Source organism: Cygnus atratus, chromosome 8, assembly GCF_013377495.2.
Source record: "Cygnus atratus isolate AKBS03 ecotype Queensland, Australia chromosome 8, CAtr_DNAZoo_HiC_assembly, whole genome shotgun sequence".
Classification (NCBI taxonomy): Eukaryota; Metazoa; Chordata; class Aves; order Anseriformes; family Anatidae; genus Cygnus; species Cygnus atratus.
In genome coordinates, this window is record NC_066369.1 from 32,849,332 (window position 1) to 32,993,510 (window position 144,179).

A 144,179-nucleotide genomic window follows, 5' to 3' on the forward strand; every position below is an offset into this window, starting at 1 on the left:
GCAGTAGTATCCTCTGGTGTGAGCCTAATACATTGATCATTTAGCCTTAAATGACGTGCTGCAACTCTGAAATAAAAGCTTCTTGTGTACCCCATGAGTCTGCTGAACATATCTATTTGCCATTCAGTCACTGAATCCCAAACAGATAGCCATGCTTTCTCCACTGAGGCATCTCTAGCTGTCTCCTACCACAGCAGTTGCCACTCTGCATGAGATGACAGCCATGCCCAGTTGTCCGTAACTGTAAGCATCGTATCTTTTTTTGTGCTAATTCAAAAACTTTATCTTGCAATTTCATTGCACTGATAGCTCAAGGCCAGAAGTGTCCTCAGAAAAGACTCCACACATATGGAATGACTTACCATCCATACCTTAATTATTAACCTTGAGCTCAAGTTCTGCTTTCGTCCTAGCTCCAAATAACTGCTCCAGTGCTGCTGTGCTGCCTCTGCTGAAATCCATCCTCATCTCTGAAATGCTATTACATTTTATTTTGTTTTATTTTATTTTTATTTTATTTAATTTTAATTTAATTTAATTTTATTTTATTTTAATTTAATTTCATTTCATTTATTTCATTTTTTCCCCGTCAGACAGAAAAATGTACTGCAGGCAGAGACACTGCCCCTTTTCCCCTATTTGTGGCACCAGGCCACTGGTGAGACTAGCACTTCTGGCTTGCTACAGTTACAGCTGTGATTTCAACACCTACTGCAGTATTTCCTGTGAAAGCTAAGGGGCTCAGTCAACCTGCTGCACATGATAAAAGTTTTGTGGACTTCACACAAGGACAGAAGAAAAACATGGCTTTTGGTGAGTCTGCTAAACCCTCCCCAAAAAGAGTTCTATCAAATTACAAGGTATGAATTTGGCTGATTTAAACTATGCCTTGTCTGGTAAAACAAGATTTCAAAACAAGTACAGCTAAAAAGTCATGTATTATTCTTCTGCGGTTCAAAAAAATGTAAATCATAAACAGAACAAACGATCCCCAAGCCTTTACAAACAGCATTAAGAATTTCCGCGCGTCAAGGCGCGGCGGAGTGTGGCCTCCCCACGTCCCAGGACGCGACTCCCACCCTCAGCGGCAGCCACCGCAGCGCCGAGCCTGCCCAGCGTCCCGAGGCCGCTCCCCGCGGTGCCTCCACTTCGGCGGTCGCTTGTGGCCGCCCCCCGCCGGCTGCACGCGGCGCGCTCGCAGCGCAGCCCGGGGCGTCCCCTCCGCTCCGCTCCGGGCCGGGCCGGGCCAGGCTCTCCCGCCGCTGCTCTGCGGGCTGGAGATACCCTGCTGGCGGCTGAAGCGGGACCAGTGCCCTGCCTTGCACAGCGCTTCTCATAAAACAGGCGTACTCTGCTTTGTATCTAAATCTTTATTAGAACAATCCCCAAGAGCTGTAAAACAGTGAGTAACAACAAAATTAAATATTAAACGCTTTAGTTACCAAAGGTATTTAAACAATACGTTCCTATTTCTGCATAGCAGAAGCAAATAGGTTTTAGAGCTCAAACTGTCATGTGCTCATGTTAATTTGGTTTTGGCAAGATAATAATATAACCTTAACAATCACATTAATTAGTGAAACAGACAGTAACCTCCCTTCCGTTTCTTAAACCTTAGACTTTTTGTGATTTTTTACAACTCCTTATGTGGGACAAATGTTTGTGGACTTTCTGTAACAAACAATTTTAATAGTAGTAGTAGTAGTAATCATACACATGAAGAAACATTTATATTTCTTATTTGATTACACCGCAGTACAAATTACTTATTACCTCAAAAATTGCCTGTATAAAAAGTTAAAAAAAATTAGAATAATTTATAAAACATTTCCAGAACAACAAATTATCATCCTTAAAATGGAGAATGAATTTTATGCTTGGGAACACACAAATAGTATTACAGTAGGCTAGTATTTGCTAGCTTTTTTTATTCTTCTAAGTAGCAATAGCCCAGTTCTCCCCACAGTTACACAGGTACAATGAGTAAGATCATTGTAACTGAAAGCAGAATAGGCCATACCCAGAAGTTCATTATACCATAAATTAAAGGTATAAAAAACCTACTACTAAAACTGGAACAGTCTTACATTGTTTCTATTTAATTATTTGCAACACCACAATTGTCATATACTTTCTCCTGGACCACACAGTATACTTCCATGATCTGATGACAACAGGAAAATTGTGTATGCTGCATTATGCAGGTTAAATATGCCTCACATTTTTTTTCTGCAATTAAATTTTTTATCAGTTAAATTCAAATAAAGGGAGCATCATGTTTTCTAGCTAGCCTTTTCTGTTGTGTAGTTTATGTGATGTGAATAGACTTAAAAATATAAGCCAGATAAAATAATAGCCAGTTAAGGCACTTTGTCAAAGAGGACACAGTTGTCCAGGCTGAGAGACCTGCAATTGGTCAAAGGGAGACATTCTACATTACAGAAGACAGTCTGTTCCTTGTAGTCACTTCTGTGATAACTGATCTTTAGACTACTTATTGACTGTCCCAAAATAAGTTTGATATTGTGTCTGCCAAATCAGTTTACTGCTCTACTACAGAACATGCAATAACAAAATAGTTCATACTTTTAAATAGCAATGTTTGAAAGAGTGTTCAGCATCCTTATAACACCCAATTCGCAATAATCAACTGCTGAATAATACTTGGAAAAAAACCTCAGTATGAAAAATAATTCCATTTTATTTTTTTCTTTGCTTTGTTTTTTTTTTTTTTGAGTTTCATTTTTGTTTTTGTTTTTGTTTTTTACAAAATTTGAAGGCTTGACATTAAAACTTTGGTATAATACATGCAAATAAAAGCCATCCTTTAATGTGTCACAAGGAGACACAGTGAATCAAACCATAACTAAAGCAAACATGATTGCATGGATATGACAGTGGGTATTTTCTCCTGTCTCTTGGTTTCTACATTCTGCTTGTTCAAGATCCTCAAAAAGGTTTTATTCATGTAAAATGGTCTTTCTGCAGAGCCATCCCGTCTTTGTAACTCTTTCCCTAGGAGGAGAATCACCCAGTCAGTAGCTGGGCAGGACCTTAGAAGCCCCACCACCACCTGCTGAGGCCCTTGCAAACCACAGGACCATGAGATCCAGGCTGTCAGTTCCTTAAATTTTGCCACTTACTGGACTGTACACACAGAATAATAACCAGCCTCACTATAAAGGGCTGGCCCGTGCCTTGGAGAAATTTTATCACTGACTTCCATGGGCCGAGGATCAAAGAATATATAACATACTTTACTGTGTTGAATGTAGCCACATGTTCCACTTTAAAGTGAAGAATGGAATTCTAAATTTTATACTAAAAAGGTAAATGTCCAAATCCAAAAACATGGCTACTAGTCTACTAGTACCCATGGTGGAAGTCTTCAGACACTGTCCCACAGGATTCGTTAGGAACCATTACTACAACCTAATCTTAAAACTTATTTTTTTCCAAGTAAATACTTGCATTATTTTCTACTTAATTCATTAATAGCATTTTATTTTAAAAAGCCAATTTTACTATTGAATCATTATGATTTATTTACTCAGTTTATTGATTACAAAATTTGCATGGTATTGCTTTGTATTTTCACAGTTCTCTTAACTATATCATTAAGAAAATGGCTTTTAAATTTTCTTCTCATAAATGATGATCATTTACATTCTAAATAATTAATTTTCACAAAATAGTGAGTGGAGCAGTTTATACACACACATATATTTACTGTATATAAATAATAATGCAATTTAAAACTTTCACTTTTAGAAATTCCTTTAGTAAATGCATAGGTTTGTTACAAAAGTCTTCTAATTAAATAACTGTACACTATTTCTGTTATGGTTTATTCCTAATAAACTCTATGGTTACATTCATATGATAAAAAAAGCATACTGTATTCAGAAATACACTTTTTCAGCTGAGATCCCAGTAAGACATTGGAGTCCAGTAGAGAAATATAGATTACTTAATGCAGCTGCTTCAGCTGCAAACTAATTACATGGTAGTTCAAAAATGATAATAGTTAGTGCATGGACCATAATCACAGACCAGCAGGTTATCTAATCATGGACTGGTGACACATGCCTCATAAAGTTATTGACTTAATTCTCAGACAAGATTAGAACGATGGGGGGTTGTATACTCATTGCCACACGTGATGAGAAAGGAACGATAACGTCAGTGAAAACCACCAGTCAATTTTCAGAAGCTATGTTTCTCAGCCCTTTCTGTAAGTTTATGGTATCTCAAGTGGGGTTCTCAAAAACTGAAGGTTCCCACAGTCATTAGCTATGTTTGAAACTGTAAGTCTTTAGTTTACATTATTTAAGTCCAAAAATGAAACACTCATTTCTGCTTCAGGGGAAAGCGCTACAGTGGCAGCTGGATAAGGGAATGCATAAAAGCATCCTGTCACTTTTGCCTCCATTCACAGGATTTCAAGATCCTATCATGCCCATGACTTCAAGAAGATGGGTGGTAATCATTTGTGCATTAACTTAACCCCAAATCTGTTGCATGAAGGACAGTCGGAGCCGTAAGTCAGGGAGCAAAATCATTTTGGAATGTGTATTGTTGATAAATTTCCCCAGAAATTTGAATTCAAATCATCTGGAAAAGAATTTGCCTTTCTCTTTATGACACCAAAGGACTCCTTGGGCTAGAAAACTATTTCCAGCAGCTGAATTCCTGTCATAAATTTAGGAGAAGTATGCCACATGACAGTCCTGGAAAGTGGATTGTTATGGAATACCTTATTCAGTACTGGGGAATCCATGAAAACTAGGAGCACACCTGAATATAGTTGTTTCCTTGGGTAGTTACGAGATTAAGTTAAAACGTTTCCAGCTCAGCTCATGGCAGTAACAAAGTTGAAAAGTACTCAGAGAGAGTGTAAGACTTTTTCTATGAACAAAGATGTTACTAACCTCTGATAGTTCTACTAAAGGGAGGTTCATAGACCTGAATAGAATGTTAATGTGATTTTTTTTGAAAAGATTTTGTTCTAATAACCAATAATCTTTTGGAGCACTTAATCTTTTGGAGCATCTTTTGGTAGCTAATTAATCCTGAATCATGTAAGACTCAAGTTCAATGTCTTATCTTCACGTCTTACCAAGTGAGCCACCAAAAGCTTAGAGAAAAGTGTGCAGAAAGAGCACACTTGCCTCTTAGAATCCACGTGGTCATTGCAATGTCTGCTAAGAAGCCTTTGCCAGCTAGGCAAATGCAATGAAGTTCCTTGTGTACATATAGAACTAAGACTTTCCTTCAAGGAAAAAAAAAGTCTGAATTTGGTTTTCCTTTCAGTGCAGCTCAGTGTCTACATAATGTAGAACATAATCAGAGTTTGATTAAAGATAGGGGATAGTACAAGCACCTCCCTCTTACACATCAGCTAGAAGTGATACATTCAGCATCTGGGACCAGATGAAACCCCTTTTCTGTGAACCACAATTCACTTTTTTTTAAGCGCTAAAGGACCATTTCTCAATTAGATCATCTTTTAAGCACTACTCATAGAAAACTTCACTTAAACCAGTACCAACTGTAGTCTTCTCCAATTTCCTTCTGTGGGACTACATGATACTATCATTTCTTAAAATAGTCATGGATATGATTAAAATATTACTACATATTTCAGTGTAGGGAATCATTAATGCATGTATAATCACAGTTTAAATAGCTGAAAACCAGCATGTACAAAAAAAATACAATCATAGCACCATATTTACAAATTTAGTAGCATCTCCTGGTTAACCAGAGAATCTCAAACTATCTTTTTATGGCTAATTAGGTTACATTGTAGTGCTTTCAAAAAATTGCCTGAATATCTTTTACAAATATACACTTATAAAAAGAAATCTTATCAAAACTGCTGTCATCTAAGGCAGCAACTTGTGTTACAAAAGTTATTAAAACATTATTATAGACTTAGAAAAGCTTCAAATTTACATTTTCCTTTTCATAGGCACTCTATAAACTAAAACGTGGCCTTGTTTCACAAGCTTAAGTGTTTAAATTAGTTAAACATTACCAATGTTGCTGATTTTTTTTAGATGTAAGCAAAAGGAAAAAAGAATCACCCATTAACCAGAAGCATCATGTACTGTTTTTACTTGTGCCTTTTATACACATTTTGATTAAAATTGATACTGTTTTGATGTTGAGGTTTACTGTATGTTATCCTACTGCCTTCTTAGGGCTCAGTTCCTTCTTCCCTAGAATTCGGTGAAGGCTAGCTGACATGAAGTAGGGTTTTGCTGTAGATCCATCATTTCTCTCCAGGTCTTCACCTGAATTTACACAGCAAAAGCAGCCAAAGCAGCAAACAGCAGTGCAACCAAATACAAACACACAAACAAGAGAGAGAGAGAGTTGAAGGGAGACAGCAAAAGAACCAACGTTTTAAAAAAATCTCAAGGCAATTTAGTTGTATTGTTAAATTGCTGAAGGACACCAAAAAATTCTGTTTTCTCAAGCCAGAATTTATTTTACACAAAGCAAAGACACGCACATCTAACCATTTTAAAATGACGGCAATATATCCTTTTTATTCTCCATTTCTTTGTTTTGGCATTATAAGTGGAAATATTCAGGAATACTCATGTTTACACACTGGTGGCCAGTTTTCCTAAAGCAGCCTAGCATTTTGTCCTAAAGGGAGACTTGGATTTAAGCACTTTTTAAAATTGGACCCTTCTTCGTTAAGATGAAATTCTTTTGAAAACCTGATGCTGTGAGTACACAATATCATATAGGATTTCCTACTGTCCAGTACAAAATGGAAGCATGGGAAGTAAAACAGAATATCAATTTAAAATAATGAGATGGGCACATAACTTTATTTTTTAAGAGACCTTTTTCTTTTTTAAAGGACCTTAAAGATCATCTAGTTTCAACCCCTCCCTGCCATGGGCAGGGATGCCACCCACTGGATCAGGCTGCCCAGAGACCCATTCAACCTGACCTTGAACAACTTCAGGGGCTAGGCATCCACGGCTTCTGTGGGCAACCCGTTTCAGTGCGTGGCGGAGCAGATCTCCACACTGCAGCTCATGAAGGAGCTCACGGTGGAGCAGATGGATCTGGTCTGAAGGAGGCTGTGGCCCAGTGAGAGCCAACATAGGAGCAGGTGATCTCATGGGAGCTGCCACCTGTGGGGGACCTGTGTTGGAGCAGTTTGCTCCTGAATGATGGACCCTGTAGTATGGATCCATATTGGAGCAGTTCTTGAAGAGCTGCTGTCTGTGGGAAGCCCATGCAGGATCAGTTTGGGAAGGATGGCATCCCATGGGAGGGACCCCACATTGGAGCCTGGGAAGAGAGGCACCTTGACGGTTCAGCATCTGACAAAGTATTCTTTCAGCCTGACTACAATCCCCATTCCCCATTCTCCTGCACCACCTGGGAGGAAGAGGTAGAAGAATGAATAGTGAAGTTGAGCCAGGGAAGAAGGAGGGGGGTGGAGGAAAGTGCTTTTATTTCACTTTTAGTTCTTACTGCTCTACTCTGTTATTAAGTGATTATATACTCAATCTTTCACAAGTCAAGTCTGTTTTTGCCTGTGATGGTACTTGCTGAGTGATCTCCCTGTCCTTATCTCAACCCATTAGCTTTTTTCATCATATTTTATTAGTCTCTTTTCATCGTACTTTTTCATCATATTTTCAACCCCTGTCTCTGTCCTCCATTGGAGGACAGAGAGCTGCATGGTAGTGCTTAGTTACCTACTGATGTGAAATCAACAACGTGACTGAATTATTTGGGTCTGATTCCTTCAGAAAATGCAGCCATTACTACAACTCTACAGAAGTCAAGTAAGACTGAGACTCAGGTGTCATTGTAGCACCCAAACATAATCATTTGTATCTTCATTCTTAACATCCAAGTATAATTATCAATATCCTGCACAGATGGCAATACATGAACACACGTGTCCAGATTTCTCACTTGCCTTGCAATTGATATAACCACCTCATTGACTAGAAAAAATCATCATGATTCCTTGCTTTCTTTGGTGGTAACACTTCTAAACTTTCACAGAGGTAAGAAGTGAAATACAGCTACTCTACAGAAGGCTATTCTTTCTACTTATAGCAGTAAAGCTTCATATGAGGATGCCAAAAAATGTTTCTGACCGATTTCGTTCCTGTGATTGTTTGACACCCCAGTATCTCCAGAATTGATCCTAACTTCAGTTCCTAGAGAAGCAGAGTTAGGAAGGTGTGTTTAAATATGGTTATGATTCAGAGGAAGCAAAGCATTTATGCTACTGTAAGAGTAGAATCAGTACTATCATGTTTATCTTACCTCAGTGATCGCTGTGGATATGATAGATCAAGACTGTTACTATTCCAGTATTCCCTTAGTATGTAATAATTTGTCAGTTGTGAGAACAATCACTATCACGTAACTTTCACTTGGACCTACCAGAATGACTTTCATCATAGAAATTAGTATGTTTATTTCTTTAACCCTCTAAGTCTAGAAAAGGGAATGTGTTCTGTAAGAAGTACATTCTTTTCTTATAATTATGTCCTAATTTGAGATCAACTGATTTCTTTTAAGATGATTCTGTGATTCTATGATTTTAGTATTCTCTGGCTGGAAAAATTGAACAGTAGTCCCTTTGAGAGTGCCACAGAATGCTTTCAGATATTAGTGAAACAAAACTCAGTACTTACAAAAGCAGAGGAAAAGCGTATCGACACACATTGCATAGACGCTGAAGAACCCATGTGCAACTAGGTAGGAGCCAATAATGACAGTCTACAAAAAAAAACAAAGCACAATAAAACCCCAAATGTTAGTTTGTCATCAATATGGCAGTATTAACACAAATAAGAGGCCTAGTCTGCTAAGCAAATTTTGGTAGAATTAATTGCAGCTCCATAATTCTATCAGATGTTACTACTGATGTGAAAAGGTATTACAGGTTCAAGACGCTGTATCCTAACATGCAGTAGACACCAGTTTTTCAGCTGCCAAATTGGAGCCATTTCAACCCCCACAGAGATTATATGCCAAGAACATTCTGAACTCCTTCAAGATATTATTCTAAAGAATGACTCATCCTGGAGCTGTTCCAGAGTCTATGAGGGCTACAAGGAGAAAGAGATGCATCACAGACCTTTTTCATTATAATCCCCACTGTCATTGGTGCCTCACCACCAGCCTTTGCTATCTGGAAAGTCTGAGCAAAGCAGATGTGAAAACTAATTTCTCTGAATGTGCAGAGTCATTGCAGTGACACTTCTGCCTGAAGGACCCGGAGGAGTAGAGTATAGCAGTTCACTCCTCACTTCAGTGGGTAGTATGTCACTGAGAGCGTGACAGGAGCTGTTACCATAACATGCCCTGTCTCGTCTGAACACCTCAAGTTGCCTGCAGTGTTCAGAGGATTAGACAGTTGCCTTACCAACAATGGTACCCAGTAGTAATTTAATGCTGGTGCTTCCTGTGCAAAGATTGGTATTCTCTGTGTGAAGAAAAAGAACGCAAGAACACCTGCAAGAAGCACAAAAGGTTAGTGATTCCTAGGGCTACTCTGATCTTCTAACAGCTAAAGAATGGATGAGACAAAACCAACAGACAGTAGATCCAAGGCTGGTTTTTACAAGAGCTTGTAAACAATTAATTCCTCCATACTAATTATTTCCTGGATCTGTATTCTGAACAGGAGAGAGATGTAAATGAATCAATTACTGTAAAGATATCCATGGGCCCAAAATGACTTTAATCAATTGGTTTATTTCATCGTTCTACTGGATTTAATAAATAATGATGAAAAAGACAATAGAATGGAATAATAACTAAGACCACCAGGTGGATTTTTCTAAAATAAGGAAGAAAGTGAGCAAACTCCTGCTGCTTTAGATTTTATTGCTTGAAGAAATACTTAACTATTTCAGATTAAAAAGAGAAATGACAGTGCTAGTGATAAACAGAATAATAAATTTAGAACAGAACAATGCATTTAAAACAGAAACAGACAAAAAGATTTATTCTTAAAGAGAAAGAAGACATGAATGAATTTCAGTATTTCATGGCTAGCATTTCAGAAAATGTGTTTCGAATCAAATTTGCTGCCCCATCTTGAACGTCACACCACAGTAATGACCAAAAAAAAATAGATGTGGTCCTGGTATTAATTTTCCGTTTCTAGTAAAAATATCATTCATTAGTAATCTTTTAAAGTATACAGAATACAAAATACGTATATTAGTATAGCAATATTTTGAAACTGCTGTCACAATTTAGAAAAGCTGTAATGAAATACTGCCAACTTGAATTTCTGAAAGTGCTTAAATTTTAAAAAATCTATTTTTTATCATAGCAAACCATGAATTATATGAATTTTCAAAAAATGATTTTTGATATTTTGTGGTAACAAAGAAAACTCTATGAAGATGTTAGAAATATTCTATTTTGTTCCTATAGCTTGGAAATTCTTTTGAATGGGCTTTAATACAGCAGAGCTTCAGGCCCATCTCCTGCAGATCTGTACCATCTCCTCTTGTATGTGTGCTGTCTGCTACCAGCTGAATGTCATGTGCAAGTTTGCTCAGTTCTCATGGAGGGAGAACAGATTATGACTGACTTATTGGTTGTGAATTTGATTTGATCCAGCTATGACGCTTTGTCTGCAGAAGCCCTTGTGCTAGTAACACATGCAAACACAGTAAAAGCAATTACAGAAATCACAGAATCATAGAATGGTTTGGGTTGGAAGGGACCTTAAAGATCATCTAGTTCCAACCTCCCTGCCATGGGCAGGGACACCTCCCACTAAACTAGATTGCTCAAAGCTCCATCCAACCTGGCCTTGAACACTTCTAGGGATGGGGCATCCACAACTTCTCTGGGCTACCTGTTCCAGTGCCTCACCACTCTCATAGTAAAGAATTTCCTCCTTATACCTAATCTAATCCTACCCTCTGCATCTAAGTGATATTATTATGACCATACAAAGAAAAAAAATGGGAAAAATATATATTTGTTTTGGTTCAATCTTGCAAATCTTTGGATATGGGAACAGCTTTCCAAATAGTCAGAACAAGGAGAACCTCCAACTGTTAACCAAGCATATATGAATATGGGAGGCATACTTGTAGGTATCAGAAAATAAGAACATACAATTTGGAAAAAAATCGATTAGCTTACCTACACCACCAGCAACGAGAATTTTCCCCAGGAATAAAAGAAAGTCTGTAACTTTGTCCAGAACTGCGACTCTGTTCAGCAAAAGACAAATGATATATAACTATCACAAACCAGACATTTGTATTCTTTTTCCTTACATCTATGGGTAATTGACAAAATGTGGCCAAGAAGCTGTTTACTGCTGGTTTCACAGACTGACAGTATAACAATGCAGAAAAGCAACACTGAGATGGACTTTGTTATAACCTAATCCTGTGAGGCAAAAAAAACACTGAGCCTTTTGTTGAATTAGGCCTTAATGCAGCAACACTGCTGCAGCACTTGGAAACTGTTCATTGCTCTTGATGATAAAAAAATAAAAATAAAAATGTATCTTTATCTCAATCTTTCTTTTGGGTCACAGACAAACCAGCCCAGAAGAGGCAAAGTACACACCATAACAAAAAGCAATGTTTGTGTAGATTGCTGGTACGTCCTCCTTTCACTTGGTCCCATCTGGCCACATTTCATCACTCCAGATCATGCCAAATCTACAGAACTATCTTAAGATATCATGGTACAACACTGAAGGTAGGAGGCTGCAAAGCAGAGGGACAGTCACAGATGAATGAATGGAGGTAGACAAAAAAATTGACAGTAAATCTGCAGCCTTCACTGAAAGCAACAGCAGGGAGTTTCTGCTCGAAAGCCTGCCCGCCTGTCTTACCAGAAACTTCAGGTAAATAATGGCATGGAAAATGAGCTTTGCATATTCAGTCTCATGACAACACTGAATGCTATGCAGATTGCAGTATACAGTACTGACTACCATGAAAAATAAACATTATAACTATTAAAAAGAACAAATCATAATTAGCCTGTCAGAGTTCAGCAATAGAAGCAAAATACACAAGATAAAAAAATTTCTGTTCAAAACCATAAAATTATATACCTATATTTTAGTTGTTGCTTTTACTGATTAGAGCAGAAGCACAAAGGACGGTGAAGCAGTGGTTCTGAGAGGAAACAAATGCAGCTTCTCTTTCCTATTGCACAAGCACTACACAATGTGGACACCACTGTTCTGATATGTACTCAATTTTCCCGTCTCCAATCCTTTCCTCCTCTTTCTTAAGCATTGTTTCCATTTTGCTGCCTTTCAGCATCCCCTTCCATTACCTTCCTGCTCCCAGTTCTTCACTAAATAAACTACCTAACCAGTTTTACTGTGCCTCTTGCTTAGATTGTCTGCTATGGCATCAACATGGCCTGCTCCCACGTTCTTCTCCCATTCTTTTTTGATCCCACAGTATTACAGGAACAGCCAAGAACAATGAAGTACTGGTGAGAACAGGGAGTTTGGCAGCAGTCTTGGTAGTGGGGAAACAGACCTGGGGAGTTCCCAGCACCAGGGAAGATCTGGTTATGTTAAACACACTGTTTTTGAGAGTACTCCCTCTTCTTTCTTGCCACATTTCAACACCCCATAGGCTTTCTGGAGCAATCTATAGACTTAGGTCTTTCGGTTTTCCTTTTTGAGAGAAAGCAAGTGGACAAACGCTCAAGAAACACACAAACAATAGATTATGAGTATTGCATTGCTGTATACCCATAGATCTCCTCTCAGTGACTCCATTAGTTCCTTGGAGGCACTATTATAATCTATTGGGTGCTTAGGATTTTAAACAAGCAATCAAAACAAAACTGCTATATTAGATCAACTTTGCACAGGTTACTGTGCCAGAGAGCTTGCTCTTACACACTGGCTTTTAGAAGTGATGGTCATGTCATGGGACAGAACCAGCTTACATTAATAGTTGGAGTAGAGGTAGGAGAGGAAGGAAGTGTGTCTTCAGCGTGCAATAGCAGGGAAACCTGACATTTCCAAGGACTGGGAGATGGCCCCTTACCTCACCACATTTCGCATGAGCAGAAAGAATGCCTCCTTTGCTGAGGTGCAGAAGTTTTTACCATATATAGCAATCTGCAAAACAATAGTAGTTGTTAAGTGTTTTAAATAATCAGAATACCTCTTTGTATTTAAGAATCATACTACATGTAATGCATAGTTCTTTTTAATCTGTGGCCATGGAACACTCAGATGAACATAAAGGAACAATCCCCCAATCACCTGTTATCTATCGATGCTTCCCATCGAGCTGCAACAGAATACCATCCATCTTTCCCCTCCAAATCACCTGTTTGTGAGTGTGCTACCCCTTGTGATCTTGCAGGCAGCAGATTCAGTACTTAGTTTTCCAAGCACAGCAAAAATGCTACTTGCTGAGGGATTCTTCTTACTTAGCTAGTTACCCATGTAAGATTTATAGCCAGCGGAAAGGAACAGGTGCTTGTAGAGCAAAAGTGAGTCGACCCATTTAGATATTGACTTAAACCTGACTCTGTTCTTGAGAATAAATCAGCAACACCAGTATCAAAGTCAGTAGATTTACATCAGCATAAGGCATGGCAGCTAAAGCCATACAGGAACAAAAACATTTTTTCTTTCTGGAATAGTGTCCACAAGGGTAAGATATTCTAGAAAACCTCTTCTGGTTCTAGTACAGTCAGTTTGCCAACTGTAAAAAAGATATTCAAAAAGAATACTTCTTCTTCAAGACAGCATTAATTTGAAATATCTTTTGTTAGAACAGTGGGCTATAATAGATTCATTACAGCCACCTCCTTTGAGATAACATCTGTGACTGTCATTTTCAATCACTGAAATTGTTTCAAGTCAGAACATCCTAGGGTGAAATCTGTGTATGTCTATTTAGGTGAAAATCTGGAATTTCTCTTCAGGAAGCTAAAATAACAAGGGTTATTTCAGAGTAACATCACTGCTGCTGCTAGTAGAATTTGTGCTTTTGACTTCCAGGATCAAATACAGACACCACATGCCTTCTGACTTCCTTATTCAAATCCTGCCACCACAAAGAAGTGTCCAACATGCAATACAAAACAAGATAACATTCCTGTTGAAATCAGGATTTCAGCCACTGATTCAGAGAGGAAGTTAACCAGTTATGCCATCCTTTTCCACTTACTTTGTGGGGTATGGAGTACGGAAAAAGACAGTCAAGAAAAGGCTGAGCTTAGAAGAAGGAAAAAAAAATCTTACTTTTTCATGGTAGTACCACATGCATTTCCTGAAAACTCCTATAAATGCCATTATTTATTCAGCATATTCTAGTACTGCTGGCTGTTGACCAACTAGAAGTAGCTAGGTTATTTTACCATCCCAGACAGGGGAGACCACATGCAAAGACAACACATACCATGATGTAGGCATTTCTGTTTATAAATTTTAAGAATTTTTCCAAACACCAGAAACAGCATTTGAGGCAGCAGAGTAGAAATCTAGTGAAGGAGTTCTGTGTACCTGAAAAAAGGAGAGAGTACATCATAGCATTCATGAACAGTCTTCAGAACAAAGAAATCTATTCAGAATAAATTCTTACATTGTGGCAAAACCAGAAATATTTCTTTTCTTCTATGTACGAACTCTCTTTCCTAACCAAATTTAGCTCACTAGTTTTAAGTCAGATCATATTCATGTCCTGAATGAATTCTGCATTAAACTCCCAATTTACTCAATTTGAGTAAATCAGCACAAATTCATTGATTTTGAATTAAACTAAAATGGCTAGTGCTAATGTGGAATTCACCTCTTTTAATTGCTCAAAAAACATCTTGGGAAAGTCAGGAAATCATTTACAAAAGGAGTTCTTAATAAGCTAGAGCAGATTCATAAATCTCACCTTTCAGTTTGTGATCCAAGTACTCCAGTATTACTCTAATAAGCTGGACAATTGCAAGAATTAAAGCTCCAAATGCCAGTGAACCTGTATGGTACCTGAAAGAAATTAAATGCTATTTAATGGCTTGTATTCACAGCAGTTGGCTCTAATTATACTTTATGTCTTAATCACAATGGCATAGCTAAACATTCCCTACCAGCATAAGCTATCAGCTAAAAAGATAAGTACAAAGCCTGTGCCAAGCTGTAATCACAGAATCACAGAATTGTAGGGGTTGGAAGGGACCTCCAGAGATCATCGCGTCCAACCCCCCTGCCAAAGTAGTAATGACTCTCTTACCTCAGGTTGCTTAGAGCATGTGGCACAACTTAGATCACTACAATTCATTCACTTTTACTGAATCCCTTTGAGCAGTTTTGGAAAATAAATTATTCTAGAATAAAGTCAATCCTAATCTGGACAGAGTGTCCATGGGAGATAACTATAGGAGCCTAATTATAAGGTAGATTGTGAATCAATTGTCTCATAAAGTCAAGAGAGGCTTTATGTATCAAAAGATTATTATGACTACGTCAATCTTATACCTATGTTTTAAAAGTGTTTATTCCTTAATTGCTATTAGTAAACTAGGCACTTCATGAATCAGGGCATCCTTCTTTAAGTTGACAGGAAGCACCAAAGTTTTAATAATCATAGAATCATAGAATCATTAAGGTTGAAAAAGACCTTCAAGATCATCTGGTCCAACCATCACCCTACTACCAATGTCACCCACTAAACCATGTCCCTAAGCACCACGTCCAACCTTTCCTTGAACATCCCCCCCCCAGGGACAGTGACTCCACCACCTCCCTGGGCAACACGTTCCAACTACTCTTGCTTGACTGATCTTTCTGAGAAGAAATGTCTCCTAATTTCCAACCTAAACCTCCCCTGGCACAACTCGAGGCCATTCCCTCTAGTCCTATCACTAGTTACCTGCGAGAAGAGGCTGATCCCCAGCTCCCCACAACTTCTTTTCAGGGAATTGTAGAGAGCAACAATGTCAGCCCTGAGCCTCCTCTTCAAACTAAACAACTCCAGTTCCCTCAGCCACTCCTCACAGGACTTGTGTCCCAGGCCCTTTACCAGCTTCATAGCCCTTCTCTGGACACATTCCAGGGCCTCAATGTCCTTCTTGTAGTGAGGGGCCCAAAACTGAACACAGTACTTCAGATGCGGCCTCACCAGAGCAGAGTACAGGGGGATGATCCTCCCTGGTCCTGCTGTCCTCTAATGACCAATAGGTTAGGGCATGGAGAGGGGGGAAGCACAGCAAAAATGGTGGAGTGTGCATCCTGAATAATGCACTGCCTTGCTCCTCCCATGCCCATCACAGGAGATGGACTGTCCCATGAAAGGCTCATCTCCACAAGCACAGGGGCACAATGTCAGGTGGGGGAACCCAAACAGTGCACTCAGAGGAAAGGACACCTGTCCCAGAAGAGCCATCGGCCTCATGGCCCAGGTGTGAAACCCATCAAGATGAATCAATGGAATTGAATTCCTTGAGCACTTTTCGGACTGGGCAGTGTTAATGACTAGGGGTATTGGACACATTAGGGGATACAGGGGAAGAGAGAGCATTTTGGGATAGCACAAGACTTACTATGGGATATTTAGGGGAGGAGGAATCAAAGGCAGGTTAAGAGGGGAATCAATGTAGTTTAGGGAGGAATAAATGCAGGAAAAATTGAGGAATAAGGGGATAAAAAGTTGCATGTAAACAGCTACACGTTAGTACACCTTCTGTGGCCATGCACTGCACCTGATCAGCACAGTCTGACCTACCTTATTAAATTGCATTTCTGTTTTCCTGGGTGAGGGACTCTTTTCTGTGTGGATATGTGTGGGGATGGATTTTTAAGTGCAAGCAGCTTGACACAGACCACACATCAGAGGGCCAGTGGAGCTGTGATGCCAGCAACTGAAGCAACTAATAGTATGTGAGTGTGATTGCTAGTGGATGTTAAGGTTGATTAGCTAGTGAGTAGCTTAAGTAGCTTGGGAGCCAAGTATGTTTATGTCTCTCTGAAGGTGAGACGACAAGAAGAGTTGGCTGCCAGAGGTACCTGAGGGTCCTGGTCAACTGCTGGAGAGACCATCGGGTCTGCATGTTAACTGAGACCTGTTTGTGTGTCTGTCTCTAAGAGAAAGTCACCTGGAGAGGCTAACTACAGGAGGAACCAGGAGTCCCAGACAACTTCCAGAGAGACCATAATGTCTGGGGGTTATTGAGAGGGGTGTGTGTGTGTCTGTGTCTGTGTATCTGTGTGTCTGTCCGTGAGGGATGGAGTCTGTAACAGCAACTGGAGTGGGGCTGTGGGCCTCAGGGTCACATAGATCCAGCTGCCAGCAACTGGGGAATTAGGAGATCCAGGGGCCAGCTACTGGATAGATCAAGTGTCTGAGCCAGGCTACTGGTGGTATATGCACCTTATATTATATATATACAATTGGATAAAAGTCCATTAGTGGGAATTACATACACTAACAGACCATCATCCTCAACAGTCAGGAGTCCTGATCAGAAGGGAACAGGATGAAGCTACTGGGGCTAGTGCTGTTTGTGCAAGTGCTCTGTGTGTGTGTCTGTTGATCTGCATGGTCAGCTGTGTATATATTTGTTGTATACATGTATTTGGGTGTGTGCACCTACTGGGAATAACTGCTCTGCCTTGTAACTAGTTGAACTGGGGGACATCAAGCTGCAGCTGCCTTGCCTCTACTGGGCTACTGGATTTGGCGTTCCCCTAAAAACTACATTTTCCTGACTAAGCACTTTCATTTGATATTCTCCATTTGGCTTCCCAAATTGTAAAAACAGCACTTGTTGAACACATAACAGGGATTACATCCAGCTTCACGGTCTTACCGTATTGCCCGTCCAAAGGAAGCGAAGAGTGGCCACAGTGGAATATCAGCTGGTTTTCGAGAGGCCCAGTAATAAGAGGCAAAGGCACCAGCAAGGGTACACTGACCCAGTGCAATTGCAAAGTTTACCAGCCAGAGAAAAACAAAGGCATTGGCTAACTGAAAGATGAAGATGTACTTATGGTACAGACTTTCTCCTCCATAAAATGCAAAAGTACACTGAGCACCTGGGCATAATTTGGTAACATTGGTTGTGTTAAAAGTCTGTATGGAAAGAAAAATAAAAACCAGAATGATAAGCAATGAATTCCATGTAGAAAGTCTCTGAAAGTGACTTAATAAAAATCACACAATTCTGTTTGATGTTTCATTAGCTTATTCAACACTGCACTCCAACAGTATGCAACCTGTTTACATATTTAGGGGGTTATATTAATGTCTTATTCAGGTGCTTAACTTTAAACTACGGAGTTAGCAAACAGACCTGTTCACCACACATCTGAAACCAACAAAAATGGAATACGAATTTCAGAAATCTACTTTTAAGACAAATATAGAATCATAGAATTATAGCAGCATAGAATCATAGAATGGCTTGGATTGGAAAGGATCTTAAAGATCATCTAACTCCAACCTCCCCTGCCACAGGCAGGGATGCCACCCACTAGATCAGGTTGGCCGAGGCCTCATCCAACCTGGCCTTGAACACCTCCAAGGATGGGGCATCCACAACTTCTCTTGGCAACCTGTGCCAGTGCCTCACTACCCTTACAGTGAAGAATTTCCTCCAAATGTCTAATCTATATCTATCCTCTTTTAGTTTAAGACCATTCCCCCTTGTCCTATCATTATCTACCCAAGTAAAGAGTCCTTCTCCACCCTCTTCATAAGACCCCTTTAAGTACTGAAAGGTCACAATGAGGTGTACCTGGACCCTTCACTTCTCCATGCTGAACATACCCAGCTCTCTCAGTCTTTCTACATAGGAGAGGTGCTCCAGCCCTCTGATCATCTTTGTGGTCCTAATATGCTTCAGTTTCATTAAGGAAAACCTGCTCAGCTTAAAAAAAATATATATATACTATTCATTTGAAAACTAGAGGCCAAATCTGCATCTTGGTAAGTTACCACATTTGAATTAAAATGAACCAAGGACAATGAAATAGAAGCCTCGCAAATTTGAGAACACCTATAAAAAAAAATCTGTATTTCTGTGTCTCCCTCCCTCACCCTGTAAACTGTTAATACCTACCCGTCTCACAGGACAGTTTAGAAGAAAAAACAGTTTATATCTGTAAATTGCTTTGAACAAAGAAGTGTTACCTGAAGAACTATTTTCAGATTTAACATGAGGAAACATTATTTAAAATAAGCATGTTTTCTACTAGCATTGCATCTAATAGCAATTAAGAAATGCAATTAGTACAACATTTATTATAAATAAATAAACAAATAAATAAATAATAAATAAATGAATAAATAAATGAATAAATAAAAGTAAATATTAGTTACACTTACCTCTGGGTCACAAGTCAGGTTTGCATACTTGCACAGTGTTTGATTAGCCATTACTTTATACACAGGTTCTCCTGATGTAGCTAAAAAACTTAATTAAATGTTTTAAGGAGGAATCACACAACTGTAGGCTTTGAGCAACTTAAGACTCTGAAGTGGGGAACCACTAGCTCTAAAGAATATGTGCAGATAACAGAAAAATTGCTTTTGCTATGCAGATATGTACATGAAGGGCTGACAGGTATGATGTAATATTCTCATTACTCAGAGAACTAAGGCAAACTCCATCCCTGAACTATGATAATTCCTGACCAGAATGGGCAAGGGGAATAACCTTGAAGGTTGTGTCAGTCTCTCTTGCACACCTACTTATGGTACGGCAGATTATGCAGTGGTTCTTTGATGGTTCATACTTTGGTGGAAGGAGACACAGAGCAAAAGAATAAATTAACATTGTCCTGAACAGCAAAATCTGGCATTCTTAGCACGTGAAAGTAGAAAAAAATGTTTTAAAAAAACAATTTTTCCCCTCTCTAATATCTTGCCGAACCCTTGCTGTTCCAGGAACAAACAGTTATTTCTGTTCTGCAGTTTAGAGAGGACTAAGTGCACGATATATTCTCATTCCTTTCCTATACTTTTCTGAACAAAAAACACCAGCAGCCTCCCCAGCTAAGAGACCATTAACATTGGGCCTATAGAGCACGCAGCACATTAATGGCCATATTCCCTCTTTGCTGAGGGCTTTTTTTCACCTGTTAAAGTCCACCTTATGTAGTATACTAAGGCCTTGCATGATCCTCTATGCCTTGGCAAGAATTTTAGTCCAGTTCTTTTTAATGAAATTAAGTCTACTGTCTGATTTGTACATCAATCCCAACTGTGCAGTGAGGAACAATCCTGCATCAGTGGAGCAAGTGCTAAGTGACCAAATAGCCCTATTGACATGGGTTTGGTTAAGGTGATATCACAGAGCATGATTTTTTCTTGCAGAGCAGAAGACTGTTCTCCAGAGATGTACACAGACAGAAGGATACACAGCTGTCACAGCCCAGTAGGAAATGCAAATTGCAATGAGTATGAAGGTGACAATTGGGTAGAACAATGTAGACATTATATAGCCAATAGCCCTACGAAAGAAAGAAAACATGTCACGTAAGCTATAACAAGATAAGAAAAAAAAAGCTTTTTATCAACTTCTAACATCATCTTTTTTACTTTGAGCTATTTGTTGATAATGGTAGCATAATCTAGTGCTGGGATCTCAAAACACTGCAGGTACTGCCTTCATATATCTTCACTTCAATATTTCTACCACTCTACTTTATTGGCAGCAGTACAGATGACTTCACTAATTTGCCATGTTCGAGCCTGTCTTCTACTTTCTCCTCCTCCACTACTGCTTCACAGATCCTGCTCTTTCCAGGTCATAAACCCATTTCAATCATATCTCCTTGCTGACTGCTACAGACGTTATCCTTTATTTCCATGTCCTACTCTGATCAGATTCTATGCTCTCCCTTCAGCCCCTACATAGCCTGAAATTATCCCTTACTGCTTTGTATTTTGGGACATCGTTCCCATTGTTCCTTTCCTGTCTTAAGTACTAGCTAGTCTGGGTAGAGGCACTGCACTTCTCTTCAGAATTCCAGGACATTCCGACACCTTCCCATGACTGTGACTTTCCTCATACCGAGTTTACGTGGTAAGGGCTTGGTAGCAGGAGGGCTGCAGGCATGGCCTCTGTGAGAAGAGTCCAGAAGCTGCCCCATGTCATGCTCCAAAAGGGACCTGCTGCTGGCCAGAGTTGAGCCAATAAGTAATGTTGACTGCACCTCTGTGAGAGGATATTTAAGAAAGGAAAAAAACTGCTGAGCAACAGCAGCTGGGAAAGCAAGGAGTGAGCAACAGCCCTGCAGACACCAAGGTCAGTGAAGAAGGAGAGGAAGGAAGTACTCCAGGCACCTGAGCAGAAGTTCCCCTGTGGCCTGTGGAGAGGCCCTTGGTGGAGCAGACTGTCCCCCTGCAACCCATGGGTCCCATGGTGGAGCAGATCTCCACACAGCAGTCCGTGGAGGAGCCCATGGTGGAGCAGGTGGATGTGGCCTCAAGAAGGCTGCGGCCCATGGAGAGCCCCTGCAGGAGCAGGCTCTGGTCTAGAGCTGCAGCCTGTGCAGAGGAGCCCATGCATGAGCCATGATCTGGCAGGAGCTGCCACCCATGTTGAAACAGTTTGGTCCTGATGGATGAACCCTGTGGTACAGACCCATATTGGAGCAGTTCTTGAAGAGCTGCTGTCTGTGAAAAACCCATGCAGGATCAGTTTGGGAAGGATGGCATCCCATGGGAGGGAACCTATGCTGGAACTGGGGCAGAGATTAACTGTGAAGGAGCGGCAGAGACGAAGCATTAGGGATTGACTGCAGCCCCTGTCCCCCTGTGTTGCTCAGGGGGAAGAGGTAGAAGAGGGTGGATGGAGAGGAAGGTGTTTTTAGTTTGCTTTTAGTTTCTTACTGTTCTAGTCCAGTAGTGATAGGCAAAAAATTATATTAATCTCCCTATGCTAAGTCTGTTTTTCCTGTGACAATAACTGGTGAGTGATCTCCCTGTCCTTATCTCAACCCTTGAGCCCTTCCCGTCACATTTTCTCCCCTTTTTTCTTTGAGGAGGGGGAGTGAGGAAGTGGATGTGGTGGAGTTCAGTTGCTCAGCAGGGTAAAAACACCATTCTTGTATGTGCCATAAACGAGTGGTGCTGGTGTTTGGCTGTTGGAAAGCAGAAAGAATAATAAGCCTTGCACTGTTGACAGCTTAGAGAACCCCTTTGTACATCAAGTCTGATGTTTTAGAGGGCAGCAGTCTACTAGTACTTTTTGTGGCTAGAATGTAACTAGTGAGCAGGAATTTAAGCATACTAATTGCTACTCCACCAGGGACTGTTCCTCTTGGTAGCATGGTGTCTCACAGGCTAATACCTTTAGCTTGGTGTCTCACTGGATGTGATGGTGGAGAGCATGTTTTTTGTTCACTGAAGCTTACAGGTTGGTTCCCTTTACACTCATGTACCTCTTCCCACTTGTCTAAGTTTTCTTTCCAGTGACACCATAAGCTTATCAGAAGCTTTTTCATCTCTTACTATTGCTCACGGTTTTTCTCTTATAACTTGTGGTACTTTTGATGCCATTTGTTTTATAAGAGGCAGTTTCCAAAATATAAAAGGAGACAAACTTATTCAGCTTCTGCTGCTAAACTAGTAAGTAAATGCAGGGGGTGAGTGAGTGTGGGGAATACAAGGGAACTGTCACATGCAATCAAGATGTTAAGATCCTGAACACGTCAAATTCCATCCTAGTCTATGGATGTAAAAGTACATTAAGAGTCACAAAGGAGGTCATAGCTTTTATGCTTTCTGAGAAATAATCACAACATATTAGCAGTGTTCAGCATTTAATAGGCCTATTTGTTACTACTAAAACCACAGACTGTTACTCCAGCAAACTGACTGTTAATTGTCTCTAACTTTGGATTTTTGTATTATAATTGCAATATTTTTAAAAGAATAGTTAAAGGGTATTGAGAAACATAATTTGATTTCCAGTCATTAGCAACTTATTTTTCATCTTCCTGAATACAGAGCATGTTCTCTTAGGCTTACAGTAATTAAATAGTGTTTCTTAGAATCACAGAATATCCTGAGTTGAAGGGACCCACAAGTATCACTGAGTCCAACTCCTGGCTCCATACAGGAACACCCAAAAATCAGACCCTGTGTCTGAGAGCAGTGTCCAAACACTTCTTGGACTCCACCAGGCTCGGTGCCATGACCAAGGGGCCCCTGGGGAGCCTGTTCCAGTGCCCAACCGCCCTCTTAGTGAGGAACCTTTTCCTAACACCTAGCCTGATCCTCCCCTGTCCCAGCTCCATGCCGACCCCTCGGGTCCTGTTGCTGTCCCCAGAGAGCAGAGCTCAGTGCCTGCCCCTCCGCTCCCCTCGTGAGGGAGCTGCAGGCCGCCATGAGGCCTCCCCTCAGCCTGCTCTGCTCTGGGCTGAACAAACCAGGGGCCTCAGCTGCTCCTCACATCTTGCCCTCTAGACCTTTCACCATCGTTGTAGCCCTCCTTTGGATGTTCTCTCATAATGTCTTATGTCCTTCTTAAATTGTGGTGCACAAAACTATACACAGTATTCAAGGTGAGGGCTGCACCACTGCTGAGTAGAGCAGGACAAGCACTCCCCTTAACCAGCTAGCTCAACTGTGCATAATGCAGCCCAGGATACACTTGACTCTTTTGGCTGCCAGTGTGCACTGCTGACTCATATTCAACTTGACATCAACCAGAACCCCCACATCCCTTTCCATGGGGCTGTTATCCAACCTCTTGTCCTCCAGTCTGTACACACAGCCAGGGTTGCCCCATCTCAGGTGCAGAATCCAGCACTTGCTCTTGCTAAACTTCGTACTGATGGTGATTGTCCAGCCCTCTAATTAGTCAAGATCTCTCTGTAAGGCCTGTTTCACCTCATCTGTATTCATGAGTATAAAAATATCACCTTCAAGTGACCTCTCCATGCTGCTGAAAAACTATAGAATGTTACTACTTCTCAGCAGGAAGTTTATAAAATTTCTGAAATCCTCCTATCTGTCAAGACTACAAACAAAAAATGTTACAGGGTATTGAAAGTGTTCCCTGGTTTTAATGAACAGGAATTAAAGTATATAGTCTAGTACTGTCCAGTTTAACTGCTATGCCCTAATTGCATAGTAGCATAAGAAATCGATATCTGACTGCATACAGAAATTCAGTATTTGTTAATCCTGTCACAAAAATCCCAGATCCTGATTCCTGAAGACCACAGTGCCAATGGAGATGGCAGAAAACTGTAAGCAAGTGCACACAGATAAACTCAGAGTTAAGTCAATGTGCTCTAACGACAGAGCTCTACTGCCAAGGAAGATGCTTTCAGTAGTTGCCAATCAGACCTTTGCCTATTTGAAATGAAATCCAAGGGCCTGATCTTTCAAGTCCTTTTTCCCTTTGTTACAAACCCAGTTTTAAAAATAACTAATCATATCCCCAGGGAAGTGGTCACGGTGCCAAGCCTGATGGAGTTCAAGAAGAGTTTGGACAATGCTCTCAGACACATGATCTGATCTGATCTGATTTATTTATGTATGTATTTATTTATTTATTTAGGGAGGTCCTTTGGGGACCCAGGAGTTGGACTTGATGATCCTTGAGGGTCCCTCCCAACTCAATTCTATGATTGGCACTGCAAAACATAGGAACTACTGCAAAGTCTATACAGATTTCAGGAAAAACAAAATGAAGAGGTCTCCTAGGCCTTCAGATAAAAAATACATGCTCTGATTTCCTATTTGCTCAGAGCTGAAAAGAAGTATCTTGGACTGAGCCATTTTGCAATGTCTGGTAATGGAAGTCTCCTTTTCTCTCTGCAGATTTATGCATGTCCACACTGTGAAGCCAGGAGTTGGACTCAATGATCCTTGTGGGTCCCTTCTAACTCAGGATATTCTGTGGTTCTGTGGTTCTATGGTTCTGTGAATTGGAGACAGAAGAAGGCAGTCTTTTCTAAATAAAAGTCACTGTAAAAAAAAAAAACACACCAAAACTCCACCACCTGTATGTCATTTTGGAGACAGTCCAGTTACAGAGCAAAGTTCGCAGCAATAGGTCCCCAGGCCCCTCCTATTATAATGGACTGCATTTAACATTTCAGCTGTTATACCTGTTTGCACTCAGGATACATGGAACCACTAGCTGTATATGTACTTTTAAGGCAGGAAACTGAGAGCTAAGAAATGTCTTATTGCAAAACAGAAAGCTCTTATAAGCACAACCTCTTTAAGAGAGAACCAGCATTCCATATACTACCTAATGTTCTCAACATACCTAGTGTTGTGCTTTTACTCTCAACTTTCTGCTCTTTGTAGTGCAAGATGAAACTCAAGAAGAATATACCCTAGAGATCATTTAATAAAGTTAAAAGTATTTTAAGATCAGACAAACATACCTACTACCTTCCTTCAACAGTGCAATAGCAATCCGAATCCTATTCCTTAGGAAGATCAGCATCAGTATTATTATGACCTCAACAACACAAAGTATTATCACTGTAAATAAAAAAAAAAAAAAAAATTTATCAAGAATCAAACCAATACACTGCCCCTGTAAATTGCTTTTTTTCCTGCCTTGCATTTTACACTATTGCTCATGAACTCCACTAGATGCTCTGCTAGAGCACTTCTCCCTTTCATTCACTGCAGCTGCAAATCTTCAGTTCTATTTCACAGTTCTGTAAGTGCCAGTGTAGGACAATTCTACACGCAGGGAATTAGAATGTATAAGACCCTGACATCAGCATTTGTAATTTTAGATGAAAAATGGAAGATAGCATTCTCAGGCAAAGATAATCGTCCACTGAAATATGACCGTACCATTTGCCCTTAAATACAGTTTACCCATAACAAACCATATTTTTCAAAAACAAGCATTTTCCATGTTAATACTTAACTGCTGCTAATTTGTAGTATCTAAATACAGTAAATAAAATAAAAAGGAGACAATGAGTTAACTCTTTCATGAAGAGTGTGTTTCTCTCATGCATATTGTTCTAACATTTAAATGTACATAAATCAATAGTTTTGTTTGAGTATTAACCTGGCATGAGCTCATTTCACTTCACATGGAAAAAAGAAGGAAGGAGAAGGAGAAGGATAGGACAGTTCTGGACAAATTATTTGCACCTTCCTGTTGTGCTGCTGGAATCAAACTTCTGAGGTCAGAGAGCTGAGAGTGGTATACCACACAACATTTCTTAGCCGTGTTTGAATCATAACCCAGATTTGGTTCAAAGAGTCTGATCAGTCTGATTTCTATTTGTGTCAGTTCAAAACCTACTTCTGCACTAGAAAGTAAAATAAATAAATAAATAAATAAATAAATAATCTCTGCACTTCATCTGGATAAGACAGGGTCCTGAAGCACATCTCTTCAAACTCTGAGACATATCCATTAACTCTGGGTGCTTCAGATAGTTAGACAACATCTAAATGAGCCCAGAAGTTGGACTCGATGATCCTTGTGGGTCCCTTCCAACTCGGATATTCTATGATCCTATGATAAACCTGTCCAGCAGTTGTGGATGGTTGCACACAGTGGGACTTGACTCCTTCAGATGAAACCAGGAATTTCTGTAGAGGGAGAGGAAAACAGAAGGGATAACTATTCCTAGGACTTGGCTTGCCTGGAAGTTTGCAAAAGGATATGGAGATTGGCTTTAGCTGTCACAGCTAAGACATAGACTCAGAATCCAGACAGAGATATACACAGATACTCTTAAAACATGATTACAAATATTATCAGCACCCCTGGCCATCATAACTGCAGGTGGCAAGTAACCACTGTGATGCTCAGAGCCACAGATTTTGTTCTGAATAAAGTTTTTGTTACATGCACTTTAGCACCTATTTTGATGGAGTTCCTCATGAAGGAAAACATAATCAGTTTTATTTAAAGTTGGTCTCATTTCAGTTCAGTTAAGTTAGTGTGACTTTTCCCCTTGTGAAAAAACGAAAGCATTGTTAGTACATGATGAGTTCTAGACTAGGACTGAGAGGACCTATATTTTCATCAAGGATATTTAACTGGTTTGCTGGGTGATTTTGGACAAATCATTTGGACAGTTCCTGAGTACCTTAGTTTACTTGTCTGAAAGTGACACTGACCTCTAGATAAACTACACATTGGCTGCTAAGAATCAGGCAGCAGAAGGGACTGGAGAGTTACAAGGAAAAACATAATACAGTCAAAAGGCCCTCTAGAGATAGAATACTAAAAAGATTTGCCTCAACAGTACATAGGAAGATGCCTCACAAGCTCAATGATCCAACGAAAACACAAAGCAAAGAAAGCAGATTTAAGCAATATACCGTTCTATTAATTCAGCTAACAGTTTTTATCTAGGCTATGTCCCATTCACCATCCCAGTTACAGTGTCCATGTGCCTTCTAATAGAGTAGTAACTGCAATGCAGTTAATATTTGCCGCATATTTGTTCTCTCTTCTGCCCCTCCTTTCCTGAGGAGGAATGTGCATGTTTTCTTCTTCCAGTAGAATTTTATTTTAAAATCAGACGCACATGACCCTGTAAGAGAAGGCAATGAAGCACTCTTGAAAATAAAGATGATGAAATTTGTGAAGGGTTGTTCCACAGTCTTAGTGCAGCCTCCAAAAAAAAAGCAGTGATCTGATCATAAAGAGTTCCACAAAGATGTGCATAGTTATTAATCTAATTTCTGTGTCTCTCCCAGAATCATTATTCACTGCCATCAACAGTGTGATTGCATTATTTCCTTTTCCAAATACACTACTATCCTTTCTAAAACCAGAGATTTTGCACAATACAAAGAAAAAGAATTCTTACCTGTCTGAATGACATGTTTGAAGGAGTTTTAACAAGGCAAACGCTGCAAAAAGACAGTGATTGATTCTCCTGAATATCCATTAATTGATACAGGTTTTAAAGGGCACTTACTAAATGCTAGCCATGTTTGCCTCAATTGTAGGTACACTCTGAAGTCTGTCTGGAATCCGATATCATAAACGGTGAGGTCAGATCCAGGTATGCCTTTGAGATGATCATACTCCCAGTAACAATGCCAGATGCCTTTTAAGAAGCAATTAGTATAAAAAGTGTGTTTCTGAAGAGTGCAAAGACAAGTTTTTAAAAATATATATATATTTAATATTTAAAATTAATTTTAAAAATAATTTTTACAAGCCAAGTGTTATGTCCTCAACATGTCAGTAAACAAAAATAAAAAATGCATTACCGAGAAATTAGTGAATTATAAAATCACATGTACAAAAAGAAATATCAGTGCAAATGAATATACATTAAGCATACCATAGGTAAATAATTCAGGTTACTATATCTGGTGCTGTGTCAGCACAGCTGAATTCTTACTAAGTTTCACTGTCATTTAAGCATTTGTCACTAAACTGCGTCCAAAACTGAGCATTACTTATCCCAGTTGTACCATTTAATTGATATAATTACTGATTTTCCTTGCTCAGATTTAAGCAATAAGGAAAAATAGCCTCAGAAGCTAGAAGATTACACCTACCATAACCTATAATTCCAATCACGCCAAAGATGAAAATCCAGAAGAGAACCCCAGCTGTGAACCTCAACAGCACAAGGAAGAGCAGACTCACAATCATTGCAATGAACAACCCACTGGAGAGATAAGAGACAGAAACATGGGGGGGGAAAAGTGTGAGAATCTTCCCTTTCTTGCATGACTGTTACTCCAAGTGGAGGTCACTTTGTGTCATATGAGAATGATTTTTAAAACTGTATTTCAAAATCTTCGTTATGAAATACATCCTCTTGGATATCATCTGCTATTAGAAACCAGTAGCTTAGATATGATGATCTCACAGGGCACAGCCAGAAATGTTTGTATCCACTAGGTTCTCAGCTCAGCTGAATGGGACTAGCACCAAAAATGACTTTATAGTCATTTACACCAGCTGAACAACTCACTGCCTTTTTCAGGACATGGTGTAGTCTACAGTATAGAAAGTTGAAGTAGAGGACTACCTGTGTAGGAGGAGGTTGCTTATGTCTTCCATTAAAGATCCCTACTTGGAAAGGAACACTTTTAATAAAGTGACATTCTAGGAGCTTTTCTAAACAAAGATAAATAAATTTAGGAAGAAAAACAGTGACTATTTACCCGTCAGAACAGGGAATGATCAGGATATTGTGATGCATAAAGAGAAACTTGTAAGAGCTGACTTCTAATGACCCATCAATGGAACCCCTATGAAACATATCTACACACTATTTTCTTTTTCTCAGGTCTGCAGCAGGGAAATATTTATTCTCATTACACTCCCAGAAGGCAAGTCAGAAAGGAAAAAACAACTGCAAAAAGCCTTTTTACTTTTAGGTCAGGCATTCTAAAGCAATGTGAATAATAATTCCCCTTCAACAAAAATCCACCTTAGATGATTTAGAGAACATTAATTTCTCAGAATTTTTGTAGGTGTTATATCAGAATTTTGTATTGAGTACATACTCATAAAAATTTAAAACATCTTGCCTGTGTGTGATAACTTCTCTTCTGAATGTTCCCAGTATTATTAGCCAGTTACCAAAGACAGGATGTGGGACAGCCTGATCATAAAGAGTCAAAAACGCTGAGATGTTTTGGGCCAACTAAGCCAGATGGGCAGAGGGACAAGAAATCACCTTATATTTTAAGTCTTTGTAAGCTAGTCTTACATCCTTGCCCCTAAAGTCTTCCTAGAGTGAAATATTTTCACTTTCTGAATGGCTTGTTTGAAACTCAGAGCATGTTCCTCAAAACAAGTTGTAGTTTCGGAGCTTATGGTTCTGTTCTTGAAAGCAGTAGGCTACCTGTGCAAGTATAGACAGTAGCCTGATTAAATCTCTTTAGATATACATGAGTCCTAGTAACATCAAAACTGAGAGCATGGTAACAACTGTCCTCAACAGACAGTTTGCCTTAAACTGAAGCTTGAAGTAGAAGTAGAAGTAGCTCACCACTACTTCTGTTTCAGTGCTGCATTTTTACTGATTGGTGATTAGTGAATATTAATTGCAAGACAAAGTTAATGTTATTCCATGCTTTTTGTTCTTGACATTGCTTTGCCCACTTAATCGGCACTAGCAGATTTATAATAGATTTAGCTATACATTGAATTGGCAGTATGAATTTAGAAATTGTGTTTTATATAAATACCAATGACACTTGACACTTCAAATTGGTTTGAAAGTCTGTAAGAGTTTCAGTTTTGGAGTTACCACACAGATGGGTCCTGCAACAGAAGATATCACCTCCTATTTTTCCTCATAGGATATTAAAACCTACTCCACATCAATTGACATTCTATGTATATATGCTGTGTTATTCTTACCTCATGTATGAAATCATAACATTATCATCATGTGATGACAGGAAGTTACAGTCGCTCCTTGAGTTTAAAAGTAGGATTGGTAACAAACACATACATGATCCATATTTTTTCATTTCTTGTACACTCCAAAGGGTGTTTGGAAGAATTACAAATTCCCATTAAAAACTTACATTAGTATCCAATACCAAGAAATGGCGTAGTCTTCAAAAATTTTCATTCCAACTGAGCGTGCATCCAAGACATTATTGATGCCGCTGAGAAAAGACAAACCAAAGAAAAGATTGCTTTGGGTAAAAAAGCAGAATTTATTTAAACAACAAATAGGCCCAGTGAAAGAATTTGAAATATCATTGATAGTAAGAAGATCATATTACTATTCTCCTGCTTCATTTCTCTAACTACACCAACATCAATCGAAATCATGCCAAAGAAAATTCTTCTGAAGTTAAGAATCCTCAAAAAAAACCTGCATTAAAAAGTCTATACTGTTCCTGATAGAGCTTTACTAGAAAAGCTCTATGAGTGCTGATTATCACCAGCTTTATCACCACAATTGCTTATTATGTCACAAGAAAATCATGTATTATTAAGATCTGCAGTGTACTAAAAGCCACGCAGTTGTGACTCCAGGACTGCTAATAGTACAGAAGCAGAAAAGAGTACAGTGAAGATAAAGGTTGAATTTATGGAATTTTTTCCTATCTCACAAAGTGCTTAGCCACATTCATGTTTTCCTAAAAGGAAATTAAAGATTTGGTAAGACTAGACAATGTGGTTGTACAAGCCAGAAGAAGGGAACTTTACAGGTGTGGGTGTTATCAGGGTTGGTAAGGTGCTAGAGTGTGGCAGTTTTGGATTGAGAGGCATGAAGAGGTACCCCTGTTCTTCAGACAGGATGAGGACTGACAGAAGCTGGAAAAGTTCAGCTATTCAGTATTTTCTTCTCATCCTGGTTAATACCAAGGACTGGAGGTGCTAGCTTTCCATCTGCAAGGGAGGCGTTCTCATGCATCAGAGCCCAGTACAACACTTTTTGACCATTAGACATATTCTTAAAAACAGGAGCACCCTTAAGAGGTGAAATGCCCATAGTAAAGACCATCATTAGAAGGAATAGCCAAGACCAAGAGGGTTTAACTTTACGCCTTCTTTAGCTTTCTTTAATACTGATTTTTGCTAGGAAAAACAAGAAGAATGATTTAAAAACTGAAAACCAATCACTTTGAGACAATCAAACTAAAACTTTTAGCTCCCTGCTTATTTTTTTTATAACACAATGATGGTTTCCCTTACTAGAACTATGCAGGTGCCCAGGCATAGAGACCATTTACTAGTAAATCTTGCCTGGTTACCTTCGGCCATTTGCTACAACAGATTCCAATTATTTATTATTTCCAATTCCTAAATTATTTTACAATTTTATAATGCAGCAAATGAGAGGTAAAGAACAGTAAAACCTACTTTGCAGCTTCCCTGAGATCAGTTACATTTCTTGTTTTCCCTCTTCCATCTCTGAACGTAGTCTGATTTGCCACAGTTAGCACACCATTCTTTGTTGAGAAGTCTGGGAAGCATCTCTTAAGAACTATTCAAAATATCAAAGCAAAGGATGCACATTACATTTCATGATGAGCTCCACTTTCATCACCTGTTTTTTGCAACAAATTCTAACATATTTAAATCATTTCAGATTCATAGTCAATTGTTTTACACTTGATGATCTATTGATACATTGCATTTGACAAATATTGGAAGAAACATTATATTCAAGATAATGTTTTTATGCTCTGGGGCTTTTTGTCCTATGTTTGTGTAAGCTCAGGCATGATGGGAGCATAGGTTTCAACTGGACATTCTAGGTGCTACTAAATAACAGTAACAGTATCTGTAGCAGTTTAAGAATTTGTAATAAATACAGAACTTACTCTCTGCCAGTATCTAGGCAGCTTACAAATACTGCTGCTTCTCAAATACGTCATTTACACAGCAATAATCAAACCAGCCCCTGGGGACAGACTCAGCATGACTAGTCACAAATGGTACTAGCACCCAAACCAAGACATAGCAGCAAGCGTCAGTGCCTCATATGCCAGATGACCTGCAGTACCAAATATTATCACTAGATATCCTTGGAGAGGAGAAAATGGAAAAGACAAACTAGGTGGTGATTGTAAAAGAGAGAAAAGGAGAGATGGTTACATACTTTTTTATCTTGCCTTGGTCTTTGCTGCAAAAAGTCCTGGTTTTCATTTTGAAAGGAAGAGTGGGTCACTCCTCCTACACAGCTGAACTTGAACTTTATATAAGAATTCTGTGCTTTCTTTATTTAGTTCTAATATATACTGATGCCAGAGTTCAATATTCAGTCTAGACTATCTATTATACCAATTATTGTGAGGATATAATTAAGTAACGTCTCTCTTCCTCCTGTAATCTTTGCCCCCTATTGTCATCTAAAAGAAGATAATAGCTTTGCAAATTAATTTTCTGCCTTTTGGGTGAGCACATCACTTTTAATAAAAATTCTTTTCTTTATTAAAGAGAATCCATATTTTCTCTTTTTGATAACCTGCCCCCGATTTACATGATGCCTACTTTAAAGCATAGAAAAATAAACAGCAATTTCTTATTTGCATGAGTTTCTGGGTCAGTGGCAGATACTCTTGATGTTACACTTCTGTAGCTGAGATCAACTCTGAGATCTGTGGTTATCTACTCAGAAATACCTGCTGACCAGAGTGACAAAAACATCTTTTGGCTCCTCCATTACTGATCTGTATGCCATGCAGAGCCAGCATCGTAACTAATAATTGAGCTGCATTGCAATTGGGCTCAAGTATCATTTGAACTTTAACAGCTGGCCTTATGATCCTTCTTACATTCATGGTATTTTCTTGATGCCAGTGGGGTTGCTTGCTCACGTATTTTAAAAGACACAATTTGAACTGTAGATCTTTTTCTATTAGTGACGATTCATGAACAAAAAAGTGCTCATCTTGACCTGATCACATGCTGAATGTTCACAGACAGCAGTTAGAAAAAAAATAAAAATCTTTACACTTTCAAACTGTTTAAAATTGAATAATAGTCACTATCAGATAACAGACAGCTCTTAGGGAGCTTGCCACAAACTACTTTTCAGATCAGAGTTGTGCTTTAATGTGAACGCTAATAATCTGCTAAGATGTGTGTAAGAAGTACAACCACTCACAAGGCCTGCTTGGAATGATCATCGAAGGACAATCTTCATCACGTAGAACTTGAGCAACAGACTAAAAGGGGAAAAATAGGAATGCTGAATACATAGCAGAATAACTACATGCTTTTCATTTCTCACCCAGTCTGAGAAAATGTCCCAAACTGGGCTTTGTAGCCTCCTCCCCGAACTTGACTGGTGGAGCTGCAATATACATTCATGACATGCGAATCTAAACTGTCAGTGTGATTTGGGAAAAGACTATTTTCCTTGCCTTTTTTGGTGACAAAAAAAAGAAAAGACCTGCTCATTTTGTATCTTTATCTAGGTCCAAGGTGACTGGGCAGTTGTTCCTTGCCTCCTCTTCACTTTTTCTCTTAAAGAAGAGTAAAAATTTAACACGATTTAGTTGATTCACAACATTTTTTAAAGATGGGAGAAATATTGCAGTACGCTTCAGTGCAAAATCAGTTATATCAAGGATAGATTAAATTTTCCTAGCTAAAAAATATTGACTATGCAGCTGTAGATGATGCAGCAGCCTTAAGAACTTGGTTGAGACATATTCTCTACTGCTGTGGAGTACCTAACTACTGGAGACTTCCTTGCCACAGTACTGCACCTACATGGGTAGCTGCAAATATTCTTGCAAGCAAACTGTATCCACTAAAAGAGTGGGGAATTTGGTATGCATACAAGACCTAAACCTTGATTAAATCAGTATCAAACCATATATACAGGACAATTCCTTATATTGTGAAACAGGAATAATTCAAAGCTCTGATGTAGCCCAGTAAAATCATGCATATTACATATTGCTTGAAGAAAAAAATGTATTCCATCACCTTTTTATACATACACACCTTGCGAGGATTGTTAAAACCAGGCTTGCAGAACTGCTTGAAGTAATTCCACTGATCTGGTTTATATCTGTAGGAAGCCTGAACATCAATATAGGTTGCAAACCTGTCTGGGCACTTTGAGACACAAAGCTGCAAGAAAAGAAAAAAAAGAAAGAGTAAAGATGCACTGGGAGCAGAGAAAGGTAATAAAAGTCAATGTAATTAAAAAGAAAGAAAAAAGCCACCTATAAAAGTGCACAGTTCTATGCAACTGTCTGCAGCAATACTGTAGTATATAGGAAGGGACACAAGTTTTGCTTTTGAATCCCCAGATGAATAATTCTAAAACTGTTTGATAGAATACATTTCAAAGTCTCTCCTCATATCTGGCATATCAAGCCACTCTCCATATCTTCTTAGGTTCTACACATTCTGGTACACATGCAGAGCTTTAAGTCTAATCAAAACAAAATTTCTTTTTGAGCACCAGGAAAAAACTGGGGGCCTTCCTCTGCTGCCATCAGCAGTAGTGTATATAGAATCATAGAATCATAGAATATTCTGAGTTGGAAGGGACCCACAAGGATCATTGAGTCCAACTCCTGGCTCCATACAGGAACACCCCAAAATCAGACCCTGTGTCTGAGAGCATTGTCCAAACGCTTCTTGAACTTCACCAGGCTCAGTGTTGTGACCACTGCCCTGGGGAGCCTGTTCCAGCACCCAATCACCTCCTCGGTAAAGAACCTTTTCCTAACACCTAGCCTGACCCTCCCCTGTCACAGTTCCATGCTGTTCCCTTGGCTCCTGTCACTGTCACCAGAGAACAGAGATCAGTGCCTGCCCCTCCACTGCCCCTCTGCATGAGGCCTCCCCTCAGCCTCCTCCTCTCTAGGCTGAACCAACCAAGGGACCACAGCTGCTCCTCATATGTCTTGTTCTCTAGGCCCCTCACCATCTTCATAACCTTTTTTTTTGGACCTTCTCTAATAATTAGTTATATGAGACAGGTGGTGCAGTAGCTATTTTCACAGGATATATGGCATTTCTTTCCATTACATTTATAAGGAGAACTTCACTTAAAAAAAAAAAAAAAGACTCATGCAGCTGAAACTAAACTACCCTTCTACACAATTTCTTCAGTCTAATACATCTCCACAGATAACATTCAAGTTAGGTGTGTATCACTCAAATAAAGGTAACATTTTATGACTGACTAATGACAAATCTCCTCCAATTACAAAGCAAGTGAGGTTAACATTCCAGGAATGAAATTCACACTGCAGCAGGTGCAGCCAGTATAAATGGGATTTATATGAGAAACTTAAGGAAGGCTGGGGTTTGATGAATGTATCCATTCAAGAGGTTCTGATTAGGTAATGGAGAAGCAGCTGCCCTAGAACACAGGCTCTAAAGGCTTTCCTGGTCACTAAAATCATGCAAGTGTACAGCTATGGTGACCTCTTCAGTGTCACTAATTGCTGTGAGCCAGTTTGACATCCATCTTCTTAGGAAATTTCAGCCTTTTCCAGAAGGCTGTTCTCTGTTTCCAAAGCTGTGCTATCCAAACACCCTTTGAAAAGCTCTGCTACCCAAGTACCAGAGAGATGCCATGTGCAGTTATATTTCACCTCAAGGGCATTCTGCCACATACAGTTCATCTAAAGGAATTTTGGGAAAAGATCTTGGGTTAATCCTTAGATTAACAGGCTAATCCTGGAACAGGCTAGAGGTTAGATGATGTAAGAGGATCTTTCTTGATGAGTACTATGGTCCTGTGGACTACCCAGAAGGCAAGGAATGAAGAAAGAAGAGCTTTTTCCTTGTTGGGCCAACAGGCGACTATGAGTATACACTTTACCATAACCTCAGTTTCCCACCTACGAAACAGGCAATGAAATGTGTTGTCTGTGGGTCCAGTGAACTGTAATAACAGTTTGTAAATCCAGTCTTACTCTAGAACTGAAGCTCTTCCCATGCTAGTTCTTGCTTGTTTTGTTTGTTTGTTTCTTTGTTTTTGTTTGTTTGTTTGTTTTTCTCCTGAACTATCTGATGTGAAAGGGACAGGAATGAAAGATCTTCTCTGCAGTTCAAAAGAGGTATTATCAAAGAAAAGTTTCTTCAGCATTTTCACAAAAGACCAGGGTATTAAACCTCTGCAGCACCAAACAGCATTCAAGAACATTCTCAGCTTTGGAGATGTGTCTGAAAATAAACAAAGTAACTACCCTCCCTCCCCCAAACTCTGTTTCAAGACATATTCCACCTTTCTTGACTCACAACCACCGCCAACTTGACCACAGTACTAGCCAATTCCCACACAATGACTCAGTATTTCTGGACAGGCTGAATTGTTCCAGTAATAGAAGAGTACAAAGGCTGCAGGGTAATAGTGCTGGTGTCTGATTGTGGGTAGGTGGGGAATCCTGAAACAAATCTGATGATGATAAAATTTCCATTCTGTCAGCACCTGATTAGTGTTAAGAGGGTTCTTGCACTTCCTTCCTGGAGATATCCATCTCTTCAGCTGTATCAAATAGTCCATGCAGTCACACTAACTGATGGGCCAGAAAGATCTAGCAAGTACTAGAATCAGGAGTAAGGACAAGCTGAAATGTAACCACTTCAAAATGACAGTGAAATAAAAAGATAATTAACATATGTAAACTGGTTACTATCTAACAGCCCTCATCCAAAGTAGCACTGGATTTCACTGAATGTTGTCAAGCTGACTGAGACCAAATTCTATCACCTAGTTCATTTACACACTACAATTACTTTGGCAGCAAGGGTGGATCAGAGCAGTCCTGCTCCTAACTCCCAACTTAATCCTATGACATAATTTGTTGCTTTCCAAAATGAACCAATGTAACTGTTTGTACAATTGAATTATTGAAACTTAGAATCACAGAATATCCCAAGTTGGCAGACACCCACAAGGATCACCCAGGCCAACTCCTGAGTCCCCAAAGAACCACCCAAAAAACCAGAGCATGTTTCTGAGAGCACTGACCAAACGCTTCTTGAACTCTGGCAGGCTCAACGCCATGACCACTTCCCCGGCAAGCCTGTTCCAGTACCTGACCACCCTCTCAGTGAAGAACCTTTTCCTAACACCTGGCCTGACTCTCCCATGTCCCAGCTCCATGCCGTCCCCTCGGGTCCTATCGCTGGTCACCAGAGAGCAGAGATCAATGCCCATCCCTCTGCTCGCCTCGTGAGGGAGCTGTAGACCATGATGAGGTCTCCCCTAAGTCTTTTCTTCTCCAGGCTGAACAATCCAAGTGATTTCCGCTGCTCCTCATACATCTTGCCCTCCGGACCCTTCAATTGCTCAGCAAAACAGGTCAATAAAGTGGTCTAATTTTAAGAAGATCGGAAGGACAATTTTAACCCACATGAGTTCAGTGACAGGGATTATTTCATAGCTTCACAGTAAGTTGCAGCACAGTTAAGGGAGTACAAACTGTGGCATTAGCCAAAAACAATCTTTTTTCAATTTTGAAAGCACCATAAGATATAACTATACCCAGAAACTGCTCTCACTGGGGATATGTACATTTTCTTGTACACATCCAGTTTGGAAAATCCTCGATGTTAACCAAAATTATTTTTTGCATACATTTACTACTACTGGACAGCTGCCTGTGATAAATTCATGAAAAACAAATTACTTTATCCAGCTAGACAGACTTTCATTCAATCCTGATCCAAAATAGACTATCTTGTACATTCCTATTTATTTTCTTCTGACCATCACAGGTGACAGATACTGTATGCTATACATGTCATCTATAAAACAATCATATAATGTTTCACAGGACATGAAGAGCAATTTTAAAATCCATACAAATGTATGTCTAGTTCCTAAGCACCATGACTAAGAGGCAGGGAAAATATCTTAGCTCTGTATTTCACTCACCTGTGTTGTAGGGCACTGTAGGTTTATTAACACTACTGGGCTGGCACATTTCAGAATGTTAAAGTAAAACAGAATGGTCTTGTTCCTATGGAAGAGGATATAAGATAATTAATTTTATAAATATGGGTGCTTTTACACATCCTACCACACCAAAATTTATAGCATAAATTGGTGTTTTAATTCCTTTATTCGGAATGGACATATTGCAAACACAAGACAAAAAACAAATCCCAAACAGATACTGAATGTTCTATACCATGACATCTTTTAAACCAGAATCTTTTTTTTTCTAAAGAACATTAATTTTGAACAGTTTTTCCACAGCAGGAGTTTAAGCTGAAACAACCCTAGGTACTATAAGAATTAGAAGGTGTCTGCAGTTCTGCCTCTAAAAAGTGAAAAACTGGTAAAATACCTCTGCAAAACTCTGTGGTTCCTTTGCTTGTGCTGAATATATTGTGTATGTACTGGGTATAAGAAATGTTACATTGTAAAAGCTGATTAGATTGCTGAGCAGAAGGTGGCACCAAAATCAATGACACTGCATATTAAAAATATTACATCGTGAAAGTTGATTACTTCACTGAGCAGAAGGTGGCACCAAAATCAATCAAAAGCTTTTATGGTTGGATACTGAAAGCAGCTAGCCAGGAAATGGAATGATTGTAGAATCTCAAAACAATGCTCATAAACCTTATTTGATATAAATAAAGGACAGCCTGAGGGTTTTGCACCCCACAGTCCCCACACTTGACAATTTCTGGAAATTGGGACCTTGAGGTAGCTGTCACCTCAGTTTGGATTTATTGAAAACTGATGACTCCAGGGCCTCGATGTCTTTCTTGTAGTGAGAGGCACAAAACTGAACACAGTACTCAAAGGACTTGCCTTTCATGAACCCTTGCTGACTGGGCCTGATCCCCTGGTGTTCCCACATACATTGCATGATTGCATTCAAGATGACCTGTTCTGTCACCTTTTCCAGCTCCGAGGTCAGGCTGACAGGCCTGAAGGTCCTCCTTACGACCCTTCTTACAGATGGGCGTCACATTAGCAAGTCTCCAGTCATCTGTGACCTCTCCAGATGACCAAAATCACTGATAGATGATGTAAAGCAGCCCTGCAATCACATCCACCAACTCCCTCAGCACCCTTGGATGGATCCCATCTGGCCCCATGGACTTGTGACAGTCCAGGTCTCTGTTTCCACCTGAACTGTGCAGGTGGCTTCTTCTGCTTCTTATGCTCCCAGACTTCCAGGTCAGGAGGATGAGTACCCTGAGGATAAGTGGTCTGGCTAGTAATGCATATATCCCCCTGTAGCCTGTGATGTGCAAGAAAACACAATACAACGTTGTCTGAGCCACCACTGATGCCAACCGAGACAATGCAACACAGAAGGAGCTCTGCCTTGGGAACAGGATGGATATATTAATAATGAAGTGCTTTTGGGGTAACCCCCATTGTAGGACATATACAGTGAACTGCTGAATATGGTTATGTCTACAAAGCTATTATATAGCAAGCTCCCTTGTATATATAGCAATCATACATTCAAGCTCCTTTTAAAACTGGGATTAGCTCAACTGCCTGACATTTTAGATGCTTAATTTGTTTTCAGTGCAGTATATTCTATTATGTGCTGTTTAACAAAACACGCATATTAGCAAATACAATTCACTAGTTGTTATTTCTTCAATCAAAAGAATAAAATTTTGGACTGAAACGTCATCTTTCTCCAATAGTTTCTTGTGAGTATTTACAGTCTGTAAGCTTCTCTAAGCCATTAATGAAACCTTTTTTTTTCAGATGTGTTAGCCCACTTGCTGATATTACCAGCAGAAAAGAAAGATTAAGCATATAGGTAACATAAGGAAACAGCCACTGAAAACTAGGTCTGTGTCCACTACAGTGAAATACTATTGTATTCCATGATTACACTGTGCTCTGTAGAAGGCAAAACAAGCTTACAGATTACATGAAGATTAATGGATGGTTTACAGTGGAGTATGAAGAGGCCTAAAAGATACTCTCATGATAAAGTTCCACACAAAGATTCTACACAAAGTAGAATTAATTTGAATGCACGGAATTCATTAGAGTTCAACTCTTTCTTTTTTCTTTTTTTGTTTTTTTTTTTCACAAACTGTGAATGTTGGCTTACCAGCTCCTCTTTTCTACTCCTCAGTGAGATTGCTGGGGATGCTTGTTCCAAGCAAAAGATTCAAATCACCGAGACTGTCATCACTTGCCAATTCAGAGGTCTCATATTAAGCCTTCAGGGACTTTGGAAAACCATAGTTATAGGTTAGCCTTTCTTATGGTATCCATAAAGGACTGACAAGCACATCCCACACCTCCACTTTTGGGAACCAGAGGGACTTGTTCAGAGGAGCCTCCTGGCAGGCCCGAATGCTAATATTGTCATAACACTCCTCCTTTTCTAGTAAATTATATTGTGTATCTTTTGGCTTAATTTTTTTATAAAGAACTCCCCCATGTGGCAAATAAAGTACGGACTGGAAATCATGGTGTAAGAAATAACTGAAGACTTGAGTAACAAAGATAAAGAGGCAATGAGAATGGGTAATCAGAATTAAATCTGGCTACATGCCACACACTTGGTGCATGGATGCTGTATGCCCCAGACCACCAAACCTATTTGGCTGCTGCTTCCCATGGACCAGAGAGGGGGCAAAGACAGAGCAAAGAGCAGAGGAAGCAGAACACTTTTGTTCCTAGTTCTTTCTCTTCATAGAGGAAGAGGACTCTTCTGGCCACTCGCCAACAACTGTTAGGAAGAATCTTAGTCAGAGAGTGTAACAGGTCTTGTCCTCTTACAGTCCCTAGCATTTCTGTTTCCTCTGTAAAAAGAGCTTGAGAGGATACAAAGTATTAGCTCTTCCTCTCTCTCCTGCATCCACTTCCTCTCTACTGCTCCCCTCCTTTTGAATTTGCCTTTGGGCAGTACCTTCATCAGCCTCTTAAAAAAACTCTTAAATTTTGTTTCATAAAAAAGTTTTAGATTTTCAGAGAAAATAATAATGTGACATCTTTCTCTCCTGAGCAACTATTTTCATGCTGAAAGACTCTGTTGATATTAACTAATAAATTTAATTCTTGTAAATTCAAATCTAAGAGATTAGGAAATTGAGACAATTAAACAGAGCTGTTTGGCTGGTATCTCCAAGAAAGGTATGGCTACAGCTGCCTGACCATACATTCTGCTCTCCACTATCCCCAGATAAGCAGTAGCAGAAAACAAGACCTTTACCATATGCTCTTTTATGGTATTTGGAGCTTATTGAGAGAAACTGAGAACCTGGCTACAATGCTTTATGGACTTCTCTTATGCCAAGGTGGACAGAAGAATTTCTCAAATGGTTATTAAATATCCTAAACTTTGCAGCCAGAAGCTGAGCCAGCTAGTCACTTTCAATGCTATTAGTGATGCAATCAGCTATATTTATACTTTACCAAAAATATTCTTTGAATGAGAACAACTGCACTGCAGTAATAATTTGTGTCTAGATTTGCACTGAGCGATTAATCTATTTATGAACTTTATTTGGAATAAATACAATAAGAGGAAATCAAGTGTTGCTGTCTCTTCAGCTTTGCACAAGAACCACTTGCATAGAGAGGATTTGAAACCTCACTTTTTGTTCGTAGTGCATAAGTCATAAAGATAGGTGTTTGGATTTAGTACTCACTCATTGAAGGTGTCTTTCTGACCACAGAACTGCCCATAGCTGTCAGTTGGATAAATCACTTTCCTAGGATCCCCGTGCACCCAAGCTGCAAATACACATATATCTTTTAACATTACAGTCAAGTGTACAGCAATAACGTGATAGTAGTTGAAATTTACTAGCATGAAAATGTGTCACCTCTCATGTATCATTTTAATTTTTGTTGATTGCCTCTGAAGAGTATTGATTTGTAGATTTCCTAGCGAAAAACTAAAATAAAAACAGAACAGAACAAAAAAAGCTTCCTTCATGACTAGCCCATGACTAGTCTTTGAACTACTGACTACCAATTGCTGATCTGCCTTTAAGTCATAGAAATTTCATTTTTCTAAAGCATCATTTGAAAGTAAACTATAGTTCCAGAATATAATTCCTTATCAGTACCCTGAGCTAACACACTAAAATCAGGTTGCTATAGAACACTAAAAAAATCCTCTAACAACCATTTCCTTGTATCTGTATTATGTGTAAAAGATTGCAGGTGTTACGAAGTTTTCAGTCCCAGCCTTCCCTTTCTTGTGCAATACACTACTGAATGCCAGAAGCCAAACTTTAGGTTTTGACCTATGCATACTACCTTGAATTTGCTTCTCTGTAATTAAACCATTTTCTCTCCACTTTGTGGCATTAAATTTAGCCAACTGTGAAACTGTCATTTTCCTCAAGGTCACTTTGGTGAGAATAATAGTGTTTATGATAACAATTATTATATGTGCAGTACAGACAGAACCTATACAAGATCTCAGAGAAGCAAATTACAAATCTAATGGAATGTTTGGGACAGATATGCAACATACTTTTGTTGACTTTTGCAAATAGTTATAATAACGTCCATCAAAAGAGAATCTGTAATGCTACTTTTCATCTTGAATGGTTTTAAGTTACCAAAATAAATACCCTAGTTTATTTTAACATATCTCATTTTGCTTGTGTTTTGGAGTTTGTAAACTTGCTGCCTAGTATCAACCAACTTCTGAACTTCCAGACTGATTGCATTTCAGATTAACTGTGGTATTCTGATGCTCACAGAAAGCTGAAGTGCTTCACTGGTGTTAAACCCCATTTATTTTTTTCTTTGTTAAGCCCCACTTACTTATTTCATTAACACTAGCTAATGGGAACATTTAGGCGACATCAACTATCAACTCTCTTATGAACTCCTGTAGGCAACTGAAAATTCAATTACACATATGTATGCATGACATCACACAGCTCTCTGGTGATTGCACTGAGTCTGTTGGTTATGCCATGTATACTTTTTTCCATTGTGACTCAGACAACAAGTAGTTTTTCCTTATACTTTAATAAGACCTTACTTTTCATAAACTTAAAAGTCTGGGCCCAAATGAATCAAGCTCCTATACTGATCTGAAAAGCCTTTCAGGCCTTATTTGTATGATGTTAAATGACTCTTCTACATCAGTGTTTTCCTAGGCTAAAAATTAGTGTTTTAAATTATTATTTTATTTGGCACTTTATGAAACAGGAACCAGTGGAGATAAACCCCACCATGTCAGTTCCAAAGTACTGACGAGAATTTAGTAGCAAGACTTAAAGATCCTTTGTACATATAATTTGGAAGTAGCTGCTACAGCCAATAATACCCCTTACCAAGGTAGCATATTAAACCTGGAATTATTTTTCATTCCTCAGACAAACTTGGGAAAAAGGAGATAAGCACTGCAAAATAATTGTTTGCTGTCTCAGTCTATTGCTTATGTATACAGCAATCTTTTCTTAAGGATCTTTCCATTAGAAGGGTCAATGTGATGCAGGCTTACTTCCTTCAGTCTGTTTCAATGGACTAATATAGCCATCAGGAATAAAACTCTGCTCATTAAATTAGCAGAGCAGTGTATCATCCTCACACTCTTCAGTTGTAACAGAAGCTCTGCTGAAATCTTTCAAAAGTCTCTCTTTCACAGAGTTTGTGTCAATCCTTGGTCTCAGGTTTCATCACTCATCTTTTTCCGTGTATTTCTCGATTACTAATAGAAAATAGAATATAAATGATGGAGCATTCTACTCACTTCTCAACAGAATTTCTGTACAGACTGCTCCTGCTTTGCCATTACCAAATTTTCTAAAACTTCTCTTGCTTGGCAGTAGCTGTCCTGCATGCCTGAAGATTCAGTCATGTTTTTAATAAAACAATATCTAAAAAAATTTGATTTTAAAAATAGATTTAGCGCACTTTTCTTTGTGAAATTCCACCACTGGAATCAGCTGCTGGGTCAACAGAGGAAGACGCCTTTCAGCTAAATTCCAAAGTGAAACAAAAAAGAATTAGTCTGCTTTACAACAGAAACATTTAGCATTTGATTAACTCAGCAGCAGAAGGAGAAGGGAAATGAGCAGAAGAGAAAATATGTGCTTCTTTCACTGGCTGTGCCAGGCCTTAAACATCAAGATTAATAAACTTATTTCTCTGTCACTGCTTTTGCAAACTGAGAACAACGACAGTGAAAGAATCCATGTCATAAATACACCCTTTTTTTTTCTGGCCTATGCAGTGCAGAATAAGTATCTAATTCAACAGTTCTGACTGAGGGAAGAAGGCTATTATAAGAATGAGTTTGACAGAGCAGCATGTTTTGTGTGTTTTGCTGTACTATTGGTGATCCACTATCAAGCACTACATGAAACAGAATCCAGTCATTTAGATTTTTTTCTGAGCACATTCTGATAATCATAAGGCTGTGGTCTGAGTGCTGGCACAAACAAAAATAAGATGAAAAAAGAAAATTAAAGAACAGCTGAACCATATTATACAGTTGAGCCAACCCTCAGGGCAGCAATGTGACATCCTATGACAGCACTATTTCATTGTCAGGAGGCCTGCAGTTATGTCAGCCCTTTTACTGATGTGGAGCCAACACACATGGACAGTATCAAAAATACCTATTGCCTGTCAATCTGAATGTCTATCAGGTATACTCCTCTTTTTCTGTGCTCTAGGGCTATGTTGTTGGTTGTAAAGGCTGGAAAGCTCCCTGTCAAGGAAAAAATGGGATTAGAACAGTGGCATCTTTTGATACTTAAAAAATAACCGCAAATCTGTTTATACTATCTGCCTCATTCCCTCTACTATGTACCTTCAAAAGGGCAGTCTTTCACATTGTTAATTTGCTTCCCTTAAATGTATTTTTTAATGTTTTAACGTGTGCAGAACCTAACCTGAAAACTGAGAAATTGTTCTTACAGATTTTTAATACAAGCAATTTAGAAATGCTTTGAAGCAGGTAATGGCACACATGATGCAGAATTTGTAAATCCATGCTGATGACACCAAAGTTGTATAAACATCCTTTTGAGCAATACTAATCTGTCCTTTGGAACACGAGGCTCGTTTCCAAGAGAACTTATTTGCTGCCTTTTATGTGTATTTTTCTGAATTAAAATCATCATCAATTAAGAGGCTAACTTCTGTAAAATATCACCCAGATAAGCCCAAGGTCTCAGAAATATATATGAAGTGTTAAGCCAGTTCCATAGGAAATAAAATTACATTGTTAAATTGGCACTATTAGTTCATCTGTGAAGTTAACAGAATGATACAAAGAGTAAATCATGGAATAAATATTTCTATTCAGTAAAGTCATTCAACAGCAGCCATCACTGAAGCAGGACCAAGAAAGCCCAGTATCAAAAATTATCATGTTTCATCTTTCAAGGAGATTTAACTACCTTTTACTTAGACTACATTTCACTCTTCTTGAAACATATACCTAACCAAATTCTACTCCATTGTTACACAGATGTGCATACAGCTAAAACCTATGTGATCTATACATACAATGTTGAGAGCAAAATTTGACTCAGATTTTCAGTCACAGCAGCTGTGTGATAAAGCTACATTTATTGCTTAGTCCTCAAGGTAAATTTAACAGGGATCCAGAAGGGTATTCACACAAGAAAATACAGAAATGTACTTTTTATTGTTTCTAAAATAAGACATAAGGCACAATTCATGACTAATGAGTTGTACTGAAGATGACCTCTCATTCTGAAATAAATTAGAGTTCAGCGAAACATGCAGATACACAGCAAGTACACTTTCACAATATTGTTTGTGCTTTCACATACATGCATTTATACAATTCTCTCACACAAAATAAAATGGGTATTACTAATGAATATCCTAATATACAAACAACTCTGGATCTCACAATAAATGAAGTTACCCCTTTTACTTCCCCATTCACTGCTCATATAGGTTCTTTTGGTAATCTACAGAACAAAAAGCCTCTGAAAACTAAAGTGTTTATCTCTATCTTTTGCTTTCAGCTTAATGACAAATGAAAGGCTTTTTCCACCACAGTTAACTTCATGTTACCAAAATTATCAAACAATGTCATTTTTCTTAAGTATACTTCATTTTGAATTTTTTATCATAAATACGTGGATTTGAGTGTCTCCCTAATTACAACAGACACTGAATGTTAATTCACGATTTGCTTCTAAGCAAGGTATTGCTTATAGACCTGAATGCTTTATGTAGACATAAGCAAAAGGGACATGTCAGTTAAAAGTACTGATGTTCACAAAGCTGCTTCTCCTGGGTATGAGAAAGCACTACTACATACTATACCTGTGTTTACTTACCCACAATTCCTAATGCAATGTAACCCAGAATGACGACTATGAAGATTACACAGCAAATAATGTCTGTACAATGCCTAGGGACAGAAAGGAACATTTTTTAAAAATAAGGTGTCTAATATGACCCTTTGAAAACAATGAGTGCCATAGGGTATTCTCACTTCTGAATATACTACATAAGCATGTTTGCATCTGCACTTACTATTTCCTGAAGTCTTACTCACAAAATCACGTGAGGTGTAAGGTCCTGCTTTCACTGCAAGACCACCAAATAAATGTATATGCCTTTTGAATTGCAGACAGAAATAAAAACATATGGAAGAACAGGCTTAAACATTCTTAAAACAAATAATATGTTAAAACATTGAAAACATGAGATCACTTCTGATATCAGGTATTATAAACAATATGTTGAGATGATGATCCAGCACAGCTTACCTGTATTATAAATAGGTTATGACTGGGAAAACAACATGGAAAAAAAAAAAGCCGTTATCTAACTACTCTGATCTCTGCACAAAGTTCTGACTTTTCTGACTTGGTTGTTTGACCTCATTTAGTGCAACCAAAACATACTCTACATAGAGGGAAAAAAAAAAAACATCTTGTGGAGAGCCATACCTCTATTTACTGACAAGCAAAAAAACACATTCTCCAGTCTGAAAACTGAGAAGTCAGTATTCAATTCAATTGCTGTTTTTAATTTTTTGGTCTACATATCAAGCTCATTCAGGCAGAGGAGTGGAGATGTGGATCACTACAATCATTTTTTTCCAGCATCTGACCCTGATCAGAGTCATTCTAGAGATGTAATTTATATGAAATATGAACGCCTAAGCAGGTAGGAGAAGGGCAAGTATGCATTTACAGAGACAACAAATTCTGAGGTCTCCAGTTATGATGAGCAATTTTCTCCTTCACAAGCTAACTTCACAAGTATTTGCTTCTAAAGATGTGTGGCAGCACATGCTTCATAGGTCTTTGCAGGCCTCACTAGCTAAGAAATATTTGCAACTAATGGTCTCACCAGTCAGCACAATTTCATTAACAAAGGAGTAAATTATTTGTAGAAGGATGTACTGTCCTGAACTTCCTCATCCGAAGTATTTCAATCACTGTTACTTACAATATTCTGCTTATCTGACACAGTTTTGGTCAAGAGCAGGTTGTATAACCTAAAGGTACGTAAACTCTGTAGCTGCCTCACCTAGTCAGAGTTCGCATAGGCAGAAGACCTCAGTGCTGCTCTCTACTCTCTCCTACAGCTGTAGCAATAAGCTGCTTCTGTTCTAACCTGATCAAAGCTGTATCCTGTTTTTTTCTTGACATAAGACTGAGCAATAATCACTCCAGGAAGTCTAAAGCTTTCTTCATGTTAAAGTGGAAGACTGTCTTCATAAACTAAGTGATATTCAGCTCTGCTTGAGAGTCTACATAAGGAGCCAAGTGGATGAGAGCTGAAGCCTGCAAGTAAAAGAAATCTCAGAATGCACACTCCAATGACAAACAGTAATTTTTAGTGTCTATGGTTCTTTCCGTTTTCCAGTCTGTGTTTCCTCTTATGAACAACCGTTATTCTTTAGCATAAAGAAGATGAACTTTTAAACAACTGGAGATCTTTAAAAGTGTTTTCAGGTGTGGAAAAGGAATGAAAAATCCTGTTCATTTCTTTAGAGAGATACAGTTTTAACAGATCACTGAAATAAATTTGTAGTGAGGCAAAGCTGGTACAGATTCAAGGTCAGTATGACAGTAATCTACTGAAGGACAATTGCTTAAAGACGGAAATGCTGTTCATTCTCCAAGTCTGTTCAGACACTCTGTGTTGAAGCTTGGCATCGGAGCAGTTTATAAGAGATACAAGATTCAATAAAAGACGTCTAAGGAGAAATATGCCACCATAAATACTTTAATTACAACTCCTGTAGTCACAGAAACCTCTTATAGTGTAATTCTCACAGGTCTCATTTTATGATAACTAAATACCATTAAAGATTACATCTACTTGTGCTAATCTTACTTTAAAGTTTTGTAGACCCCACAATGAGCAAGTACCCATAAACACTTTACCAAAAGGCAGGATTTTCTGTTCTTTGTAGGACACAAACTCCTGTATAGGTCCTAGTAAAACTCCCTGTGGCCAAGTATCGCTGTTAAATAAATACTGAAAAAAAATATATAAAAACTAAATAAATACTTTATTGGGTAGCTTCAGAGAATTTTGAAACAATTCATACAGACTAATTGTTGCTCATAAAAAATAACTACTTATTTTACTAGATACGATATGTAAATCTTTAGTCCCTTTCAACATCATTGTTCACTCAAGCAGCTCACTTCCAGTGAGTGAAATGGTGGGATGGAAGGGAAGGGGAGAGAGAGAGACTGTTTTAGGGCTGTGAAATGAGGCAAGTATTCATACATTCAGAAACCGAGAGGTGCCAAACACACTCAGTTCCTACCAGCGAACCTCTGGGGCAGGGCAAGTTGGTTTTGAGTAAATTTCTGCCTTTGAGGAATTAAAGACAGGTTAGACTTCAAACACGTTGTGCTAGATATTTTTGTGGTGCCAGCTGCTGCTTTCACAAATCTTTTCTGTCTCATATTATTTCAGTTAAACTGATCATAGATCTGGTGTGAGGAAGGAACACATCTCCAGATGGGGGTCAGCCTCTTCTCACAAGTAACTCATGATAAGACTAGAAGGAATGGCCTCAAGTTGTGCCAGGGAAGGTTTAGGTTAGAAAATAGGAGACATTTCTTCTCAGAAAGAGTAGTCAGGTATTGGAACGGGTTGCCCAGGGAAGTGGTGGCATAACGATCCCTGGAGGTGTTCAAGGAAAGGTTGGACATGGCGCTTTGGTTTAGTGGGTGACATTGGTAGTAAGGTCATGGTTGAACCAGATGATCTTGAAGGTCTTTTCCAACCTTAATGATTCTATGATTCTGTGATTGGCAATCCCAAGTGACCAGAGGGATATCCCATACTATATGACATTGTGCTCAGCAATAGAAGCTGGGGGGGGAAGAAAGAGAAGGAGGGGACGTTCATAGTGGTGGCATTTGTCTTTCCAAGAAACCGCTACAGATGATGAGCCCTGCTTTCCTGGAACTGGCTGAACACTTGTCTGCTGATGAGAAGTAGTGATTGAATTCCTTGTTTTGCTTTGCTTGTGTGCACTGCTTTTGCATTACTTAGTAAACTGTCTTTATCTCAAACTATGAGTTCTTGCACTCATACCTTTCCACTGCTCTTCCCCATTCCACTGGAGGAGTGAGTGAGCAGCTGTGTGGTGTTTGTCTGCCTGCCAGGGTTAAATGACATTAGTTTCTCTCCTCCTACAGAAAAGTGGGAAGTCCCAAAGTCAGGAGCAAATTCAGGGCAAAATCCCACTTTCCTCCTGCTGAACTCTTACAAATATATTCTGAGAAGGCATTTTGTTCACAGGAATTAGCTAATCCTTATTTGCTCAAAAGATTGTCATTTGTTAATCACTTCATCTCAGTAACTGGAAAAAAATATTAAAAAAAAACACATTCATTGTCTTAAAAAGACAAACTACTTTAAGGGTATGTCTACAATGCTACATGTCTACTGCACAGTTTTGCACTGATGACCCTACACAGTCAGGCAAGTCATCTGGGTGTCTTGCAAAAACAATATGTTGAATCTAAACCCAGATGCACCTCATTGCAAAGTAAGCTCAGTATGTACCAATTTAGGAATCACTGCCTTATGGTCTACTGTACAATGAGGTCATACCCTCACTGTATAGGGAACTGACCTATTTTGTATTGTTTCCAGTAATATCATCTCACCAGGGAATTATGAAAGGCACTGAACATATGTGGCATATTAGTTATGGGATGGTTTTATGTGGTTTTGTTTTTAAAAAAGCTGCTTTGGAATGGTAGAAAGTGAAATTAGAATAGCACATATATATTCTCTGAAATTGCAGAAAATGTCATGGCAACTGCACATTCATAATAGCAAGAAAAAAAAAAGTAAAAATAATTTTTACTAGCTGTATCATGCTATAGAGAATCATTGAATGGTTTGGGACCTCTAAAAATCATCTAGTTCCAACCCCTGCAACATTGGCAGGGACACCTTTCACTAGATCAGGATACAATAACAGTAAAAATATGTTAAGCTGTCCTGGCATATGATCACAGAGTTTCATCCCTCTGTGCAGGAAAACCAGCTGCAAACTGAAGAATAGAGTATGTCTGGGTTCCAGTCCCATACTATACGGAAACAAGACAGACTGCATTATCCAGCCAAGGGACCGCAGAATATAACAACACTGCAAACTGCACAGATACAGCTCGTGCAACCAGTTCCTGCAGGCTTAGTAGTATTTGATAACTAACAGTTCTGCTTACATCAGCTCAAGTTAAGACAGCAGGTACTAGACAACACAAAGCATACAGAATTGGCATTTAGGTTGAAAGAACTAAAAGCACACACATAATATTCCTTAAGCATGGTAAGGATAGTCTTCTGGATTAAAAAGAACTGCAGAATCAAATTCACAAGTTTTGTCAATTAAATGTTTACTCTCTGTTTACCGCAAACCCAACTGAATGAAAAAAGAATGACTTCAGATATTTACCTGTTATGAATAGGTCCTCTGAACTTTGGGTCAAATTTCCTTGGTTCACCTGCATTTAAAATAAAACAACACAAAAGCATGTCCTTATTAAAAATAAAACTTACATAGAGGGGGGTGTTAATAGCAGTCTTTGAAGAACATCTTCTACATATTCCTATTTACTCAATTCTGTTAGAATAATTTCATGTCAGCATTATCAGTAATTCACCAGTACAATTACCTAATTTTGGTAGACAAGATCAAAGCTTATTTTCTTCTAGCATAAAAAAATTGAGGGCCTCTCATTTACCATATGATAAATTATTTTCAATGTACATCCTATCACTACACCTATGCATAGAGTTCACAATATAAAGTTGCTGATATTTGAGAGACAACAGTTGTATCTCACAGCTGCACACAAAGTGTGTTTGGCAGCAAGTAAGTGAACCTACCTCTCTGGAGCTGCAGGCTAAGCCCTTCTGATTTTTCTCTAAAAATCTAATGACAGTCTGGAGTCACTTCTGTATTTAAGAACTAAATGATCTTAAATGTCCCTTCCATGATTCTGCGTTATATTTCCACTTTTGCAGAGTTATTCTTACTTCCTACTTCTTTGGTTACAGGACCTTATTTTAGACACCAGCATCGCAGGTTTGCCCTTGTTGCATTGGGCTTACCAGATGACAAGAATCAGGCTGGAGATTGCAGAAATTCAGTGCTGACTCTGCTCCGAGCAGGATGTCAGACTAGGGACCTCCCAATGACCTCAATGATTCTGTGGTTATAAGTAATACAGGAAGATGAATCAGATTTTTTGTTGTCCAGCATCTTGCTGTTGTGGTTTAACCCGGCCGGCAACTAAGCACTACACAGCCGTTTGCTCACCCTCCCTCCTCCCTCTCTGGGACAGGGGAGAGAAACAGGAAAATGAAGCCTGTGGGTTGAGATAGGGACAGTTTATTAAGACAGAAAAATAATAAAAATAATAATAATGATGATAATAGTGCTACTACTAATAATGTGTACGAAACAAGTGATGCACAATGTAATTGCTCACCACCCCCTGACCGATGCCCAGCCTATTGCCGAGCAGCCAGCCTCCCCACCCTGGCTAGCCACCCCTATATATTGTTTAGCATGATGTCAGATGGTATGGAATACCCCTTTGGCCAGTTTGGGTCAGCTGTCCTGGGTCTGTCCCCTCCCAGCTCCTGCTGCACCCCTAGGCTGCCCGCTGGCAGGACAGAGCGAGAAGCTGAAAAGTCCTTGGCTTAGTGTAAGCACTGCTCTGCAACAATTAAAACATCAGCGTGTTATCAACACTCTTCTCATCCTAATCCAAAACATAGCACCCTACCAGCTACTAGGAGGAAAATTAACTCTATCCTAGCTGAAACCAGGACACTTGCCAACATTACTATAACGTATTGTATTCTCTACTGCTATTTTGATCAAGAAATATTACATTCAGTAGCTTCAACATATAAAATTTGTTTGCTACAAGCTCTTGGTTTTGAACATCGTGGGGAAGAAATGCATACATTCCTGAATATGGTTGTTGCTTTGTATGAATCTCAGAAGGTCATATTTGACAAGAAGGTCAAGTCAGGACCTTCCTAGAAACAGGTGGTAACATCTAGCCTGAGTTTACAGATGAAAGGAATCAACTGTGATAAATTTGTATGGATGGCTATCCCGGTTAGCATAGTTCCAATTGATCCTCTCTACAAATAAGCAAACTATACTAAGAAACTACCAAATACTAACTCCAATCTGTGTTTCAAATGCGGACTTGAATACAAAGGCTTACAGTGTGATTTCACTTTGGAAATAGTAACAAAAATTTATGGCAGAGTTTAAGTTTTCCTTTTCAAGTTCCTTCTTTTGTTGTGGGTTGGAGTTTAAGCAGATTACTTGGTTGCCTTTACTCACAGATCCTGAGAGATGAAAAAATTGCCCTGCATGGAGTAACACCATCTGCTGTTTTAGTTTTTAATTACTAGCAAAGTTCTAGTTTCAAAAATATTTGCTGTACATTGGCTACTGAAAGGAAGTTGTGGGGACCTGGGGGTCGGCCTCTTCTCGCAGATAACTAGCGATAGGATAAGAGGGAATGGCCTCAAGTTACTCCAGGGGAGGTTCAGGTTGGAAATTAAGAGAAATTTCTTCTCAGAAAGAGTAGTTAGGCGTTGGAACAGGTTGCCCAGGGAGGTGGTGGAGTTGCCGTCCCTGGGGGTGTTCAAGGAAAGGTTGGATGTGGTGCTTAGGGACATGGTTTAGTGAGTAATATTGGTGGTAGGGGGACAGCTGGACTAGATAACCTTTGACGTCTTTTCCAACCTTAATGATTCTATGATTCTACTTCATTTAACAGACCATGATTTCAAAGCTATTCAGACTTTCAGGGTATTTTGAAGTTTAATAATTATAGGGATTTACCAAACCAAATTCTGTGCAGTGAAAAATTACTTCTTCATTAGAATGTCATTGCTACAATACAGATGGCTGAGTCCTGTCTCGCTGCCTACTTAAGGATCTCTTCTTCAGAATACAATTAGTGTTAAAGGGTGTTGTTACCAGCCTAAGCTTTTCTTAGTCCACCAACAAAACACCTGGTTTTATTCAATTAGAGAAGAATTCAGAAACTTCTTAAAAGCAAAATTTACTTACTAACTCTAGACTTTGTTCTTGGTTTATATCAGAAAACCTTATCAAAATACTGGCAGACCAGCACAATAAACACAGCAGATCCTTCAATTCTATTTGCTCTTTATCTGAGCTGTTCAGCTCCACCTTACTAAGCTTCTAAAACAAATACATTTTAACAAAGAGATTGGGAAAGCTAAAACTTTGGAGGAGCCAAGTATGACAGAAATGCTGGAGAGTGGATGATTTAAGTTATTCTGTTACTCAGGGACAATGGAAATCCACCACGATCCAGAAAGCAAATGTTCCACACAATAGCTTATGCTGGGCCAAAGCCTGTATTTTCAAGAATCTATTCATAGACCAATTTCTACAAATTAAGCATGTAAAAAATAACTTCTCTACAGAACAATTCAGAATCTGTTATAATACTTCCTACTGACAAATTCTAGCCACAGGGCATATTGAAGTGAGCCTTTGTTCATAGCTCATATAGGACCCAAGTTTAACATGTAAGAACACCCACACCAGACCACAAGATCCATTGAACCTATGCCCTGTATCTAACAAGGGTCCGTACTGCACACCTGAGGAGAAATGCAAAACCAATACAAACAATGGTATTTCCCTAAAATTCTCTCTAAGATTATAGAGATTTGCAACTCAGCACTTTTCTGAACCAAAGACTCAGAATAGACTTTGTATTTAGTAGTTGTTGGTGAATTTCTTTCTAATTTATCTCAGAAATCTGTTTAACTCACACACACTTTCAGAATCTGCAATGCCCTACTACAGATCAATGAAACATTGAAGTACTATCTCCTTTTGTTTGTTTCAAGCTTGCCATCAGTCAGCTCATACCTGTAGCATAGTATGCTACTGATAATTTTACAGGTTCTTACTATATTCCTCTTTATTAATCAGTCCTCCAGAGTCAAGAGTCCTAGTCTGTTTAGTTGTTTCTCATACATAAGTTGTTCCACACCTTTGGTTATGCTGATATTCCTTTTCTGGACCTTTTTCAGTGCTACTATATATCACTGGAAAAGGAAGGACCAGAACTGCACAGGATATTCACAGTACATATTGGCTGTTATTTATAAAATATATAATTACTTTTCCCATTTGATCTCAGTTCATTCCCAATAATTCTTTCTTACAATCTGTTTGCTTTTGAGGGCAAACACTTACCAAACCATCCATTAAGACCCCAAAATCTCACTCTTGAGTGTCAGTAGCTAGCACAATCTCACTACTGGAGCAACCTGTTTTCCAGGGCTATTATATTTTCCTTAACAATTTGAACAACAACAACAAAAAAGAATGAACACTTAGAAATCGTGCAGATGACAAGTGTTAAAATGCTTCTGGAGACAGAATCAAAATTATTTTGATAAACATTTTAACAATTCAGTGTGATTTTCATAAACTGAAGGAAGTTATAAAGACAAACTCAGGTTACAAATCCATATAGAATAATTGCCTTTAACAACACCAATAAGAACAACCCTAAACAATTATGGCAGACTACAAGGAGAGAATGAGTCAGTAAAGCAATGCCTTTGTAAAAAAAACGCACAACTGATTCAAGAAGGGTGAGCATGACTGGTGAAGTCATTGTTCCTTCTGCTTGGGACATATAAGACCTCAGCTGAAAACCTGTTTCTAGAACACAGCACTAGAATTTCAGAAGATACGGACAAACTGGAGAGAGTAGAAGGACTGATTGAAAAGCAAGATACTAAGAAGTTTACAAAAAGAAGTAAATGAATGTAAACTTCAATGACTGTGATTAAGGGAGGAAGGACAAAACAACAGGCCTCAAATACTGTATAAAAATTACAGTGATCAATTGTTTTCAGCTTCCTCTGTCAGAGAGAGAGGAGTCAACAACTTCATTTATAGCAAAGATGGTTTAGATTAGGCATTAAGAAACCTTTCAGAGCACACAGGCAGTTAAACACTGGAATAGGTTTTCAAGCATACTTCTGATTTTTCCTCACCATAAGCTTTAAGAATAGATTAGACAAACACCCATTGGGAACAGAATAGGAAAATGTACCATGTGTCAGCACGGAGATGGCCAAATGGATCTCTTGAGATCCATCCAGCCCCACATTGCTGTAATTATGATTACAGCCAGCCAAGACCTAGCACATCCCAAATCTATTTTAACGTACTTTTTCATCTTTATCTTTTCTCACGTGTTACATATTATTTACCTTTCAGATAGATACCTGATCCTCTTGGCATTGGAACAAGCTAGATTTTTAAAAATATGATAGGCTTTCAGCAGGGAAACCCATACTTTTATTTTGCTTATAGGTGTTTCTCCAGTCAGTTGGTGTTGTTGAAATCCTGTTGACAAATCAATCTCCTGAGCTTCCAGAATGTCTCCATTAAACAGAATGGTTTTATAACATAACAAGTTGGGCAAGATACATGTTCATTGCAGTGTCCTTCTCACTGTAATAAAATCATTACTAACAGAGTGTCTAACATTGTAACTAGTTCAAGCTTTGTTATTTATATCATACCTAATTCTGAAATGGAAACAAGAAAATCCATGTCAAAAGATGTATATGTTTGTGGAACATATTCAAGTGTAGGTGAACTTCATAATACTGCTACAATAAAAACTAGTATCTCTAATTCATAGGCAAGAAAATAAAAACAGACAAAGCATTCCTGATAATGAGCTGTGATTCAAATGGAAACTTTCTTGTCCATCAAGAAAGCAGAGGGATGCTGTAACATAGTATTATTCACTAACAGCAGTATAATTATTGCAGCATGGCAAACTTCTTCCAAGAACTGTTCCTCATTGTCTGAAGTCAGTATGTTTATCATGGCACATTGCCGTGCAATGATACTTAAACTGTGCCCCTCTGTAACACAACTCTTGATATAAATCCATTACAGAATGTGGCAGTTTACACAGGAAAGAGTAACTATACGCAAATTCTAAAGCACACTAAAATTCACTGACAAAAATAGTCTGTAACATCACTGGAATATTCCTTACCAAAACATAAGCAGAATCGCAGAACCACAGAATCACAGAATCATCTAGGTTGGAAGAGACCTCCAAGATCACCTAGTCCAACCTCTGACCTAACACTAACAAGTCCTCCACTAAACCATACTACTAAGCTCTACATCTAAACATCTTTTAAAGACCTCCAGGGATGGTGGCTCAACCACCTCCCTGGGCAGCCCATTCCAATGCCTAACAACCCTTTCAGTAAAGAAGTTCTTCCTAATATCCAACCTAAACCTCCCCTGGCGCAACTTTAGCCCATTCCCCCTTGTCCTGTCACCAGGCACGTGGGAGAATAGACCAACCCCACCTCACTACAGCCTCCTTTAAGGTACCTGTAGAGTGCAATAAGGTTGCCCCTGAGCCTCCTCTTCTCCAGGCTGAACAACCCCAGGCTCCCTCAGCCACTCCTCGTAAGACCTGTTCTCCAGACCCCTCACCAGCTTCGTTGCCCTTCTCTGGACTCGCTCGAGCACCTCCATGTCCTTCTTGTAGCGAGGGGCCCAAAACTGAACACAGTACTCGAGGTGTGGCCTCACCAGAGCCGAGTAAAGGGGGACAACCACTTCCCTCGACCTGCTGGCCACACTGCTTCTTATGCAAGCCAGGATGCTGTTGGCCTTCTTGGCCACCTGAGCACACTGCTGGCTCATACTCAGCCGACTATCAACCAATACTCCCAGGTCCTTCTCTGCCAGGCAGCTTTCTAACCACTCATCTCCCATCCTGTAGCACTGCTTGGGGTTGTTGTGCCCCAGGTGCAGGAACTGGGATTTAAACGGAGAAACTTTAAATCTGGGATTTAAATGCAGAAACTGGGAATACACTTTCATGCAAAATAATAATAATAAATAGATAAATATGCTGTTTGCTTCATTCTCATTTTTTCCAAATTAGGTATCAAATCCCTTACTTTTTTTAAATTACTATTGTTCTTTTAAAAATGGAGAAGATTCTTCAGGGGGTGGGATAAATTATTTTATGTTATTAATAGTTAGGTATCTCCTGGTAAAAGTAAATCACTTCCTTAACTATAAAAGCCCAAAGATCACACCTAGAAAGCAAATTCCAAGCTTCAGGAGTTTGGAAGGTGAAAGGAAAGAAAGCGGTGATGTGGCATAGCTACTGTAATTTTTTTGCTAGTATTAAAGACTGAGATGATAGTCTTTGCAGACGAGGCAGATCTATTTCACAGGCTGCTTAATAGGATACTTTTGTATTTTGAATTATAATGCCATTAAAATAAATATTTCACAGGCTATTTGATCTACCAATTCTGACTCCAAACAGCAAATTAAACATTGCACTTTATCACTGCATTAATTTAATAATTAAAAAAAATAATAATTACCTGTCTAAAATAAAAATTGGCAAATACATTCTGTCTACCTTTGATCTGCAATTTAAATAAACTTTCAAATGTTATGCTGGAAAAAATAAGGATGTTGCTAATAATTGAGGAAGTTATAAAAACAAACATTTGGGGCTGTATCGCAGTCTATTAAAGTTTATAGAAATAACCCAGTTGAATTAAATGAGATTTAGATCAGGCCCTTATGAACTGTTTTTTAAGAAAGCAGGTAAATTACCATGTTTTCCATAGTAGTTTTCTTCATCCCCATTCATGATCACTTCAGCAGGTTGTCTGCGTGAGATATTAACTGTGTTCTCCTGTGTTGGTGGCACGTTCTCCCCAGCAAGCACAAATACACAAAAATACTATTTAAATACAATTTAAAGTAAAGCTGAGCGTCACAGAGTTCTCTGATCACAATGGAAATTCACAAAGGAGGCAGGCCTTTCCTTTAGTAGAAAGATATGACTCAGTGCCTTGCCCACCTGCTTTAAGCCAGTCTGATAGTGCGATTAAAGAGGAATGACTCTTACCAGCTTTTATTAACCTACACTACGTACATAGAAAGGGAAGTGTCTGCACTTGAACACCATTTATAAAATGTCACATAAATAAATTTTCAGATTTTGACTTTTTGTAACAGCTAAAATCTCACGATTTATTTCATTTTTTTTTTGCTGCTAGAACATTTTTTGTCTGTCAGATAACCATAGCCCATTATTTGACTGCAAGCATTTCTAGAGTGAATGCCAATTTCAGCTGTCAATGCACAAGGTTTCTATTTCTATCAGTTTGAGAAGTATACTAGCTATGGTAATTAATACCACAGCAAGTGCAAATGAGAAACAGAGAGAGTGATTAGGTGTCTCTGCTGTATTTTTGCCTTTGTGGGTAGACATTAGGCATTTGTGTATAGATTGCAGCCCTATGCATCTCATAACAAAGATAATTCATATTAATACATTTCTTTTTCACTGATGAAAATTCAGAAAGTTCACAGAAACTAATTCTACCTTAGTCTACATCTATTAGCATTAGGGCATTTTGCAGCTACCTCTTCTACCAACATTTTGGTTGTGAACCAATACTGGTTCAACAACATGAGCCAGCAGCGTGCACTGGCAGCCAGGAGTGCAAACTGCATTTTGTGGTGCATTAAACACAGCATTGCCAGATGGTCAAGAAGTGATTCTCCTGCTACATTTAGCATTGGTGTGGCCTCACCTTGAATACTGCGTGCAGTTCTGGGCTCAGCACCATAAAAAGGACGCCGAGGTCCTTGAAAGCATCCAGCGGAGGGCAACAGAGCTGGTCACAGGGCAGAAAAGCATGTCCTATGATGACAGACTTGCCTTGAGGACACTTGCCTTGTCTAGTCTGGAGAAAAGAAGGCCAAGAGGCGGCCTCATTGCTCTCTGCAACTCCCTGAGGAGGGGAGTGGAGAGGAAGGTGCTGAACTCTGCTCCCTGGAAACTGATGGCAGGATGCATAGGAACAGCACAAACTGCAACGGGGAGGTTCAGACTGGGCATTAGGAAAATTTCTTTACCGTGAGGGTGGTCAGACACCGGAACAGGCTTCCTAGAGATGTGGTTGATATTCCATGCCTATCAGTGTTCAAGAGGCATTTGGATAATGCTCTTAACAGTACACTTTAACTTTTGGCTAGACAGCTATAATTACACTGCATGTTTTAATTCAGTGTTTTCAAACTGTTACATTGGTAGATCTCAGAGAGAATTGAAACTTGGCATGGAATAAAATGTCTGAATGTTACTTGTGCAAGCACCATATTCAGCTTTCTGTGCAATATGCTGATGATTTGCTAACTGAGGATAAGCTATCACACTGTCATCAATTATTGTGCTCTTGTAGCCTGTGCTGTTGTAACAGAAAATAGTCTTTACATTTCACAGCTGACCCAATCTTTCCTCCTCTATACATGTGACTAGCTCCCCCAAAGTACAAGTTAAAAAAAAAAAACATTAAAAAAAAATATTTACTCTGCCACATCTTAGCCTAAAATATAAACTGTTTGTTGCATATTCATTCTTGTCAACCGTATCTGTAGAAGGTGTCATCATTCACTGAATTATTTTCTTAATGGAATATACATTTCATATTTCTGCATAGCACAGGAGTGTAGAACAGATGAGTTAGAGCTAGAAAGTCTTAGCATTGTTGTTTTAGATACTGTAATGCCTATGTACTAAAATGAAATACAAGGCATTGTATTCACTATGTGAAACCAAAAACATTTTTTCTTAATGAGCTAGCCACCTCTTCTTTTAGCTACAAGCAAGCAGAATCCCCATGTGGTGATCCTGACCAGTGTGAAATTTCCACTTTCTGTGGAATATGATTAAAACACCAATTGTAAATTCTATAAAGTGAAATGCGTACTCTTATATACTCATTCCTATATTAATTTTACAAATCAGGAATGGACTACATGCTGAAATAGCAAACATAAAGTTTTTCAGTCAACCATACACTACACAGTGACAAAATGTAATGATCTTACATTATAGTTCACAAAGTATGCATGTGATATGCAGACAGCCAATTTTGCTATTATAAAACATCACAGCAATGTTCTAATGTTTACTGAATGAGATATGTAGCATAACCAGTATCAGTAATAGAGTATGGTAAGGACGTAATTGATCTTTTCTAAAATATTAACCATTGATTGTATTCTCACACTGAACTACCTCCCAAGGCTAGACTTCCTGCTACTTTGCTGTTAGGGAAATCCAAAAAAAAAAAAAAAAGAAAAAAGAAAAATGGGGGGGGAAGCAAAAAAAAGCAAATGACTACAGCTCTGTGGTTCTACTATTCTCCTACTCGTTTGCACCTCTGTCAAAGGCTACTTCAGTTAATCTCATTATAATACAGTAACAGAAGGCCCTGAACAGACAACAGACACTGCTAAATACTAACGTCAGTTTGCCAGTAATACATTACTCAACTCTGATAAAATGCTACTTCTGTTTAAATAACTATTAGTATCTTCGGGTTTCTTCCTTGGCGTTGGTCAACAACTACATGTGCATGTGGCTAGAATAAGCACGGCTTTTTAAGAGAATATTTTTTTAGAAAGCTGTTGGGCTCTACACGTGTGTGCTGCTTCCCCCTAGTGGAGTAAATAGATATGTTCAAGTAATTAAAAATCGCGTAAAAGTCTTGGTGAAAGGATGCCACACAATGAAATGAGTTAGCAATATCACTGCATTAAATAATTGTACTAGAGTTTTAATGTCTTGATTCTATCTTAAATGGTACGGTAGATTATGCATCTGTCTTGTTTGTTGGAGACCCTGAACAGCAGTAGAGACCCCCTTGCTTGTTTCTTCACATAGCCACGGATGCATATGAACGCTAGTAGCTTGTGTATTATAAATTAATGTAGTAGGAATCTGAAAATAAGTAAAAAAATTGCCTTCACATATGAAACATTTATTTAGGTTGAACAAAATAGTATAAGGAGAAGCTGAGGGGGTGGGGGAGGGTGTAAAATAATAAGAAATGCCAATATTAGGTCATCAAATTCAGGGCTAAAAAGGGACTCTGGGCTTTAGCAGTGGAATCCACAGCTCTGTGTCACTTACGCCATCTAATTGGGAAACAGAGGTCTGAAAACAAGGCAGCGGTATCCAGCATACTGAAGCAGGCAATGACTAACTAGCTAACAGAAAAACACTGAATAAATAAGCACATTTTCAGCTCAATCCTCCATAGGGGTATTGGGTACCCAATTCTGGGCAAAATCCACAGCGACTCTTTTGCTGGAGTTTCTATCATAGACAAACACGGCATTCTTTCCCTAAGTACGCAGATGCCAAAAGAGATGATGGTGTCTGTCTCCTACCGTACAAACGCACTCCTCCCACTCAGAATGCAAGAGTTCTAACTCGAGACCCACACTGCAGAACAGTGGAAGACATAATGGAAGACATAATGGAAGACATTCCCTTAAGTGGGAAAAGCACTCTACACAGCTGCAAGAGTTACTGTGTCAGAAAATGCAATTATGTATACATTCAGGTAGCTCACAGTGCTAGGAGAACCCAAGAATCCTTCCCCTACTCCAATACTTGATACCTAACACACAGTCAAAACAGTAAGTTATCTCTTTCAAAGAGAAAAAAATATTTTCCCTTCCTTTTAATGTTTTAGCAACAACAACAAAAAATCTTATTAAGCCATTACACAGCAGTAAAGTTTTTCTGGTAGATGCCAAAAGTACTCATCATTCTTCTTACTAGAAATTCTCAAAATACAATGCTTCAAAAAGATCTAACTGGTGGCTTGGCTTGCACTGGTAGTAATAATGTAAGGGGAAAACCATTAACAGTAATGAAAAAACATTTCCTCTACCATAGGACAACAGTAACTCATCCAGATTTCTAAGCAAAATATTTTTAACATTTTTTTTTCAACGTACAAAATCGGAACTGCAGAAATGAGCAATAACAGCCAGAACAGGCAAATTTTTATTAAGGTACAGCCAAGGGAATGACTCTTCACGGTGCTATATATTTGCTATTGCATTAGACTAGCATAAATTCATTCCCTCTCCGGAATTTTCAGAAAGATTAACACATAAGGAAAAAAAAAAAAAGTTGTGGTTCAACAGCAGAACAAATGACATTAGTTGAAATGTTGTCTCCTACATTTTCTAACCACTCCCACACAGTTCTTACACTTCATTTCCATATTCCCATGCTCCTTTCCTCCTATAGCTGTCCATCAGCTTTCCACTATATCCTTTTTTTTTTCTTTTTTTTTTTTTAATTTTGAATTTTGGAATTTCATTTTTATCACTGCCTGACCACTACACCCCAGCTATTTGTCCATGGACAGCCACCACTCAGTGTTTTAGGGACTGCTTAGGGAGGCAAGAGTCATGCAGGGCGTATTCATTAACTAGGCAGTGTTGAAAGCCAAATGATACTTGAATCCAGTACTGCTTTTAAGATCTTGCAGATACCGGTTCATGACTTATGAAAAATTGAGGGGTGCAGAGGGAAGAGGAGGTGGCAGATGGGGAGACAAACAGGCCACCTCATCACCTAAGTGTCCTTTTCTTTATACAGTTGCAAGGATGCAAGTCTTCACATGCAAACACCAGAAGTCACAGTTCTCCATCCAGATTCAGTCTAAGTTTCAAAAGTGACTGCCACTGACTACAGCAGAGCTGAGGGCATTCAGCACCGCTCTCAAAACAAGTATCACCTACTGAAGGCCATGATAAAAGAGAAGAAAAGAGGGAAGTTGGAGGGGAGGTGAGGGAATGAAAGACAATTGTTTAAGGGCCAAACTACTGTGCCAGTTTTACCCATCATACAGTCTCCTTTGCTTCCCAAGCAGTCCAGGCCCTAAGCACTATATGCATACATATCATGGACAAAATCACCTGGGACTCCTGAGGTCAGTGACAGCCCAATGGGGAATGCAGACACCTTTTCCAGTGTAGTAACAAAATCAAGAAATATGTTAGGCATTAAAAATCCAAAACTTCAAACAATGTTATAGCATTGTCCTAATTAGTCAAATATCTAAAGAAGTATGATGTTCTCCAGGTCATAGCCACAAGAAACACTGAATGACAACACATCATATACCTAGTACATCAGTTCATCCAAGAATACGGCAACATTTTCCCTGAGGTAGCACTTGTACAATTAACATGTTGCCCATTTGACTAGCCTGATGTGATCACATTTCAAAGGTCCATATCTCACACTCTTCTGATATAAATGACACCATGGGATACTGGGCAGGTTTTGAAATGTGCCAGTTGTCATGTTACTACCCACAGAAAGTAGGCTTGAAAATTTAGGCATTTAATATACTATCACTTAATCGATCACTCAACTGCAATACTGCCAGGCCATCGAGAACAGTGATAGCTGGTGGGGGGTTTACAATATATCTCTAAACATAAGAAGTGTTTGCAGGCAGTTTGGATCACCTCCAGGACTTAATTAACACTTGTATTTCAATGTGCTTTTTAGCTGTTCCCCCAAATTCTTCTGTAGAGATGAAACCTTGTTCTTTTGCCTCCTAACTTCCATTCTTCATTCTTGCCCTGAAACTATTGCAACTACAAGTTCCGTGGAATTTCCAAGCAAAGACACAGCTATCATTATGCTCCCAAAATGGAGTCAGGTGTGTGTGAAGAGTACTTCAGCACATTCCATGCTCACCTCAGACCTAACTTCACAATCTGTACTTGAACAAAGTTCTCACTGAAGTCAAAATTTAACTACATCACAAAACAGGATAGAGCAGTTGCAAGGGCTGAGAGAACTCACACTGTTTAGCTTTGAAAAGGAAAGGCTCAGAGGGTATCTTATCGCTTGATGGGAAGGAGTAAAGAAAACAGAGACAAACTCTTCTCAGTGGTTCCAGTAAAAGGACAAGAGACAATGAACACAAACATAGACACAAGATACATAAGAAAAACCTTTTTATTGTTACAGTGACTGAACACTGGAACAGGTTGCTCAGAGAAGTTAAGTTTGTGGATGCTCAAAAGCTGACTGTGGACAGCCCTGAGTAACCTGTTCAAGTTGACACTGCTTTAAGCAGCAGAGTTGAGCTAGACAATCTCCAGAGGTCCCTTCCAACCTCAATTATTCTGCAACTCTATAAGACATTTTGTCCAAGTGAGATTGGGCACAGAAGACTGGTCTGACTGTAGAAAAATGCAAGCTGGTATCATACCATTATGTTTTATGTTACTGTTTTGGTAAATATCTCCTTTTACCAACATGTTTATTTATTAAGCAAGCTAGGAAGGGTATTTGGTCTTGAAACGCTCTCTCATGCTTTAGTAAAACTGCATCTAAAACATAAAACCTTTGATGATGCTTTAACTGGAAAAAAATATGTTTAGGAATAAGAATCAAATGCTTTCTACGAAGGATCAGAAAACACCAGAGGTTTCAGCTTCCAGGCTACTTCATTCCACTTGATCTGGGTGGACAGACACTAGACTGATTTTTTCTCATAGCTGATTCTCTAGCCCTAAATGCACTATACCATTACATATCATTAAAACCTTTCTAGTTTACCTTATGATGTAAAATGCTATACCAGCTGAGGCTTTTTCTATTCATCTTTAAAATAACACTTTAATTACACGAAAATAGCTTTCATTACCTCAGAAGGAGGATATTACAACAGTCTTTACTTAATAATAATTACATTACATTAATATCTACATTATATATCTTACATTAATAATTACACCACTGTACTGTTTCTACTGGGAAAGGAAATACAATTATACACATTTTTCTGACAGAAAAATGTCAGATGAAGGAAACAAAAGCTAGATTATTCTGAACCTTGTGTACATCATCTATCTGCCACTATTTCATTTGTATAAAATACATTCACTAAATTTGCAAGAGCACAGTCAGACCTACAACCTTCTGAATAAACCAGTGTCTAATTCACAAGAGCCATTTTGAAAGTGCACTAATCAGAGCCTAAACAGCAATGCATAGTTTTGAAGATCTGTCCTCCTCTGTATAACCAGCCATTTCTAATAGTAGTGATATAAACTAATAGCCAACACTTGCCTGTTTTTGGCTAGCTGTATTTGTCCAGTGAACTAACATTTTGTGAAAATTAGACATCATGAATGTTGTTAAAATGCCCAACACAACATTAAAAAAAAAATCATTCATGTCTCATTTTGTTCCATAATTCAGAAATGTACCTACTGTTTGATTTTTCAGTCATAATTACGTATCCAGCTCTCAGAAGACAAAAGCAGTAAGACAAGGTTCTAACCTTTTAAATTTTAAGTGTCTTGAAAGAAAGTTTTCAGAAGTCCCAATTTTCAAGCCAGCTAACCTCTCTTTTTTTTTTTTTTCCCTTTTCTTGCTCCCTATGTCTTTGTGCCTCTGTTCCTGGCCTTACACAAACATGTGTACTGCTCTTTCATTTCAGCAGTCCTCCGGGAATGTGTCTGTTGAGCATGTTTAGTTACTGGTGAGTTCACAATTACAACCAGGACCCCAAAACAACCTTCAGTTCTAGAGCAAGTTGTAATTTATTGCTAAGGGGAGATTAGACTTGTAATACTCCTCCACAATACACTTTTAGGACTAACAAAATCTAATCCACTTAATAATTAGCACTTTAGTGCATTTCGACCTTTGATAATGACTATAATTTCCTGTTCACAAAAATAACTGGTTATGCTTTAGACCAATTACCATGTTAGGCAAAAATAGATTTGTCCAGAAAATGAATGACTCGCTGATAAGATTAAAAAGTCTTATCATTAGACATGTGCTAATTCCCTTGCTGTTCTCTATACAGATATACACAACTTGTAGCAGTACTCTTTTCTAAAAAAAATAATAAATAATTATATAAAGAAAAATATCCAAATAGAGATTTGGTGTCTCGTGGCTATTGTTGCTTTTATAGAGGTTGAAATTTGTCTGTGTAACGCTGTACATAAGATGATCGTGAATGTCTGCCTTTCTGAACATAATCTACAGACAGCACAATGTCTGGCATAATGAACAGAACACCAGCTCTCCATAGTTGTTTTTAAACCATTAGATATGTAGTTACAAGTGGAGTTTGTAAGATTATGTTAATTAGATCCAGTATTTTAATGGACAGCCACATTTTCATTGTTTTTGCCTTCATCTCTGACACTGCTGCCATTTACTGTAGGATGTAGGATGCAGTCTTAACAGTGCTAACAATGGCTCTATGTATCTGGAACAGTGAAGGCATTCACAAAATGATAACACATGGAGATTCAATTTAAGAATTTATTTGAGCAAATAATCACTTGCAGTTGCTCAGAAATGGTCAGAAGTGACCCTTTGTTCCAAGTTTTTTCTGCTTATTAATAAAGAACAGACTTCCACTATTTTCTCTATTTTGTCTTTATAAAAACTCCCCTCGAATCAAAAGCTTTTGTTTAAACAAAGCCAAATGTGTTCTTAGACAAAAGGCAGCAATTGTAACTACTGATTTTTCTGTCCCTGTAGACCCCTAAATGCATGAGTTATACCAAGTTGGTCCGCATCCATTGAGCCAGGTTCTATTCCTAGGTAATAAGACTAAAAATTATTAAAGTAAAACAACATTAGTTAAAGGTTTTCTTTCCTAAACGTAATTTCTCAGTACTTCCAACATACATACACAATTAATGAGATAGTTACAATGATGCAGAAAATAATGTCTCCGTACAGCTAATTATTAGGTGCTACAATAAATAATAATTATGATTTGAACAATGAGCGGAAAAGTATTTGAATGATTTTGAATGTAAGAGGATAAAGTCGGAAAAACTGCATGTTAGCTAGTCTACTGAAGTACCAATTTGTGGTGAGTCTTTAACCTGTACATAGGCTGACTTGTAATCACATGCTGCAGAGATGTACCCCCAACCCTCTACACAGAGTGCTGTGCATTTTGATAGAAGTCCTTCTACAAATAATCTCCCTCTCCAGATGCGGGTGTCAAGTTACTTTATAAAGCACCTAGAGCTGGCTCCCATTCCACCTTCAGTTTCAACAGCAAAATATACAAAACTCAATTTATTATAACTGGTTTGCAGATTTAATCAGGCAATTAAGTACATGTAGGTATTAGGTATATTAGGTGCAATGAAGCTAATGAATGGACTAGAAAACAAGACATATGAGGATCAGCTGAGGCAACTAGGGTTGTTTAGTCTTGAGAAAAGGAGGCTGAGGGGGGACCGCATCGCTATCTACAACTACCTGGAAGGAGGTTGTAGTGAGGTGGGTGTCAGAGTCTTTTCTCAGGTGACAAAGGATAGGACACGAGAAAATGGCCTCAACTTGCCCCAGGGGAGGTTTAGATTGGATGTCAGGAAGAATTTCTTCACAGAAAGGGTGGTTGGGCATTGGAATGGGCCGCCCAGGGCAGTGGTAGAGTTGCCATCCCTAGAGGTATTTAAAAGACATGTGGATGTAGCACTTAGGGATAGAGTTTAGTGGCGGATTTGGTAATGATAGGTGATGTCTGGACTTTATGATTTTATGGGTCTTTTCCAGCCTAAATGATTCTATGATTCTGTTTTCTGCTACTATTGGCATACCAGTTTAGAATCAAAACATCTGAATGTAAATTCATGGACACAGTGGCATAAATAAATCAGTCCTGAATGCTCAGTCTAGACTGGAATGATTATAGAAGTAAAACCCACTATTAAGAATTATTTATTACACGTGGATCAGCCATAAGGTATGTAGAATTAGTGAAAATGTGATTAGACAAGATAAATCATGTAGTACCATTTCTACAATACTTTGTACCATCTAAACAACGTGCTGTTCAAAAGAAAGGTTCCTCAATGCTAACCCAGCCCAAGGTCTGTTTCTGTTACAGGAATGGTAGCAAGGGCTTTAGTAACATCTTAAGAAGAGAAGGATCCAGAAGCCGGTCAGTATGTCAAATATAAATGCTGGTTCAGATCATCACACAGCTAATATTCAGCAGTGAATATGCTTCTAACACGCTTTGCTACATTAAAGTTTATAGAAGTAAGGCAGGCTTCTGTGGCCAGTAACTCTATTACTGGTGCAATGAAGAATTATACTTTGTCTTTCCCACTGGTACACTTACAAAGTGCTGTGAGGACATATTTACTTGCAGAAAGGGCAGGTCCTAGCACTCTTTCCATGGCCTCTAAGTACCATGCTTAAATTAGAATTGAGCTTACAGAATAGCTTTGTACATGAACCTAACCTCTTGAGATCTTGAGGGAACTGCACACCAACATAAATTTCATAGCCTGCAATCTGAATTTCCCTTCTATGCTGACCACCACACTGTAGTATTAATTTTGATAATCCTCTGGTTGAGAGTAACAAAAGGTATTGCAACACTAAACTATCAGTGTGTGAAGGGAAGATTTCACAGTATGTAATTATAGCAAACTTTTTTCATTAGCATTCTATTTATCCACTAATCTCTTTAAAAAAAGCAATCAAAGAGAAGGATACTACTATATCTATACTATATATGTGAAATACATGATTTAAAATTTATTCTTAGCTCTCACTAAATATTCCAAATCTGCAAATAAAAACAAACAAAAACAACAACAAAAACTACTACTAGCAATTTTACAATGATTGTATTTTACCTATTTAATTTGTTTCCATGTGTCTGTGTGCATACACATATGTATAGTTAAGTAATTTTTGTTAATTATTAAAAATTAAATAATGTAATTGGAGAGATTTTCTTCACTGTGATTCTGATATGCAAGCTTTTAACACTCCACGGAGACATGTATCCATGTATCATTGCATGGTAACACTTGCATCACCTACACTTAGCTAGCAGACAAAACACTTCCTTTCTGTATCACCAGAAAGGACTGTTCTGTTAAGACAGCAATCATATACATATGTTTGCTGGGAGAGGCTCAGTTTCTGATCTGAGAGATAATTGACTTAAGAACAAGTTGAGAGATAATTGACTTAAGAAGCAGGACTCAAGAGGTTGGTCTTGCACCCTAGCCACCCACTCCAGCTCTCTTCCCTTGTGCTAATAGTAGTGTTCTTGCAGGTCCATGGGAAGTAACAGCCAGGTTTGATCAGAGTGAGAAGTACCTCAAAACAAACATGTTTGGTTAGCAGCTGGCTCAACTTTCACTGCAAGGCCTCACAGAGCTGTGCCAGGACATGAGGAAACAGGTGCATGCAAGCATGAATAATAGCACCTCAGGTGATGTATGGCAGCCATGTAAGCAAGTCTGGAGATTAATGGATAAATTTTATAGGCTGATGATGACAGAAATACAGAGACACACTCCTACATCCTTTGTGTTTCACTGAACAGATTTGCTTCAGAAATCATTATGATGCAAACTTCTCATTGCCATTGTGTTAAGGGAAATATACATATAGTATCTGGGGCCTGATTCTGGAACCACTTGATCAGGAAAGTAACTCTGAAGATAACTGGAAGAAGTTCATACTTCTATCCAGTTCCCAGGTAAATTACTGCCCCCAAAATATATTCTACGAGTTTGGCTTGTTTTTAAAGAAAATGAATACATACTCCCCAAAATTCTCTTTTTTTTTTCCACTGGGACTATGATATTCCAGAATTTGATTTCTATTTCCAAAACCCACATGTAGTCAAACACTATTTCAGTTAGAACTACAACAAATAAAGAGAAACAAATAAAAAATCTGTTGTAATATTGTAAAGTAGCTCAAGATAGAACATATTCTATGGCAACTATAATCCATTGCTATTGTATTTGTACCTAATTTCTTTTTCTCTTTTTTTTTTCTCTCTATCATTTATGTTCATTCACATCCAACTAATAAAGACACATAAAATAATGCTGAGATTGTATATTTGTTGTAATATAGCTTAGTTTTTTCTTACAGGTATTAAACTTAGACTTTAGCAAATCCCCTGTATGTGAACTTAAAATGCCAGTGATCTCTAGTCTAGATCTGAAGTCCCTGGGCACATTCCTGATAGAAACTTTATTGTAAAACACAACTCTCCTTTAAGAAGGTCAGTCATTTATCAAAGTAAAAGACATGTTAAATAATAGTCACTTCACTTGTCACTTGTTGCCTCAGTCAGATGCCTCAGGTTCTAAGAAATGACTGACTCCAATATGTCCATCTGGTTGTATCTGGAGTGACAGATAAAATAAGAATTACTACTAACAAAAAAAATAATCTTTTTTTTTGGTTAATATTTATACATTACATGGGTAGACATGCATCAATAGCACAAACCATGTAAGCAAAAGGCTACAGCAGCCCCTGAAAATATACACAGTTAATGCTAAAAGACAAGATCTAAACGGTTAATAAATGTTAGAATTAATGTTACCCACTCAAACTTGATCAGGCCTCTCTGTGTAAATGAAAGTGCATCTCATAATAGTTATACCGTGATATTCATATTCCATCTGAGGAAATATTTCTTCTATCCTTTTAATTATAGCCCAACTCAGAAAAGCATTTAGGAATGGGTTTAATTTTACGTATACACTTTCCTTTTAGCATACAATTATCTGTTATTCCAAATTCAGGGCTTTTGTCAGAGTCTCAAACCTGATTTACCACGATATCTTAAACCCACACTGACTTTCTAATTTTCATATGAAATTTCTATAACTTTTATTTGACTCTTTGAGTGCTTGACAAATGATTCTGAATTTATCAACTACCTACAACAGTACAGTGGTCCTGTCACTATTTTATTGATAAGAAGCAGATACTTACAGATTTCTGGTTGATCTACCTTTTTTTGAACATCATAGTGGCAAACTGGCCTACTTGAGATATTCAGGTATTTATTATTTATTTATTGCTCCAATTTTAATTTGCATTACAGAGGAGAAAATGCGAAGAAAAGAAGGCTGAAATTTACTGATATAAATGATAGCTTTTTTTCTTAGCATAAGTGAAACTCTACTCAAAAGTTAATCTGGGTCTAAACAGTTGTGTTCCATATTTTAGAGTCCACTGAGTAAAAATGGTTCATGATGTCATCGATCTTGGGGAAAAAGACTTCAAGGAGAAAAACAGTGGCCTAAAAACTCGTTTGGAGAACCCACCACTGAGCATCAACTGATGCAGTCAGAAAGACAGATTTAGAACCAAGAAAAGCCTTCATGGGAACACAAGTTAGAATAAACTAAATGATGGTTATTCATATATCTATGCATATTTCAACATGTGAAAACTAATAAAGATTTTTAATAGCTAAAAAGATCATTTCAAAAGCAGTATTTGACATTTGATAGAGATCACACTGGAGGTGCCTGAGGCAATGGGACAGGTTGCCCAGAAAACCTGTGGATGCCCCATCCCTGGAAGTGTTCAAGGCCAGGTTGGATGGGGCTTTGAGCAATCTGGTCTAGTGGAAAGTGTCCCTGCCCATGGCAGGTGAGTTGCAACTAGATGATCTTTTAGGTCCTTTCCAACCCAAACCATTCTATGATTGCAAAAATAGATTTTTGCGAGCAGAATCCATGCCCTGAAGAGCTTAAAAGAAAAAATGATTCTACATGCCATCATTTTGTTCCTCCATGAAGCTGTGTTAAGAACCATAACCATGGTAGAACAGAAACTCAGCAAAATTATTTATAATATTCTCTGTAATCTAATAAACTGATAAGAAAAATACAATAATACAGACTTTTTTAAAAGTGATATGAAAAAGTAAAGAATGTACTACAGATGAGGTACCATAATATTAAAAGGGACAATTCTAACCTTGTATCATATTGAATTCAGTAAGAACTGTGTGAGAATGCACGTGTCAAATTTAGGAAGAAAACTAAGGATGAAACTGATAGTTCATGTATAAAAAAAAATGTGGCTGGAGTAGCTAATCTTGGAAAATTTTTCCAGACACATGAAGAACAAGAAAATCACCAGGGAGCAGTCAGCATGGATTCACCAAGGGAAAGTCATGCTCAACCAGTTTCCTAACCTTTTATGATTAAATGACTGGCCTGATAGATGAGGGGAGAGCACTGTCTCCCATAAGATCCTCATAGACAAACTGTTAAGTATGGGATGGATAAGCAGACAGTGAGGTGGACTGAAAACAGGCTGAACAGCCAGGCCTTGGAAATAACCAAAAGCCATCTTGTCCAGGGCAGCCTGCTCTGTCTGGGTGGCCCTGCCTGAGCAGGGGGATCAGACCAGATGATCCTCAGAGGTCCCCGCTAACATCAACCAGTCTGGGATTCTGTGACTTTTTAACTGATCTTTTCTGCATTTCCTTCCCTTTGCTCTTTCCCTCAGTTTTTCGTGCTTCCTCTTCCTTTTTTTCCTCCTTACCTGAAGACCCTTAAGCTCTTCCATACATTTGGTTATTTCTTACACTGTATTATTACTTTATTTTCATTGTTTGGTTCATCATTGTACCTTTAATATCATGACTACTGCCATTGTCTTTGGCAATAATACATTATCTTTGAACAATTACCTCTTGCCTTTTAATGCTCTTTGTTCAATCTCATGCGAAATTGCTTTTTCCTTTCCACACAGTCCTTATCTGTTCACAATATTTTGAGTTGAAGATTGCTGGTAAAAATGTCCCTGTTACTAAGGTTGGTCACTTCATTCACATAAATAGGACAGACAGTCCCAAAGGAGGGTGAGGAGCAAGACAGGTTTTGCTTACTTAAGCTTAATCCTTCTCTGTGTTACCAATTTTTGAGGATAAATTTGCTGATTAATGTAAAAGTTGTTTGTTTTTAAATACTTCCTTTCTTTCATCTGCCTTTTCACATTACAGCACCTTAATAAAGCACTTGGCTTACTAAGTCATAAACCCTAAATATTTTGTTAGACACCTCTTCCCCACACCTCTAGGGACCAGATGAGTTGGGCATTTCTTCAGAGGTAGCAAAACTTCTCAGAAATATCCTGTTGCTGAGGCACAATTTAGAAAAAAATGCAAAGAATGGGATAAAAACAGCTTGTCCAGAGGACTTCTGCTCTTTCTAAGAAAGAGGATGACATACTCACACACCTTTTGGAAGTAGTCCTGAAGACACAGGAAATTGGGTATTAACCAATTCCTTTGAACCTCCAGCCAACAGTATATTTTTCTGTCTGACCTCTAAGATTTACTCAGAAGGCGGTGAGGCACTGGAACTGGTAGCCCAGAGAGATTATGGATGCCCCATCCCTGGAGGTGTTCAAGATCACGTTGGATGAGGCAATGGGCAGCCTGATCTAGTGGGTAGCATCCCTGCCCATGGCAGGGTGTCGGAACCAGGTGACTGTTAAGGTCCATTCCAACTCAAGCCCTTCTATGGTTCTATGATTTACATATCACTCTGACCTTTTATTCATAGCAAAAGGGAAAACTTTGATGTATAAGCAATTTGCAGTGTCTGTCTAGAAACGGAACCTGCCTGAATCATTTTGAGGAAGGAAGAAAGTTTATACAAATCTCAGACTTCTATTTTTAATCTCATACAATGATTACTCTTACACTGAATGAATATTAAATTGCAGCTATTATCAAAAAGCTAATAAAATTCTGCTGAATTAACATCAAAGCCAAAATAAGTCTAACACAGAAAGGCACAGTATAGTGCCATAGAGCAGGTAAAGCTACTGACAATAGGATGCAATTTAATCAGGTAAAAATACAAGCATTTTAATTGCAGAAAGGTGACAGTACTTGAGCAAGATTCTTGCAAAGTCATTATGATGTGAAAACTACCTCAGAGAAGGAAGTTATCAGGGTATTAATGGATTGCATCATCATACTTCCTATCTGCAACTTCCTTTATTTCCTCTGAAAATCAACATTTATCTTTTTTGACTTTGCAGGACAACTAGTAATATATACAGTACATTACCAGCTACTGCAATAAAGGTGTCTTTATCATTTAAGAATTCAGTCACGATGTTGAGTACAAAGATAATTTATTTTGAAGAAATTTGGTGGGCATGGACCACAGGGAGATGAGGTAGAGAAATTAGAAAGGTTTAAAACAATGATTTCTTGTATAGCCTCAGAGACAGTTAAGTACTCTTTTGAAAATGAATTAGGCCTGATAACATCCTTAGATAAAATTATCTAATAATTCCTAGATTTACTTAAGATTGACTTCAACAGAATTGTTTTCACTGAAATACTAAGTTAAACCAAAAAGACAGTGATGCCATTAAAACTGGATCTCTCACACTAACAAATGCTTTCTTAATCAAGTGAAGAGCTAAAAGAAGCAATTAACTGAATATATAGCTCTCAATATTTTGAGAATTAACTAAGGGAACTTTTTCTGAGTAACTTATGCACTAACTGGTTAGGAAAGAAAAATTAAAGAATGCTTGATGTCTTAGTGTCATATTAAAAAAAAAACGATTTAAGAAACAAAAAAATTCTTCAGTCACCAGTCCTAAAGTACTCAATGAAGTAAAATTTCTACATACTGGCTGAGGCATACAAGGACATTAAAAAAAAAAACACAACACTTTAAAAGATAATAACATCATACTTCAAAGACACTGTGTTACCTGCTGCTAGTCTAATGTGAACAAGAACTCTAATGAAAAAAGAAGCAGAAGATTAATACCTAGCTCACATAGACTGCTTTCATCTGCAAAATGTTGTCATTTTTCTGTGCTTTAATTTGTGAAACTGATTGACTGAAAGACAGAGTACCTTGCCCAGGATCACCCAGAAAACCACTGGCAGCAGCAAGATTAGAATAAGGATTCCTCAAGTGACAGTCAAGCTCTGTATCAGGATACATAGCTGAGGAGAAACAAGAGTGTGTCCAGACTGGTTCAATATACGTTACTTCGCAATATTACTTTACCTTGTACATGATGACTGAAGTTGTCACAAGGCTGTTACACAGTCATTACTAGAAAATGACTAAATGTCACATGAAACACATGATAGTTCATTAGGTAATGAGACAGTTGTTGAGATAAGTCCACCAGTATTCCAATATTTCCTCGTTTGCACACTGTCGTTTAGAAAATTAAATTAAGCCTACTAGCAGCCGACACAAGTTTAACAGGCCTGACAGTCTGCAACATGGGGTCAAATATACATCTTTTCTTCTATGCCGTGTGCTAGCACAGATGTATTTATGTCTACACAGCAACGTCCACCATTCAAATGCTCTCAAACTTTCATAGTAGAGACAAGATCTACAGCTTTTCATTAAAAATAAATAAATATATATATATATACTGTTGTAAACACTTGTAAAGAAGAAATATGAAACTAGTTCTACAGCAGTCCAATGTAACTGATGCCAGGGTTTCCAGAGGTCTTCCATACTTGTAGCTATGTGATTTTTCTCATGTGCTAGACAGCAAGTCAGCCCAAGGAAGAAAACTGTCAGAAACTATTTTTTTTTTGTAAGAGTTAGTTTTCAGCATTCTAAGCATAAGTTTCCATAGAAAAGGGAGGAAAGGAGTACACACAATGGGTCTGAATGGGACTGCAGAAGGCATGGCTTTGTCTTAGGATACCGTAACACTACATCCAAAGGCGAGGGCTACTCTATCAGACATTTTTCAGCGTACTAGTTGCTTCATCAGACTTACCGCCAAATCATTGGGTGAAGGTATAATCAAGAAAAACACAACTCCCCACTGCTGTTTCAAAAGAAAGTTATGCTACATAAACAAACAGTACATCTGGATCTATAAGTGGATTTATTTTATATCATATCACAAGTATTTCAGAGAAAAGATGATTGTTTTAATATCTAGCTCAGGGATATGCTGAGTAGTATATACACTGCTTTGCCAAATTAGAAAACAAAACTGAAAAGCAACTTTAAAAAGCCATAAAATTACAGATGCAAGAAAATTATTGTTATTTTTGAATAAGGCTGTGAAGGTTAACTAGGTTTTAAAGCTTTGGGATTTTATTTTTTTTAATAGCAGTCAAACTGGGGAAGATGCTTATCATTTACAGTCACCATAGACTTACTTCATGATAGTGGCAGCCTTTAAAAACGTGAATTTGGAATTGACTAGCTAGAAAACCTGATATCTAGGCAAGAGCACAAAATTGAACAAACATATTCAACTCACAGTAAATAAGCATGGCTTAAATTCAGCCATGGAAAATGGGATTTTTTCCCCTTGTGGGGTGTATGGTGGTTTTACTCAGGTGGGCAACCGAGTTCCACCATGGCCGCTCTCTCACTCCCCTTCCTCAAAGAGGAAGGGGGAGAAAATACGACACAAAGAGCTCAAGGTTTGAGATAAGGACAATTTAATTAAAGGGAAAAAGGAGAGGGAAAAAAGAAAGGAAAGGAAAAAAAAGCAAAGGCCGGGTGGAAGCACAGAGAGACAAAAGCCGTTGCTCTCTACTTCCCATCAATGAGCAATGTTAGGCCACATCCTGGGAAGCAGGGCCTCAATACGTGTAGTGGTTGTTCAGGAGGACAGACGCTTCCACACCAAGAGCCGCCCCCCTTTCCCACCATTTATTGCTGAATGTGACATCATATGGCATGGAATATCCCTTTGGTCAGTTTAGGTCAGCTGCCCTGGTGATGTCTCCTCCCCATCACTTGCCCACCCCGAGCCTGCTGGCTCTTGGGGGCTTGGAGGGAGTCCTGATGCAGTGCCAGTACTATGCAGCAATAGACACAACACTGGTGTGATACCAGTGCTGTTCTAGCTACAAGTGCAGACCACAGCACTGTATGGGCTGCTGCAGGGAAAGTTAACTCCATCCCAGACAGACCCAGCACAGGGTGTCAGAGTCCATTAGTGTCAGAGTTTAATACTCTCTGATCAAAATATTCTAGATATTCCCCAGTAGTAGGACTTAAGGATCACCTCTTTGTCTTGAATGTGCCTCAACATTGCTTCCAGGAGGATCTTTTCCATAATCTTGCCAGGTACAGAGGTAAGGCTCACTGGTCTGTAGTTCCCTGGGTCCTCCTTTCCACCCTTTTTAAAGAAGGGTAGAATTTCATATATTTATTGTATATTTCAACATACAGTTGGGATCATGATACAAACATGATTCCTATTACCAGCGTCCATACATTCCACCAACAGGATGCCAAGCATCCCCAGTCACCAGGAAAGAATACGTGGGTCAAAGCCAGCTCAAGCCTGTTGGTTTCTTCAAAGCTCTTTTTGTTGGGTGGTCAGTTTTTATACTTGATAATGGGCTGAGCCACATATACATTTTCCCACCTTGCATCCTGGTCTGGCTAGCTCAGAAAGATATTACTGAAAATGCCACTTAAACAACTCAGAAAAGGCCACTTAAACAACTCTGTGACCCACTGTATATCAAAAACAAAGGTTACCCCAGAGTCCCCTTTGTTGAGGCAAGATCAGCTTTTCTAATGACAACTTATGCTCATTCTTTTTGTTCTTCCCTGAGCTCACTCTTGCCCATCTTCTCTGAAATGTCTTCCACTGTTGGGGTCTGTTGATTGGTCACATGGGACTCTACAAGTCTGAATTAGAAGAGCATTATCCACACAGAAGATTACTCGAGTAATAAACATTCATCTGTTGTGAGACAATGGAAAGTTGGTAGATTCATCAGCCACTTCACGATCTGTAGTGTTTTCCATTAACATATGACAAAACTCACAATCTCTGACCTCCAGTGTAAGTGTTCACACTATAGCTAATTAGCATCAGAACACTATCACCATTATAAATTCCCTAATTTCAAACCACTGTGTTTGACAACTTAGAGGTCATTTATGTGCCATGATACATTGCCAAAAGACAAAAATATGGTTAATATAGTTCTCGCTATAGGCTCTGGCTTCCAGTTACTTACCATTTTAAACATTTTCAGCTTGACCAGTTAGAATTTGGTATGCCAGTTTGGTTCCTCCCACCAAGACTTTCAGGAAAATCTCTAGCTAAACTATCCAAATATTTCCAAGAAAGATACGAAAAAAAAATATCATTTTAATCACATTGAAATGTATTTTCTTTGTAAATCTGTAGCACTCATCATCACTGAAGTTTAAAATTTCCAGGAAATATGTATTATGTCAAGAATACATCTGTTTGTATCCCAGAACATCCCCGAGCCTTTAGAAGGAAAATACTGTATTTCACATGTTCAACAGACAGCATGCCATCATGTAATGAAAGACTATATAACTGTGCATATGCATTAGGGTGCTACTTTTGGAATACCTTAACTCTGGTACTTTCTATTTTTTGAATATTTGATTTCACTGGTGTTAATGTAGTAGTAATGTGGTAGTCTTTCACTTCAGTTTTTGTGTAAATGTGTTTCTCTTCAACAATGAACATTTCAGGACCCATTTACAGATGACCAGACTCAATAATCAGTTGCTATATAATCTGTATCTTAATACTGAGAACATAACACTCCCACCCTGCTTCCTGGGAACCAATCCCTGGATCACATATACTGGATCATTTGACTCAAACCCACCACAACTCCTTTCCAAGTTAGACAAACAGGCTTTTCCATGGTATATGGGGAACTGAAGGAATGTAGATATGATATCCTGTACTACAAGAAGTAAATCCTCCAGGTTCTGTAACAACAGCTAAGTTAATAAACAGTAGATCTGACTTTTCCTGGAAACACAGATTTATGACACCCACACCAAAGAGGATGCATAGAACGTGCAGAGTAAGCCTGTACCTCCAAGAGCATCAGCCCTCTTAGACCTGCATATACACAGCATAGCACATATGCGATGGTTCTAACAGCTGCCAATGCAGGGCTTATGTTCACTATTTCTGAAGTGGACCAGACAGGATAAAAGCACCCAACTTGCTGGAACAATAAAGGGATCCAGGAATTCTGGACAATACCTGTAGCCTTCAAAATCTACCTGAACAGAACTTCTAATAGCAAAAAGAGGTTAAGAAAAGTCCAGTTTTAGGTCACAACACTTGAGAAAACTAGATCTGCAGCAGTTTTCAGGAAAGGTACGGTTCATACTACTGGTTGTAAAACAATTGCAAGTGTTCATCCATTCAGGTTCCTCTAAACAAGCTTAATGCTATTGCTAAAAATGTTTGATCTGTGCACTAGCAATGCTACTTTTTTTGTGAATCATAGAATCATAGAGTATCCCGAGTTGGAAGGGACTCATAAGGATCATCGAGTCCAACTCCTGGCACCACACAGGTCTACCCAAAAATCACTATTGCAAGGATGGCAGGGCTTAATGCACTTAGGATTCTATCGGTACAATTTTAATGCATATTTTCTATGCTTTAGTTATTTCCTGACAGCCTGTATCTTGTCTTACAGTGTAGTGTTCCAGCACAGCCTTCTAGACTTTCTCCTCTGCCAACACAGCAACAGTATTATTTGCACTCTAGCTTAAAAGATACAATGCTAGATCTCCATCTAAATCACAATTAATGGAGCTTGATTAATTGGAACAAAAGTGATTCTGTAGAAAGAAAAAAAAAACAAAAAGATGGGTGAACTTCAAAGCAAGTGGGAATGGAAATGCCTTAATCAGGTTGACAAGGGAGATGGGAATGAGATGATGCAGTAGGACACATGGAAGGACAAACTTTAACGTAAGTGTATGAAGGTTTACAATACCAATCAGGTGTTCAAGAATGGCAGCAGAGCTATCCATGTGTTCTCCACTAAAGAAAACTCTGTCACAAATTATACTCAGTAGGCAACTGAAGGGCATTAAGTTGAAATTGGACTGTCTTCATTTCGACAGCTGAGAAAAGGAACAAGCTATTCCAAAATCCATCTATGGACTAAAATACTGAATCTAAAGCATAGCAATTCTGTAAATTCTTGACAAGCTATAACATGACTTGATCTTAACCATTAATTCCTGCTAAAGAAAATAGACGCACTCAAGTATTCTCTAACTGAAGCGTACATTCCCATCAACTGAACCCAAATGGACAAAACTATAACCCTAGAAAATAGTACAGATGAGCACTTGGTAGTTATAATGCATTATTACTTGGCTTTGATTTTCAGAGAAAACACTAAATAATTCCTGAATGCCTACAAAGAAACAGAATAAGCCCCACTTGATTTCTCGACAGAACCATGTAGATAATGAGCATGTATCGGCAAAATGAAGTTTAAGATGATAATACATATACCATGAATGCTTTAAGAAATGCAATAATGAACTTGTATGGAGAAAAAAAAAAAATGTTACCTAAACCACAATAATTTCTTATTACTAACAGACAAAATGAATTGTCTGATATTGTTTGATAACAATGGTTATCAAGTATGGAAGTCAATATTTATCAGTCCTGTTTGTCAATTATTTTACATCAAGATATAGTCTCTGTCTCTCTCACTATGATTTTGTTCACTACCCTGCTAAGCCCTACTTTAGTCATTATCCAGTTTCTGTTGGAACAGCAAAACAATTCTGTGTTTTCACATTAAGAATAAAAGCCAGTATTCAGATTCAAGAGGGAGAAAAAAAAAGACACTTTCTTCACCTCTTTGTCTGGATTTTTTTTCCCTTTGAAAACTTCCTACTCGCTACAGAATTCAAGCAAAACCCATAGCTCACATTCCACCCTACTCATATTTCCAGTGTTTGAACTAGTGCAATTGTTTTTCACAGTTCATCATCAGAAATAAACACATTGAACCAAAAAGAGTTCTGAACGTTAGGTATTGAGATATTTTGGGATACCTCTGATACTTTGTCAGTAGATAATGGCTGTATCCATACAGTTGCATTTACAATTATTATGAGTGCATTAGTTGATTAAGAAAGTGAATGGAAAAATGGTCATTATATTTCCTGAAGTATGAGCTTCTCCTTATACAGTCTACAAGTTTTATGTCTTGAGCAACATACAACTTATTAAAAGCAAACTGAATGAAAACAAGAGGCTTCCCTTATCTATTAAATGGTTCCTGATGTTTTCTATAACTGTATTGGGTTTATGTGGCAAAGTTTTGGTAGCAAGGGGGGGCTGCAGGGGTGGCCTCTGTGAGAAGTCCAGAAGTTGCCCCATGTTAGAGAAGTCCCAGAGGGACCCACTGCTGACCAAAGCCAAGCAAATGAGCGATGCTGGTTGTGCTTCTGGGACAGAAGATTTAAGAATGGGGAAAAACTGCTGCATAACAGGAGCTGGGAGAGAGGACTGAGAAACAGCCTTGTGTCTGCAGGATCAGTGACACCAAGGTCACTGCAGAAGGAGGGCAGGAGGTGCTCCAGGTGCCCAAGCTGAAGTTTCCCTGCAGCCTATGGAGAGGCCCATGGTGGAGCAGGCTGTCCCCCTGCAGCCCATGCGTACCGCAGTGGAGCAGATCTCCACGCAGCAGCCCACAGAGAGGAACCCACACAGAAGCAAGGGATTTGGGGGGAGCTGCCACCCATGGGGGACCTGTGTTGGAGCAGTTTGCTCCTGATGAATGGACCCCATGGTACATATCCATATTGGAGCAATTCTTGAAGAATTGCTGTCCGTTGGAAGCCTGCGCAAGATCAGTTTGTGGAGGATGGCATCTCATGGGAGGGACCCCATGTGAAGCAGGGGCAGAGAATGACCGTGAAGGTGCAGCAGATGACAAAGTGTTATGAACTGACTGCAGCTCCCATTCCCCTGCACAGCTCAGGGAGAGGAAACAGGAGGAGGAGGATAAAGGGAAAGGAGGTTTTAGTTTGCTTTCAGTTCTCACTGCTTAACTGTTATTTATTGTCAATAAACTAATCTTTTCCACGCTGAGTCTGTTTTGTCTGTGTTGGTATTTGGTGAGTGATCTCCCTGTCCTTATCTCAACCCACAAGATGTTTCATGGTATCTTCTCCCCATCCTGTGGATGAGGGGGAGTGAGAGATCTGTGTGGTGGGCACCTGATGGCTAGCCAAGGTCAACCTAACACTCTAACCAATGTGATAGTCCATGGCAACGTTAGTCATACTCAATGCTTTTACAGGAAGATTTTCTCCCAGCCAAAGTGCTTATAGATTTAGAATTCAACAGAAGATTTGGAAAAGATGTGCAAATAACTTTCAGCTCTACAGAAAATCTGCTGTAATGTGCTTTCTACCTACAAATGAATAACATCACCTCCAACAACTTGCTGATGATGTTTATCACTAGCGAAGTTCTGCCAAAAGTAAATGGCAGTTTTCCCTGCAGGGAAAATTTGTACATTACAGAGAATTCACAGCTGGATGTCAGTACAAATTCATACTGGTAGAAATCTTGTATTCTAAATATGATTATAGTGAGGTCACCAACAGTTACCTTTTAAAAAATTAGAGTTCTGATGGTGATATACAATGCAAATGTAACACAAAAGGAAACATCAAATTCCTAGTCTTTCACTCATGTTTATTTTGCTCTAGGTCAGATGTGTACTGTTGAAACTGCACTGTACTGTTGTTTTTATAAATGATTTGGATGTAGGACTAGAAGGTGTTTTGAGCAAATTTGCTGATGATACTAAACTGGGAGGAGCTGTTGACTCCATTGAGGGTGGAAAGGCATTGCAGAGAGATCTGGACAGATTGGAGAGCTGGGCTATCACCAACCTCATGAAGTTTAGCAAGAGCAAGTGCTGGGTCCTGCACCTGGGAAGCGGCAACAACAAAACCAAGAAACAGTTCCTTCTCTGAAAGAAGTTATGCAAAGTAATGATAATTTGGTGGTATTTAATTATTATCTGTGATAAAATATATTTAATCCTTATTAATCATTATTTGCAAAAGAAAATGTCATATTACTGTGTAGTGCAAAACAACAATACCATGAGCTCTATTTGTTAAACCTATAATGAGAAGCACAGAGAAATAATTTATCTACAGCATGTTGTACATTAACGCAAGTCTGCATTCTTAATTTCGCCTGAAATAATATTCTTTTCATAAGTGCCAAATTTTAAAAGTGCTACTTTTAATTGTGCAAACTTTTAAGCAGCGCATACAGTTTGAAGCATTGACCAAAGATAAATCTAAATTCACTGGAATCCTGTTCTAGTGTAAAGAAAATCTGATGTAGTGCTAGATGTTATTACAATAACCTAACATTATAATATGCATAATATTAGTACAGTAACAGCAATGGTCTCAGTTCTGCCACACAAACATATATAAACCACTATATTCACACATGAAAACGTTTTGATGGTTTGGGTCTACAGCTTTAATTTCATTCCTATTTGCAACACAGTTGTATAATGAGTATATAATATTTAAAGAGATAGCATCTCATATAAACAAAGCACAATTATGATCAGGTTAGAGATCATTACTAACAGCTCACTCATAAATAGGTAAAAAAAAATATTTGTCTTTAGTCAAACTCTTTCTTCACAGATGCGTCACCTACACAAGAAACATTTGATGCACTGACATATATATGTGTTGCTATCTCTAATTCTGCAGCAGAATCTTATTTTATCAGATTTTATTATTATATCTTATTTTATTAAAATATCTTATTTTATCAGATTTTAAATCTTTTTAAAGAAAAATAAAAGTTTCTGTTGAAGAAATAGGATTTTTTTTGTGGGAAAATATTCTTATTTTTTGGAAGAATACACTGTTTTCACAATTCATAATACCAGGCTTTGTGGAGTAACCTTTGTGGAGTAACCTTCCCGAGTTCTTCATTTTCAGGAACAGAAGGGTACCCTCTCCTTTTTACAACAATATTGTATTATTGAGTTACTGTATGATCTTTACTTTTTTGTTCTACTATTATCTTCAACTCAAATTCTTCTCTTTTCAATTTCTCAATTTCCTAGAAGCTAGCAACAACCGGTTGATTCAGTTTTAAGTTCTGTTTTTTCTAAAACATGTGAGAAGTATCTGAAAGTGTAACATATCTAGTTGGGAAAGATAATCTGATTGTTAAATAAATATATACTATCATCTTAATATTATTTATTGTTAATATTTATTAGCATTTATGTATTAATATTTATTATCAATGAGTTGTTTATTATCAAGTATTAATCATTAGTAATCGAATAATCTATTATTAAATAGTATTAAATTATTAATATTTATTAGAATAAATATATATTATTATTTTCCTAAACCACAGGAAAATAGCCAAAGTCAAGAAGGTAATGTACAGATTAGAAAAAGCTTGACAATTGTTTTTGGAGACAAAAATAGCTATGAGAATAAAGTAAGCATTAGCTTACATTTTCCTAGTCTCTTTATCAGAATCAGAAGATGAAGCATCTATTTTCTAAACCATTTCTCTTTTTCAATCTATATGGGAACAGAGTTTTTACAGTGTTGGCAAATCTGTGTTGAGCCCTAAAGCCCTAAAAGCTGTAGTGAATTGGAAGTTTGGGCCTCTTGGCAGCTGCATGGTTTATTTCCTTCCACTTGTAAAGCCACGTTTCCAGGTATACTACACAGCTTCAGTAATAACTCCTGGCCCAGAATTCTACAGGTTTTAGTTGTTTGTTTGCTATCCCCAGTTAGAGATTCACTTGTTGCAGAATTCTGTTTGTTCTTAAGTAACTTTCATTGATTTATCTTTCTGTTTTGTTTTTCAGTATCCCAAAGCACCACTTCACTACCTACATATTTTTTGATTCCGTTTGTTGAAAAGAAAACCTTTCATTGCAAGGGGATAAGAAGAAAAAGCCAACAGTTTTCAGTAGCTTTTTTTTTTTTTTTCTCTACAAAATAAGCTTCAGGACAGCTGCTGAGATGGACGTTCTCCCTCAGTTTGGCGTTCTAATATGATGGCTAGCCTCAAACTTGTGGCAAGATGTTAGACTAGTCTTACATTCCTGTTGTCATTTGTGAAGAGCCTATCAGAATAAATTAGCAAGTGTCTACTTGGCATGAACTACATAAACAGAAATGCAATGTATGCGCATATTACGTTACTTGTTTTCCGAATCAAACTGTATTTGTGGCTTTATTAATTCTGTATCGATGTTTTGTCTCAGTTTAGTTCTCAATTCCCATGAACCTGGATAGATGCCAGAAAAACGTTAGCAAGGAAATATACATATGTATATATTACCTACATATTTTCCTGAATACATATATATAAATGTATATGTCTAAACATTTTATTAACTCACAAATTCCCACCAACCCTTCAAATTGCTAATGGGGATAAATATTACTACAGTTCAAGAGTATTGGTCACAGGGAGATAGCACTTTTATCATTTTACTGTTTATAGCAGTTGTCTAGATGCTAGCACAGATATTGCATTGTACTGAAACCAACAAAGAGGGGTATTCACAGACACAGCTCATTGCCTTTTGTATGCTACAGCAAAGCAATGGCAATGAAGCTATTTATCATTCTGCTGGGGAAAAAAGTCTAAAAATAAACAGTGTATTTTTCTACACTGTTAGTCAGCTGCTTTTTAACATTCAGATCACATCCAAGAAATTCTCTCATAGAAAAATACAAGTGATAAAAAAAATAATAATTTTACTGTAACACCCAGTACAAATAATATTAAATAATAAGTACCAGAGCTATTATTTAGCATATTCACTTATGTCAAAGTATAATGATCATGAAGAACACTAATTCAGCTACCAGATTTCATGGCACATCAGTTTGTACAAGTCTAAATGCACTGTGTGCAAGTGGCCCAGAAGGAAGCTGTTAACCTGAAAAAGATACTTGCTTTCTTCTATATATTACATGCTATGCAGAAGAGACAAGGAGAATTTTGGCCAGCTCATCTGTTAGAGCTCCTCTTTCTGGAGACACATGCTCCTAAGGCATAAACACATTTCCACCTTTACTATGTCAGAGCCACATACCAAACGATATACTTTAACACTATTATCTAGCTCCTGGTTTAAGAAATAGGTACAAGTATGGTACCTCCTGCTAGAGAAGTAACCCACTGAACATCTTTTGAGAGCTTTAGTCATCGGTCGTTTTCAGGGAGATGACTTCTTCAGGCCAAACTTCCATGTCTTGGCAACTGCCTGAGGTTTTCAAAGGCACGGTTTCAAGTTTTAGTACATTAAAAGAGCTCTGACTTTACAGTAACTGCTCAGAGTATACTCAAAGAGTGCAGTTACTTGTTGCAGCTTTCTTTGGCACAATCTAGGACAGAAAGGATGACTTCACTTATGTGGATCAAGGTTGGAGATGACCAAATATTGCAGTGTGGCCTTCCCTGAGTTGCTAATAACAGTCAGTAGCATCCTATCCTTGCCCACAAGAACTCCTTAGAATTTGTATGGGAACAGAAGTGAATTTCTACATCAGCAGTAGGCTGTATTGGAGTATCCAGAGAGATTTTCTCCTGGCTGCCTTTATTTGTGGATGCTTGTAGCAGTCCAGCTGCTGTACAGTGCCATAGCAGCTTAATGTGGTATGAAAAAAACATATCTGATGTTTCATAAGGATTGCAGTTCTACTATTCAGAATTCTATTATTCAGTATTCTATTATTCAGGCATAAAGACATATGTTTATAACTATACTTCTATATTTATATCTTATTTATTTATATCTGTATTTGTACCTTTATGAAATTCCAAGATCATAAAAGCTTGGTACCAACAAACTCAGACTGAACCACATGGAAAAAAAATAAAGCAAAAACATTAAGAAAGTTTAGGTTGCAGAGGTCTTTGGTTTGAAATTACACTCAGTTAATTTGAGGATTTGTTGCCTAAGATGACTTAAATATCTAAGACATGCATGTAACTCTAATGGCTGCCAGGCATTTATTTCCTATCATCCTAACAAAAGTAAATCATTGGTTTATAATAAACCTATTTTTTCCCAGTAATTATTTATTATGCTTGTCACTGCTTTCCCACTATCCTCATGGAGTTTATGTAGTCTGTATGATACCACCCTGAATGAAATCCCATTTGTTCATTAACATCAGCATAGTCCATCTAGTACTGTGGACTAGATCTCCTGTCTCGCCTACTAATTTTCTCCATCCAAGAGGTAATAAGGAATGAATTTTTAAGCAATGAATATTGCAGCAGTGCTAACTGCAGTCTTCTGTGTCCTGACCAGGAGCTTCTACAGACACTGAAAAAGGTAGCATGGATAGAAGCATCCCACACAAACGCTGTCTTTCATCAGAGGTTCTGGCTCTCAAATTTGCTGAGACTGGACCACCTCCCAAGTAAGTGATCAGAGAAAATAAAGTCGTAAGGAACTTTGAAGGGCTATTCTAATCATCATCTGTTTCTTCTACCTGTGACTGAAACATCTTCGAAGTCCCTAATGAACCAGTATAAGTTCAGCAGGAAAAGAGTAAATGCAAAAACCTTGATGTCCAAGCTTAAGTACAATGTACTTGTACAATGCACAGCTATTTTGTCTTGCTTAGCTTTCACTGTAAAAGAAACAGTGGGCATGTGTTTATCTTCATTGTATTAAACAAAGCAGAGTTGTATGTCATCATACACCTTGTTCCTAATGTCTTACACAGGATCTTATGTTTAAGTGCTTTAATAGTTCTAAGCCAATTTATGTTATCCTGCTAGATGGCTCTGTATTATTGCATTAAGCTGATACAAACATAGTCTATCCTTGTCACAACATCCAGATGCTATGGAAAAACGTCTTTAGATACTCACACAGGCAGATTTTGTAAATCTGACTGCCTCTGAGCCAGGCACTTGAGCAACAGGAAAAACAATAGTAAATACAGTTAAGCAACCATGAATGTTATGTACTTTTGCACTTCAGGAGCAAATACACAGTAAAAAAAGCATTTTCACATCCAAGTAATAATCAATTACCGAGTAAGGATTCACTGCAGGGTCTACAGAATAACCGGTGACATTCAGCTGCAAAAGTCCAGTGCTTACCACCACGTATGTCTTCAAGTAACACAGAACATATCCAGTTGTCTGACATGAACGAAATCAGACCATTTAACTAATGGAAATTGGAAATAACAGGAAAACCCTGAGAAATGGACTAGTAAAGAAGAACTTCAAAAGATTATACACGTTAAATTTGTACCGATTCAGATTCATATCTGAAAATAAACTTGTTGCAGCTATCATTCTTTTCCTGGACTAAGTTATGTAGATAAGCAGACATGAAAAGGGTCTTTCCTTCTAACTGTTCCTAAGAAGTACCAGCATGTAAAAAACTGTCATAGCTGGAGAGGGACTCTTTTATCAGGGAGTATATTGATAGGACAAGAAGTAATGGTTTTAAACTAAAACAGGGTAGATTTAGATTAGATATAAGGAAGACATTATTTCCTATGGGGGTCGGGAGGCACTGGAACAGAGAAGCTGTGGACGCCCTATCACTGGAAGTGCTCAAGGCCAGGTTGGATGGGGCTTTGAGCATCCTGGTCTAGTGGGAGGTGTCCCTGCCCATGGCAGGGGGGTTGGAACTAGATGATTCTAACAGCTCCACGTTCTTCTTGTGTTGGGGGCCCCAGACCTGGATGCCATACTCCTGGTGGGGGCCGCACAAGGGCAGAGCAGAGGGGGACAATCACCTCCCTCAGCCTGCTGCCCACTCCTCTGATGCTGAAGACCAGGATGCAGTTGGCCTTCTGGGCTGCAAGTGCGCACTGCTGGCTCATGTCAAGCTTATTGTCCACCAGAACCGCCAAGTCTTTCTCTTCAAGGCTGCTCTCAATGAGTTCTTCTCCCAGTCTGTACTCATGTCTGGCACTGCCCTGACCCGGGTGCAGCACCCTGCACTTAGTTGAACCTCAGTAGGCTCACATAGGCCCACTTCCCAAGCTCGTCCAGGTTCCTTTGGATGGCTTCCCTTCCTTCTGTTACATTGACTGTACCACTTAGCTTAGTGTCATCTGCAAACTTGCAGAGGGTGCACTCAATCCCATTGCCTATGTTGTTGGTAAGGATATTAGCCAGTACTGGTCCCAGGATGGACCCCTGAGGGACACCACTCGTCACCAGCCTCCACCTTTTTTTTCTTTTTTTTGCAAGCTCCCTATTTTGGACAGTTTGATTAATCAAAACAAAAACACCACCATTATTATAGTAGAGTCTACTATTGAGAGGGATCGAGATTTTTATTCTGCATACACCATATTTGTACAAACAAAAACTAACCAGCTTTGTCCATCAGGTCCAAAGTGCAAGGAAGCCAAACTATGAATATTCCTTTTTAGCCAGATCGCAGTTCAGACCATAGAGATGAACTATAAAATTGAGTTTTCCAAGTTGTACACATGCCACACAACACGCCTGTGATATCAAGGCAAAGACTGTTTTATCAAGCCATTGTTGCCCACTTTTATACCGCAGGCAATTACAGTCAGCCTTTGGGACTCACAGAAAACAAGCCTTGTTTCTAAGGGGGTTTGCACATTCTGTAGATTCTTATTTTTTTTTTTGGCTATGGAAATCTCATGTATATTTGGAAAAGGAAATCGGTTTTGTAGCAACACTTTCAAACAGGCTAAGAAGCTTTGCAAAACCAGCCTCCTCTGTGGCAAACGTATCAGCTTCCAAAGAGCAATTAGAGCACGGCTCAAGCACTGTGATGAAGTTCTGCCCCCGGTGACCTTCTCCTACGCGCGGGCTGGCAGGATCCACTGAGGGCACGGAGCTTGCTTAGTCCGGGTACCTCTGCTACGGCTGCAGAGCTCCCAGTCCCCAGCCCAAAACGCCAGAACTCTCCCTACCAGGGCCACCAGCGCAACGGGCTCCCGCCGCCAGGTCCCGGTACCACGGCCCACCAGGGCCCGCGGCCCCCGCTCCCACGAGCCGGGCGCCGCGCGCCCACCGGCCGGCCCTTCCGAGAGCCGCGCACCTGCCGCCCGCCGGCCTGCCCGCCGGCCGGCCCGCGGGCCCTCGGCAGGGCGTGAGCTGCAGCCTCCTCCTTCCCAGGACGGCCTTCTCCGGCGGGCGCGGACAAAGCGGCCGCAAAGCACCTGCTGCAGGAAGGGGAGGAGGAGGTTCTCGCCCTGCCCGCCCCCATCTCTGCGCCCACCGGCTCCCCTCCCCGAGCCCAGCCGTCCCGCCTTCTTCCAGCCGGGCGAGCCGCAGCGCCAGCGGAGAGCTGCACCAGCGCCTTCGGGGGTTCCGGCTGCCCGGGGCCCGTATGACCCCCACACACATCCCCAGCATCTGCCCAGGGAAACCAACTCTCGCCGCTGGCTGCACGATGGATCCGCACCGTAAATAGGCCGGAGGGTGGCACGGGATCCGGCTCTCTTCGCACGAGCGCCCGCTCCGTCTCTCCCCCGTGCCCGGGCGCTTACCGTAGGGAGGCGCGGAGGCTTCCCCCTTCCTCGCCATCGTCTCCCGGCGCCCACCGCGCTGGCAGCGCAACCGGCAGCCCGGCGCCTGCGTCCGCCGCTCAGCGCGCCCTTTGTTGCCGTGAAGGCATGAGAGGAGGCAGCGGCCGGGCAGCCTCCCGCTCCGCCCGCGCCCCGCGCCGGCCCACCCGTCCCGCCGGCTCCACGGCCGACGCCTGCGCCGAGCCCGCGGGGGCGGTGCCCGAGCCGTGGTGGGGGCGGCGGGCGGAGGGGGGGCGCCGAGGGCAGGCGTGGGGGCCGCAGGACGACCTGCCGCCGGCGGCCTGCCCGCTGCCCCTCGCCAGCCCCGCCTGCGCCCGGCCCCGGCGGCAACTTGGGCAGCCGGTGAGAGCGGGCGCTGTCCCTGCCGGGGCCCGAGGCAGGGAGGTCCGCGAGCTCTCCCCCGCCGCCTGGCGCTGCCGGGAGGAGCGCTCTGCCCCGCGGAACGTGACGGGCAGCGGCAGCAGTATCGGCTCCGCTCGGTTTCGGCGGGCGCAGCAGGCGCCGGTGCCGCAGTCAAGGTGGAGAAGGCTCCCCCTTTCCTGGCCGATGCCCGTAGCCTAGAGATTTTGCCGCTGGTAGGAACTGGGCCGTCCTGAAGCCGCTCCTGCTTCGGCCTTGGCCCAGCCGGCCCGAGAGCGGCCGCGGGAAGCGCCTCCCGCCCGCGGCCCCCGGCGGAGCTGTCCGGGCGGCCCGTGCTGAGGGGCCGGGCGAGCTCCCCTAGCCCGCGGTTCACAAAGACATTTCAAAGCACATTAACTGAACTTTGGATTAAACTAGCTGGACATGCTCTAGGAGTGCATCTGATGAGCTCCAGACCCTCCCTAGGGGGTATTCAGTGCAGCCCAAAGCAAAAACCCTCCCAAATGCTTAGTAGGACTTGAATCTAACCATCTAATCAGGGCAGCTCTGGCTATACGGACGGACTGAGCGACGAGATGCTGAAGAGCAGCCCCGCAGAGGGGGATCTGGAGGTTGTGGTTGACAGCAAGTTGAATATGAGCCAGCAGTGTGCCCTGGCAGCCAGGAGGGCCAACCGTATCCTGAGGTGCATCAAGCACGGCATCGCTAGTTGGTCGAGGGAAGTGATTGTCCCGCTCTACTCTGTGCTGGTGTGGCCTCACCTCAAGTACTGTGTGCAGTTCTGGGCACCACAGTACAAAAAGGACGTTAAACTGTTGGAGAGTGTCCAGAGGAGGGCGACGAAGATGGTGAAGGGCCTAGAGGGGAAGACATACGAGGAGTGGCTGAGGTCACTGGGCCTGTTCAGCCTGGAGAAGAGGAGGCTGAGGGGAGACCTCATCACAGTCTACAACTTCCTCGCGAGGGGGAGTGGAGGGGCAGGTGACCTATTCTCCGTAAACACCAGTGATAGGACCTGCGGGAACGGTGTTAAGCTCAGGCAGGGGAAGTTTAGGCCGGACATCAGGAAGAGGTTCTTCACCGAGAGGGTGGTTGCACACTGAAACAGGCTCCCCAGTGAAGCAGTCACTGCGCCAAGCCTGTATGAATTTAAGAAGCGATTGGACTGTGCACTTAGTCACATGGTCTAAACTTTTGGGTAGACCTGTGCGGTGCCAGGAGTTGGACTTGATGATCCTTATGGGTCCCTTCCAACTCGGGATATTCTATGGTTCTATGATTCTATGATTTTACGCTATAAATCCAAAAGTATTAGTCTGCATTATTTCCTAACAAAGAAGACTCCTAATGCAGAATGAATCCCTGTGAGGAAAGGCTGAGAATGTTGGGGTTATTTAGCCTAAAGAAGAGAAAGCTCCAAGTAGACCTTATAGCAGCCTTTCAGTATTTAAAGGGGGCCTACAGAAATGATGAGGAAAGACTCTTAAGACTCTTTATCAGGGATTGTAGTGACAGGACAAGGGGTAATGGTTTTAAACTTAAAAAAAAAAAAAAAGTAGGTTTAGTTAAATATAAGAAGAAATTCCTCACCATGAAGGTGGTGAGGCACTGGAAGAGGTCACCCAGAGAAGCTGTGGATGCCCCATCCCTAGAAGTATTCAAGGCCAGGCTGTGCAAAAACCCCATTCAACATGATCTAGTGGGAGGTTCCATGGAAGGGGGGTTGGAACCAGATGGTCTTTAAGGTCCCTTCCAACACAAACCAGTCTGCGATTCTATGATCCTAATGTAAACATTCCTTCAGCATACTGATTTATTCAGTCTCTCAGACTTAGGGATGTCTTCAACCCCATTCCAAGCTGTCTTTTAACCTCAGTGCAGATAACATTATTTGCTTTATGAAGGGTTGTGGATCCTGATCTAGAAGGCACCTAGAAATAATGTCTCAATTCTGAGCACTATAGAATTTACATACCGTCCTACAGCTAGTAAATACATTTAGTGTGTAACATCCTTACAGGTGTTCAGGTACCTGACTCAGGCAGATGGAGTTGCTTAATACCTATGACAGTACATATTTCCTATGACATTAGTTTTTAATATAGATTCTGAGGCCATCTACCCACCTTTAGAATTTTGTTTTGTGTGTAATTTTATTTAGAATACTCATAGTAAAAGACATGCTGCTTACCAAAATCATATTTTTAAATAGGTTGAATATATTTCCTTGTATCACAGGGCTGTTATAATGATAAATCATCTAAGGCATACCGAGTTAATGGAATACAGAAACCGTATAAATAACAGATATGAAATATATGAATAGAAAGTGTATTGTTCGTTATTTAACTCTCCACACCACAGTCAGAAACATGACGTATGGAACAGAACCCTATATATAAAAAGGAGCACAGAACACAGGCTTGAGTGTTGGTATTTAAAAGCCCCATAGCCACACAATCCAATGGTACAGTGTACTTTAAACTAGATTTAAAACAGGAAGTACATAAAAAATATTTATGAAGCACCTAGGTAACACAAAGTTACAAATTATGCCTATGACTTTTCCTCAATTACCCTTAAAGTACAGGGAAAAAAATCCACTGATATTGGAATGAAAAATCAGTAGTCTGTGCACTAAGTTGACACTACTTACATGACTCCATTCAGTAAAGGCCTGGAATTGTGCCAGGATAAATGCTATGCAACATTGCAACCATCCCCTTTTTAATTAGTTGATATATGAAAACAAACAAACAAAAAACCACTCTTACACGGCTTGCTTCCTACTGAAGTGATTTTGCTGTAATAAGTACAAATTCAAGAGTCATAACTGTCAGTAACAACACAAGCCATCAAGAATCAAACATACCAAGACAATAACAGTGCTAAAAATATTTGGGACACCTTACTTTGAGCTGTTATGCAAAATAAAGCATTATCCAAAATCCAGCTCTCAGAGAAGTGTCTTATATTAGAGTAATTAGAAATATATATATATTCCAAACAAGGTCATTCACAGAGACATCAAAGAAGCTATTTCTCTTGAAAGCATTATTTTAATAAAACCCTAGGTAACATTGCTTTACTGTACTGAATCAATAATGTTCAAAAGACTGTACTTTATACATTGCAGTTAATTTACAAAATCAGTGCTTTTGTTTCAACATACAGCCAGAATTGACAGCATTCATAAACACATTTTACATGGCTATCAACATGATATACACATCACTATGACATCTCAAATGTGTTAAAGTTCATGTTTGTACTAAAATCAAATTTTAAAAGCCTAGCTAAGCCAGTAGACTTTGTTCTTCTTTAGTAAGGAGTTAGTAAGTTATTGGAATGAGACCAGTCCCAGGTACATGCTGTGTTTTGTGCACAGAATGGAAAAATTGTGACAGACAAAACCAGACTGGAGCTGAGGCTGAGCAAAACCCATGCCCCAGTCCCAGTCAAGCCCAAGTGCCTGGCACATTTCTAAAATATGAAGTTACGGTTCCCTGATGGGCAAAAATACTATAAATCAGCCACAAGGACTTTTCTGGTAACAGGGCTAAGATGTAGGTGGTTGGAAACAGCCCAGGAGACTCGGTATACAGAGAGCAAAATGGGCTCTCTCTCGCCATCAGGCCGCCGCACTTCCCAGGCTTTGTGGAACAAGCCATACCTGCAATAGGTAAACTCTACAGCTGGAAGGAGGGCCTCGACAACCACTGCCGGTCGCGGACAAGCCGCTGTGCCCTCGCAGCTCGAGCGCCGGCCGGGCGCTCGCCCCGCCTCCCTCTCCCCGCCGACCTCCGCCGCGGCCCGGACCGCCAGGAGCCTGCAAGCCCACACCCGACGCTCCACGCGGGGGCACTGCGGCCTTGGCGAGGGGAGCACCGCGGCGGGGCGACCCCGGCCCCGGCCCCGAGCCCCCTGCCCTGCCGCGCCCGGGTCGCGGCCGGCGCGGCGCTGGCACCCGCTGTCCGAGAGTCCCGCCTCGCCAGGCATCGCCGGGAGCCTCCCCGACCTCTCGGCCACTCTCTCTGGGATGCCGGCGTTGAGAGCCGCTCGGGAGAGCGGTCGGGTCGTGCCGGCCGGGTGGCGACGGGATGCGGGTCCCAGGGAGGACGGGACGGGACTGGGCGCTACTGGCGGGGAAGGGCCGCACGCCGCGGCAGCGCTGGAGGGCGAGGGGCCGCGGGACAGGAGCGCCTTTGGCGGGGCCTCGGGCCGCGCCACGCCCCTCCTCGACCGGCTCGCTGCCGGCCGTCACTGCCCGCTCCTGGCCGTGGGGAAATCCGCGCTCAGTTCTGTTTTTCCTGTCTCTGCATTTTGATCCGTTTATAGCCTTCATGGTCTGGATAGGTGCTCCCATGTTTTATTCTTTAGCTGAGTTGTTGCACAGCCTTGGGACTCTCCATGCACCAAAAGGCATGCTGTGAAGTGTTTAGAAAAAGATGTGTAGGTCTGGTACGCTCTGCTTCCCACTTACATGGTGGAGACAGCTTCAAATTGTCAGGGTTTACAGGTCAGAACATTTTATATAATGCATTTCTTTAAACATGCTTAGCTGTACTACCTATGCTATTCTTTTATATGTGCGCTATATAAAAGTTGCTTTTCTGAAGTACTAACATTCCCCTATAGAGTAAAAATATTGCTTATACAGTGAAGTTACTGAACCACCAGTAACCTCCTAGCTTCAAACTAGAAAGTAAAAATGATTCAAAACTCAGGTAGTACCTTGTTTAGCTTTTGCGCTGGCCTTTTTTCTGGTTTCCTCATTTCCAGAGTCATTTGTTAATTACGTAAAAGTTGAAGGGTCCTCAGTCAGAGCTCACTGTCAACAAGTGTGGTCTAGCCCCAGAGTGACACAGCCTAAGTGTCCAAAGTGTTTCCATGACAGTGTCATTTATGGAATAAGGCTCCATCTCAAGCCAGTTGGGTGTTTTACAGATCAAACAAAATGCTTTAGGAAGGGGAAGCCGACAGTTAATGCGTACCATAGGAGATTGGTATTTCAAGTCCAGCTTCCTGACATACTACCCCAGCAACAAACTGTTTTTGACAACTCTTCATTTTTTGTCCTGAGTTACGTGATGCAGAAGCGAGGTTAGTGACCTTAGTTTATTGTTGTCTTATCTTTTTCTGTGATGTACAGCTTTGTGAACAAGTTGTGTAGTTCTTTTGACATTAAAGTAATAAAGATTGCTTCACTTGCATGTGTATTCTTGTCATACCCTTTTTCCTGTCAGGAGATTATTCCAGTGGTGATCTTGTCACTGTAATGGTCACATTTCGGATTGTGACAAAGCTTATATACTAAACCAAGGAAATGCCTTACATACTAAACCAAGGAAATGCTGTGGTAGTTGCATTTGAGTGTCACTAGTAATCTTGTCATTGAATCTAAATGTCCCACTGAGTCAAACAATGGGAAAGTTGACTGAATAATAGATCGTCACCCAAATTTTACATGTTAAAAATTGATCCTTTGTCACTTGATCACTTGTGCCACTCCAAGTATGAATCCCACCTGTCCAATTCATATTTCTATTTGTGGGGGGAGTTATGATTTTTTTCAGAGTAACTTTCAGTGTTAACCTTGCATACCACTCTGGCAGGAAAAAACAACAGATGTATGTTCTCTATTGTAAAGTTGACAGCTTCTTTCACATAGACGTTATCACCTTTAGCATTATTTTGAAATCAGTACTTTTTCTAGTTTAGACAAAAATCCGTTGGCAAAGCTATGTTTGACTGTATCAAGGGCTGCTCCTTAAAAAAAAAAAAAGTGAATACAATTATCTGTCTATTTTTTTCAACATCATCTTGTCTTTTTCTAGATAAAATAAGGTATAAAATTCTGAAGCAACAAGGTCTTTCTAGATGCTTTTTTGTTGCTGTTGTTTTGTTTTGTTTTCTTCAGTGTAACAGTGATAGTAGTGACACAACTTGAGGAAGAAAGCAAGATACCATTTTTCAATGGCTGTGGTTGAATAATGTGTTGCCTACTGGAAAATACAGTCCTGAACTATTAATAAACTCACTTAGCAGATCGGTGTTCAGTTATGTCATAGTTTCTCCTTCTTCTATGCCTAGCAGTGGTCTTCCTGCATTTCTTCTTTTAACTTTACAGATGTTTTCAGTATTTTCTGAAAATACTTTTTCACTATGTTGAGACGCATTATAGGCTGTGTTCTTCTTGACTTTGTAACCAACTAACCAACTTTTTTTTTTTTGTTGTTGTTCCTGGAGAGGTCCCGGAAGTGGTGGTTTGGATTGCCCTGGAAGGAACTGAGGCTTTTCTCTTTTCTCATCATTTGAGAACTGGCAAAATTAAAGATAATATGGAATTTTTGACTTTTTTTTTTAATAGAACTTACGAGCAGAAAGAGTTTCAAGCTGCTGCTCATAAAATTGTTGTGGAGGACATTATTCCTGTTGCTGCACAATGTGACAAAACTGGAGAGATGAATCTATCATACAGTACAGGGAAAATAGATTTTTATCTTAATCTGAATAAAATTTAAAATGTTAACTGTGCTGAACTGGAAGGTAATTTTTCCTACTTCAGTATCCCCTCTCACTCATAAAATGGGCTTGGGAACTTGGTCTTATGAATTCACACACACCAGAAATCTGTGGTAAGTAAACATTCTTTTTAATCTGTAAAATAAAACAAAGAAAATGCATTAGATAAGATTTACATGGGTAATTACAGATTCTACATAAAATAGTTGCATACTAATAATCCAAATTTAATAATTAGGAAAGTTAACACATACAAGTGTTAGTAGGTGTGGATGTAATCAGGATGATTGCTAAATCATCGTGATTTACCAATTTATGACCAGATTTTCTACCATGATTACAACTGTCTAATGTTCCCCTCCTGTGCTGCGTCAACTGATTAGGCAGAGAAATTGCAGGTCATATTTTGATCTAGTCTCTGACACAGACTGGAGCAATTTAAGAGTTTATTCAAGAAGGACAGTTTTCCTATTTAGATTAGGCACAGTACAGCAGTACTTTGGCACTGCTTAAATATATGAGTAACCATGGAAAAATGTTAAATGATTCTCTATTTTGCATTTATATTATCTGAAAAAGAAGTTGGGGAACTGTCTGTAGGAGACCATTTTTTTTTCAAGACTCATCAGAGGGTATATCTTCTATCAAAAATTAAATTAACAAGGTTAAGGAGCAAAGAGACAAAAGGAGCAATTGTGAAGATCACATTTATTCAGCCACAAATTCTAGGGAAACTTAAGGGTGAAATAGCTGGACTACTGCAGTGCAGAATCATTCGGTTATTAAATGAAAACTTACAAGAGGCAAGTTGGATGCCATTTCTTTAAAAGGTCTCCAAGAGAGATCTGGAAAAAATATGTACTAGTAAGCCTGATAAACCATGTAAATTAAGTGCAAGTAAGAAGTACAGAAATAGTGGACACAGATAAATGTGATGTGCTAGAGAAGGGTTTCTGTCAAAGGAAGTCATACCTCATAAAATAATTGGAGTTTGCTGAGGCAGCTAATAGATGTGTGAACAAGGGATGCTTGGTTGATAGAGAATGCTTGATAGAGAATGCTTGAACTTCCAAAGGTGAATTTGAAAAATCATCAGGTTTTGTAGGGAAAAGTAAGCAGCATGGCTTTGCTCTGTCTTTGCTATTTGGAATATCTACAAATAATCTGGAAAAGGAGGTCAACAGTGAAGTGATAGAGTTTACTGATAATACTAAGTTATTCAGTGTAGGAAAGATGAGGCTGGTGCAAAGAACTGCAGGAGAAGGTTGTGAGACTGAGTGACTATTAAAATGGCAAATGAAATTTGAAATGAGAAAAGTGATGCACGTTAGAAGGGAAAGAACCCGCAAAATAATCTTTAAGGTCCCTTCCAACCCAAAGCATTCTGTGATATAAGATACAAGTCTTACGAGGAGCGGCTGAGGGAGCTTGGCTTGTTCAGCCTGGAGAAGAGGAGGCTCAGGGGCGACCTTATCGCTCTCTACAGTTACCTTAAAGGAAGCTGTAGTGAGGTGGGGGTTGGTCTGTTCTCCCACGTGCCTGGTGACAGGACGAGGGGGAATGGGCGAAAGTTGCGACAGGGGAGTTTTAGGTTGGATGTTAGGAAGTACTTCTTTACCGAAAGGGTTATTAAGCATTGGAACGGGCTGCCCAGGGAGGTGGTGGAGTCGCCATCCCTGGAGGTCTTTAAAAGACGTTTAGATGTAGAGCTTAGTGATATGGTTTAGTGGAGTACTTAGTGTTAGGTCGGAGGTTGGACTCGATGATCTTGAGGTCTCTTCCAACCTAGAAATCTGTGTCTGTGTCTGTGTCTGTGTCTGTCTGTGATTTTGTGCTGTGGTAGCTCAGGAGCCTTTGTAACTATTTCTCTGCTTCCAAAGGAAATTCTTACAAGTAGTCAAAAAAATTCAAGTGGTACATTTTTACCATTTTGTGCAACTTGTCCCATATTAATCTCACATTAGCCATGGAACTGTGAAATTTTGAAATTATCTGTTACTATTGTCAGAAAACTTTATTTAAAAAGTTTGCATGGGAATGTCTTATTAAACAAAATGCACAATCAAAAGGTTATGGGGGAATGTGTTTTTTCATAATTATTCTGTGTAAATCACTAATATGTTTTACTTTAAACCCATTTTAGTAAATGAAATATTCCCACTGTAGGTGGTCTTGGCTGTAGCAGATTTGAAGTGTGCCTTATTATGGGAAGAGTTAGCTTATGGATGTACAAGGGTTCAAACTGCCATTGAAGCAAATTCCCTAGGAGAAAGTTCAACTTCTTCTTACCTCCTTTAAGCTAGAGTCTGTGCACTTAAAAAAGATGAATTAATGGTCTAAATATTTTATTTCAGCAAATACAAGTAATCATTGCAGGAAATGAGCAGCAGCAGAAAAAACTTATGAAGAATGACAGAGGAACCAATAATGTGTGCAAGTATAACTGCTACGTTGTAGAATGTTCCTAAACTAACCTTTTTTTTTTTTAAATACTGATGTCTACTCACAGCTTAGCCCATTTCGGTTTGTAAATAAACAGTAACATTTGTAGAAAATCAAGGAATATTTAATCAGATACATTCAGTAAGCAAATAGTAAATAGTACCTGGAAAACCATCCTAATTCACTCACCAAAAATTAATACTTTTTATTTCCCTTTCAAGCGGAGGTGTAGGAGTTTAAGAGAAATACAAGGTTTGTATAAGCAGAACTTCAACTCAGATGAGAATTAAACCGTATTTGTAAATGTTACAGAAGAAAACATTCTTTAACAGTGAGGGTGGTTAAACACTGGCAGAAGTTGCCCGGAAGGGTTGTGGAATCTCCACCTGTGGAAATACTCAAAACTCAACTAGACGTGGTCCTGCTCTAGGTGACCCTGCTTAAGCAAGCAGGAGGGCTGCAATAGATGATCTCCAGAAGTGCCTTCAGACCCCAATAGTTCTGTCAATTCATTTACAATTTCTTACCAAAATGTTCTTACTTCAGTGTGGTCTTTCATCCATTACCTGAATTTAGTGCTGCATGATACAATTGCTGTCCACAGGTATGAGTTTTGCATTGCTTATTTCTCAGGTAGGTTTCCTGGGAAATTAGTTCTTTAAATAATTTTTAAGCATTATAACTCAGCATCTTATTTACCACAGGAAGATTAACAATGTAGCATCCTGGTTAAGTATTTGCCACGCTTTGAAAAATACTTTATTTTTGACTGTTCTATGCATGTCAGCGTTATACATAATTTTTCTTGGATGGTCTCAAAATGGTGTTCCAGCCCGATATGGTTCTGTCTCTCACGTGTGCCTGAGTCAAATCAATCATAGAATGGCTCAGGTTGGAAGGAACCCTAAAGAACATCTAATTCCAACCCCCCTGCCATAGGCAGGGATGCAACCTACTAGATCAGGTTGCTCAGGCTGCTCATCCAATTTGGTCTTGAACACCTCCAGGGATGGGGTATCCACAACCTATTTGGGCAACCTGTGCCAGTGCCTCACCACTCTCTGAGGGAAAAAATTTTCTCTTAACCTCTAATCTAAATCTCCCGTCTTTTAGTTTAAAAACCATTCCCCCTTGTCCTGTCATTATCTGATTGAGTAAAAAGTTGCTGTCCATCTTTTTTATAAGACTCCTTCAAGGACTGAAAAGCTGCAATAAGGTCACCCCGGAGCCCTCTCTTCTTCAGGCAGAACAGCCCCAGCTCTCTCAGCCCTTCTTCATAGGAGAGGGCTCCAGCCCTCTGATCATCTTTGTGGCCCTCCTCCGGCCCCATTCTAACAGCTCCGCATCTTTCTTGTGCTGGGGACCCCAGACCTGGATGCAGCACTCCAAGTGAGGCCTCACAACATAAGAGTAGAGGGGGACAATCACCTCCCTCGACCTGCTGTCCACTCCTCTTTTGGTGCAGTTTTAATTAACAGCATGGTCATACCGGTTTTAATTAGGAAGCAAAGGGTTTTTTGTTTGTTTGTTTTTTGAATGAATGAACGTTTTCTATACCTGTCCCGTGATAATCCAATTGTCGCATTTGCTTTTCCGTAGAACCGAGGTACCAGACGGAAACCGAAGTTATTTCTAAATACTTGCTGTGTTTACCTCGACGAAAGAAAGTGCACGACTGGAATTACCACGCCGTAGATTTACGCCCAGCGTTGCTTTAAGATAATCTTTGGTTGCGGCGAGCCCGAACGCCACCGCCTAGATGCCAAAGCTAGCTGCCTCAGCCGATCTCAGCGAGAGCCGGCCTCGGCCTCAGCACCAAGCGACAGCCCCGCCCCACCCCGCCCCGCCCGCCGGCCGGACGCGGGTCCTCGCCGCAGCCCTCCTGCCCGCCACAGGGACGGGAACGGCCGCCGGCCGCCGGGAGCGGCCGCGCTAGGCTAGGGCAGCTGAGGGTCGCCGTGCCTCCGGCCCCACAGGCGGCGGCGCCCTGCCGTACCCCTGGCGCGGCCTCGGCCCGGGCGCGCGGGGCCGCTGGCGCACGGCCCGGCCGGCAGCGCGAGGGCAGCTACAGCGGGGCCTTGCCGGGCCCTACTTGATGCCCCTCCCCGCGGCACAGCGCCCTTTCCGGTGCGGGCGGCGAGCATGGTGGGTGTAGGGCTTGGCGCGGCGGCGAGCGGGCCCAGGTCGAGGGTGGCGGCGCCCTTGGGGTGGCGCGCGCGGGTTTCTGGCGGGGCCTCCGCTCGGCGGCCCGCGGGGCCGGCGCGGCCGAGTGGCCTTGCGGGCCTCGGGGCCAGCGCTGTTGGCACTCGCCGCTCCGAGTCCGGGGGCGTTGCGGGCCGGGGAGCGCGCCTGGCGCCTGCCCGAGGCGGGCCCGGCGATGACCGGACGCCGAGCGCGGCAGGGCTGCCTTGGGCGGCGGGCCGGCGCTGAGGGGTCTCGGGGTCTGCGTCGGGCCTGAGAATTGCGTTCGGGCCTCGGCGCCCTTCCGGCGCGTGGTGAAGGGCTCGTTTTGCTCCTTGAGTTTATCACTGGTAAGCTGCCCGCTTTGCTTAGCGTTATTGAAAAAAGTCTGTTAGCTCCCTTCCTCTAGGAAGGATTTAGCCAGACGGAAAAGTGACACAAGTGAGATGGAATCAACCCCATGTTCAGGGTACACAAAGAAATACTTCTTTCTGCTACCAGTTGACTAAGCTATACCTAAACGTCAAGAGATGCTATAATTTCTTGAACTGACAATACATCTGACGTTTTGTTGGTACTTTCTAAAGGGGACACCGCAGAAGGATGTTGTAATAAAACCTGATGCCCCGAGCACGTTACTTTGGGAGAAACATGCAGACTACATAGCTTCGTATGGGACAAAGAAAGATGATTATGTAGGTACCAATTTGTTTTAGCACGGTTGTGGTTTTATTAACAGTAGTAATCAGCTTTATTTGCTTGTTTTGAGTATGGATTAAATGTGCATTCATGTGCTAATTGTTTATTGTCCTGCAATCCAAAGTATAAAAGGAAAAACATTTTATTAATTTTCCCAGGTCTGTGATGAGTTTTGGCATGTATTATCTGAGCACAAATTTGAAGATTATCAATTTAGCTCTAGAATTACTCTGAGACCTTGGAAATGTACTACTTGTTGCTCCTTCTTCCATTAGAATGCATGAGGAGTATATGTATATTTACATGTGTCTGCTTCATAGGACAATGTACTGAGTCTTACCACAGCACAGCTTTGTGCTTACTGGGCTTGATAAACACTTCAACTAGCATCAGTTTTGTAGGTGTAGGTCATTGGATGCAACCCGCAGCAGTTGGATTCCATTTGGTGAAAAATGTCAATAACTGTATGTGTCTGGGAGGAAGAAAGGTTACAATTGTCTTTACTGTCCACAAAATACCTTAACATGGTTGTTCCTGTAGTTAAACACGCCAGCTAAAAGAACTGCATGAAAAAAATAATGCTTACAGGTAGTATAGGTGATGTAACCAATGTTTAGGTAAAAAAATCAGTTTTTAGTGAAACTTCAGGTTGTGGCACTTGTCAGGGAGTTTCATTAAATGATAGAATCACTATTTTTGAGACTTGTTGGGTGGTGACTTGAATGGTAGCATGGATGCCAAGATAATAATGGATGATCTGAAGTGAACTGGTGGCTTACTACTTGCATGTGTTTAACTTGGCATTTAGCTTGATGGCCCTAAACTAGAAAATACAGGGAAGGAGGAGAATGAAGTATATGCACAAACATACAGAGTGTGGGGGCTTAATACATACAAAGTTTTTTATGGGATGGAAAATGTTTGGCATATTATAAACTGTAAATGTTAAATGTATTTTCATTGCTCTGTTTTGATGATGTACTTATCTGATGAAGAACTAAAATAAAGCACTTCTTAGGAGTACTGTATGTCGGAGTATTTGAGGATGAGTGGTGTTTACTGGGGACTGACAGCCATGGATCTCATGGGACAGCTGCACCGAATGAACAAAGAAGAAATTCTGCATTTCATCAAATCTTGTCAACATGAATGTGGTGGAATAAGTGCCAGCATAGGTCATGATCCTCATCTTCTGTATACCCTGAGTGCTGTCCAGGTAAAAGTAACAGGGTAACTGTACAAACAACCATTTGTAATTAATGATTTTGATGATTGCGGATTTAGGAGCCAGGTACTATTGGATATTAATGGCAAAAACTATTTCAGTACCTTACTTAAAAAAAAAAAAAAGTCTAATGGACAAAATTTTAGGATTTAGCTGTGTCACTTCTATAAAAAAAAAATTGTCAGATTTGATGATGTTGTGATGGTAATGCTCATTTACTGGTGACTTTGCGTTCTTGAAAAATTTTGTAACAGTCATCTTGAAATATTTCTTAGCTATAAGTTTTGCTGAAATTCTGTATATAATTAATTTTGGAATTTATAAGATCTTATTAGAGTATATTGAGGTGTGAAAGATGTGTATGGCCAGAGTAATTATACATATATATATACATATATATATATATATATGCATGCACAAAAGCTTGTTTCTTACTTTTGTGTGTATACATATATATACATGTATAATACTTATGTACAGTTGCTACATGTTACAACATAATTATGTAATATTACACAAATATGTGGTTTACATAAAGGTGTATAACTAGCATGTTTACATTTTAGTATTATGCAAATGACACGTTATAGTTGCCGGTTCTCACTGTGTTCCTTCAAATCTGCTTTTTTTCTGTATAGCTAAAAAGTCATAGCAGTCTGTTACACATTTTATTTGACGCTTGCTCCTTCCATGAGGAAAAAAAAATATATTACTGTCAATCTTTTTTCACCATAGCAGTCGCCATTGTAGATTTAATTTCTCACCATCTAGTCTTTTTTCCTTCTTATGCAAGCTGCGGTGGAAAATAGTACGTAGAGGTTCAGAAGCTTTTAAATAATTGCTGGTTTGCTTGTGCAATATATCTCTAGTCCAGTCTCAGGGAAGAAATATTTATATAGTGTTACAAATAAGTTAACACTATTTACCTGATTTACATTATTAAAACATCCTGTTTTAAGAAGAAAATGTTTTGGGTTCTGTGGTGTTTGATTTGAAACCCCTAGGTAGGACAGAAAAATGTGTTCTTGGGTCAGTGATGATTGTTGGCATGTATTACCTGATCTAAAGTTGATGTTCATCACCACTTCAGCTCTAGAATTACTCTGAGACCCAGGAAACTAGAGTTTCTTTAGGCTACGGCCTTTGAGCTTTTCCAAACTCTCCAATCAAATTCCTTTCACAAAGCCTAATAAAATAGGGCTAATAGGGCTACTAACATGGTGGAGGGCCTGGAGGGGAAGATGTATGAGGAGCGGCTGAGGTCACTTGGCCTGTTCAGCCTGGAAAAGAGGAGGCTGAGGGGAGACCTCATCAAGGTCTACAGCTTCCTCACAAGGGGGAGTGAAGGGACAGGTGCTGATCTATTCTCTTTAGTCACCAGTGATAGGACCCAAGGGAGTGGTGTCAAACTGAGGCAGGGGAGGTTCAGGCTGGATATCAGGAAGAGGCTCTTCACTGAGAAGGTTTTCGCACACTGGAATGGCCTCCCCAGGGATGTAGTCAAGGCACCAAGCCTGTTGGAGTTTAAGAAGCGTTTGGACTGCGCTCTTAGTCATATGGTCTGAATTTTTATGTAGACCTGTGTGGTGCCAGGAGTTGGACTCGATGATCCTTGTGGGTCCCTTCCAACTTGGGATATTCTATGATTCTATGAAAATATATGGAGAAGGGGGTACATTTGGAGAAAATATATGGAGAAGGGTTGTTTACATTTGTGTTAGAGAAGTATAGTTCTTAGATTAATACCTGATATTACTAGGAGGTATTTTGATAGTAATGTACCTCTAGACATGGAGAGTTGAAAATTGCAAATGCCTGGTTTAAAGTTTGTACACATAACCAGCGTGTCGCAACGAGCACGCGTATTCTCAATTCACAAACACTGTTTAGTGCCATGTACACATCCAGAATGTTTAAAGGGTCACACCATGTCTTCCTTTGATCACAATTAATGGTAATGTGTTCAGATTTCCTTTTGAGGGAGCATGCTAGGGTATTAGATTTTTCTGATGGAGTTGCATGGTGTTTTGTGTTTTTTCCGCATTTCCATAATTATTTTTAAATTAAATAGTAGCTAGCAATTGGAAGACTCCAGCTAAGTCTAGGTATTCATAGTTGTTGGTATTTTTTGGGATTGACATAGTGTTTGTTAGTTTCAATTGTTCTTCCTACTTCTAATTGTTCTTTCTGTTATGCTATTTATAATAAATTCTTAATTACTCTTCACAAATTATGCAAGTTGTGAGTAAAAATGTGCAGCCATATGGGGCTCAAAAGCAATATTGTTGCTTCCAGATGACATTCTGTAATAGGGGTCTGCTGGCTCAAATCACTGCTAGCTCAGAGATCTTTGTATTCCCTAGTATGACCTTTATTTTTCCTTCAGAATATATTCATTGTGCAGTTTGTGTCTATTCATATTGTTCATATTTTTTATTGAATTGTTACAATTTGCCATTATATTTAAGATTTGAATGTAAGACTTTTTTAAAAAAGATGACAAAACCAAGCTAACTATTTGAAGCTAATCTCTGCTAGCAGGCCTTGGCTGTAAGTGATATTACTGGCTGTTTAAATTGCATATATACAAATAGCAGCATTGCACAAACTGCATGTTTAGAAGTCTAGGGTGTTATCCCATCACAGATTTCACCTATAATCAAATAAATCTGCTGTCTTACGTAATGCTAACAAAAATAAGTAAACCTGGTTATGCTATAAAAGGGTGAGCTGGGAGTTAGAAAGTTACAAAGCTTGGAGTTCAGCTTGAATTGTCTATATTTTCATTTCAGAAGTTTTTCGCTAGTGATAGATGAACTGCAGAGAATCAAACCTAATTTTAATAAATCTTAGCAAATACTATTCATAATCAGTTAAAGTCTCTTACAAGTCCAGAAACTGTTTTTAATAAACGAGTTTGAAAAACCTTTGCTTCTCTTTGATTTTTACTGTGGCTTTCTTTCCAGATTCTTATCTTATATGATAGTCTCCATGTTGTTGATGTAAATAAAATTGTTGAATATATACAGAACCTGCAAAAAGAAGATGGATCATTTGCTGGAGACAAATGGGGTAATTTTTAGATCTTTAAAATTAAGCAACTAGGTTGACATGTGTAAGTCTATGAACTTAAGTGTCCTTGGATGGTGTTTTTGCTTGAACACTTGCTTCCCGAGTTATGAAAGAGGAGGTTTTGTGAAAAATGAAGTCTTGTTTTACTCATTTCTGAAGGATTCTACGCGTGAGTTTCATTACTATTTTTAAAAATAAATTGTCCAGCTGTTAAAGTAGAAAACCTTTGGGCACTTCTATCTGACAGTACTTGCATACATCAGATACACCGTTCCCTAAGGAATATTTTACGCTTGCTATTTCATAACTCACTGTTATGACCTTTAACTGTGCAGGCTACATTTTTCACTACATGGGAATGAGGAAAAAAGCCTGCTTTTGTTCTCATCAACTTCTGTTAATAGTGATTCTTGTTTCTGCACATAAGTTACTTATGAACAAAGCTGGTAACTTTTAAGCTGTAGCATAATCATTTAGTCACTTTAAAAAATACTTATCCCCATGGAAAGCTTAAGTTGTAATAGTCGGTTGCTTATCATTTGTTACTGTTCTAGTAAAATTCATCAGTTAATATCACAGTAGTATATCTGTGCTACTGTAAAGTTAGCTGTTATGCTCTGTGTTAAAACCGGTTGTAGTTTGCTGCCTCCTTCTGGTTAAAGTACTGAATCAAATTTGGTGAATGCACAGTGGGTTTGTTTGTAAAATGCAGTTACAATTGAAGAAGTGTGATACCTGATGTAGTACAGAACAGTGTGGATTCATTTTATTAGTTTGTAGATTTCTTAAGGAGGAAACTCCTGTATCAGTTTGACCAAAAAAAAAAAAAGGCGTTTGTAAAGCATTTGTTAAATGTTTGTGCCTGGATTACGTTTTAAGTATTAACTTAAAATACTAATTTTCCACTGTGTGTTTTAGGAGAGTTATATTATTACGGACTTTCTCAGCGATAGGTGTGTCTTTTTGGTTTTACTTCCAGGTGTAAGTATGTTAAACAAAACTTGAAATTCTAGTCACTTTTGATCTAATAACAAAAATAGTGCCTACTTATGCATAAGGATCAGAGAGCATGAAATGTTGAAGGCAGATCAAGAGTTGTCCTATTTTTTCTTTTTTTTTGAATCCATTGCTCTGCCATTATCCAGTAGGGCAGCAGAGAGTTTGTTTGCTGTTAGTGCAGTAAACAGATCATTGACTTGTAACATGCACTTTGTAAATTGAGGAAATAATCATGGGTTGTAAAAGGAAGGAGTACGGAGACATTTTGGTTGATCTGTGTTGCTGTTTGCACATTTGTTCCATATTTTCAGTGGTGATTTTAAAAGTACTGTTGTTAGTCATAAAAATAACTAATTCTGAACTTCTGTATTTTAGGAGAAATAGATACAAGGTTCTCCTTCTGTGCTGCAGCAACTCTTGCACTTCTGGTAAGTCCTAAATCATCACATGAACAAGTACAATGTTTTATTATTGGTGTATAGCTGAAGCTTCTGCTGTTGATCAGTCTGGCTGAACATACAATGTATTAGTCGCCTTTGTGACTTGCAGGGAAAACTGGATACTATTGACGTGGGGAAAGCAGTAGAATTTGTTTTGTCCTGTATGAACTTCGATGGAGGATTTGGCTGTAGACCGGGTTCTGAGTCACATGCGGGACAGGTGAGTTATTTTACATGAAAGTGTTTTAAATTAGTAAGCATCACATAGTACCTGTTTGTTTTTTGACATCTGTCATTTTTTATTGATGCCAATTGATGAACCTTTGTTTCCCAAATGTCCATTTCTAGTCCCTTAGTTAAATTAAATGAACAAATAGGTAGGTAGATATGAGAAGCTAGGTTTTCTTTAATGGAAAAATAGAATTTTTCTAAAAGGTGAAATGTGCTTATTTTATGTCATGTTTGTATCACATTTGCAGGACTATATTCTTCGAGATCTTCCTGCATTTAGTCTAAGTGTTCAGTTTTTAAATATACAAAACACTTATGTCTGTAATTTTAGATCTATTGTTGCACAGGATTTTTGGCTATTACGGACCAGTTGCATCAAATAAATGCTGACTTGTTGGGTTGGTGGCTTTGTGAACGTCAGTTACCTTCTGGAGGTCTCAACGGACGACCAGAGAAGGTATTAGGTGGCTTCTTCTGTTTGTTCAAAGCTTAATTGAGAGTATTTTTCTAAAGCTGATGGCTTTATGGGAAATGTCATGACTTTTTATGAAATGCTTTGTAAACTCCTCAAAGGATTCAATCCTTCATTTTGATTCTCCATTTTGTCAGTAGCACTTGTGCGCTCCTTTGTTATTTATAGTTTAGGAGCCTCAGTTTAGGAAAGTATGCACTAAAGTATGTCTTGCTGACCACTGCAACCAGTGTCCTATTAAATCAGGGTTTGGGTATTTTATGACCCTGGGAGTGATCCCTTCTGTAGGATTTGTACAAAAATCAGTGCTTTACTGGATGTTAATCGTGGGTATAATTTATGTTTCCTATCACAGTAAGAGATTGGTGTAACCTCGAATAATCTCCACTGGCAAAGAGATAACACCCCCCCCCCCCCCCCCCCCCCCCACCCCCCCCCCCCCCCCCCCCCAAAAAAAAAAAGGTTGATAGGAAGCTTGTTCTTACTTATGAAAAAGATGCTGTAGATTTGTAGCCTTTCCCACACAAGGTGAAGACTGTTTCACAGTCACATTCTTGTGCTTTCTTGGAAAGGCAAAGAGGTTATGTAAAAAGACTGCATTGAGTAGCTTGCTTCTCATACACCCAAAGAAATTCTTAAGTGTTGTTTCTATACAATGTTGTTATGATAGCACAGCTAGGAGTTTGCAGAATCACCCCCAAAAAAAGGCAACATCAAGTTTAAAACAAAATTGAATAATACTCTTTCTCTGTTTGTCAGTTACCTGATGTATGCTATTCATGGTGGGTTCTAGCATCTCTGAAGATGATTGGTAGGCTACATTGGATTGACAGAGAGAAACTGCGCTGCTTTATTTTGGCTTGCCAGGATGAGGAGACTGGAGGATTTGCTGACAGACCAGGAGATATGGTAAATAATCCTCAGTTAAATAAAGTTTACTTAATAGAAATTTTAAACTTAAAAATTATGTTTCATGTTTGAATGTAACTTGTGATCCAGATTTGAGCATTTTGCAGAGCTGCAGCAAATGCTGCAGTTGGGAAAGAATAAAGTAGAGTTGCTTTAGAAGGCTTATATATTTGTATAATAATATTTGTTTTACATTATTTATTAATTTATTTATAAATATTAATATCAATAGCATTAATATTAATATTTATGTATTTATATTTATTAATTCTTTATAATAATATTTTTATATTGCACTTGCTCTGGAGTATCGCTCGCTGAAGTCAGCTGCTGTTCCCATAGCATATACCACACTGTCTCACGAAACCACTTAGAAGATCTTGCTAAAAATACTGACTTCTGTTTTTTTAAACAATTTGCAAGCATCTAGAGACCACAAGTTAAGTAGTCTTCAGATCTCTTGGTGCTTTTGCCTGATCCGTGTAAGTCAATGCTCAGAATCCCTAAATGCCACCAAATAAATCTTCTCACTGGCATTGCTCTGAGGGAGGAAGAAACTTTGATAACGTTACGAAGAGGCTGCTGGTATGGATTTTTTCCTTTTCTCTGACCCAGTACTCTCTCCTGAAAGAGCAATTCTGTTTTCTATGGTTTCAAGTAATTGTGATTGTATAGGTAAAATGGCAAATAGAGACCATATCTTCAAAGGGTCAAATAAAATTTATTATGAGATTGTAGTGCAACTACTCTAGAACGCTTGGCTGCTTATCTGTAAAAGGTCGGGGGAAATCTTAGCTATTTTTATTACAGCTGTCAATGTCCTTCCTCCACAAATGCATTAACATGGTTAACAGTTGGACTTGATGATCTTAGAGGTCTTTTTCAACCTAAATGATTCTAAGAACTGGAGTAGCTTTCTGTTTCTTTGTGAGCTGATACACCCTTCCCACTTGGAGGAGAGAGAAATCTCTTAACTCTGGTGTGTCATTTGGAAAATGTTTTGGTATTGTTAACATCGAAAGGTTTTTGTATGTATAAGGAACTTGCAGAAAGACTCTTCAGAATGCTCCAAGAAAAGGTTGGTACTTAGTCTTAATGCTTTTGTGACTGAGATTAAACTTATTTCTGATGTGCTAAAAGAACAAATTTGCAGAGCCTTTCTTCTGTATCTAGTGCTGTCACATTTGTTTTTTTTTGGGTGTTATATTATCAGCCTTTTTTTATTTTTACCAGTCTTTTTTTACCATATCCCTTTGAAATACGGGCACTTCCATAAAAATGTCAATGTGTACAGGTTTTGGCATTGCCCCTGGAGGAATTAATTCCTGACAGATCCTTTTTATTTTTTTTTTTTAGATCTAGATCGTAGCCTTGTAATTTAACATTATGATTGTATTTCAGATTTTGAACCACTCGTCATCTTAAGTTCCAAGCAACCAGTTCTTGGTAACTTAATTTAGTGGTTGTACTTAACTAGCTCTTATTATAATTCAGCAGGTTATCCTGTTTGTATTTTGCTTTAAAAAATCCAGAAAGGAGCAGAGGATGACAGCAGTAGCTATACTTCCTAAGAATACAGTCTGTTCATAAATAGGTTGAATTTGTCATTTAATTTGCAAACTTATCGGTTGGAAATACATGCCCTTCTGGGCCTGCCCATCTGTACAAGGCAAGTCTCTCACCTGTCCTCAAGTGTACTTGATTATTATTTTATGTACTTTTTTTTCCTAGCCCCTTCTATAATTTTGGGAAGAAACAAATAAGCATATATGTCTATGTGCTTTGGCCATACCTGTAATGTGGTTGCAAAACAACTGAGGAACAAGGCTTGTTATGCTAGTATAGTTTCAACCTTTTAGGCTGTGATGCCGTTGGGGCTCACAACATGATAACCTTGCTCAATTTACTGCAGCGTAGAACCTTTGCAAGAAGATCTAGAAGTTCCACTAATACAAACAGAATGTATGGTGCACCATATATCACAGGTAATTTTGGATTTGATTTCATAGAATGGCCAATTAACTCCACTGGCAGGATGCTTATGCCATGAGACTGAATAGTCTGCTGCAGTTATGTGATGATTTATGCTTTTGGGGAAACTTCATACAGTGAGGGAGTACTTTGATATCAAATAACTGGTGCACTCTTTTTTTTTTTTTTTTTCCCCTTCCTTGTGTTTTTTCTTTTCGCTTTTATAGCATAGTAGGTTGCTGCTCTCAAGATTTTTATAGCACAGCTCTTTATTCAGAGATCATTAAACAACATTATACTGTTGCTGAAGACCAAATGGGGAATTTATGGAAGTGATACTTGTAGATGACTGTATTTGCCTATTAAATTTTTTTTGTATTTGCTTCTGCTATCCTGTTGTTAATGGAGACATGTCTGCCTCTCTGGGTAGATCATACTATCTTAACTGCATGCTGTGGGAGTTTTGCTGGTGTATGTTGGTGGGCAATACAAGTGACAGTTTGCAGCTGTAGTGTTGTCTTCCACCATGCAGGCTTACAGTTCTCTTGCTAACAAACAGAAGCTTCATCCCATACAAATGAAAAAAAAAATGTTTTTTTGGAAATGGACACAAACTTTCTTTCTTCTCCCAGGTGGATCCATTTCATACTTTATTTGGAATTGCTGGACTATCCTTACTAGGAGAAGAACAAATTAAGGCTGTCAATCCTGTCTTCTGTATGCCAGAAGATGTCCTACGAAGAATAAATGTACAGCCTGAGCTTGTGAGCTAAGCCTTATAGAGACAGAAGGTTGATGCCCTGTTGTTTTGGTTTTACTGATTGGAAGTCATCTCTGAAGCTTGTTAGCATATTCTTCTTTGAGATGTGTTTACATTATTATAGTAAAGCAGTAGCTTTACTGTGAGCTTTGTCACTTTGTAAACTGTATCAGAACAGGCTTGTTTTAATAATCTGAGTGTAACATGGTCTTTGGTTGTATATAAGGTGTAGAAACCTTTCTAATCTTTATTTAAATATATGGGCCTTGGGAGTTTTTATTTGAATAATCAAGTCAAAGCAATAGTTTGGTTTTAATTTCTTCTGTTCCTGCAATATCAACCATGGTAGTATCTGTCCTTACGTAAGCATATTTTGATGGTGGATCACACAAAGCACTTTAAATGAATATGGGGAAAACCCCTTCTTAAGCCATGTACGTAATGCCACACGTGTGTATTTAATTCTGCCTGTTAATGCTTGCTTTTACTTTTATATACTGAGATGCAAGCTTTTACTTCTGATAGTAATTGATACCACTGAAAACAACAAAAAAGTTCTATTAAATAAAAACATTCAGTTATTGATAGATGAAGTCCCTTTAGGCAAAATTTCACTGATAGTTGAAATGGAAGATACCTTGAGTGTACATATATTGAAAATTGCTAACATTTATCATTCTAGGGAAAGTCTTCAGAGGACAGTGACTTGCAGCTGAATATAATGCTGTTCCTAAATTTGTTGCTGTTGGATTAAAATTCTGCTTTTGTAGATTTTGAAATAACACTTTATTATGGTGTAATTGAGAATAAAATTAGCCATGGGAAATATTTCTCTGAAGGATGAAGTCCTTTTTGTCTTTGCAGAAACCTGTTACTTTACATCTACCACACATGACTGAGACTGAATGGTATTCTGGTACACTGTAAAAGGTAGTGTAGGAGAAGTCTTTGATAATCTCTGTCCATATGCTTAAGGGAGGTCTAAAGCTGGTTCAACAGTTTTAAAACCAAGTGATTTAGTTTTATCCAGCCTATTCACGTTAGTAGAGAGTAAGACAGAACAGAAATAGACAATAACTTTTTGGTAGACCTCTACTTGTTTGGAAAATCAAAGAGAATGAGTGTAAATGTTCACATATGATTTTTTCTGAACCTTTTTCTCCAAAATCTTTTAGATGTGGTTTAAAAACAAAAGCACTTCACTTTTAGCTGTCCAGTTTCCTGATGAATTATTTGGTCAAAGGCTGGAATTTTTCTTTCAAGGTTTGAAAAAAGTCATGGTAGGGTTTTTGTTGAGTGCAAGGGAATAAGAGCACTGATCTTTATTTGTAAAGTCAAATAGAAACTTAAAAAAAATCACATTCCAGGTTACCTTTGCAAGTGCCACTTGTTTATCAAAGTGGTCACTCTTCAGTAGATAGGAATTTGCTATTTTTTTCTCCCATGATGTATAAACATAATAGAATTATCTTCAGAATTTCTAGTCTAGTGTAGACTGAGACACCCTGGGAATTAGTATGTGGGTGATACTGCATGACAATGTAGAACACGAGGTTAAAACCCTATTAATGTTGGAATTTTTATCTGAAGGAGATGTGGTCAACTTCCATTTGTTAAATCAGCTGTAATTCTTGAAGATCTCCGTACACAGATTACAGATTAAAGAAGATTGCATGTACACAAACTAAAAACTTAAGAATTTTCTTCCATTTTTACCTCTTTTTATAAATATTCAGTATGTGGAAAGAGTCATCACTTTTTTGTGCAAACAATCACTTTTTTGCTAAATGTGCTGTGGAAAAAATAACTTGCCCAGTGTGCAATGTTAAAAAGACTTAAATATGTAATTTTGGTACAGAGTACACTGTTACAAGTCTACCTCTGTTTTGTTAAATGTATTTCTTGACTTGTCTGAGCTTATGTACTTGCAAACACTGCAATAATTAATTTGCTGTTCTCAATCTTCAGTTGCAGGTCCTTTATTAAAGGCTTTCAGAAATTTGCACTTCCATAATGTGGAAGTTTTTCTGTGTATTTCTTCATGTGGAAAGGTCCTGACATATCTTCATATTTAGTCTTCAGTACTGTGGTATAGCTACCAATCCTAGCAATAATTATTTTTGGAGATGCTGCATGAGAATTTCCAAAAGAATAGTGAATAACTTAGCTACAAAAAAAATTGTCCCTAGATCTGTTTATTAAAAGAATATCTGGGGAATAAAAGTCAGCCACGGTCAAGTCCAGAGACGGGTGCTTTATTCTAAAGGTGCCACTTTTTGGTTAGGCAAAGTCAGCATTGATTTGTGACCAGGTGGGAGGAGGGGGGACGTGCACATTGCTTGTGTTTCTGCTTTTCTTGCCATGCACTTGGAATTCTCGTCTGAGAGGAGACGGTCTATGTAATGCTTGCTTCTGGAGCCTGAACGCGGATGGAAAGTTCAGTGTAGGATCTAAGAGGGGCAGCAGCTGGAATTGTGGACTATGCTGTCTATCCTTTGCAGTGAAACTTAAATTTCTGATGCTTGAATTTTTTAAGCTGTGGCTTACTGATGCTGAGAGCACACACTTGTCTGGGGCAGTGCTTTTCAGGCGTCAGCAGAGGAGCAGCCACTGGTCGCAGTCACTGTAGGATATGTAGATATAATCAACTTTTTGTTTTGTTTCGTTTTTAGTTAGGATCTTTGGATATCTAAACTCCGAAGGGGCGATACTTTTGAAATTCCTGCTAAAATGGTCTCTAAATGTCCAGTCTGGTGAAGAAAGAATGAGGGAGAAACAATGCTTAAATGCTCTAGTGCTGTTGTAAAAAGTGTACTAACTTCTTTCCTCCATTTCCCCCCCCCCCCCCATTTCTCTTCCATCCTTTTATTAGCTGTATTTGTGTATTTTTAATGAAAGCTGTTGTATGTCCAGCAACCAGACTTAAAACTGTGCAACTTACAGCTCTACTAGTAACGGCCCCTCCAGATTTCCCTTGAACGGAGGAGCCCCGCCTCTGGCACGCACGGGGGACCGTCCGCGCCCCGCCGTCGTCCTGGCGCGAACGGCCTCGGGGCTTGGGGGATGTACGCATGCGCAGGTGGGCCGCCGTTGACGCCATTTGGGGAGAGTGTGGTGGCCGCGGGTTGGTCTTTGTCACGGAGCCTCCGCCCACGGTGCCTGATCCAGGCGACGCGGCGATGTCGAAAGGAGGCAGTGAGACGAACACGTATGGGCGGCCCGTCGTCTCGGCCGCCTCAGGGTCATATACGGACCGCTGCTCTTCCACGTCAGGGTTGGGTGGACGAGTGGAAGAGTTGCCCCGCTATACCCTGGGCCTGCTGCAGACGCCGCGCGGTGCGGCGGACAGCACCGGCGACTTGTCCAGCGGCGGGGCGAGGCCGGGTAGCTCCAGCGGGGTGGGCCTTGCTGCCAGTAGTAGCAGGGTGAAGCTGCCGGTTCCCGGGAGAGGAGGTGGGGTGCGGTGCGGCGTTACTATCTCTCTCCGGGTCTTTATCCCTATTCCGTTTTCTTTTGTTTCTTTTTTTTTTGCCTTCTATAGTCGATCTTCAGAAGACCCTGTATGATCAGTAGGTAAGAAGGTGCAGCGCTGTCACTTCATCATAGCTGACCTCTTCTTTGTTCAGCTGTCAGAAGAACAGAGGTGTTCCTCACCCTTCTTTAAATAAACTTTATTTTTTGCCTAACTTTTTTGATATTAGTTCCTGAGGTCTCTCCTGGGCCAATTTAAGTGGTTTGAATGTCACCACAGTGGTTGCTTTTACTAGAGGCCTGCCTGAACCAGGTTCAGGTGGTTACAGTTTGTTTTTTTTTTGTTTTTTTTTTTTTTGGCCTAGCGTTTGGAGTTGGTAGAAGTGCTGTTATCCTTCACGTGCTCTAAGAATGTTGTGGTCCTACAACATTACACTGGCATTTGTTTTCCTTTAGATAAAGCTGATTTTACACCATTTTGCTCCCTCTCTCTGGGGACAACCCCCCTGAACAGCTACTGCACACTGTATGTGTATGCATCAAACATTTCATAAGACTTGATCCTACTAGCAGAGTCTCTGTCATGACAGGCTGGAAAAAATGTCTTTTTCCTTCCGTAGAACTACTTAAAAAGAATGGGGCATTTACTGAAATGCATTTTGAAGTACATATATCTCTGTTACCTGTAAATTGGGATGAAGGTAGCACGTGGGTTTTTAGTAATCGGTACGTGATTGGTGGTGAATCCAAAATGAAAAAAAAAAAAAAAAACTTGTAATGCTAATTTGAGTAGAGCATTATTTATTTATTGAATATTTTTTTTAAAATATCTGTGGGTGGTTTGGATCCTCTGGTCTTTAGAATTACCTTTTTCACCACATTATGCCAGGTTCAGTATATTCAAAATGAATAGTTCTTCTGCTGACCGTCTGAGTGAACTTCTGCCAAGATCTGAGTGTATGATAATTTTAAAAATCATCTGTATGCATTGTGATGCAGATTTGTCTGCTTTTTAAAAATAAAATTACAGTCTGATTTAATACTGTTTGTTTTCAGATGTATCATACTGACAGTTTTGTAAGATTTCTTGCAAATAAACATGGTACTGTAAATATTTTTGTACCAATCATGATAAAATGTCACATAGTTTATGGTTCATTTAACAAAAATCGGTAAGTACTTTGTCTTTTAAATCAATTTTAATGTAATAGAACAGAAACATTTGGGTTTGTATTCCTCTTAATACCTGGAATTTTTAAATGGAAAAACTCTTACTTTATATATATTTATATATATATATATATATGTACTTTATATGTATATATATATATATATATAAAGATAAATATATATATATTTAATCTTAAATAGAAATTGTGTGTGTTAGATTACCAATGTAACGTATTTACTCATCTCAAGAGAACTGGAGATAAGTAGGATACCTTTACTAATTTACTGAAATTAAAGAGTGATTTGAGAAAAAGTTATATTGCAGGAAAAAGATATATTGCAGGATTTTAAAAATATAAGTCAATCTTAAGATACATCTGTAGAAGAAACTGCAGATAACAAGTATAACTCAGGTTACCATATGAGTTCTGAGGGTTGATCTCCGTAAATTCAAAGGGAGATCATTCTCAAATGGAGGAAATTTTGAGCATGGTTATTTATTTTCTTTTATTGTCCTCTCTTAAAAGGAATGTTCAGCTTTTTTTAAAAAAATAATCTTATTATGACCTTTTTGAACATTGGAATTTTCATAAACGCAACTGTGTAGTTTCAAATACAGATTTTAAAACTGATGGGCAAATGTGAGATAGTGTTGAATATTACGGCATTCTTTCATAAATCTAGAACTCAGAATTTGAAATTATGCATTGTAATATGACTTCTATTATATAGTTTCAGTTCAGCAATGTAAACAAAGATTTTTGTTGCTACTGCAAGTAAAGTCATTGTGGAAAATAATTGTGTCAATACCGGCTGGTTTCAAAACAAACTACTTTTTATTTCATTGCATACTTCTACTACTGTAGAGAGCTTTTATAGAAAGATATTGAGGTGTATTATTTGGTTATCTTCTAGTAAGAAAAATGAAGTTTTCTAAAGTGTGTATGTATTCTGAATAAAAACTGACACAAATCTTTTTTTAAGTTAACTGATAGGCAATGTAATGTGTCTGCTCTCAAAAGTTTTTTTTTTTTTCTTTCCCCTCAGAATCTTATCTTGGTGACAAAAGTTCTTGTGCAGAAAATGGTAGCATGTTGAATTTCACAAGTTCTTCTGTGCAAGGCCTGAATAGCACATGTATAGGAAAATTACCCCTTTCTACTAGTAGATCTATTTGCAGAAGCCATACCCCTCATATGGGATATTCAGGTAAAACTGACAGTTCTTAAAGGAAGTAGTTCAACATGTATCTCTTAACATTGTATTAAACACACTTTATTTTTTAATGTGATTATGGTGAGATACGTGAAGATTTTTAAAACAAAACTTTTTTTTTTTTTTTTTTGCCGGGGTTCTTTTTAGGCTTGTAATGCATTGTACAGCATACCGTGAAGTAATTCTTGAGTTTCTTCATGCAAGTTTTGTGCATTTTACGTTGACATCTCCAATAGTATAGAACATTAGATCTTTAAAAGAACACTTTTCACAGTAGCTCATTGGGTGGATGTTTTGCTGTGCTTATGAACGGTCATCTTACAGGGTAATGGTGCTTTGTGTCATGGTGTATTTATCTGGTAGTGCTGAAGTAATGGTATTCAAAGTTAGTCCTTTCGGTCTAAGCTTTGTCAGTTCAATTACTAATGATCTTAAGGTTATTTAGTGGTAACTCTGTAAACTAGTTACTTAAAGATTGATTTTTCAAACATCCATCTGGTAAGACTACAAATTGGGTCTCCACTCGCAACTGAATTGAATTACTTTATTGCGCAATTGAAGTTACGTGAAGTTTGTCGTTTCCTTCAGCTGTTGTGAATCCATTTTTTTTGTGTGACTACTCCAGGAATTGGAGACCAGAGTGACTATGACTTTGAAACCCATAGAGCAGATTTCTCTTTTATCTTTATGCAGCTTAACAATTAAACAAAACTGTATCTTCAGTCTCCTTTTATTGTGCAAATGTGTGTGCGTATATGTTTGCATGTGTGTGTCTATACAATTGTTTGTATTTGCTGTGTTGTATATGAAACTCTTGGCCAATCTTTCATTAATCTGTATTGGAGAAAGTGGATCTAAAATAGCACATTATAAAGAACATTGGTCATTGCATTTTTTTTTACGTGTCACAAACTAACCATCTTCCAAATAAAATTTTTGTAACTACTGTACTTAATTTAGAAACTATCATCATCATCGCCTTTAGCTGCCATTAAAAGAAGAGTAATAACTGTGATGGGGGAAGTCACGGATTGTCCTGAGTAGGACATTCAGAATAACAATTAGTTTTCAGCAGGCCTCAGGTGAAACTTTGCAAGATTGCTGTTGCTGACATCTTGTGGTCTACAGAATCTACAGAACATAGGTAGAGTAAATGAAGGATGAAGACTCAGCTGTGTGCAGCATAAAAGATTTTTAATTTTCTTGCTAATGCTCAGGTGGCAGCTAGTTGCAGATCAGCCTTTTAATTGTCAGTTCCTAGATAAACTCTGATTCTGCTTTCTTTTTGAGATTCCATGTAGGATTAGTTTTGGTTGTTGTACAAATTGAGTACACCTAGAAGAAAATGGCAGGTTTGGTATATTATGCCTTCTCAGCAGGACCATTCTGTTCTGAGAATACTTATATTCCGTTGTTTTTTGAGAGTTAATTCTGTGAAGAACAGAGGAAGATAATGGTGGAAAAGAATGTAAATGATTACCATGAAACAGATACAGATTATTAGTGTTTCGGATCAATCAATATGTATATGGTATCAAAATCCAATACTGTTTAGGTGTTTTTATATAATTCCTTGTATATGCAAGTATCTTTCTTATTTTGCGTATGTTAGACTTAGTGGTTATTTAATAATTGCATCTCTTCTGAGCGTTTAAATGAATCCATGAGGGATTAGTATGTAAATAATCTGTTCAACTCAGCTGTGGTAAGGTTTGGTTCGTCATCTATCAGAAAGTTAAGAAGCTTGAGATCACGAAGTACCTGCTTTTTATGGAGTGGTAATTGTTTCAGTATTGATCAGCAAGTTACATTTTAGCATTTAAAAATTTGTTTCAGTTTCTTATTAACTGCTTCGGTGAAATGAACTATTGTTCTCTGCATTTGGTCTTAAATTCACATTAAAAAAGGTATAGCTACCTTACTTCTACAGCATCTATTTTCTCATATGAATAGCGTAGTTTCACAGTGGTTGAAAATACTGTAACAAAATGTTAGTAGCTTCTCCAGTGAAATTTGGAAGAATGTAAAACCATTTTGCAAATGGGGAACAAAATTAGTGGAGATGCTAAGAGAAGCACTGTATTTGTATTTTTGGTCTTTCATAGATTAAAAGAAATGCAGTACGCTAGAGAAAAAGGGCATAACTCCTGTTAGTTAAATCTCTTACTTAGGGAGTGCTGTAACTTAGCACTTAACAGCAGTGCTTCTCAAGTAATGGAGCTTGATGTGGTACTTGGAGACTCTCTTACTATCAGCTAAGACATATTGTTGCACAAAGGGAAATCAGGGAAGAAGTGGCAGCATCGGCTCATTTTGTCTGACTACTTACCTCCCAATCCTTACTGCAGATAACACCTCATCTCTGAAACTATACTTACTGCCTCACTTCTTGGGCTTTAGGCACAGAAGGGCACAGAAATATTAGTGCTAGAAGATACAGAGTTGCATTAGTGTTTTTAATCAGTGCTATTTAAAGTTCAGTACAGTATGAGGAGTTGTGGGAGCAGTGAGATGAAAGAATGTGTTGAAATTAGCAACAGGACAAGAGGAAATGGCCTCAAGTTGCACCAGGGGAGGTTTAGGTTGGATATTGGGAAAATTTTCTTCACTGAAGGGGTTGTGTGATATTGTAGCAGACTGCCCAGCGAAGTAGTTGTCACTATCCCTGGAGGTGGTCAAAAGATGTGTAGATTCTATGTGGTGCTTAGGAACATGGTTTAGTGGTAGTCTTGACAGTGCTAGGTTAATGGTTGGACTTGATCTTAGAGGTCTTTTCCAAGCTAAATGATTCTATGATTCTATGAAGTTCGGCTCCAGTCAACTATACTTCATTAAACCGTAGTTGTTCACAAATCAGCTTCACAACCTTGTTTCAGTGTTCCAGTTCAGTCACAGCTTGCTCAAGCTTGGAATGTTGAAATATGATTCTATGAGTATAAAGAAGTGGGTTATAACTGAATATATGCAACTGTTTTACAGTTACATCCTCATCTGCAGTCTCTGTTCATACCGCTGCATCAGTTATTGTAGCTGTTGTAGAAGGAAGAGGCCTTGCCAGAGGTGAAGTAGGAATGGCCAGTATTGACTTAAAAAATCCTGAGGTGATATTATCACAATTTGCAGACAATACAACTTATGCCAAGGTATTGTTGCATACTTAATTTTTGTATATCTTACAAGCTGACTACTGTGGATTGCTTGCTTAAAAAAGCTTATGAACAATCAGAGATGAAACATATAGTTTTTTGAATAAATTTTTCAAAAGGAAAAGTAACAGGTTTTAGAAAATTTGCAATATTTAACATGTCTCAAGGGCTGCTGTCTTCTTTAATATGCCTCAGATTTTAGATAAACAGGAGAGAACATTTTCCAAAGGAAAAAAAAGTCCGTAAAAAGTTCCGTAAAGAGTAGTGTGTTCAAACTGTGCGAGAGTGAGTTGCCTTGTATTGAAGAGCATTGGGGAATTCATGGTAATAGAACTTGCAAGTATATTTTTCATTAGGCAGAATATCTCTGAAAGCAGAACTGCACAAGTGTGACAGGCATTTTTAGGTTGACCATAGGGTTGTCTTTGTATGGTTGCATGAATGTTCCTTCTCAGTTGGTTCCAAATTAAATATGCTCAGTTTATAGGCAAGTGTTCTGTCTACCAGTACTGCATACTCTATATTTTTATAGGCAAGTGTTCTGTCTACCAGTACTGCATACTCTATATTAATTTAGAAAGTGATTTCTGATTTATGCAACACCAATATTAATAAAACCACTTCCTTAAAAGTTTTGTTGTAGTTTTACATGCTAGAAAACAATGTAGCTAGTAGTGTATAATATTCAGACTAATAAAAAATAAAAATATAATTAATAAAAAATATTATATTATAATAATATATAAATATATTATAATATTATAATTAATAAAAGTATAATTAATAAAAATAAAAAATTCAGAATAATAAAAAATAAAATATATTAGTAGCATAAGTAGGTATGGCTCAGAATATAAACAACTGAAATCTATTTACTAAAATGTATTATAACAAGTCAGGCTCTTTTTGACCGTTAGTCTTTTAAATGTTATTCTGGTCTTAACACACATAATTACGTACTGAATCTGGCAGTTATGTAAATACTTCCATTATACATGGTACTAAAATTGAAAGTGACGTGCAGTTTGTAAATGTAGGTGCATGAGAAAGATTTAGATATTCAGATGATAATGCAGCAACTTAAATAACAATTCACTTAAGAATTTGAAATTGAAAATCTCTAATTGAAGCCCTATTTGCTTGGACCTAGAAAAAGTCACATGTAATTGTGATAATCATAGAATCACAGAACTTCCTGAGTTGGAAGGTACCCACAAAGATCATCCTGGCTCCGTACAGGAACACCCAAATACCAGACCTTGTGTCTGAGAGTGTTGTCCAAACACTTGAACTCTGGCAGGCTCATTGCTGTGACTGCTTCCCTGGGGAGCCTGTTCCAGCACCCAGCCACCCTCTCGGTGAAGAACATTTTCCCAACACCCATCCAGAACCTCCTCTGTCACATCTCCATGCCATTCCCTTGGCTCATGTCGCTGTCCCCAGAGAACAGAGATCATCTCGTGCCCCTCTGTTCCCCTTGTGAGGTAGCTGTAGGCTGCCATGAGGCCTCCCCTCAGTCTTCTTCTCCAGGCTGAACAAACCAAGGTACCTCAGCCACTCATACATCTTGCCCTCCAGACCGTTCACCATCTTCATAGCCCTCCTTTGGCCACTCTCTAATAGTTTTATGTCCTTGTTTTGAGGAACCCAAAACTGCACACAGTACTTGAGGTGAGGCCGCACCAGCGCAGAGTAGAACAGGACAAGAACTCTCCTCGACCAGCTAGCTATGGATGCTTGAGGCAGCCCAGGATATACTTTGTCCTTTTGGCTGCCATGGCATACTGTTGGCTCATACTTACCTGGCAATCAACCAGAACCCCCAGATCCCTTTTTATGGGGCTGCTCTCCAGCCTCTCATCCCCCAGAGAATGATAAAGACTACAGTTCTATAAGGAAACTAGATTATCTGTATGGGAATTGTTTACTACTTTTAAAAAGTTATTTTCATAAAGATGACAGTTACTTCTAAGAGTAAAAGGCTTTCTTTGTAGTGAGCTGTAGCTGTGTTTATAGATTGAAGTCTCTCCTGTTCCACTATGAGGGTTAAGAACTGTATAGTGTCCAGAATTTTAGCTGCACAAACACACAGTCTCCCTCTGTTTCTCTCTCTGTGCCCAAGTTTACTTTTGGTTTTGTCTTGAATTTAGTGATAAAATATAATTACAATTCCATAAGAGTCCATTTTTATTTTTCACATATCTTCTTAGTTTTCCATTTGGATTACTGAGTTCTCCGTTTTCTGGACATCTCTGATACTGTATTGACTGTAACAGCTCACTCTTCTACCCCCAATATCTTTTGATTTATTTTGTGTAATTTTTATGCTTGTTCACCTTTCCATTGTTATCTGTCCCCTCTTTCACATCTTAACTTCCAAGCACTTAAAATACAGGCTTTTTTTTCATGTTTCTCCCTTGAGAGTTTGTGGATAATTATATAAATGAATCCGACAGACGTGCTTAATGATGTTTTTTCTTTATTTATTTACTAACAAATAGAAGAGTATGTAGTATACTTTAAATCCCTACAGCAGGTATGTATCACATATTAAAATGAAAGTTTATTTAAATATGGGCGTTTTGAGCTATATTGAAAGAGAAAAAAGCGAGACTGAAAGTATATGAGGAGGTTAGAACAAAGCTGAAAACAAGTCGTAATCAAAAGATTAATGTTCAGACCCATTGCATTTCTTTGACTTCCAGAGCACCATTAACTTTTTATCTGTAAAGGCAGAAAGCCATCAGCTGTTGAAAATAAGGTCCTTCTCCCATCAGAGCCATGGAATAGAGTTTTGGATGTTTATCTCTTGCTTCGAACACAAGTATATTTTTGTGTTCAAATAACAGGGGAGAGAGAACCTCTAATTTTTTTAAATATAGTTTTATGTATATTTTTGTATATCTATAAATGCAGATACATTTAGCTTATTAATGTAGAAGCTAGTAGAAAGTTCAGTAATTACTTACAAGACTAGAATTGTGATTTTAAAGTATAACAATTCTATAATACTTTATTGCTGATACATTATAGGGTAGAACTGTTTTAGATTATAGATGGATTTTTATTGAATTATTTGGATTTTTTCTTTTTCAGGTTATTACTAAACTCAAAATTTTAACACCACTGGAAATAATAATGCCAAACACTGCTTGTGATGCAGGGAACACAAAATTGTTTGGTCTGATAACAGAACATTTCAAGGTAGCTGGTAAATTTTATTCCATGTTTTAGAGCTCTTGTTAATCTCTTTTATATGATTGTTGAGTTCAGTCTTCCACAACTTCTGAGGCCTTAAATGCAGTCAGATTTTGCATGTTTTCTATGATTTCTGACCATGTTTTTTTTTTTTTTTTTTTTCTCCATGGTAAAGAATTACCCAAACGCAGCTCCAGCACTGCTAGTTCTAATCCTGAAAATTACAGAGATAAATGTATTACTGATTAAAGCAGAAAATTTTGAAGTTGCGTCATTGAAGTAATTTTAACAATACCAAACCTAGGAAAGATTCAGAGATGAAAAAATCAAGCATTTTCCTTTCCTCCTATTTTGTTATTCTTTACTTGATAAATAGATGGGCAAATACATCACTGAATAGGAAGGAGAGTACTCACAGAGTGAGAAAGGGTGAGATGAATTAGTATATGTATTTTATGAGTATTAAAACCTCAGAACTTTAAAAGCTTTATTGTGTTTCTACTTGACTTATTTCCATGTCTACACTGTTGATGGCTTCCTCACGTAAGACCTACTTACTGACTTCCCTCGTCTTTTTCTTGCGTAAATCATTCACAAGTTACACGCATGCAGTTACATTAGCCTGTATGTCTTTATTTCCTGTTAACCAGTGAAGGCTTGATAACGATCCCTCGGGCTTAAACCTTAGAAAGCGAAAACTACAATTTCAATGTCAGCATCAATGCAAGTATGAAAATAATTCATCCCTAGAAGTCATTAGTTCAATCCAGGGTTAAACTCAGAAGTTTGAGTAGCTAGTTCTTGAGAGGAAAAGTAGTATCCAAGAAAAACCCTGTTAATTTTTTCAGAATTGGGAGTATGAGCCTTTTTATCTGTACTAAATAAAAGAGAAAGATAGATGAGTGACAATAGTGTGACTTGCATAGGGAATATGTAAGCAGACATGACAAGACTTTTGTGACTTGCCTTCTGTTAATAAACCACACTGAATACTTATGTAAAGACAGATTGCTGAAATCAGTTGATACATTTTCATGGAAACACATACCCCTAGAAAAATAGAGAAGTCTATCTGATGAAAAATTCACTTTAGCTTTTCAAACTTTTTTCCCCCCCACATCTTTACAGAATGTGACTTTCACAACTGTCCAAAGAAAATACTTCAATGAAACAAAGGGATTGGAATATATAGAACAATTGTGTGCATCTGAATTCAGCACCATTTTCATGGAGGTTCAGTCAAAGTATGTATAAATAAGGAAAAAACATACTGTGTCCAGATGAGTTTTTAACAGCTTTTTACAAATCTGTAGCTTGTTGCATTCTTGAAAGTTAGAAGGTCTTAACAGAGTTGTTTATTTTACCTTTCAATATTTCTGATGTATCCAGAAACTTAAATAAAAAGACTCCTTTGAGTTTTCACAACCTTCTATTTTTCCCTTTTCATTCTCTCCTTAATGATACACCATAACAGCTATGATTGCATTTCTTTTTGACCTCAGCAAGTATTTTCCTTGTAGCAGCCATTTTCAGTAATGATATTTTCAGTGCTGAGTCTTCATTTGAAGTCGTGTAACCGCTAAACTATGTATGTGCACAATGCCAGTTATATAATATGGGTTATTAAGTGTACAGTGACTCAAACATTCGTGAATACTTGATTTACATGCTTGTATGTGCACTTTATATGGATAAGTGCATACTTAAAATATATTGCTTTTTCAGTGCTCTCAATGCCAGTAGTTGTAAAACAGCAGAGGTGTAAATGTGATTTCTATAGTGCACAACTTGTTTTGTTTTGGTTTGTTTTTTTTGGTAATTAAATAGTACTATTCAAAATTCATTAAAGATTATTTCTTTCCAAGGTACTACTGTCTTGCAGCTGCTGCAGCTTTGCTAAAATATGTTGAGTTTATTCAAAATTCTGTTTATGCTCCTAAATCACTCAAGGTGCGTTTCCAAGGGAGTGAGAAAACAGCTATGATAGATTCATCATCAGCTCAAAATCTTGAACTAGTAACTAATAACAGAGATTCTTGGTAAGAATATTTAAGTTTTCAAATTATAATTTTATGATGTTGTATTTCACCAGATGTCCTTGACGTGTATGTCAAAGAGCTATCCATTACATTTATTTCTTTATGACAGAACTTACATACCATTCAGAGCTTTTAAGAAACTACTTTGGACAGATAAATGTGTTAAAATTCAGTGTAAAACATACAGCACAGAAAATTCTACAAGTGAATTGGAGGAGAAGGTGTTTTCTGTATCAGATCCTTACATCAAAGTCTATATTTTATTCAGAATTATAAGTGATATTTATGCAAATCACAGATTGTAGCAACATAAAAACATCATTTCTGCAAGAAGTTGAATATGTTGGATTAAAATGTCTAGATTTTACTCATTTTACGCAAGGCAAATAACCCAGACTTGAAAGGTTGCTTTGTTTTCCTTTAGCTATAAGGAATAGAGGCAAACAGAGTAATTTCTGTAATGATGGTCATGTGCAACGTTGCACTTGGTTGTGTGGTAGTTCTCCACAATGAGAACCATGTTCATAGCACTTTTCTTTGCTGGCAGTTACTTGTGTTAGGCAGAAGAAGCTGCAAGGCTTCCCTTCTCCATACTGTTACGCTTCTAGTTAGAAAGAGGAAAAACTCAAATTGCACATTGTAGACTGTCAAGGGATCCACTTCTGTTTAGTTATCACCCTGATAGAAAAAGGGGAGCGTGGAGATTCCTCGCTCTACAGATGTCACTCGTAAGAGCTTTCCACTTGAAGAGACGTTGTCCTTGCTCTACTGCTGCTGCTCTTTTTTTTCTTTTTTTTCCCCTTCTTGTGGGGATCATGAATTACACTGACAGTTGTACTCTTGAGGAGAAGTGGGAGGTAAAAAGTTTCTTTTCATCACTCATCCCCTCTTTTTCTGCTCCGTTACTTCATTTGTAATTGCAGGAGCCAGCTGCTCTGAGATCGGTACCTTAGAGCAGTATTTTCTGAAAGCAGCTCCTAAGTCCACAGATGGTTTTGAGACAAAGGAAGCCCAAGGAGGAACTGAGCAGCAGTAAACTGCTGTCAGCCTCTCTTTCTTTAGCAGTATTTTTGCAGCTATTTTTGCTGATCCAGTGGCAAGTTTGAATTGGGCCATGGACAACTATTTTCGTTACACAGATCTTACTTTTAAAGCCTGAAGTTAGATATCATTGTATCAGATATTAACAGGTAAAAGTTACTAGTAAAGACACACACCGGAAACACCTAAATCAAGTTCTTATGCCAATATTAATTCAGTAGGAGCTTATCTCAGTATTTTTACTGTATAGGGAAATGAGCCCTCAGTATTATAGTTTTTTAAAAGTATGTAATGTTGATAGTATCCCAAATGTGGAGCTCCTCTTTGAATTCATTCAAGTTTTGGCATGAGTTGCATCTTCTAACAAATAAGTCCTTAATTAAAACTGGTTTTGAATTTCCCCGTTTAATTCTCTAGAATACTGCTTTGTTCTTTTATACCATGGTAATTCAGGGCTCCCTGTATTATCTTTGTGCTGTTTATTTTGTATACCCCTATCAGATTCTTTCCTTCCTATTCAAGTTCTCATTTCAGTCAGTGGGTTTACATGGCCCTAGTCTTTTCATTGGTCTTTCAAGCAATAGCATCTATATTTCAGGTTTCTAAAACCGTTTAGCTATGTACTAGATTTAAGTATTATGGGATATTTATTTTAAACATATATAGTCAAGCCTTATGACTTGGGCTCATAAGAGAACCTGGGATGTATAGCATGTGGAAGTCAAAAACCTGCAAATAATTTTTATAAAGTTTAAGCATGTTATTTGGCTCCGATGTGGACTGGAAGTCAGTTACTTTTAAAAGAAAACAAAATCATGGCTTATTTAATTCTTATACGTCTAAGTATATTAAATCATTCTCATAAATGTATTTTAATGAAAATCATCTGATCTCTGGTAATATTCTCCTTTTGGAGGTTTTGTTTTGTTTTAAATTCAAGTAGTTCCATTGAGAGGAAAAGTGTGAACTGAAGTAGTAATGGTATACTACTGCAAAAAATGAAGAAATACTGAATACAAATGTATTTGTGTGCTTTGGAAAATGATATAATGATGGCTAATGTTATATTATATTCCATCTAAATTCCTAATCTGCAGTAGTTCATAAAATACACATAGTGAGTAGGGAGGCGCTAGGCACCCCAAAACTAAGCCTCAAATTTGTAGGATACTTTTAACTAGAAATGTCATTTGATGTTTACCATCTTTATTTTTGTGAGTGTATTATTCTCACGTATTTTGTTTTGAAAGGAACGGTCACACACTTTTTGGTGTCCTAAATTATACTAAAACTCCAGGAGGAAGTCGAAGACTCAGATCCAATATCCTGGAGCCACTAGTTGATGCTGAAACAATTAACACAAGACTGGATTGTGTTCAGGAATTACTCCAGGATGAGGAGCTGTTTTTTGGTCTTCAAGCAGGTAATAGTTTATTTTTTAATACATAATAATATATTTCTTTTAAAATATTTTTTTCTAATCTGTGAAAGGATACAATATGACTCAATCTGTTTGAAAAGTATATTATTATGGTTTGTGAGGTAATATTTTTATAATGGACATTCATTTTTTTTGAAGTTATCTTTATTGTAATACACTGACATTTTTCTTGACTATTTTTCTAAGAAATGTGAACTTATCTGATAAAGTGCATAAAAGTCAGTAAGCCAGTAAGGTGTGGTAAGTGTAGTTACGACAAAATAATTTAGATAGCTAATATTAAAGTTTTTTGTTTTTGTTTTCTGGTAAATAATTTATGAAAATAGGACAAAAGGAAAAGATTAGTATAAATATTACTAGGCAATTGTGTGCATTTTTTAAAGAAATAGATTTTTAATATCATTTTATTACAATGTCATTTAAGTTTCTGATCTGTTTACTTTTGTTTTACAGTTATCTCAAAATTCCTGGATACAGAACAACTGCTTTCAGTTTTGGTACAAATTCCAAAGCAGGATACAGTATGTTTCAAAATAAATGTTAGATGATCAGTTACCTGGATATAACATGCAATATACAAATGTGATATATATATATAGAGAGATATGAAAAAAGGCTGCACCTTAAAAATCGACTAATGTTATCATAGATTTAGTTTGTATCTTATTTTATAGCAGTTGAAGGTTCTCAAAGGAGAATGTTAGGAAAATTCAGGTTTGCTGCAGTGTTTCATCTTAATTGATGCAAATTGAACTTCAAAAGTGTTCAATCATTCATCACTCCCCACATTTATTCTTCATAAATGTACATACTACTCAATAGTGGTAGGATAAAAAGGAATTTTCACATCAGCATGAAAGAAAAAACTGTATAGTGGAAATACGGTCTTTTATTTTTGGAGGTTAATACAGTTTTTGATAGCCTAAAGAAAATAATGCATCTTTCTTACAGGAAATTCAAAAAAAATCCGAGTTTTCATGTAATATAACTCGATAGAAATTACTCTTTATAACCTAAAAAATATCTTGAAAAAGATTCTTGAGAAGCACTTTGACTTTGCTCAACTGTGTTTATAATACAGAGATACAGATAAACTTAAATCTGCATTCAGTTAATAAATGAATTGTGTAAACCTACAAAGCCAGAAATGCTTTACCCTGTTAGTTTCCAAGATACAGACGTTGTATGAGTTAAGCACAGCTTTTTCACTGGGGAGTTAAGTGTTTTCCTTTGAACAGCAACCACCTGATAGAAAGTAGTATGTTCAGTTGTACAGCAGTACCAAAAAAGAAGTTTCCTTTGAAGTGACTTCTCTAATATGCAGAGAACCTTACAGCTCAGACATAGAGAGAGATACCTAGGTTACAAATAGTGTCTTGAAGTCCTTTGTGCCTCCAGTTCTCAGCTTGACCCATGCTTTTCTGTTAACAAGGCATAATAAATGTTTTGGAGAACTGAGTACGCAGTTTTCTCAGTTTCCTGGCTTATGGATTCAAGGAATACTCTGCTCTTATGTGTTGCCATAGTTCACGCATTGCACAAGGGAGACTAAAATGAGATGCAGATAAAAGCATTTATTCATAACAGCATAACAAGGCAATAAAGCCATAAACGCTTACAGCCAACAGTGTTTAATTGAAAGAGGAGCAGTGCTTTGATTATGTTAAGACTTCAGAGGGAAGGTGTCTTGTCCCTTATCCACTTGACAGTGATAGGCATGGTTTCAGTCTGAGTTTCTTATGCACGTTGTATCCATTAGAGTACATTAAAGAACTTAACTAACAGAAGGCTTCCATCACAAATCACCATTGGAAGAATTAATGAATATACCTTCAGATTCGAGTTCCCCTTTTAAGTCTTTTAGGAGTTTGAGACAGATTTAATCTTCCACCTTGAAGGTCAGGCTGTAATGTTTTTAACTAGGAGACAGTTGTGGTTAACTGCAGTAAGGTTTCTTTACCTTCAGTATGCCAGGGTGTCTTTTTCAGACTGGTGAGGTCAGCTCCTGTTCTTAACTACTTCATAAACAAAAATTGTTGAAGCAGGGTTATAAAAGTGTTTTCCTAGCGAGTATTGACGTTTTTCAGTGAGGTACAATTTTTTTTTTCATCAGATTTTACCTCTATCAATCCATATGTTACCACATGCAGTAGAATTATCGAAGTAGGATAAATACATATGGCTTACGTGTAGCTCTTGGTTAAGGCCAGACACAACAGTTAACTACAGTGGGCTTGAGATAACTGAATTTCCACTTCTGTCTGCTAAGCATATTGTGATCCTACCATTATAAGTTATGTTGGCCTGTTGCACTTAAGTAGGAGATTTCTGCCAGTGCTGTTGAGGCTTATACTTGCCTGTGTTTATACCAGTATGCAAGCATCGTGGAGCCTTATGGGTTTTTCACCTCTCAGTTTTTTCTCACATACTGACTTACCTACTTAGATAAATAACTTGTCTAATGCCAGTTAAAGACTTCAGCAGGACTGTAATAAATGCAGGTAAGTCTTTTTAATGACATATTCCAAAAGGTGAACATGTATTGCTCACAGCTTTCCTTGTGGAAATCTGTAACTTGAATGCAGAATCAGCTATATGGCTAAAACTGTCAGACTGAATGCATTTATGTATATGTAGGACCATGTACACCAAACTTTTGAGCGTGGTGTTTTCAATCTTGACTGGCTCCAGTATAGCAGAGCTTACTATTCATCCAGCAGACACATTCAATCAAGAGCTAGCTTAGTTGCTTTTATCAAGCGGTAAATTAACCAATTCAGCATGTTCCACTCCCACTCTCTATAAAAAGTTTCATCACAGATGCTCCACCAGCCAACAGATGAGGTGCTTATCTGAGAAACCTACAGTTTCAGTCATTAGAAATGTGAGTAGTATGTTCAGCATGAGCATTCTCTCATTCTAAGAAGGACCATCCACTGACAGTCTTGCTGAGATGTGCTACCTGAGGAGGGGGGGAGGCAAATTTCCTTAAAAGAACCTCTAGTCTCAATCACAGATCCATGGAAATTGGATCAACATCCAGCTTCTGGTAGAAGTGAGGACTGCCTGCTCTGGATGACCTGATCACCCATCTGAAGAACAAATTCAGTAGACTTCTGCTGAAGTTCCAGGCCCATGAGAGATTAGTTCCTTCTTTCTCAGGGTGAAGATACCAGTATTTTTGGTTTGGGTGATTTTCCAGGAAATAAAGTTAAACTAGGGCTGATACACTGCCATAGCACTTAAATCGGTAGGACATAAATCCCTAGTGGGGGGGGGGGGGGGGGGAAAAAAGACAACTGCTTCTCTGAATCTTCATGTTTTACTTACCAGAGTATGATGTTCGAAAATTAATGTAAGACTGTGAAAGATAGGCTTGCACTTCAGTCATTAATATTGAATTATAAAGAATATTATATAGGAGAATCAGTCATGATGATTGTATTCATTTCCTGTCTTTGATGCTGAAGTGTACCATGTATAAAGCTACACTTTTAACGCTGGTTCTATTAAAGTTCCTGTAAGAACTGTTTTGGTAAAGATACATTCCATTTTGATATACCGGCTTCTCACATATGACTATCCATCTCCTTTTGATGTCAAATTCTGTCATGAGACTTAGACCCCATACTTTTTGCGGATTATGATTCCTCTGTTAGTACATTAACATTGTTTAGTCCTCCTCTATCTTCTATGTAAAACGAATTTATATAAAAGGTAAGACAAAGCAAGAGATGCTCCCTACCACAGGAGTAAAGTTTATATTATACTCAGATGTGACAAAATTTTAATGAAAGCCTTACTCAGAGATTCATGCTAAAAACTGACACTGGATTTGCTTTGGAACCAAACAACGTGCTTATCAGTTTCTAAAATTACTCTCAGGCAAAGAGATGCTTGCATTTTTTTTCTCTTTTCAAAGCACTATCTTCTCATATTGATAGGATGAAATACAGAAAAATGCATGGCTCTAGCTTTTGTATGCAGTTTCACATACTGTTTCACAGTAACAGTAGGGGAATAAGCAAGTATGCATTCCGATGAAGAATAAATGTTATTGTCAAGGTAACGCTGTTATTCAGGTTGTTATTCAAGTCATATTTTGTGTGTATGAGATTCCTTCCCCCTTCCCTCCATTACCCTGCTAGCTTCTGAAAGGGTGTAAGATTTTTTTCGTGCGTGTGTGTATATAACATACATGTAGAGTACACATACACAATGTATATGTGTGCGTATACACTTTTTTACTCCCTTTCATAAAATAGCAGGATTATAATTTCCTTTAAGTCTCTTATCTGAAAGTACAAGAGCATACAATGCAGTACATATGCTATGTGATAATGACAACAGCAAAATTCTTTTCTAGAAGTGTTAACAGGACATACAAAATAGGGTAGAATGTATATATGTGGGGAAAAAAGTCTCAAGAGCAGTAATTTCTGCAAGCAAAAATACTTAACATTCATTGATTTATTTTTTAAATTATAATAAGGATTTAAATGTCCAGCAGAGGGCAACAAAGATGATACGGGGCCTTGGAGCATCTTTGCTATGAGGAAAGACTGAGAGACCTGGGTCTGTTCAGCCTTGAGAAGACTGAGAAGGGGATCTTATGAATGTTTAGAAATATCTTAAGCATGGGAGACAGTGGGATTTGGCCAACCTCTTTTCAGTGGTTTGTGGGCATAGGACAAGGGGCAATTGCGAAAAAATGGAGCACAGGAAGTTCTGCACCAACATGCAAAAGAACTTCATGGTGAGAGTGACAGAGCACTGGAACAGGCTGCCCAGGGAGGTTGTTGAGTCTCCTTCTCTGGAGGTATTCAAGGCCCATCTGGACGCCTACCTGGGCAACCTGCTCTAGAGAACCTGCTTTGGCAGGGGGGTTGGATCTCTTGAGGTTCCTTCCAACCCCTACAATTCTGTGATTCTGTGAAACACGTCAACCAAAACTACGTCAAGCAAATTGGGCTATGTGGTTTGTAACGTTTATGAAAAGGACCATGCTTCTTAATTATAATGCATGTAGTGGCTTTGAAACAGTCTGTACTTTTGATGTAGAAGATTAAAAGAAGCCTTTGCAGCTTGGGTTAGTGAAGTGTTCTCAGAGTTGATCATTATCAGTGGAGATGTAAGAAAAATACCAGTTACTGCTGGGCAATTTACAATAGCAGGCAATGTAAAAATTCTGTAGATGTTTTTTATGCAGTTATATACCAAGCTGACAAAACGACCTTATAAAGTATTTTAGCAATGTTCCTTGGAGATTAAAAATACAAACTCATTAATAGTCACAATGTGAATTTTACTGTATCTTAAGTATTTTCTTTAAACAGACATACACACCTCTAATATTTGTAAATTTTTTAACAGGTTAAAACTGCTGAATCAAAAATAACTAACTTAATTTACCTGAAGCATACTCTAGAACTTGTGGAGCCCCTAAAAGTAAGCTGTATCTGTCATTTTTTTCTTTGTAATGTACAAACCAGTTTGCCCTTCTTTATACATGTTACACTGGATAGATTTACTTTATATCTTGCAGAACACAGTACTGCCAACGTAGTCCGTTAACTCTTAAGCCAATTGAAAGAAAGTACTTGAGCTCAATACTCCTAAGAACTAGATTCCTGTTGTTACCTGAATATGATTTTATAACATACATTTACCTGCTCAGGTTCTGTAAGCTGCTTATCCAACAGCTGTCAGCCCTTTAAAAGTGCTATGAAAAGAATTAACTGTTTGTGTTCATATTGTACAGACTGCTTTAAGAAGCTGTAACACACCACTGCTAAAGGCCTATTACAGTTCTCTTGAAGATAGAAGGTATTATGATGATAATTTTTTATCTTTGCTTATTTGTAGTTACAGGTATAGCTCTATTGTTTTGACTAAAAGCTGACATTGACTTAAAAAAATAATTAAATTTTCAACAAACAAATGCAGGGGGAAAAAAAGCAGCAAAATGGAAAATTAACCATCGATACTGTAATTGCTGATGAGCTATACTCCATTAGAAATTACTATGAAAATACAAAAGTAGTAAAGACAAAGTAGAAAAGACGAAAGTTCCCTGCAGTCCTTATAGTAATACAAAAATAAACTGTTGCTTATATAATTGAGAATTTATATCTCCGAAAGATTTGAATTATATTATCAATCAGGCTTAGGTATATTTGTACTTCATTCTGAGGTGGGAAATACACATGAAATTTAGTGTTTGTTTTCAACAGTAGAAAATTTGCTTCTGTTATTTGTAATTTCAGAATGATAATGCAAATAAAAACTAAAATATTACATTGCTAATAAGTAACACTACTAATATTGCAGGTTTGGAATTATACTTGAGAAGATTACAACTGTAATTAATGATGATACAAGGTACACAAAAGGATGTCTGAGTATGAGGACACAAAAATGCTATGCTGTTAAGCCAAACATCAATGAATTCCTTGACATAGCTCGTAGAACATACACAGAAATTGTTGATGACATAGCAGGTATCTCCAAACCAAAACTTTTATTTACTTGCAGTTCAAAAAACGTTGTATCTGGCATACAGAAGCCACATAATCATGCTTTATAGCCTTATACAGAAAATGTATTTAGTATTGTTATAAACTGGTCATCACTGATGAGTAACTAAAGTACTTTTGATACATACGTTCAGATTCTCCGTTTGTAGGTAAAAACTCGATTTCATTTAAATGAGGATGAACAATTACATTCTGACTCATTTATTTGACTCCTCTGCTCCTTATCCTCTAAAAATACAGAAAAGTTAAAGCATAATAATTATTCCAACTAAAACAATTCTGTATAAAAAAATGAATTATTTTTATTAGCTTAAAATATCTCAGTACTTTCTTCTTTATATTTTGACCAGCCTTGACCTATCTGTGGGCTGTTTTTCAGCCAAGCTATTAGGAGTTGGAAAGTACAAATTAAAGAAATTTTAGCGTATTATTTATTACTGTGCTTTATTAACCTTTGTGTTTATCCTTAATTTAAAATAGATGAAAAAATATCCTCAGGAATGGATTTTTTTTTCTTTAGTTCAAAATTTTAGTTTTTAAATTCTAGTCAAAAAAGTTTTAGTTTGATTTCTAGCTAGAGGACCAGCTTTTTAGTTTTCTGTATAATTAGAAAAATTACAAAGTATCAGAAACTTTAGCATCTGTAATATGTTGTGAACCTCCTGTTTCCTTCCAGGCTTATAGTCTATATAATACATGGTGAAAAATACAGACGTTACTGCTTTTTCTTTCCTAAACCTTCCAAAATTTGGTAGCTGCGAGGACTAAAGAGTGTGTCGACATCTGTGTTCCCCTTGCCTGTTTTTACTGTAGCCAATGTGCTTGGAGAAGGGGTTTTTCTCTCTTTTGTTCTTTACCACATTATACTCTAAGCAACTCCAAGACTGAAATATCCAGAATGGCCTATAACTTTGTTGGTCTACATCATGGGTGCTTGGAACACAAAAGTGAACAAGCTTAGAGCAGCAAGCATCAGGAAACACCACTAAATAAATCCAGCCTTTCTTCTCAAAGGAATACCACTATTTGCATTGTTCAGAAGTCCCATAACTTTGTAATACATCTTCTTCAACCATGTAACAGTTTCCTATGTACACCCATCTCATCTAGAAACAAGACTGATTTAAGGGTGGGATTACAAATGTAAAGCATTACCCTCAGTGAGGGGTGGAAGACTGCTTAGAGTCATTTAAAGAACACGCAAATAAATCTGATTCCCCATGGTTTTTTTTTTTCCAATCCCTTTATACAGCCAATTTTTTACATTAATACATTAATTAGATCCCATAGATCCACTTTTAAGGCCTTTAGTCATGTTACTTATCTGACATGTTCGACCTATGTAAATCACTTCCGCAGTTTGTGCATATAAGTATGTATGCATGTGTGTATGTAATTTGGTTCCAATCTTTATTTGTGATACGTAGGTATGATAACACAACTTGCAGAAAAGTACAACCTACCAATGAAAACAAGTTTCAGTTCTGCTCGTGGATTTTTTATCCAGATGAATGCTGATTGTTCAACACTGCCCAGTGGCCAACTTCCTTCAGAATTTACAAAGGTATCTGCACTAGAGATGTTTTCTTCAAAATACTTTTGAATGAGTAACTTATATAAAATGTATAATACACTAATAAAACACATACGGTAATTTAAATAATTAAAATAATTTCAGTGAATATACCTAGAAATAAATGAAGGTGTAATTGGTATGTTTTTTATAACCACACTATTTCTAGCTATACTTAATATAGTAAGAAATACGCAATTACATGCAATTATGTTGTTTGCAATTATAAAGTTGTGTATCTTGCCGATAACTGCATTCTTTTGCGAGGATTTTTTTCCTAAATAGACTTTTATGAAATGAAACAAGGCATTATTTTTTCCCCTTTTTTTTCCTATGTTTTTCCCAGTTTGCTTTTAGAAACTGTTTTTCGCTTCTGATTATGTGACAAGTTCTTACTGTTGGTTTGAATTCCCCATAGATCACTAAAATGAAAAACACGTATAGCTTCACTTCAGCAGACTTAATAAAAATGAATGAGAGATGTCAGGAGTCCCTGAGAGAAATATATCACATGACATACTTGTAAGACCACTTAAAACTATTAAATGTTTGTGCTAACAGCATTTATTTTATCCCATTAACAGCTAATTACATGTTTTCTTAATGCTACCTTTTTGTTAAATTATGGTTACTTACAGAAATAATCCAAAGTGACACTGATCAAGTATAGTACCTGAGAGAAAGGAAGTAACATGGTGTTTATTGTATTAAGATGATTACAAATACATAGGCATTTATTTAGAAATGTAGCCTTTGTAATTATTTTTATGGATGAATTATCTCCATAAAATGGCACAGTAAATGTATTAATTTTTTAATGGAGAATCATTAATTTTAGTCACTCTTGCATTTACAGTAGAATTACCTATATCTGTATTTTTGTCCTTGCTGCACCCTGTGTTGCTCTGTTGTTTCAGAAGACTTACTAGGTGTAACATTTCACGTGAATTTTATGAAAATTATTTTTAGAAACCATGTTTGTTTGCATGAAGGCATAAGGGAATTAGAGTCATATTTGAGATGTTAATAGAACATACTTGACTCCACAGCTATATTTGTAGTTAATTCTTTATGAAGCTTTCTTACGAGCTGTTGGTATTTGAGCTATGTGTCTTGTGTCTGATAGCAGTAATTAATCTGAGATTACTGTATAAGATCTTAATATACTTCAAAGAAATCAACGTATTTGCCTGCATTTGATAACCTCACATCCTAACATATGGAGTATAAACATTATTAACTGTTGCTTTATTTCCATAAGGTGTATAAAGTGACACTAGGTACTGTACAACAGCTAAATCAGTGTCTTATTTTAGAATCGTGTGTAAGCTACTGAACGAGATCTATGAACATATTCATTGCCTATACAAGCTGTCTGATACTGTGTCAATGCTGGACATGCTGCTTTCATTCGCCCATGTCTGCACTGTTTCCGACTATGGTAAGTTTCTTGTTTGATTCTGTCATAGGCCAATTAAAGACCCTCCTGCTGGAGGATATCCAAGTTGTTTGTCTGGTTCTCCAATTGCTAAGCCCATGTCATTTATTTTTCTAGGTCTCAGTAGGCTCTAAGTATCTTGGTCTATCCTTGCCAGTTTTGTGCTGATACTCTTCCTATTTCTATCCACTGGAAATACATTCTGCCATTTAGATGCTGTAAGCCTTCATAGCCAGTCTTTTCAAGTTAGCCAGTGTAAGCGTATTCTTTTCAAAAGTATGTCGTCTGTGAACGTGCTGAGTTTACCCTTCTGTTCCAAAAGGCCACAAGATTATATAAGGAGGTCAGCCTTCTTATACCTTAAGACAAAATAAGTGGCTAACTTCTTTATTTGCTTCAACTTTTGTAACACTTTTAGATATTTTTGGGAAGTAGAGTCTTCTAAGGAATCCAAGATCATGTGCTTACTTGCATATTATTCACCTCCTGGGTCAGAAGTTTGGTTGTATTGCATCACTGGGTCATTCTGCTTCCCTAGCCCATTTTTGCAATGTACAAATGAACTCATGGTCTTCAGTTAGTGCTGACCTGAGATACCTATCTGTACAACCAATGCAAACCTGAGGTACTTATCTAGAGTACAATGCTGTGTAGATGCTAAATCACATTAGGTCTGGAAAGCCATCTCTGTAGGTGTATTAGCTCATCATTACTGATGCTGCTCTGAAATTTCCTGTACAGGAGTAGAGCTTGTTTACTTTGCAGTATCGCAGTGATTCTTTATGTGCAGATGATTCCATTCGCATCAGTAACTGGTACACTTGAGTCATTGCAACCTTTTTCACGCCAAATGAATCAGAGCACAACTGTACTTCAGCAGTTAATAATGAGTCTAAAGCTGCTTTGCTTCTCCTGTAAATCTGCAGTTTCCACTGCCAGGCCTGAATGTGTATCTGCCCAAAGAAACAGACTGTCATTTGTAGCTTTCAGTCTCCTGTGCCACTTGACTCTCTCTCTCCTAAACCATTAAATGGCTAAAAGCTACACGTGGTAGTTAGAGTTGCTCAATGTTGAAACTTGAAAACCTGCTTTGGCATTTCTTTCTTGAAGGCTGTTCCATTTAAACAGATAAGCAATTTTAACAATACTTCCTTGTTAGCCTGCAGTAGTGCCATAGAAGTAGACAGAGAGGAGGCATAAGGAATAGGTTGAGAAAAAAACTGTTTGGACAGAAATACATACAGATAGTCCCAGTATCAAATGGATCTACATAGGCATGGTACATACACGGATTATCAATATACTATAAAAACAAAAATTAAAGGCAACTTCCTTGCTTCCTATGCTTATCTAATAATATATATGTATTAGTAACAGGTAGAGTTCATGACTTCCCTGTATTTTGTAAGTTTATTTTTATACTGCTACATAGTAGATATAAAAATGAAACTGGGTTCCACATTCTCCATTTGAATTACTTTTGAAGTTTCACTGTTTGTATTTTTCTTTATTACTGGAGTTCTGTACTACTTACCGTGCAACACAAACACTATGTTAATTTAGAAATATAGCGTTAGTTATGGGATTCTTTTTGTAGTAATAAATCTTGAGGGCTTGAAAGATGATCAGAATCTATATCTGAAAATAGCCGGTAATTCTTTCAAGTGCTCTATCTTAGTCTTGCTGACTACAGGAAAGTAAAAATTAGGGAATTGGGACCACAGAGTTTGACTTCCGTAAGAATGGATTTATTTCAGACCACACTAGTTTAGTGACTTAAAGGTTTCCATAACTCTACAAAGCTTTGTATCCTTTTTCTCTTTTAGTTCGTCCAGAATTTACAGATACTTTAGCGATCAAGCAGGGATGGCATCCCATTCTTGAAAAGATAGCTATGGAGAAACCTGTATCTAACAACACATACCTGACAGAGGGTAGCAACTTTCTCATTATTACAGGACCAAATATGAGTGGAAAATCAACATATCTAAAACAGATTGCACTCTGTCAAATTATGGCCCAGATTGGTGAGTAAGACTATACCATATTTGTAATCTTTTGCACCACTTTTATTGGTTTCTTGTTAAAAATAGAATTATTGTTGAAGCTTAATGTTTCAGTTTCAAGAATAAGATTCTATCTAAATAGTAAAATCTAATGTTTAGTTCTTTTGATGGGTGGACCATTCAGGGGATAAGGAATTGGCTTGAAAGTTGCACCCAGAGAGTGGTGGTCAGTGGCTCTGTGTCTGTCCAGGTGGAGGCCAGTGATGAGTGGTGTACCTCAGGGGTCCATCCTTGGACTGGTACCGACAGTTTAATATCTGTATCAGTGACACAGACGATGGGAGCACAGCCTCAGCAAGTTTGCAGATGACACTAAGATGAGTGGTACAGTCAATACAACATAAGGAAGGGATGCCATCAAAGGGGCCTGGACAAAAGCGTGGTGCGCCCACGTGAACCTAATGAGGTTCAACAAGTCTGAGTTAAAGGTGCTGCAGCTGGGTCAGAGCAATCTCAGACATTAGTACAGACTGGGAAGAGAACTCAGTGAGAGCAGCCCTTCAGGAAAAGACTTGGAAGTTCTGTTGGATGAAAAGCTTGACATGAGCCAGCAGCGTGTGCTTGCAGCCCAGAAGGCCAAGTGTGCATTCCGGGCTGCACCAAAAGAGGAGTGGACAGCAGGTCGAGGGAGGGGACTGTCCCCCTCTATCTACTCAGCCCTTGAGAGGACCCAACAGGAGTACTGCATCCAGGTCTGGGGTCCCCAGCACAAGAAGGATGTTGATCTGTTAGCACGGGTCCAGAGGAGGGCTACGAAGTTGATCCAGAGGGCTGGAGCCCCTCTCCTATGAAGAAAGGCTGAGAGCTGGGGCTAGAGAAGAGAAGGCTCCAAGGTAGACTTTATTGCAGCTTTTCAGTACTTAAAGGGGGCTTATAAAAAAGATGAACTTTTTGGACTCTTCTGAACAAAAGAGCAACTTTTTGCTCAGTCAAATGACAGGACAAGGGGGAATGGTTTTAAACTAAAAGAAGGGAGATTTAGATTAGAGGTTAAGAGTAAATTCTTCACTCAGAGGGTGGTGAGGCACTGGAACAGGTTGCCCAGAGAGGTTATGGATGCCCCATCCCTGGAGGTGTTAAAGACCAGGTTGGATGAGGCCCTGGGCAAACTGATCTAGTGGGTGGCATCCTTGCCCATGGCAGGGGGGTTGGAACTAGATGATCTTGAACTTACTTAGCAGTGGAGAATAAAATTTGTTCAGTGTGTGTTTATAGGTATAATCCCAAACAGCATGTTCTTCAGGAATTACTCTCAGAAACATGACTTTAATATGAATAAAGTCTGCAAAGTCTTCTGGCAAGCTTCGTGTTCTTTTCTATTCTATAAAACTAGTAAGTCTCAAAGTCTGGTAAGGCAATATAAATCTTGGTTTATGAAACTAAGATTCCCTGGGGTTAGTATCGCAATGTCTACAGAAATGTAAATTAATTCTACAGTTCATTCCCACTTTTGCATCCCTTTAGACTGACGCACAGCTTCAGGCGTATGATTTCTTAAGGTATTGCTGATAAGATTCTTCAATTACGGTATCTCTGTAATATTTTTTCTTATAAAGTAGCGGTAGAATATTATCCTACAAAACTTTGCAGAACAAGGTGCATTCTGTACAGTGCATAAAGACCAAATGTAAAACACTGACATATTCAGGCAAGCTGGCATTTGTCACACTGATATGAGAAAACTCTTACCTTACTTGTTTTGCAGGTTCTTACGTCCCAGCAGAGTATTGTTCTTTTCGAATCGCAGAGCAAATTTTTACCAGAATAGGTATGGATGATGATATAGAAACAAATGCCTCAACATTCATGAAGGAAATGAAAGAGGTATTAAACATAGCTAATCCAGGGGCCAGGGCCCATTTTTACTGTTAATCTGATTGAAATTGTACTAGTATATTTCTACCGAAAGAGTGTATTTTAGAAACAGTACAAAATTTCAGCTTTAATCTCTTACCTAAATGATAAACTACAGACAACATGCATTTCTTAAATAAAGATACTCCAATTTGGGTAGAAATTGGTGTTCGTTTGGACAGTGGTTCCAAAGTTTTTTTGTTATTTCTTGAGCCTTACAGAAGTATTTTTCTAAGCCTAAGCCTTCTCACTTTCTCTCCTAAACTGATACGATTTTGAGGAAAACTGATATGGTCAATGGAAAAAAGAAAGAGTGCTGTAAGACGAATCTTTGCTTGTTAAGAATTGACAGCTATTTGAAAGCTGTGAAAAAAGTAAAATATATGGATCTGACGGGTTTTTTTTTTACATTTAAGTTTTATCTGAATAATACAAACTATTCCTATTAGTAGCAGAGTTTTTAAAAAGATGCATTTCTAGGAATGACAACAAATTTAATATTTTCCTAGATAACATACATCATACAAAACGCTAATGACAAATCACTCATCATAATTGATGAACTTGGCAGAGGTACCAGTGCTGAAGAAGGTATTGGCATTTGTTATGCTGCCTGTGAATACCTGTTGAATTTGAAGGTAATTCTGGAAAAAAAAAAAAAAAAAAAAAGGTTTAAGCCTTCTAATTATTTTATCATACTGGAAGCAAACAGTAATTTCTCATAACTGAACTTAATTATTTTAGGT

The 144,179-nt window shown here is 38.6% G+C and overlaps 3 protein-coding genes, 1 long non-coding RNA gene and 2 other non-coding genes across 14 annotated transcripts in view; 4 read left to right on the plus strand and 2 right to left on the minus strand.

Annotated features, from left to right (window-relative positions):
• Positions 1 to 6,094: 6,094 nt before the first annotated feature.
• Positions 6,095 to 91,089, minus strand: SLC44A5 (solute carrier family 44 member 5). The gene is made up of 22 exons (XM_035564392.1): positions 90,921 to 91,089; positions 51,237 to 51,285; positions 46,624 to 46,697; positions 41,980 to 42,064; positions 38,267 to 38,351; positions 34,366 to 34,494; positions 33,518 to 33,578; positions 31,768 to 31,891; positions 30,477 to 30,560; positions 28,485 to 28,597; positions 27,893 to 28,024; positions 25,370 to 25,469; positions 20,375 to 20,467; positions 19,341 to 19,428; positions 17,824 to 18,086; positions 14,910 to 15,004; positions 14,427 to 14,530; positions 13,059 to 13,132; positions 11,170 to 11,240; positions 9,425 to 9,513; positions 8,691 to 8,775; positions 6,095 to 6,299 (listed from the first exon to the last, which is right to left on the minus strand). The coding sequence occupies exons 1-22, from the start codon at positions 90,955 to 90,957 to the stop codon at positions 6,187 to 6,189; spliced, it is 2,148 nt and encodes a 715-aa protein (XP_035420285.1). The 5' UTR covers positions 90,958 to 91,089; the 3' UTR covers positions 6,095 to 6,186.
• Positions 91,090 to 97,233: 6,144 nt separating this feature from the next.
• LOC118256967 (uncharacterized) lies at positions 97,234 to 102,104 on the minus strand. The gene is made up of 3 exons (XR_004781416.2): positions 101,844 to 102,104; positions 98,643 to 98,689; positions 97,234 to 97,979 (listed from the first exon to the last, which is right to left on the minus strand). It is a non-coding gene; the product is annotated as an uncharacterized LOC118256967 (long non-coding RNA).
• Positions 102,105 to 102,278: 174 nt separating this feature from the next.
• RABGGTB (Rab geranylgeranyltransferase subunit beta) lies at positions 102,279 to 114,075 on the plus strand. 3 transcript variants are annotated; one of them, XM_035564371.2, is made up of 9 exons: positions 102,279 to 102,431; positions 103,055 to 103,162; positions 104,185 to 104,382; positions 107,358 to 107,463; positions 108,838 to 108,890; positions 109,012 to 109,122; positions 109,465 to 109,590; positions 110,365 to 110,514; positions 113,118 to 114,075. In XM_035564371.2, exons 1-9 carry the CDS (start codon positions 102,429 to 102,431, stop codon positions 113,256 to 113,258), a joined length of 996 nt encoding a protein of 331 aa, XP_035420264.1. In that variant the 5' UTR covers positions 102,279 to 102,428; the 3' UTR covers positions 113,259 to 114,075. The 3 variants fall into 3 exon arrangements, with proteins under 3 accessions (XP_035420264.1, XP_035420268.1, XP_035420267.1); XM_035564375.2 differs by having other exon boundaries at positions 102,414 to 102,431; positions 104,162 to 104,382; XM_035564374.2 differs by lacking the exon at positions 102,279 to 102,431 and adding an exon at positions 102,682 to 102,817.
• LOC118256997 (small nucleolar RNA SNORD45) lies at positions 103,324 to 103,406 on the plus strand. The gene has a single exon (XR_004781432.1). It is a non-coding gene; the product is annotated as a small nucleolar RNA SNORD45 (small nucleolar RNA).
• On the plus strand, positions 105,420 to 105,504 carry LOC118256996 (small nucleolar RNA SNORD45). Its single transcript, XR_004781431.1, has one exon. It is a non-coding gene; the product is annotated as a small nucleolar RNA SNORD45 (small nucleolar RNA).
• A 1,604-nt stretch (positions 114,076 to 115,679) lies between the features above and the next one.
• The window catches only part of MSH4 (mutS homolog 4), a 36,724-nt gene continuing 8,224 nt past the window's right edge, over positions 115,680 to 144,179 (plus strand). For 5 of the 7 annotated variants that reach the window (XR_007708592.1, XR_004781395.2, XR_004781396.2 and 2 more), the window contains exons 1-17: positions 115,680 to 116,698; positions 118,934 to 119,095; positions 122,081 to 122,244; positions 125,344 to 125,451; positions 126,574 to 126,689; positions 127,311 to 127,484; positions 129,776 to 129,948; positions 130,420 to 130,487; positions 135,340 to 135,414; positions 135,728 to 135,792; positions 136,297 to 136,466; positions 137,930 to 138,066; positions 138,494 to 138,597; positions 139,392 to 139,516; positions 141,340 to 141,540; positions 143,285 to 143,403; positions 143,943 to 144,071. Coding sequence is in view for 3 of the 7 variants with exons in the window: in XM_035564361.2 (XP_035420254.1) it covers positions 116,317 to 116,698; positions 118,934 to 119,095; positions 122,081 to 122,244; positions 125,344 to 125,451; positions 126,574 to 126,689; positions 127,311 to 127,484; positions 129,776 to 129,948; positions 130,420 to 130,487; positions 135,340 to 135,414; positions 135,728 to 135,792; positions 136,297 to 136,466; positions 137,930 to 138,066; positions 138,494 to 138,597; positions 139,392 to 139,516; positions 141,340 to 141,540; positions 143,285 to 143,403; positions 143,943 to 144,071 (2,472 nt within the window). In the remaining 4 variants the exon portion in view is untranslated. The remainder of the gene's footprint in view (positions 116,699 to 118,933; positions 119,096 to 122,080; positions 122,245 to 125,343; positions 125,452 to 126,573; positions 126,690 to 127,310; positions 127,485 to 129,775; positions 129,949 to 130,419; positions 130,488 to 135,339; positions 135,415 to 135,727; positions 135,793 to 136,296; positions 136,467 to 137,929; positions 138,067 to 138,493; positions 138,598 to 139,391; positions 139,517 to 141,339; positions 141,541 to 143,284; positions 143,404 to 143,942; positions 144,072 to 144,179) is intronic. The other 2 variants (XR_004781399.2, XM_035564368.2) reach the window with 1 other exon arrangement.

Coding starts and splice junctions, on each gene's coding strand:
- SLC44A5 (XM_035564392.1), bottom strand. CDS start 90,957: ATGGCGAGGAAGGGGGAAGCCTCCGCGCCTCCCTACG. Junction 34,495..38,266: donor TACAGTGCCCTACAACACAG/GTGAGTGAAATA, acceptor CTTTTCTTGCAG/CTTTGTGTCTCAAAGTGCCC. Junction 11,241..13,058: donor CTCATGCGAAATGTGGTGAG/GTAAGGGGCCAT, acceptor TTTGCTGAACAG/AGTCGCAGTTCTGGACAAAG.
- RABGGTB (XM_035564371.2), top strand. Junction 108,891..109,011: donor CAGCAACTCTTGCACTTCTG/GTAAGTCCTAAA, acceptor TGTGACTTGCAG/GGAAAACTGGATACTATTGA. Junction 109,123..109,464: donor CTGAGTCACATGCGGGACAG/GTGAGTTATTTT, acceptor CTGTAATTTTAG/ATCTATTGTTGCACAGGATT.